General features: G+C 46.2%; 3 protein-coding genes across 4 annotated transcripts; 2 read left to right on the top strand and 1 right to left on the bottom strand.

Moving 5' to 3' along the window:
- Positions 1–16,829: 16,829 nt before the first annotated feature.
- BRPF3 (bromodomain and PHD finger containing 3) lies at positions 16,830–51,229 on the top strand. Of its 2 annotated transcripts, XM_029243862.1 has the most exons (13): positions 16,830–16,969; positions 19,979–21,455; positions 24,762–24,918; positions 27,265–27,396; positions 29,730–29,858; positions 30,152–30,464; positions 31,183–31,485; positions 33,315–33,824; positions 36,701–36,794; positions 40,332–40,429; positions 43,253–43,350; positions 47,419–47,573; positions 48,894–51,229. In XM_029243862.1, exons 2-13 carry the CDS (start codon positions 20,005–20,007, stop codon positions 49,075–49,077), a joined length of 3,624 nt encoding a protein of 1,207 aa, XP_029099695.1. In that variant the 5' UTR covers positions 16,830–16,969; positions 19,979–20,004; the 3' UTR covers positions 49,078–51,229. The 2 variants fall into 2 exon arrangements, 1 of the variants encoding a protein (XP_029099695.1); XR_003796791.1 differs by lacking the exon at positions 48,894–51,229 and having other exon boundaries at positions 43,257–43,350; positions 47,419–47,484.
- Positions 51,230–79,443: 28,214 nt separating this feature from the next.
- Positions 79,444–122,112, top strand: PNPLA1 (patatin like phospholipase domain containing 1). The gene is made up of 7 exons (XM_029244393.1): positions 79,444–79,804; positions 103,972–104,204; positions 105,718–105,783; positions 106,816–107,025; positions 107,909–107,969; positions 114,466–115,035; positions 122,084–122,112. The coding sequence occupies exons 1-7, from the start codon at positions 79,600–79,602 to the stop codon at positions 122,110–122,112; spliced, it is 1,374 nt and encodes a 457-aa protein (XP_029100226.1). The 5' UTR covers positions 79,444–79,599.
- A 3,214-nt stretch (positions 122,113–125,326) lies between these two features.
- BNIP5 (BCL2 interacting protein 5) lies at positions 125,327–138,549 on the bottom strand. The gene is made up of 11 exons (XM_029241803.1): positions 137,921–138,549; positions 136,457–136,576; positions 134,482–134,546; positions 134,006–134,246; positions 132,856–132,987; positions 131,613–131,671; positions 131,047–131,287; positions 130,048–130,179; positions 129,088–129,152; positions 127,443–127,685; positions 125,327–125,362 (listed from the first exon to the last, which is right to left on the bottom strand). Exons 1-11 carry the CDS (start codon positions 138,543–138,545, stop codon positions 125,327–125,329), a joined length of 1,959 nt encoding a protein of 652 aa, XP_029097636.1. The 5' UTR covers positions 138,546–138,549.
- Positions 138,550–142,647: the final 4,098 nt, after the last annotated feature.

Genomic DNA, 142,647 nt, shown 5'->3' with positions numbered 1-142,647 from the left:
TATCCATTCACCAGTCAATGGACACTTAGGTTGTTTCCACATCTTGGCTACTGCAAATAATTCTTCAATGAACATAAGGATGCAAATACCTTTTCAAGTTAGTAATTCCATTTCCTTTGGATAAATACCCAGAGGTGGAACTACTGGATCATTTGGTAGTTCTATTTTTAATTTTTTGAGGAACGTCCATACTGTTTTCAATAATAGCTGTACCAATTTACATTCCCATGAACAGTGCAGCAGGGTTCCCTTTTCTCCATTTCCTCACCAATACTAGTTACTTCTTGTCTTTTTGATAATAACCATTCTAACAGGTGTGAAGTGATATTTCATTGTGCTTTTGATTTGTAGTTCCCTAATGATAGTGATGTTGAGCACCTTTTCATGTACCTGTTGGCTTCTTGTATGTCTTCTTTGGAAAAATATCCATTCAGATCCTTTGCCCATTTAAAAACTGGATTGTTTTGTCTTTTGCTATTGAGTTGTATGAGTTGTTTATATATTTTGAATATTAAGCCCTTGTCAGATCTATGCTTTGCAAATATTTTCTCCCATTCAGTAGTTTGCCTTTTCATTTTGTTGATGGTTTCCTTTGTTGTGCAGAAGCTTTTTACTTTGATGTATTCATTTACCTTTGCTTTTGCTTTTGGTGTCAAATCCAAAAAATCATTGCCAAGATTGATGTCAAGGAGCTTACTGCCTATGTTTTCTTCCAGGAGTTTTAGAGTTTCAAGTCTTTAATCCATTTTGAGTTAATTTTTGTGTATGGTATAAGATAGTGGTCCAGTTTTGTTCTTTTGCAGGTGGACGTCCAGTTTTCCCAACTGGACATTTACTGAAGAGACTGTCCTTTCCTCATTGTATATTCTTGGATCTCTGTCGTAAGTTAATTAGTCATATATGCATTATTTCTGGGCTCTCTATTCTGTTCCATTGATCTATGTGTCTGTTTTTAATGCCAATACTGTACTTTTTTGATTACTATAGCTTTGAAATCAGCTTTTGATTAATATAGTTTGAAAACAGGAAGCATAATTACTCCAGTTTGTTCTTCTTTCTCAAGATTGCTTTGGTTATTTGGGCTTCTTATGTGGTTCCATACAGATTTTAGGATCATTTGTTCTACTTCTGTGAAAAATACCATTGGAATTTTGATAGAGACTGCATTGAATCGAATCTGTAGATTGCTTTGGGCAGTGTACATACACATTTTAACAATATTAATTCTTCCAATCCATGATCATGGAGTATTTTTCCATTTTTTATGTCTTCTAGATTGGTAGTTTATTAAAAACACTGAAAGGACTTCCCTGGTGGCACAGTGGTTAAGAATCTGCCTGCTAATGCAGGGGACACAGGTTGAATCCCTGGTCCGGGAAGATCCCACATGCCACGGTGCAAGTAAGCCCGCACGCCACAACTACAGAGCCTGTGCTCTAGAGCCCGCGAGCCACAACTACTGAAGCCTGCGTGCCTACAGCCTGTGCTCTGCAACGAGAAGCCACCGCAATGAGAAGCCCGTGTACCGCAATGAAGAGTAGCCCCCACTCACTGCAACTAGAGAAAGTCCGCGCGCAGCAACAAAGACCCAACACAGACAAAAATAAATTAATTAATTAAAAAATAAAAACACGGAACATGCAATTACCATATGACTCAGCAATTGCACTCCTGGGCTTCTAACTCAGAGAGAAGCTTATGTTCACATAATAACGTGTACGTGAATGTTCAGAGCAGCTTTATCCATAAAAGCCTCAAACTGGAAATAGCTCAGATGTCCTTTAATGGGTAAATGGTTAAACAAACTGTGGTATACTCATATCATGGTTTATTACTTAGCAATAATATGGAACAAATTATTGATAAAGGCAGCAATCTGGATGAATCTCCAAAGAATTATATTTAGTGAAAAAACCAATCTAAAAGGTTATATACTATATGATTCCAATTATATAACATTCTAGAGATATCAAAATTATAAAACAGAGAACAGATTAGTGGTTGCCAGGACTTAAGAGGGCTACAGGAAGGAAACAGATGTGGCTATAAAAGGACAACATTAAGAGATCCTTGTGGTGCTGGAATTGTTTTTATTTTGACTGTATCAATGTCAAAATGATAGGAGACCCTTCCAAAATGGCAGAGCAAGGACCTTAGAAAACTGCTCCTTATAAAAGCAATGAAAGCACTGGCAAAGTTGCCAAAATCAACATTTTCTGAACTCTGAAAATTAACCAAAGGCTCAGAACAGTCTGAAGAGTATTTATTACAAAAAATGGCTGAATCTCAGTAAACAAAGAACTTTGTAGCATTTTAATTTGCCCTATTCATGTCTTCTCTCTCCTTCCATGGTGGCCTTGGAAACCAACAGCCCTGCAGACATGGCAGCCATGAAGACTAGCAGCCTAGCAGTCACTGGAGAGGTCAAAATAGGCTTGGAGCTTTTCAAAGGCTCCATCCCCAAATAACTGTCATTATTTGACCTGTCTGGCAGTTCCCTATAAACCACCACTCTCAGGGTTTGTGTTTATTTGAACTGACTCAGAGCTCATTCACTGTGAATACCCTTTTCCCTGGAGCATTTATTGAAAATAACCAGGGGCAATTGTTTAACATCACAGGTGACTTAGGCGATAACAACTGTGTGGGGCAAGGAAGAAGCTGACAAAAAGCTTAAAAGGAAAAACTTTGGAATAAGGTATCTATAGGAGCCTTTGAAAAGTTCCAACATATTCTTGGATATCTAGAAGACCACATGTATGTGTTGGGCCGTGTGCATGCCCAGGAAAGGTCTGAGAAGACCCTAATCTCGCTCACTGCTGGGAGACCTTTAGGCTCTGCACAAGCAGGAAGTAAAGACTAAAGCAGAGTTGTCCACAGTGTGTTGGAGTCTTGAAGATATACCCTAACACCACACGCATGTGCATGCACATACACACACACACACACACACCTGGCAAAGGCCAGGAGACATTAATTCAAGGCATGCAAGGAGATAGCTGTCCATTCATTACCTGATCACTAAACTAACCAAGCAGAGACTATCAGTGCCACACATGACAAAGAATACAGACTTTACAGAATTAGTTCAGGAAAGTCACTAAAAAAACAGAAGCAGCAGCAGCAACAACAAACAGCAACCCCAATAAACCCTGGGAAGAGAGGGGAATGTGATATGCAGAGTTGCCACATTATATTATTTTAAATGTCTAGTTTTCAAAAAACATATGAGACATACAAAGAAAGGGGAAAACAGGACATACACAAGGTGAGGGGGAAGAAGCAATGAATAGAAACTGTCTCTCAGAAAGCTCAGATGGACAGACTTCACCAGACAAAGAATTTAAATCATCTATTATAAATACGTTTAAAGAACTAAAGGAAATCATATCTAAAGAACTAAAGGAAAGTATGAGAATGTCTCACCAAATAGAGACTATCAGTAAAGAGAAAGAATTATAAAAAAGAACCAATATAAATACCAATATAAAAAGAGAACTTCAGGGGAATTCCCTGGCAATCCAACAGTTAGGAATTGGCGCCCTCACTGCTGTGGCCTGGGTTCGATCCCTGGTCGGGGAACTGGGATCCCGCATGCCACGCAACGAGGCCAAAAAAAAAAAAAAAAAAAGAACTTCAGTACAATAACTGAAATGAAAGCTTTTACTAGAGGACCATGGCTGTAGATTCCAGCTGGCAGAAGGAAGAATCAGAAAACTTGAAGACAGGTCAGTTGAGATTCTCCAGTCTGAGGAATAGAGAGAAAAAAAAGAATAAAGAAAAATGAACACAGCCAGAGCTTCAGATACCTGTGAAACACCATGAAGTGTACCAACATGTGCATAAGGAGGTCCCAGAAAGAGAGGAGAGAAGGGAACAAAAAAAAAATTTGGCCCAAAATGTCCCAAATTGGGTGAAAATCATGAATCTACACATTCAAGAAGCTCAACACACTCTAAGATAAACAGATCCATATCTAGACATATCAGAATCAAACTGTCAAAAGCCAAGGACAAAGAGAATATTGAAAGCAGCAAGACAGATATGATTCATCACATATAAGGGATCTTCAGTAAGATTAACAGCTGAATTCTCATCAATGTCAATATTCTGGATGTGATATTTTCTATAGTTTTGCAAGATATTACTATTGGAGGAAACTGGATAAAGTGTACATGGAATCCTTCTGTATGATTTCTTATAACTGCTTGTGAAACTAAAGTTATCTCAAAATTAAAAATTTAACATACACACACTTCAAAACAACACTTGGATCCGAGATAAAATCATAAGAGAAGTGTAAAGATATTTATAATTGAGCAATAATGAAAATACTTGTATCAAGACTTGAGAAACATACAAACAAACAACAGTGGTAATTCGAGGTAAACTTATAGTCTTGAATGCTTATATTAGAAATGAAGAAAGTCTGAAAATTAAAAAAACTAGGCACCCAAACTTTTAGAAAAGTAACAGAATAAAGTGGAAGGAAGCAGATTAAAATGGTTAGAGCAACAATCAAAAAAATGGGGGGCTTCCCTGGTGGCGCAGTGGTTGAGAGTCCACCTGCCAATGCAGGGGACATGGGTTCGTGCCCGGGTCCGGGAAAATCCCACAGGCCACGGAGTGGCTGGGCCTGTAAGCCACGGCCGCTGAGGCTGTGCGTCCGGAGCCTGTGCTCTGCAACGGGAAAGGCCACAGCAGTGAGAGGCCCGCGCACCACAAAAAAAAAAAAAAAAAAAAAGACTAAGGATGATCAACAAAGCCAAAAGTTAGCTATCTGGGGTAAAAAAATTAATAAAATTGATTGGGGGTGGGGGTAAAGGGGAGAGAAAAGAAGAGAAGAAAAAAATATTAGTAATGCAAAGGGGAACATAACTATAGATGTAGCAGAGATTCAAAAGAAAACATTTTGCAAAACTCAGATGAACAAACCCTAGAAAAAATATTCCAACCTTCCAAGAAATAGTTCATTTCAATCATATACAAACTCTTCCATAAAACTGAAAAAGAGGAAATATTTCCAATTCATACTATGAGATTAATAAAACTTAATTCCCAAAGCTATCAAATTACAGTAATCTCACTTGTGAACCTAGATGCAAATATATTAAAGTATTAGCAAACCAAAGCAGTGATATATAAAAGAGGTAATAAATCATGACAAAGTCAGGCTAATTTCAGAGATACAAGAATGGTTTAATATTAGAGAACCAATTCTTCACATTAACAGTAAAGGAGAAAACCGATTATCATCTTAATAGATGCAGAAAGTGCATTTGATAAAATTCAACTCATCATGATGAAACAACTTTTAGCAAAGTGAGAATAGAAATGATCTTTCTGAATCTGTTAAAGGGTATCTCACATAACACCGAAAGCAAACATCATTCTTAGTAGGGAAATGTCAGAAGCATTTCCTTATAACTGAGTAACAAGTCAGGGATGTCTATTGCCTCTATCTAACATTGTGCTGAAGGTCAGTAAGGGGGGGGGGAGGGAAGGAAGGAAGGAAGGAAGGAAAGAAGGAAGGAAGGAAGAAGGAAGGGAGGAAGGAATGTTTGAAAAGGGAAGATCAAAACTATTATTTACAAATAATATAATTATCTATAGAGAAAACCCTTAAGAACCAACCAAATTATTCGAAATAATAAGTTTAGCAAGGTGGCTAAATATAAGATGAACAGGCAACAATAAACTGTATTTCCAATACTAGTAAGTAAAAGAAGAAATATTAAGTTTCTACTTACAGTATAGGCAGTGGTGGCAATGTCCTAGCTAGATTATATTTGATTTCTAGCTTGCTCCTCCAGTCTCCTTTCAATTCTGTCAGCCCCACTTCAACCCTTCCAATAAATTCTGTTTTTTCCTGAGACAGCTAGAATTGGGTTTTATTGCTTGCAAACATGCATCCTGTAATTACACTATTATTTTAATGGGTATTTGAAGTAAAATGTGTGTCTGGGGTCCTCAAAACCACCCCCAAATTCAGTGATTCAATAGGAAGAATCAGGATTCGGCATGCAGCTGTATGTATGGCTACAATTTATTATAGAGAAAGGATACAGAGCAAAATCAGTAAAATCAGCAAAGAGAAAAGGAAGGCACATGGGGTGGAGTCTGGAGGAAACCAGGACCAAGCTTCCAAGAGTCCTCTCTCACACAGGATGCACTTAATTCCCTCAACAATGAGTTGTAACAACACATGTCAAATGTTGTTTACCAGGGAAGCTCATTAGAGACTGTCCAGAGTTTTTACTGGGGGCTGGTTACAAAGGCACCCTCTGCCTGGTGGCATGTACTCCAGAAGGAAAGCAGCTGTCTAGCGTAAACCATATTGTTTGCACAAATAGTTTAAGCACAGTGAACCACTCTTATCAGTGAGGGTGGTGAGAACCTTCCTGAAATCCAGGAAGTTCCCAGATGCCACCCATGTAAGCGGGCATTTCAAAGGACAGCAGTCAGGCCTGCTATGTTAACTCTCTTCTGTATGATGCACACTCTTTCTGCCATACTGAATTGGAAAGCTAATTTATTACAGCCACTTTTCAATCCATTCACTTACTTTTGAAATTATATCATTTAATTTTAAGTATATTTCATATCAACGTCTACGAAATTACATAGTTTTTAAAAGTCAGGGCTTCCTGGTGGTGCAGTTGTTAAGAATCCACCTGCCAATGCAGGGGACATGGGTTTGAGCCCTGGTCCGGGAAGATCCCACATGCCGCAGAGCAACTAAGCCCATGTGCCACAACTACTGAGCCTGTGCTCTAGAGCCCGTGAGCCACAAATACTGAGCCTGCGTGCCACAACTACTGAAGCCCACACACCTAGAGCCCGTACTCCACAACAAGAGAAGCCACCGCAATGAGAAGCCTGTGCCCCGCAACGAAGAGTAGCCCCCACTTGCTGCTACTAGAGAAAGCCCACGTGCAGAAACAAAGACCCAACGCAGCCAAAAATAAATAAATTAAATAAATAATAAATTTTTAAAAAAAGAAATAAAAACTCAAATAATTCTGAGGCTTAAAAATAAAACCAGAGATCTCTGCTTCACCCCAATTCCTGCTCTCCTAATCCATAAGCAACGCTTTCAAACTCTTTTGTAGTTTCTTCTAGTATTTATCTTTCATTTCTAAATAACTTGCATTTACTGTTACTTCTTGATTTTTCAACTTTACACATTATCTATTACCTTTCAACTATAGACAATGAGGATTTAACTTTCTTATATCTCCTACCACTCACCTCATATTCTCAAAAAAGTTTTATCATAATTTTTAGTTAAATCTCTATTCTGTTTTTCATTATGATTATATAAATGTTTGCAAATGAGTCACAGGCTTATAGAAATTATATTGTGAAATATATAGAAATTATATTTTTTTCACATGAGTTGTCTTTCCTGGAATTAATAATAGCCTGTTTAAAATTTTTAATTATCTATATACATATCATTAAATCCATCTCTAAACTCTCTATCAGTACTGAAAACCTCCTCTCATACAGTCAAATGTATATGGTAAATTATCCATTCCAGTTGTTTCTGGAGTCCTCCAACTCCAATGGTTGCACCCTAAGCCTGCCACACAACTCTTCCTGGGATTTCCCTTCATCATAACTGGGGATGCCTTTTGCTTCTTTCTTGTATTGGATCCCATTTCATGGACCCCGTGACTTCTATATTTCTTGATTTTTTTCTCCATCATTTGGTGGAAAATGTCATCCAGTTGCTTCCTGAGAAAGAATAGATAAATGAGACCTTGCAAGTCGGAAAATATCTTTATACTATTCCCACACTTGATACTTTGGCAAGGCATAGACTTGAATATTGAAAACAACATTCCCTCAGCATTTGATGGGATTATTCTGATGTCTTCTAACTTGGTATCATTCTGATTCGTAATCTTTTCTACGTGACCTGCTTTTTTCTCTCTAGAAGCTTTTAGGATCCTCCCTTTTTCTATCACTAGTGTTCTTCGATTAGATCTTTTTGCACTCATTGTACCAGGGCACTGGGGGAGTCTTTCATTCTGGAAACTCAAGACCTTCATTTCTGGGAAAATTTATCATTTCTCATTCTAGAATTACTATAGATGGGATGTTGAGTGTCCTGAACGGATCCTCAAGTTCTCTTTTCTCTTCTCTGTACTTTCCTATTTTCCCTCTACTCTCTGGGAGACTTCAACTTCACCTTCCAAATCTTCCATTGTATCTTTTTAAAATCTTTCATACTTTCTTATTTTTAATTTTCAAGAGTTTTTAATCTTTTGACTGCGCCTTTTCATTCTCCCTCCTTCCCTCCCTCCCTTCTTTTCTAATATTATCACGTTCCCATTTCATGGATGCTACTCTTTGAGGCTGAGATTTTTGTCTGTTAAAACTTCTGTGGTTCTCTACATTAACTGTTTCCACTCTGTTCCTTTGTTTTGGGCTATGACGTTCGTGAGACTTTCCTCATATATCTCTTGGTTCTTGACTGTCTACTCAATTTTGAGTGAGGTAATAAAAAGTTGTTTAAAATTGTGTGTGTTGGGGCAAAGGGAGGGGGTATTTTGGTATCTGGTAGGCTTCAATATAAGGCAAAAGGTGGCAAACTGAAATTTTTTTGTTTTTACTGGGAATGTTCCTCCATAAATATTTGTAAATAGGACTTTACTTTCAGAGAGGAATCCTGGAATTCTCTAATATCCTTTAATCCACTGCTTCTCAAATTTTAACATGCAAAACATGCACTGATTGAGAATTCTCCTGCCAATGCAGGGGACACGGGTTCGATCCCTGGTCCGGGAAGATTCCACATGCCACAGAGCAACTAAACCCATGTGCCACAACTACTGAGCCTGCACCTCTAGAGCCTGTGCTCCGCAACAAGAGAAGCCCCTGCTCGCCACAACTAGAGAAACGAAGCAACGAAGACCCAACGCAGCCAAAAATAAATAAATAAATAAAATAAATCTATTTTTAAAAAAGAGTTAATTATTTAAAAAAATAAATAAATCACCTGGGGGAATCTTGTTAAAATTCAGATTTTGGTTTGGCAGGTCTGGAGTGGGGCCTGAGAGTCAGCATTTCTAACCTCCTCCCAGGGCATGCCAATACTACTGGTTCTTGGACAACAATCTGAATAGCAAGATTCTAATATATTTGGCTCCTGGTGTTCTAAAATGTGAGGTGGAGGAAGAGGCTGGGCCACTGAGGATTTTGATATCAAGAAAACATTTTTTTCAATTCCCCACTTGAAAGGATAAGCTGGCTAAAAATATTTTCGTGGGATTTTTTTCTCAGCCCCCTTCTGGACCACCAGATCCCATCAATTTGTACCAGCTTCTCCCTTCCTCTTTATCAGCACTGAGAAGGGAAATGAGGTGGGGATGGAGTGTCTCACCATTCAGTATGTAGAGTTTCATTCTAATTGCCATTTTCAGAATGGCACTTGTCCCTGCCTTCATTGGTGCCTGCCTGGAATCTCCAAGTCCAGATCTCTTTAGTTCAATTTCTTGAGATGGCAAATCTCCAAGGAGTAGTGGGGAGATCTGATGGCATCTAACCACCCTTTTAACAGGTTTTTCAGCCAATCCTACTTTCAGGCCTACTCTCCAAGCCACTGCCACCCCCTCACCACCACCCCCTACCCCCCAGCACACACATTTCTTTGGAAGTACCTGCAGTCTCCTACTTCTAAGCCTTTCTAGTGGTCTAATATGAATCAGCTGATTTTTACCAGCTCTTCTTGCAGACTTTTAACTTTCTCTGATTTGTTCACCCATCTACTTCCATTCTCCAAAATTTTATTGACAGTTCTCAACTGCTGTTGTTTCTTCCCCCCATTCTCTGTTCTTGTGGATTTTATTATCTTGCAGGGTTTTTTTTTTAATCCTTTATTAACATATTAAGTAAAGTTTGGGGAATAAGTACATGTGCTCAATCCACACATTTTAACCATCTATCGTTAAACTTTCCCAAAAATGTCCCTCTCATTGTACACTGTTCATTCTACCGTTTAGACTGTAGATTGAGTTTATATCTGCCATCATCTTATTGCTTATTTTTCTTCTTATTGCTTATTTGTGTTCCTTTTTCTTTGTCTTCTTTTTGATTGGTTGAATATTTATTATTTCTTTTTTCCTCTCTACTAGTTTGTGAGTTATATACTCTTTTTTTCATTCTTTTAATGATTAGTCTAAAAATTACAACAGGTATTCTTTTTTTAATCAACTTAATTGTGGTACAATTTATGTAAAATACATGACGGCTATCCCAGTATTTCGATAACTTCTGACAAATGTTTCTCTACCACCACAATCAACTTATGGAATGTTTCCATCACTCCCAAAAGTTCCCACATGCCCCTTTATAGTCAGTACTCTCCTCTACCTCCAGGCAGCCACCAATCTGCTTTCTGTTACTATAGATTAGTTTGCATTTTCAAGAATTTCAAATAAATGGAATCATACATTACAACAGGTATTCTTGACTAATCAAAGGCAAATATTAATTCTTGAGTTTTACCCTTTTCCCAGACAATGCAAGGACCTTAAAACACTTTAATCCTGGAATTGTCTAATATCCTCTAATCCACTGCTTCTCAACTTTAATATGCACATTGTATTAGTCAGGGTTCTGCAGAGAAACAGAATAAATAGATATAATAGGAATTGGTTCAAGCAATTATGGAGGCCAAGAAGTCCCATGATCTGTCATCTGCAAGCTGGAGAACCAGGATGGCTGCTGGTATAACTTAGCCAAGTCCAAAGGTGTGGGAGCCAGGACCAAGGGCAGGAGAAGGTAATGTCCCAGCTCAACCAGAGAGTGAATTCAACCTTCCTCTACCTTTTTGTCCTAGTCAGGCCCTCAACAGATTGGATGATGCCCATCCGCACTATTAGGGGTTATCTTCTTTACTCAGTCTACCGATTAAAATGCTAATCTCTTCCAGAAACACCTTCACAGACACTCAGTAATAATGTTTTACCAGCTATCCCTTAGCCCAGTCAACTTCACACATAAAATTAACCATCACACATATGAATCACCTAGGGTGATTTTGTTAAAATGCAGGTTCTGGTTTGGTAGATGCTATTATTATTATTTTTTAGGTGCTATTATTTTTGTTCATTTTCTCTCTTTAGTAAAATTATACCAAGTAGGTGGCTACTTGCAGGGTCAGTTCTTTTGTTAAAATATGGAAATAACATATTTTATGGTGTCCTGACTTCACGCATGATTAAAAGTTTAGGACTTAACAGAAATGCTAATTAAAGGCTGAAATGAAAGGACATTAAATCAGGTTGAACAATTTACACTTGCCACATGCTATTTACTTTTAGGTTTGTGGTTTAACATTTCACTAAGAATATGGTAAAATGTTCTAGCCAGAATTCAAGTCCAAAGAGGATAATGTAAGCCATACTAGGTGGATAATTTAAAACATACTGTACCATACTCTCTTGCCTGACTGGATCTTCAAGCATGAATTATTCAAGCCATTTCCGTGTTCTAAAAATCATGAGGAACTACCGCCCCTTCACATCCAGTTCCCTATAAAACAGACTCCATGCTCGGACTTTATCTTTCCAGTCTTTTCTCTCACATCTCCCATTTTTGGTCAAACGGGATAACCCACTGTCCCCTGAATCAATATTATGGTGTCCCACCTTTCTCTGCTCATGGTGCTCAGCCTGGACCACACTCCCCCATCCTCCTAGTTAACACTCAACCCAAGCTTTAAGGTGGAGCTCAATTGGCGCCTTCTTCATGGAGCCTTCCCCTCTTCTCTTTCATCTCTAACTCTCATGCCACTCTGCTTGCATCTCTCTTGAGGTGCTTATATGCCATTGCATGTTCTGGTTACTAATATACTTGCTTTATTCCTGTGATTAGATTTTAAGTGACTTCAAGTGTGACAGCATAGCCTTTTCACCTTTGTGGTCTTCACAGGCATAAAATACAACCTTACCTGCAGCTCACAGATAATTATTGAATGAATATGTATTTTAGTGTGACTAAAAGGGGCTCCAGAGAACTTGGGCTGACTTATCATTTCCTCAATCCTCAGGCTCTCAGACCCAAAAGGAGCTCCAGAGTAACCCTTTGCCACCTCTTAATTTGCAATGACCATACTAGCATGGTCAAAACCTCCTAAGTTTGAGCTTAGATTCATCTTTGCTTTTCTCTTTTGTTCCTATGTCCAATCACTCATAAAACTGTTGATCTGTCTTCTGATTTCTGATTTGACCCTTCCTTTCCTTTTTCTCTACAGTCTCTTCCACCATTCTGGTTAATGTCCTTTTATTTTCACAACAAATACTATAAATTCTTCCTGGTTTACCTAATACTGTTCCTGCTCTAGTTTATCCTATGCATAATGGGGACCATAATAATAATTTCACAGAGCTACAAATTGATAAATGAGATATAGCATGCATATTGGACCTACTTTGTACAAGTGCCCACTATATCTTTGGAGAATCATCTCCTGCCCATGTCCTCTGGTTCTGGTAGTGAACAATGACCACACCTCATTAGAGTATCATGTCTTTCTGGCCACAGCTATTAGTTCAGGATGGCTGAGAGACTGCAAGAAAAGCTATTAGTTCAGGATGGCTGAGAGACTGCAAGAAACTATGTCCTGATGACGTAATCTGAATCTCTTGACTTGACCTTACCTAAAACCAGATGCACCCCTGGACCTTCTGGTTATGAGAATCAATAGATTTCCTTTATTAATTAAACTAGCTTGTTTTCTAAGTGCAACAAAGATTTTTAATAAATACAGTAGGTAAAGCACTGAGCACAGTACCTTGTAAATAAGTGTTAGGTATTATTTTTATTATCCCTATACCCTTGCCATATCCAATTCAACTTTTTCTTTCTTAACAACTTCCCATACAGACCAGCTAGGGTAATTTCCTTATTATTCCCTGCATGTTTTCCCTTTGCCTGGGCTGCCCTGTCACCAACCTAATAATGTCATTCCACACTCTTTTTGCCAATTCACATCCATCACTATTTAGAACCAGGCTAAAAGAAGTCTCCTATCCTCCATTTGAATAGCGGTGGCTCTACACTGTTCACCGCCTTATCGGATTTCTCCTACATGTATTTTCTAGTTATTTCTAGCTTTCTTCTTGATTGTACACTACTCAAGGCAAAGAAAAATATATTCTACATTTACATATGATCACTGTGCCCTACGTTGAGATTTTGTCATTATCTTCCAAAGCAACTTGAACACTGTTGGACACACAGATGTTCGATAAATGTCTGTTACAGGAATAAATGAATGCAATTAAATTTAGAGGGTGTGGTATTCGATTTAAAGCCTGTTGTTAGCATAAATTTTTTCCTTTTTCTAAGCAAACTATATTCTTACAGCATTTTCATTACAGCATAAAAATATCACAATGATTTCAAACTCCCATATTCTTCCTATGTATGGTTTAGAATTCTTTTATCCAAAGTCTAAGAAAGGAATATTCTACTAAAAATAATTCAACAGGGCTTCCCTGGTGGCTCAGTGGTTGAGAGTCTGCCTGCCGATGCAGGGGACATGGGTTCGTGCCCCGGGGTCCGGGAAGATCCCACATGCCGCCGAGCGGCTGGGCCCGTGAGCCATGGCTGCTGAGCCTGCGTGTCCGGAGCCCGTGCTCCGCAACAGGAGAGGCCACAGCAGTGAGAGGTCCGCGTACAGCAGGGAAAAAAAAAAAAAATTCAACAATTACTCAAAGTCTATTTCCTTTTCATTACACATATTTTTATTAATCCAGTGGGTATTGCATCTGACCCTTCAGAGGTTTCTTGCTTTGGTAAACTAATGATAACAGTAAATTGTTGACAAAGATATCCTGAGATGCTGAAAAAAAAATTGAGGGGGAAACTTTTTGTACTCATGTTTCCTTTTCTGGGTTTAAGTAGTAAAATAGTCTCCTACTCCAAATTAAGTTAGTGTCTACTTAGAAATGGAGGATTTTAAAAACGACTATTGGGAATCAAAGGTCTGTGCCTCTGTCTGTTGAACTGAATTGCTATATGGTTTAATGGAAAGGCCAAGGGCTGGTGAATTTAAACTATTTAAAATAGCTAAAGATTAAAGTGAATTAAATTTAGTGCCTCTGGGATTTTTGATACATGTTCCAAATTTGTTTTTTAAAAAATAAATAAATTTATTTACTTTTGGCTGCGTTGGGTCTTCGTTGCTGTGCACGGGCCTTCTCTAGTTGTGGCGCACGGGCCTTCCCTAGTTGTGGCGAGCTGGGGCTACTCTGTTGTGGTGCATGAGCTTCTCGTTGCAGTGGCTTCTCTTGTGGCAGAGCACGGGCTCTAGGCGCACAGGCTTCAGCAGTTGTAGCACGCGGGCTCAGTAGTTGTGGCTCGCGGGCTCTGGAGCGCATGCTCAGTAGTTGTGGTGCACGAGCTTAGCTACTCCGCAGCATGTGGGATCTTCCCGGACCAGGGCTTGAACGTGGGTCCCCTGCATTGGTAGGCAGATTCTTAACCACTGCACCACCAGGGAAGCCCTCAAATTTGTTTTTAATGACATAATTGTCCCATGTTACATTTAAGATTACATCATAGTAAACTGGCTATGTGTGCAGTTATACAAACAGAAACCAATTCCAAATATCAAAAATAGAAGCGAGGACAACTGTAAAGTTACCATTAAGAAAGTGGAAGTTGAAAATGGAAGAAAAACATTTAGGCTGAATAAGGTCTTCTATGAAAGCTTTGAATAGAAAAACCTGGAAATCATATGTATCAGGTTAACAATGCATTTTCAACAGCATTTAAATAATTATTTTACTTACTGTTACAAATGGAAACCAATACCTTTCCTCAAAGTATTTATTCTTTAACTTTAGTGGAAAAAGCTCCCAATCCCACAAATGGGAATTGTACTAAATAAATTTTGAGAACATCCCTCAAGAAATAAAAGTTACTAGTTATATGTAGAAATGGTTATATTTCACATTTTAAAAGAACAAGAAATGAAATTCAGTGTTCTTGTTTCTATTAGTCTTCTTTTTTTTTTTTTCTTTAACTAAAAGTAATTGTAATATTCTCTTGCCTCTGGAGCTTTCCCTTCCACAATTAATCATCTTTTCTTCTACACCTTCCCTCCAAATGATTATTCTCCCTAGCCTTTTGACGTTAATTCATACTATTTCACCTTCACAGCTTTCAAAACAATGCCCTGTCCTTGCTTAGCTTCACAAGCCAGTCCTTTTTTCTTAAAAAAAAATTGGTTAATGAAGTATTTTTGCTATCGTTTTGCCAGAAGGTGCTACCATGTAATCAGGAAAACATCTTTGTCATACAAATTAGCTTCCTTACTTTTATCGAACTTTCAAATCCAAAACACAATATGTTTAAATTTCTTAGGATAATGAACATCTATACTTCAAAAGTAGCAGTTCGTTAAGTTTAAGCATTTGGAAGACTTGGATCCTAAGCCTTTATCCTTCATCCTCTGACTTTACAATCTCTGTCATTAATGATCAGAACCAAGCAAGAAATTGTGAGTCTTACCAAGCTACACCACCAGCGCGGGGAGAGGAAACGCTTTCAAAACATGTCATTCATGTTCACATTTAAAGGCAGTCTATCCATACATCCTTTATAAACACCGTTAAATACTGGTGCTTAAGACTTCAGTCATATGAGGTAAGCTTTCCAATTTATAGGCAAAAGAGGGGTGACAAAGGAGCCCTTTTCTCTTCTTAAATTCATTTACCAAAGCAAAAGCCAGGCTAATTATTTCTTAAAGTCTTAAGTTGCCATTTGTCAAACATCTATTATAAAGCGGCTTTTGCATTAAATTAACCGACTCCTAGCCAAATAAGGTTTAAGGAGACAGTGTTTCCCATGTCTATGGTGACAAGCGAGTTACCAGACGTCGTTAAGTAGACCGTCAAACTTTTGTTTACTCTTTTATGTTTACTCTTTTTAAACACAGAAGGGAGAGGATGGCACACAACGAAAAGTCAAGTCTGTTTCTTTAGAAAGATGTCTCGTGGGGAATGAGGCTCACCTTTACACAACAGAGGCAGGTCTTCCCCGGCTGTCCTCACTGAGGAAGGGTATGGACATCGATAGACCTTTGTCCTCCGGACTGGAGCACGGGGGGAAGGGGGCGACTTTCTGGGAGTACTGCAGGCACCTGCACCCCAAGAAACTACAGAACGGTTTTGTCTTCAATGACTGCTCTTGACTTAGCCTTTGGAGGGACCCTCTAGCTCAGGGAGGGGGGTTGTTGCTCCAAACCTTAGCCACCTCCCCCGCAGGGCTGGGGGAGGGGATGAATAACCACTCTAAGGAGTTAGGGACCCCGTCTTTCCCAGCTGGACCCGAACGCCCCCCAGCTCTCTAGTCGGACTCTCCCCGTGGCGAGCCAGGTCGGCGTGAGCCGGGGCCGCGGCGGGCGCAGATCCCGCCTTTGCTCCGCGCCCCTGCCGTGTCCGCACCGCCACCGTGAGGCCGAGCAGGGGACAGTGCCCTGTGGCGGCAGCGGCTCCGCGCTCCTCTCCGCGCCGCCCCGGCCGCCGCCGCGCCGGGCACGGGCGGGGGGATTTTTTTCTTGTTTCCCCTCTTTCGCGCTCTCGCTCCTGTTCAGCGGGAGAGCCCGCGGAGCCAGAGAGGGAGCGAGGGAAGGGGTGGAGGTGGCGGGGGGAGGGGGGGAGGCCGGAGGGGCGGATCCTGCCTGGGGGCTGATCCCTCCCTCCCCTCGGCCGGGCTCCGTGGCGGCAGCGGCGGCGGCGGCGGCGGCGGTTCCATTCCCCCTCCTCCCCCGGGAGCGGCGGCGGCCGGGCCGGGGCCCCAGCGCGGGCCGGGAGGGGGCACGGCGGTGGCCACGGAGGTCAGCGCGGGAGGAGGCCGCGCTCCGCTCCCCGGGCCGCGCCGATCTGCTAGGCGGCCGGCCCGCCCGCGCCCAGGAGCCCCGAACGGTGGGGACGGGCCGGCTGCTGAGGTAATGGGGGCGGCAGCGGGGCCGGACGGAACGGGGGCGGGAGCAGCGGGGCCTACGGGGACCAGGGACTGCGCGGGATGGGGGAGGGAAGCGAGGGGCTTCCCGAGCGGGGCGGGGGCGGCGCGAAAGCTCTTTCCTGGAGCCAGGGTGGCAGCGGAGAAGGAAAAGGCGGGTGAGGGGGGGAGCTGAAAAGCGAGGACCCCCTCCCGCAGCCGCCATCTTGTTCCCCCCCTTGGCCCTGGAAGCCGAGCCGCCGAGCCCCGCCCCCGCCACGCTCTCCAATTGGTCAGGTCAGAGGAGAGTTCCACCCCCTGAGCGTCCCTTGGCCCCCGGTTCCTCCAGACGGGCAGGTGAGGCGGCCAATGGGCGCTTGCCTCTGTGCCCCGCTTGTTCGCAGGCGCTAGCTTTCTCTGTCTGAGGGTCGGACTCCGCGTCTGTCTCAGGCACGCTCGCTCCCTCCCCTCTGGTGAGGAGATGTTATTTCCCTCCTTTCCTCTCCGAGGGGTCAGGATTCTTCTGGAAGAGGTGCCTCTTTAAAGGGGCGGGAGTCTTGGCTGGGGTCCTTATTTGTCTCATGAGTATCTCGTGTGGGGTGTAGGAGGAACAGTTTTAATTGCAGAAACTCCTTATTCTTCGCGGACCTGGGTGGGGTGGGCGAGTGGGGGCTCAGGGGATGCCGGGTAGACCTCTGGGGGTGTTGGAGGTATTTGGAGCTGTGTATGTGGGAAGGGCTGTGTGGGATGAGAAACTCCCGCCAAAAAACTAGACTGTAAGCTCCTTGAGGGCGAAACTCATTTCGTTTTTCCTCAGCAGCAGCCCTTCCCCCTCTGGAGTTGGCCCTCCAGTGTCTAGAGGCTTGGGTAGGACAACAGAGGTCTCTGTAGATACTTGCTGCTTGATTGAGAGATACTCTAGGAGGTAGCGGGTAGGGAGGAGGAATATATCCTGGCTTTGACAAAGGAGGAGCTACATCCCCTTTCTGAAGCATTTCAAGTTACTGTTGAGATAGATTTTCACACCTCTGCAAGGGTCTGCATGCCCTTGACAGGGTGGGGATAATAAAGCAGGTCTGTTGGCCCGGGCCGCCCCCAGGGAGTTGGCATTTGTCAGGCATGTAGTGGCCAAGGGTCTCTGGAACCTGGACAGAATTTCTGCGAATGATTCTCTTTCCTTTGGTTCCAAATAGGGTTTGTGCCTGCCTGGCACTGTGCCTCAGCCAAGTTGTTTTTTGTTTGTTTCTTTCAGTCAGACTTTGGGATTGGAAGGCTTTTAAAATAAGGATGTTAAGAATACCTTATTACCAAATAGCAACCCTTAAGAAATAAATTTTATTAATTTCATTTTACTGATGGAGTGTGCGGGCACAGAACGTTTCAGTGACTTTCTCCGGGTCACACAAGGCCAAGATTAGTACCTGGATTGCCTCAGAGCCTCTTTTTGTACCAGACCATGGCATCTCTGTGGTGTTCTTATGTCCTAGTGAGATGGCTTGAGCAGATCAGAAGATCTGGGTTTGAATTGTAGCTCTGTCACTTACCAGCTTTAGGGGGAGTGACACCTTTCTGAGCTTCTGTGTCTTCATCTGTAAAATGGAGATGAGGATATCTATTCTCCCTTCCAAGGTAGTTGTGAAAAATATTAAAAGTAAAAGGGCTTTGTAGTTTGTGAAAGTGTGCTACATTATCATCACCATCTCCACTTTATAAAGATGGTAGATCCTGCAAGCAAGGTGACAAATTCTGTTTTTCTCCTTGAAATCGTCTCCCTGTTCATACCCTTCCAAGTCTCTGCCCGCACCTCAGGGCACCATATCTCCAAAGGTCTTTCTTAGTATTGATGGCCTCAGTAACTGTGACCACAGCTCCTTGTGAGCTTGTCATAATTCCCTCCATCCCAGTGAACAATGGGAAAAATTTAGAGCTTTCTCTTTGTTGCACAAGGGTGGACTGGATGTATTTTGGGAGAGAGGGGCTTTTGAAGTAATAGATGCATTGAGAGTTTACCCCAGATATTGCCCCAGTTACCTTGGCCTTAGGTCCAGTGAGGGTCCCAAATAGGCCACTTGGGACCACACCCAGAGCTTCCAGGGTTTCTGCTTAGAGATGTACTAGCCAATGCATCCTGAATGCTGCCTTTTGCAGAGAATACCCTGCACATTGTAGTTTGAAGTCCTTAGACCACATGCGATAGACATTTCAGGTGCCTTACCCCTTCACCCCTGGGCATGGTCGGGGATAGTGTTTCTGATCATGGATCATGGTAAGATGGGTTGGGAGAGGGCTCTAGACCTGTGGATTTTTGATCCCCCATGGGGCCACAGGTCATGTGTAGAGCTTGTAAGTGGATGCTGTTCTTGTTTACTCCTTTCCTAAGCCTTAACCACCACCCCCTTTTCCATAGTTAGCTGTCCCACAGCCTTATATACCTCATTAGAACATTAGCTCTCTCCCCATGTTGCATTGATCTGTAGTGATCTGTTGTGTTTACTTTTCTGTCCCTTCAATCAGACAGCGCTCCTTGAGGGCAGGGATCCATGAGTGTTTGATTTCTCATTTCATTCAGCTAACACTTATAGAATGCTTACTTAGGAGTCAGGCACCGTTCCAGGTGCTGGAGATACAGCAGTGAACAAGACAGGCAAAAATCCCTCCCCTCATGGGCCTTACATTCTAGAGGAAGGAAACAAATATACATGATAAATATATAAATTACATAGCACAGTAAAAATTGGTGAGTGTTATAGTGAAATATAAAGCAGGATGAAAGATTGCTGGTGGGGGAAAGGGATTTGCAATTTTGGATAGAATGGTCATAGGTCTCACTGAGAAACACTGTTTATGGAAAGACTTGGAGGAGGTGAAAGAGCAAGCCATGTGGATACCTGAGGGGCAGGATGTTCAGACAGAGGGAATAGCCAGTTTGCTCAGTGGCCACTTGATCAGATGGAAGGGTAAATGAATGCATGCATGCCTGAACGTCTGGCTCACAGTCTCCTGGCCTCCTCTTTAGGCCTGTCTCGTTGGTTCCCGGGTGCCATGAGGAAGCCTCGCCGGAAGTCACGGCAGAATGCCGAGGGCCGGCGCTCCCCATCCCCCTATAGTCTGAAGTGCTCACCCACTCGGGAGACCCTGACATATGCCCAGGCCCAACGGATCGTCGAGGTGGACATTGATGGACGTCTGCATCGTATTAGCATCTATGACCCGCTCAAGATCATCACAGAGGATGAGTTGACTGCCCAGGATATCACTGAATGCAATAGTAACAAGGAAAACAGTGAGCAGCCTCAGTTCCCTGTCAAGTCCAAAAAACCCTCATCCAAGGGCAAGAAGAAGGAGTCCTGCTCCAAGCATGCATCCGGCACTTCCTTCCACCTCCCACAACCCAGCTTCCGCATGGTGGACTCAGGCAGTCAACCAGAAGCACCCCCGCTGCCTGCTGCCTACTACCGCTACATTGAGAAGCCACCTGAAGACCTGGATGCAGAAGTAGAGTACGACATGGATGAGGAGGACCTTGCCTGGCTGGACATGGTAAATGAGAAGCGGCGAGTAGATGGGCACAGTTTGGTGTCGGCAGATACCTTTGAGCTGCTGGTGGACCGGCTTGAGAAGGAGTCATACTTGGAGAGTCGAAGCAGTGGGGCCCAACAGTCACTCATTGACGAAGATGCTTTCTGCTGTGTATGCCTGGATGACGAATGCCACAACAGCAACGTCATTCTCTTCTGTGACATCTGCAACCTGGCTGTACACCAGGAGTGCTATGGCGTCCCTTACATCCCCGAGGGCCAGTGGCTATGCCGCTGCTGTCTACAGTCTCCCTCCCGGCCCGTGGATTGCGTCCTCTGCCCCAACAAGGGTGGCGCCTTCAAACAGACCAGTGATGGGCACTGGGCCCACGTGGTGTGTGCCATCTGGATCCCTGAAGTCTGCTTTGCTAACACCGTGTTCCTGGAGCCTATTGAGGGCATCGACAACATCCCAGCTGCCCGCTGGAAACTAACCTGCTATATCTGCAAGCAGAAGGGGCTGGGTGCAGCCATCCAGTGCCATAAGGTGAACTGCTACACGGCCTTCCATGTGACGTGTGCACAGCGGGCTGGGCTCTTCATGAAGATTGAGCCTATGCGTGAGACCAGCCTCAATGGCACCATCTTCACAGTGCGCAAGACCGCCTACTGTGAGGTCCACTCGCCGCCAGGTGCCGCCACTGCTAGGAGGAAGGGCGACTCCCCAGGAAGTCTCAGTGAGGTTGGGGATGAAGAAGGGCTGAAGGAAGGCTGTGGGGAGGAAGAAGAGAAGGAAGAGGTAGAAGAGGAGGAGGAAGATGAAGGCCAAGGTGGGGTAGGTGGCCCCCTCAAGGGAGTGTCCAAGAAGAACAAGATGACTTTGAAGCAAAGGATCAAGAAGGAGCCAGAGGAAGTGGGCCGAGACACACCCTCCACTGTCCCCATGGTCACTGTCCCACAGATACCCTCTTACAGGTGAGCCTGTTGGCCGTGAGCCAGGCTTCTGAGCCAGGCTTCTTTCCCCAAGGTTGGTGAATACCTCTTCTCTTCTGTGCTCTCAAATTTAGACTTCTCCTTTAGACCCTGGGCTCACCTGGACTGGTTTGTGGTTTTGATTGTGCCCTTCAAAGCAATGTATTTCCTTTGATTCAAGGTGAGACAGACACTTAAGTTGCTTAGAAACCCAGGTGACAGGATGTCTAAGGTAATATTTTTCAACAGGGCACAAGTGGCATTTTGGACAGGAGGTAATTCATTATTAGGGCTGTCCCATACATTTCTCGATGTTTAGCATCCCTAGTCTTTGTCTGTAAGTGCCATTTGCATCCCCTCCCTCATTGCCTGGTCTTTGTGACAACCTCAGTTGCTCCCTACTTATGTTTCTAGTAACCTTATGGGGCTAGAACTACTTCCAATTGAGAACCACTGTTTCAAGGGGTCAGTATACGTACCTGCTGTCCAGAAAGCTCTGTCCTGGGAGTGATGGGGACTTTGTGTAAGGGGGTGGTCATGTGGGGAAGATATGCTATGTCTCCTCCTGAGAAGCTTTTAGATTTAGAGGAAAGAAGATCACTCAGCTCTGCTGTGTAACTAAGCCGCCTTGGCCCCCACCGAGTCTGTAGAGAAACCATTGTGCCTGTTTTAAACCATCAGAGAGATAGCTGGCACTGTTGGAGGGACGGGAGCTTGGCAGACAAGCAAGAGACAGGGAAGATTTTCCAGCGGAGGCCCATCTCATTGGTGATGTTCACTAAAAAGACTACAGTGTTAGAGCAGGAAGGAATCTTGGAGATTATTCATCTAACATAGTCCTTGCACCTTCTCCCACACCCCCAGATGAAGAAACTGCGGCCACGGGAGGTAAAGTTGTTCACTCCATTATTCATTCAATGAGATGTTTATTGAGCACTTAACTATATGCCAAGTCCTGTTCTAAGGGCTGGAAGGAACCAGGGGTAAAGCGACAGACCCTGAACAAGCTGGGGCTTGTGATGCCTCAAGGTTCTGTTCCTGCTGTCTGTCTCTCTTGGTGTAAGGGATAGGGAGAAAGGAGTACTGGAGGGCAGTGGGGAGTGAGTTGTATGAGGGAAATAGGCAACCAGACTTGTTGGTCTGGAAGGAAGACACAAGAGCTGACAAGATCCAGAGGGAGAGGCTCTTGTGAGCCATGGCTGGAGTTAGATTCAGTCAACTGGAAACGGGCCTTCTAGTCACAGAGCTGTTCTAGGCTCCCCTCCTCCCTTAGGTGAGGTCCATGCTTAGTCTCCATCTGTAGGGTGGTTATGCCCTGGGGCTAGACTTTTTGGTTGTCAGGTCTGCTCTTGTAGGTGGTCTCTTGCAGGGGCCAGCACAGCATGCTGGCTAAGAACCAGACAGACCTGTGTTTGAATCTTGCTTCTGTCACTAACTACCTGTGTGATCTTTGGCAAGTCACTTAACTTCTTTCAGCCTTAGTTTATTTATTTGTAAGTGAAACTACCTTATAGGGTTGTTGGGAGAAATAGATGAGATAATACAAGTAAAGCACAGTGCCTGGCAAATAGTAAGTGCTCAATAAATGATGGCTGCTGCTGCTACTGCTATTTTATTATTATTCTTTTCCCCACCTGCACAAATGCCGTTGGGACCCTCCATGGCCAAGAGGTTGTAGAGGGAGGGGGCTGCCTGCATCTGGGCAGGTGTGCTTGGCATGGGTGTTGGTGGGGGATCTGTCTTTTGGGGAAAGGCCTAGGCCTTGATTTTGTAAGCTTGGCTTTGGGGCAGGAATGTCTGACCATGGAAAGGCACAAGGCCTGGGTGAGCAATGTCTAGCCCAACATGAACATCCTTCTTAGATTCCACCTTCTTGTTTAGCCACAGTTGTCTTCCTTTCAGTGGAGTAAGAGGAAGAGAAGAAGCAGAGGAAACGCCACAGGAGCACTGAGGCCTTGCTTAACCAATTTCAGAGCACAGATGTTGTAGCAGAGAGATCATGAGTTCAAATCCTGCCCAGCTTCACCATCTTTTTAGCTGCATTAGTGACTTTGACAATGTTCCTAAGCTGCCTTTCCATCTTTTGTAACATGGGAATAATGTGACCCACGTTGAAGTTTGGGCATTATGGTAGAGACTGTGGGAGCTCATTAATTCCCTTCCCACTCCTCCCCCGCCACATGTTATTGGCTTGAACGCTGACCTCCAGACTTCTCTTTTGGCGCAGTTTAGCCAGCTAAATTTAAAAAATTTTTTTAAATTTTCATACAATTTTTAAAGCTTACTTTCTATTTGCAGTTATTACAAAATACTGGCTATATTCCCTGTGTTGTACAATACATCCTTGAGCCTATCTTACACCCAATAGTTTGTACCTCCCACTCCCCCAGCCCTGTATTGCCACCCCCCTGCCACACACTGGTAACCACTCGTTTGTTCTCTATATCTATGAGTCTGCTTCTTTTATGTTTTATTCACTAGCTTGTTGTATTTTTTATTTATTTATTTATTTTGGCCATGCCACACGGCTTGTGGGATCTTAGTTCCCTGACCAGGGGTTGAACCTGGGCCCTTGCAGTGAAAGCACCGAGTCCTAACCACTGGACCGCCAGGGAATTCCCCTGTTGTCTTTTTTAGATTCCACATATAAGTGTTATCATACAGTACTTATCTTTCTTTGTCTAGCCAGCTGACTTTTCAGATTCTCCATCCTCTTACATCTTTAGATCCATTTTTTTTTCATTTGGTTCAAAATTAGACGTTTTTAGGCTACTGAGATTTTTAATGAAAAACCAGAGGTCAGACAACTCCAAAGGGTTGTATTTGGGTTCAGAAGGCAGTAGCCTGCTATATTCCTACTAATTTTCCTTCCAGCTTGGCTGTGGACTACTCCCTGGTCTGGTGGGACCCTTAACTACAGGGGGCAGGAAATAGTGACCGCTTTGCCCACAGCTTATGCAAGTTCCTGTTCTCTTTTGCTGCCTCTATCAAGAGAAGAGTGGGGGTGTTGGGGCACAGACCTGTGTCTCAGGAGTCCAGGACTATAGGGTCAGGGTTCCTGGGGGAGGGTTCTTTTGGAGGATCAGGACTGCAAGGCAGGAGGTGGAAAATCAAGTGAAATATCCCATGCTGAATCTGAGCTGCTTAACTTTGCTGTCCTTTTCAAGGCTTTCTCTGAGGTGAGGCTTTGGCTACTTTATTCTGTCTTCCTCTATAAGGTTCAGAAATGAACCAGGGGGTCTGAATAGGAGGCTGTAATCTGGGCTGCCCACTGACCCTGTCTTTCACTTCCCTCTGCCTCTACTCAAGGTTGAACAAGATCTGTAGTGGTCTCTCCTTTCAGAGGAAAACCCAGTTCATGCAGCGGCTTCACAACTACTGGCTGTTGAAGCGGCAGGCACGGAACGGTGTCCCCCTCATACGGCGCCTGCACTCCCACCTGCAGTCCCAAAGGAATGCTGAGCAGGTAGGTGAAGTAGTTATTTGAGGGCAGTGGAGGGAGGTGGAGAGTGACGAAGGAGAGATGGTTGGGGCAACTCTCCCTGAGCCCTCTGCGGGGCCTTTGCCTGTAGCCATCACTGGTCCATCCGAGGAGTGACCTCCAGGACTGTAGAGCTCTTCAGACCAGACAGCAGCCCTTCTAGGTGAGAGAGGCTTGGCTTGGAGCAAATTCTAGGGGAGAGTGGAAAGCAAGCCCAGCTTTCCCTCTACGTGGGGAAAACCCTTTAGATATGGTAGAAAGGAAGAAGTGGGCTGAGTGAGAGTCAGGTGACCATGTTGTATAAGTTAGGAAGGCATACTTTCCTTAAGACACTATACTGCCATCTGCCTAAAAATGTTCCATAAAAAATACACTAACCATCTAGGTTGTAGCGCACAGCCTGCCCAGTTGGGGTGATCTTTTAGACATTAGCAACTGGAGTTGCTGCATGTTTAGTGTTTTCCGAGATGGTGGAGTCCTCCTGAGAGACTTTTAAAAAACATATTTAGTTCTCTCTGCCTCTTCACTTGTTCCATTACTTCTGCCTTGAAATATTCCCACACCATTACTCCAGAGACAAGGCAAGCCTTCCCATGACTCTGGTGCCCTCTGTTCTGTCTGATTTTACTTTTGCCTTTTGTAACTGAAGTCCTGAAGGGGAAGTGTATATCCAATCTCTCCTTGAAATGGTCTGCTTGCTCCCCTGTAGCTTCTTCTAGAACATCAGTGACCCCTTCCAGCCCAGCAAGTCTTTCCTCAGATTCTCACCTTATAGACTGTTGGACTGCGTTTGACACCACGATCACTTTGTCTTACAGCTTCTCTGTGACACCATTTCCCACCCCCTCTATCCCACTGACTGTACCCTGTGCTGATCCTAATTCTTACCCCTTAATGGTAACACTCGCAGGGGCTCTGTTGCCTCCCTGTTGGCTTGGAGAGCTTGTCCACTCTCATAGTTGTCAATAACTGTGTAGCAGTAGCTCCAGGTTTCTTGTCTTGTCCCCTCCCTTTTTTCTGCCCTCAGTCCCTCTGGGGCAGATGAACTATAGATGTCCGTGTAGATGTTATTTCCTGAACTCAGATGTTGGAAACTGAATTCATTATCTTCCTTCATCTCCGTAAATGTATTTCCCCATTACTGTTATGGAAGCTTCTTCCTCCTGACCTCAGATGTTGCCCACCTTGGAGTTACTTTTGGCTCTTTCCTCCATAAGGAGCTGCAGTTAATCATCCCCTGATCTGTTTTGGGGGATTTATCAGTATATGGCCCTTTATCTCCATTCCACAGCTACCCTGCTCACCCATGCCCCCTTAATTTCAGCAGTAGCTTTCTAGGTGGTCTCCAGCCTCTAATTCTTTCTTTGCTTTACAGCTGGTACTGTCTTACACACTTAACCATTTTCCATCCTGTCATTTCCTTTTCCGGAATAAATTCCCCCTCGCCAGGCAGGCCACGTCCAGGCTTTTTTGCCTGCCATTTGAAGCTTCTTGCCAGCTGGATCCTGGGTCTTCCTTGGCTTTTGTGGTTCTCCAGTTTCTCTGCTCTGGCCAGCCCGTTTTTCTCAACAAGCAAAGAATCACTAATTCTGCCTTCATACTTCTGCTTTGTGGTCCCTTCAGTTCCAAAAGAGGCCTTTCTTACTGCTTTCTTCATCCACATGCATCATTACATGTGAAACCCTAGTAAGATTGCTCGCCCCAGGAATCCCTGACCTAACCCCAGTCCACTGAGATCTTCTCTATTTTATGTCCTCTTAGCATTTTATATTCAGTTTATCCAATCAGTTTTTGTTGTCTTTATGCTGCTGTGCCCTTACGTATCAAACCCTGGGCCTCTTTCTTCCCTCAACTACACTGTAACCACTTTTAGGGCAGGAATCACGTTTTTGGTGGTGATGGTGGTGTTTTAAAGTATGTTCAAGTCAGTAAGCACAAGCTCGTAGTAAAAACTTCGCTTTGTTTTCTAGCCAAGTCGAAGCTCTAGGGTGAAATTCTTTCCACCCTGAGGTGTCTATTAGTTTCCTTCTGAAATTCTTTCCAGCCCTGAGGATGCACAGCTGCTCTCTGGTGTCCCTGGGGGTAGGGAGAAGCAGTCCCAGCTCTCACCCCAGCAATGGTTATTGTGCTATAGTGAAGAAACATTGTTATAAGTCTGGGGAAACACTGGAGGAAGGGTTGTAAGAGGGGGTGGAAGGGCTCTCTGGGACCATGGGTCCAGGAAGGGGATGGGGCTCTTACCTGCTGAGGCCCCAGAGGCTTGAGCAGGGAGAGGACTTTGGGCAGGAAGGAGGCCCACAGCTCCTCTATCCTTTCCCTTCCCTCCTGCAGCGGGAGCAGGACGAGAAGACAAATGCAGTGAAGGAAGAGCTGAAATACTGGCAGAAGCTCCGGCACGACTTGGAGCGGGCACGGCTGCTGATTGAGCTGATTCGGAAAAGAGAAAAGCTCAAGCGGGAGCAGGTGAGGAGGAGCCCCCAGGGCTCTTGTTCAAGATCTTTGTCTCCTACTGTCAGTGTGGCTTCAGGAGACCCAGGAGACCCTGCCTGGTGTCAGCTTTCTTACCTTCCTGCCCAGCACTATGGGCTCCAAGGCCTGCCTACTCTGCGTTGGGTGTGGTGCTGCTGATGGCTTCGAACTTAGGGAGTTTAGCTCCTGGTGGCCTCAGGCATAAGCTTAATATCTTATGCCTGGGCCCATCCCTGGAGTTTCTCATTCAGGATATTGGGGGGGGGGGGGGGGCGGAGCCTGGCCTTATGTTTTGGAGAGCTTCTCAAGCCATTCTTATGGGTATCACCTTTGACCTGGGAGCTTCTGGGGTTTCTCACTTGGCCTTTAAACACTTATAGTCTTGAATCATTTAAATTTTCCAACCTCTGTTCAAAGAGATTCTAAGCCTCTGAGCATGGAGAATGTTGAGGTAGGTAGTGTAGCCTAGGAATTAGGAATATGAGCTGTGGCATCAGGCAGCTTGCGTGTTTTGTTTTTTTTTTAACATCTTTATTGGAGTATAATTGCTTTACAATGTTGTGTTAGTTTCTGCTGTACGATGAAGTGAATCAGCTATATGTATACCTATATCCCCATATCCCCTCCTTCTTGCTTCTCCCTCCCACCCTCCCTATCCCACTCCTCCAGGTGGTCAAAAGCACCGAGCTGATCTCCCTGTGCTATGTGGCTGCTTCCCACTAGCTATGTATTTTCCATTTGGTAGTGTATAGAAGTACATGCCACTCTCTCACTTCGTCCCAGCTTACCCTTCCCCCTCCCCCATCCTCAAGTCCATTCTCTACGTCTGCATCTTTATTCAGACAGCCTGCATTTATATCCTGGCTCTGCCACTTACTACTTGTATGACATTAAGTTGCTTAATCTCCTTATACCTCGAGTTTCCTTGACTATAAAATGGGGGTAATAATAGAACCCATCTCATAAGGTTGTGAGGATTAGATGACTTAGTGTATATAAAGAGAACGGTGCCTGGCACATAGTAAGGCTATAGAAGTGTCAGCTGCTATCATCATCATCATTATTGATACTCTTTGCCTCCCTGAAGTGTCTACGGCAGCATGCTGCACATGACAGTGAGCAAAAACTATTAATTGAATGCCAAAACTGTTCTCTCTGGTCCAGGAATAGCAGCTGTTACTCTCGTGCTTCAGAGGCCTGGGTTAAAGATGTTCTTTCTCTCTTTCTCCGAACTCTGCTTCACTGTTCAGCCCCAGCACAAGCCCTTCTCTCACGGTCCTGTAGCCCGAGTTTCCACCACTGAGACTGGGCAGCTCTTGCTATACTTAGCACAGGTGGGCATGGAGGACATCTCAGGACCTTGTCTATGGAATCAAACTGTCTGTGCCGTCCCAGGCCTGGCCCCACAGCTGAGCTTCTCTTCCCATTTCTGGTCCAGAGAAATGTAAGGGAAAAGGAAGCAGGCAGGGGATGCAGGCAGGCATTTGTTTTGATGTAGCCAAGAGGCAGGAACTTGTAGTCTAATACACGGCTTCCCAACCTTTTTACATTAGGGCACACATGGAAAATAACATTTGTATAGCACACTGCTGCAAATATGTCAGGCTACTTGCCACCCAAGGGGGTGAGCCTCGAGGCCCTGGTCACCCTAGGCCGACCTAGGTGGTCCAAGGGCCAATTAGGTGGGAATTCTGGCCCAAGGGACATTTTATATCATCAGTGTGCCTCTTGGACTAAGTCATACCTAGGTATAAGTCCCGTCTCTGTTCTTTTCTAGCCAGGTGACCTTGGGTTAGTAACTCCTCATCATACTCTTTTCAAACCTCAGATTCCATATTTGTAAAATGGAGATAATTACAGTTTCTCCTTCGAGGTTATTGTGATGATTAACTGAGGTAATATAAGTAGAAAGGCAGTGTGGCATAGTAGTCAAAAGCACACACTGTGAATCCCAATCTGTCCCTTATTAGCTGTGTGACCTTGGGCCAGTCACTTACTTAGTCCTTCCGTGCCTCAGTTTCCTCTTTGTAAAATACCTCATTTGTACCTATTTTGAGCATTACTTGACACTTAGTAAGGACTATAAAGGTATTAACTATTATTACTGTAAGTTTTGATATAGCCTGAATGCATAGGAAATGTTCACAAAGTGGCAGCTGTTGGTATGATTATTTCTAGGCTAAAAGTTCAGTGATAACTCCTCAAATAGTGGTCAGCTTAATATCTTGTGAAAATTTGTTTTACACAACTGGCAAAAGTCAAGTTATCAAGCAAAAGTTCAGTGCCTCTTTGGGGGGTGTCCTGATTTCTCCCCACCTCCCCCACAGGTCAAGGTCCAGCAGGCCGCCATGGAGCTGGAGCTTATGCCGTTCAACGTTCTGCTGAGGACAACACTGGACTTGCTGCAGGAGAAGGATCCCGCACACATCTTTGCCGAGCCTGTCAACCTGAGTGAGGCAAGTTCCCCCCCTACTTCCTGAGCAGTGAGCCCTGCCTGAAATGGAAATAGGGTCTGAGTAGGCTAGGAAGGGGTTGGGCCACAGGGTGTACAAAACCTGGGGGTGTCTGGCAAGGCTAGTAGACTTGCCCACGGTGAGGGCTCAGCAGGCCAAGGTGGGCCAGGGCCCTGGGGCTGTGAGTGAGCCTGGCATGGCCAAGCCAGAAAATGGGGTGGCAAGAGTGCCACTGAAGGGTGCGCCTGTTTGGCTAGTAAATGGTTGTTGTAATTGTACAGGTTTTATATGTTTAGGTTCCAGATTACCTGGAATTCATATCCAAGCCAATGGATTTTTCTACTATGAGGCGGAAGCTGGAGTCCCACCTGTACGGCACCTTGGAGGAGTTTGAGGAGGACTTTAACCTTATAGTTACCAACTGCATGAAGTATAATGCTAAAGACACAATTTTCCACCGAGCAGCTGTCCGCCTGCGGGACCTGGGAGGGGCCATCCTGCGGCACGCCCGGCGGCAGGCAGAGAACATCGGCTATGACCCCGAGAGGGGCACCCACCTGCCCGAGTCACCCAAATTGGAGGACTTTTACCGCTTCTCCTGGGAAGACGGTGAGAAGCCTGGACGGGCAGGGAGAGGGGCCAGGAGGAGGCGCAGGGATAGAGCCCAGAGAGCCAGGGATCAGGATGGGCCTTGGGGCTATAGGGTGGACTCCAGGAGCAAAGCTGGGGATAGGCTTGTGGCTGGAATAGTTCCGAGGGTTAAAGTTAATTCCCTGAGCACTTCTTGAATAGTAGGATAAGGGGAATAAGGTACTAGCTGTCTGTCTGAAAAGCTAAAGATTCACCAAGGGTCTTTCTTTCCTGGACTCCCTCTGTGTGGCGTTGGAGCATGGGCAGCAGGAGTGCAGTGCTGGTGTATGTCTGGCTCATTCAGAAGAGTGCAGGTAGATCATCAGAAAAATGGAATTGCCTCTGTAATTCCCTACTCTGCCTGCCCCTGCTCTCTGCTTCTCGATGGCAGCAGCCAAACAGTCACTCAGGCCGGGGGATTGCCAAGCTGCCTCGTGCCTGCTCCACGGAGCCCATAATCGTGACTGTGAACTGCTTCCTGCAGGTGTTTCCCAGATTCTGACCTTGTCCCTGTGGCTGGTCTCCTGGGAGCAGTGTTGCCAGGGCCAAGGCCCCACAGTGACGCTGCTGGAAGCCACTGGCCCAGGCACTCCAGGAGAATATTTTGCATCCGAAGGAATTGGCCCCTGCCCTTCCCTTTGCCCTGGGCTTGTCAGGTCCTTCAGCCCCTTCTTCTGTCCTCCCTTCTCCCTGGCAGTGGACAACATCCTCATCCCAGAGAACCGGGCCCACTTGTCCCCAGAGGTGCAGCTGAAGGAGCTGCTGGAAAAACTGGACCTGGTGAGTGCCATGCGGTCCAGTGGGGCCCGGACCCGCCGTGTCCGCCTGCTACGCCGGGAGATCAATGCCCTTCGGCAGAAGCTGGCGCAGCCGCCACCACCGCAGCTGGCATCGCTAAACAAGACTGTGTCCAATGGGGAGCTGCCAGCAGGGCCCCGGGGGGATGTGGCTGTGCTGGAGCAGGCCCCGCAGGAGGAGCCAGAAGACGATGGGGACAGAGGTGAGAGACAGTCACGGGCAGGCCGGGGGCTGCGGGCCAGGGTAAGGGAGGGTTAAGCTGAAATCCCGTAGTGGGAACATCCTTCCCCAACTCTAGGTGTGACCCTCGTGGGCAAGCAAAAGCCCTGGGAGGGGCCACACTTTCATGCATACCCAGGGATGATACTCAAAATGTTTAACAATACGTAGAGACCAGAGTTCATCCGTCAGAGTAGGTGTTGGCTGTTATATCGGAGGGGCTCCTGAGGGCCTCTGATGCAGATATTTAGTTGTTGGACTGCGAGTGGGTTCAGGGAGTTTCAGGTGCTGGGGCCCAGAAACTGTTTACTAACTTGTAAAGAAGTATTTTGCACCTGGTATGGCCATATTGCACATACGATTTACATATTAGTTCAACTTATACCATCATGTAGAGAGGCTCTTAGAGCAGGTTAGGTTGTGGTGTGGGGGAACAGAAAAGAAAGAAATGGATGGTCTGGGTTCATGGCTTTGACCCCAGCTGGCCAAGTCTACAGGCCCACCCCAAGCAGAAAAGCCCAGAACTGCAAAAGACAGCTGGGGGAAGTGATTCTCAGAGATCCAGGTGCCTTATCTGAGTTGCTTTCCATCCTCTCCGCTTCTTTGGGGATAGAATTGTCTCCCTCTTACCAGCCCTTGGATCTGAGCCTGTAGCTCAGGAGGGCCTGTCATCCACACAATCAAGAAGGTTGGGAATTATCTCCGGGGGAAAAGGGGCCAAATTGCAGGGAATGGCCCATTTTATTTTAGGTTGGGGGAGAGCGGGGATGTGGCGGAGAGGTCAGATTTATCATTAGAGGGCTTCGTGTCCATTGTGACCCTTCCCAGCTTCCCATGTGGCAGTCAGCATGCCACTCGTATCCATCCCCACTCCTGGGCTAAGGCAGTGCAGAGTCATGCCCAGTGGACCGGCTGCAGCAGCTTCTAGAGGTTTCAAAAAATTTCTAGGCTTCATCTCCCAGAAATTCAGATTAGGGAAATCTGAGCTCTGTTTTGAGTGTCTTTTTTTTTTTTTTTTTTTTTTTTTTTGGTGGTACGCGGGCCTCTCACTGCTGTGGCCTCTCCCGTTGCGGAGCACAGGCTCTGGACGCGCAGGCTCAGCGGCCATGGCTCACGGGCCCAGCCGCTCCGCGGCATGTGGGATCTTCCCGGACCAGGGCACGAACCCATGTCCCCTGCATCAGGAGGCGGACTCTCAACCACTGCGCCACCAGGGAAGCCCCGAAAGTGTCATTTTTTAAGGTGGAGGTTGAATAGACATGTTCGGGAACCACTGATTTAACTTCCTTGCTCTCATTTTTTCATATCTGTAAGCTGCTTCTTTCTGCTTGTCCTTCTTGCTTCACTTGTGATATGAAACAAAATACATTGACAGATGGGAAAACACCTGGGTCTAAAGAGAGTTGTAGACTCCTAATCTGTGAGGCTGAGACTTACTTAATTATTGATTAAGCAGGGGGCTTTGGGCTTTCTTGGGTGTAGGGCAGTGGTTTATAACCCTGACTTCATCAAACTCACCTGGTAAGCTTTAAAAAAAAAAAATCCATCGTTAGCTATTTGGTTTCATTTTGTCTGGGGTGGGACCTCAGCATTGGAATTTTTAAGAAACTAAGTAACTAATACATAGCCAGGGTTTAGAACTACTAGTGTAGACACAACTTAGTCCTACCTTCTCTTCACCTTAGACCTGAGACGCGTCTCAAACCTTCTAATAGCCTATGCTCTTGGTTCTTAGTTATCAGTGTCATTATCTGGCTTGTAGGGGCAGACTTTTTCTAAAATGTTCAAGCAGGTTCTCTTTTTCTCTAACAGATGACTCCAAAATGCCTCCCCCACCAACCCTGGAGCCTACTGGGCCTGCGCCTTCCTTGTCTGAGCAAGAATCCCCTCCGGATCCCCCCACTCTGAAACCCATCAATGATAGCAAACCTCCAAGCCGATTCCCAAAGCCAAGAAAAGTGGAAGAAGATGAGCTTTTGGAAAAATCACCTCTGCAGCTAGGGAACGAGCCCTTGCAACACCTGCTCAGTGACAATGGCATTAATAGAGTATCCCTCATGACCCCCGATACATCCCCCGCAGGCGCCCCACTCAGTGGCGTGGGCCGTCGCACATCAGTCCTCTTCAAGAAGGCCAAGAATGGGGTTAAACTACAGAGGAGCCCAGACAGGGCCCTGGAGAACGGTGAGGACCATGGCGCAGTGGGCTCTCCTGCGTCTCCCACCAGCATCGAGGATGAACAGCACTCCCGGAAGCGGCCAAGGAGCAGGAGCTGTAGTGAGAGCGAAGGGGAGAGGTCCCCCCAGCAGGGGGAAGAGACAGGTGACCTCGCCTGTGACTTCTCTTGCTACTTCTCATCTGCTTTCCTGCTTTGCCTTGCCAGCCGGCACCTTCCCCAGTCAGCTGCCTCCCTAATGGCCCCTGTGGATGCCAGTAGTAGCACTGAGGGCTCCGTAGCGCACAGTTGGGCCTGGTACATGAGTAGTGGCCTGGGGAAATAGGCTTTGAGCAAGTGTTTTGAGAGGGCCAGCTTGTGTCTGGGGCTCTCTTTGGCCCTGAGCAGCATATAAAGCTATATATGATAAAATGGTTCCTACTTTCATTTTAGTTCATTTATTCATCAGATATTTATATCAGGCATTATTGTAGGCACTAAAGTGTAGGGGGAAAAATCAATAAATAAAACAGACAAGTCTCCTCTCTTGTAGGGGAGGTAGACTAAAAGCAAATAAGTAAATTGTATCGCATATTAGAAGCTGTGGAGAAAAGTCCAGCAGGGAAGCGGGGGAGAGGGGATGCTGAGGTGTTATTAAAGAGGGTGGCCAGGGGAGGCTTTCTGAGTAAAGATCTGAAGGAGCTGAAGGTGTGAGCTCTTTGGGTATCTGGGGAAAAGACGTTCCAAAAAGATGGACTAGCAAGTGCACAGGCCATGGGGGTGGAAACATGCTTGCATGTCTGAGGAACAGTGAGGGGACCTGTGTGGCCACAGCAGAGTGAGCCAAGGGATCATAGGAGATGGGGTCTCAGAGGTAGTAATAGGGGCTTGTCACTAAAGAGTCCTTACTGCATGTCCAACACAAGCTGGTCACTGGGGAGCAGTAAATCAGACCCAGGTCCAAATCTGAGAGTTTACCATCCAGTGGGGAGACTAGATGGTGTCCTGAGGTGCAGAGATACCCCAGTGCTGGACAGTCTGTGGTTAGGTGTCAGGTGACAGCACTGCTAGAGGTTCAGGGAATAGGAACTGGGAGAGTTGGGAAGGCTTCATGAGTAGACAGTGCCTAAGCTGGCCCTGGGGATGAGGACAGACTAGAAAGGAACAAAGGGCTCAGGCCCAGGTGTGTAGAAACAAGGTCAGAGTCCCTGTGAGGGACAGTTTGGAGAGGGGCTTCCCTCTCCAAAGCGAAGAGGGGCATCAGGAGCCAATGCTGTGGGCAAGGTGGACCTGGACATGCAGGGCCTCCATCACCAGACAGTTGTTTAGTCTTGGTGGGATATGGAAGGCCAGCTCACTTGGCAGGGAGGGGCCTGCTCTTGGCTTTTGCTCCTCATGTCCTGTTACATGGTGGCTTTGGGCTGTGTGGTCAGCACATGCTTTTCTCTGCTTTTCTGTCTTCCTACCTAATACTTTGTTTCCAGCAGTACCTTCCTTTCCTGTCTGGTCCAAGCTTCCCTGTATTAGGGCAGTAGGGTGTTTATATAGAGTCAAGAGCTTGAGGCAGACTTGAATTCAAATCCCATCTTCTTACTAGCTGTGTATCCTGGGGCATATGAATTAACCTCTGTGAGCCTATTCCTTATTTCTAATATGGGGCTAGTGACACCTTCCTTGTATGGCTCTAAGGATTGGAAGTAGCCTATATAAAGCACTTGGTATATAGCAGTAGTTGGTAGCAGTTATTGTTGTCATCCTGTCAGTTATATTAGGCACAGCCAAACAGCACTGAGCACTAAAAATGAAAAATCCTGCTGTTGGGAAATAGGTCTAGACATCAGGCTCATCCAACCTGAGAGGGCCCACCGCTTGGGGGCTAGAATCTGTTTCTCCTCCACCATCCCAGCTACCTGGTACCCAGGAATATTTTTGCACAACTTTAGTGGGTTCTCTTAAAAGCAGGTGTTGATCCTTTATAGATGAGGCACAGTAGGCTTTGGTGATTTAAATTGAGGTCATGATGTTAGAGGCAGAGCCAGGTTAGGGTCCAGATATGTTGGCTCAGACACCTGCTCTTACAGGTGTGACTTGCCTCACAGTTTTCTGGCTAAGGTATATGTGACTTAGAGCTCTTGGCTCAGCTATCAGACTTGTGGGATTCTGGATGGTGGTTGGGAATTGGATAGATAGAGAGGAGAGTTGAAGCTTTCATGGCAGGTGAGAGTCTTGTCCCTGGGATGACCAGACAGTCTTCATTTGCCTCTGAAGGGCTCCCTGCTGTAAACAGACCTTCCCTCATTCATACTTAATAGCATCCTCCATAAGTAAGAAGGTATTACCTTCACTTCACGAAAGTAGAAGCCAAGGCTTAAAGAGGAAAAGGGACCCATATTTCAGAGCCCAGTCTAGAACCCAGGGAATCTGACTCCCCATCATCCCAGGAAGGTCTGGTCTGCCTTAGATCTGCTGAAAAGTTCCCCCCATCCTCAACTTTGACTAGCTCTGCTAGATATCTCAGGGTGTGGTTGACACAGTCCTTATCCGGCTCCAACCTCCCCTGACACCATCCCAAAAGAATGAAGCTAGCTATTGCCAGCTGTGTGATGGATAGGGTGTGTGAGTGTTTATCTGAAGAGGCAAGGTGGGTGGGCTTCCCAAGAGGCAGAGGAGACTCCCTGATAATTGAGGCTTGAAATTAGAAGCAGATCCAGGAACTTGTGAACAAGCCGGAGTGAGGAAGTCTTGGTATTTCCCATTGTAGTCAAATGACAGTAACTGGAATGAGCTATAGGCTATTTTCCTTCAAGTAAACCCAGAAGGATGGGAAGGCAAATGCAGTGTCTGTTCACTGCCCTAGCCAACATTTCCCCCAAACCTTTATCAGGTTCTCTCCACCACCCAAGACCCATTTCCCAAGAGGAGGGACCAGCCATCCTCTCCATCCCTCCTTGCTGAGCCCTCCCAAGGTGGCTGCCTCACACTGCAGCATGTGTCAGGGGAGGGGGGTTTCTACACTCAGGCTCACTTTGTGTGTTCTTGGCAGGTGTGACCAACGGCTTTGGAAAACACACTGAAAGCGGGTCTGACTCAGAATGTAGTTTGGGTCTCAGTGGTGGACTGGCATTTGAAGCTTGCAGGTAAGAACACTTGTCCCAAAGCCATGTTTGCAGCTCTGCCACCTCTCCATTTATTTTCCTTTCAGCTGCAGATTGAACCTCCTCCTGCTTATCTCAGTTTTTTTCTTCCCGCACCCCTGTTATTTCCTGAAGCCTCTCATCTGTGGCTCTGGTAGCTCCTAGGAAACGTTGTGACCCTTGACTGTCAGGCCTGATCTGACTAGGGGGGAGGAGTAGTGCTGATGCCTTATAGGGTTTGTAGATCTGAATTTGGCTCCAGAGGGTGGGGACACCCTCTGTATTGCCCAGTGAAGTTAACATTTGAGCCAGTCCCCACCCACCCCCTGGCCCATTTAGATAACCCAGTTATAGACATGGTTTCACCCGTTGCCTTTCGGGGCATCATAGCAGTGGTGTAGGAATAAGAAATGGACAGATAGGAAATTTGGAATTGCCTTTTAGTCTGACAAAGGCCCCAGCTCTTCTACCATCTTTGAGCTGGGAAGGGATGGGTTTCTTTTCCCATTCTTTCACCTGAAGGGAGGATTTCCGAGGCCAGAACCTTCAACTTTCTTCCACGACTAAGAGTTTATTGAATCTCTCTGCTCTGTGTTGTATGCTCTGCAAGACACCAGGGAGTGTGGGACTCTTGGAAATGGGAGACCTTCATTGCCACAAAAGAAGAATGACTTGTCCTGAAGGTTGACCTCATGGTCCCTCCACATGGCTACTGGATGGATTCTGGGTTCAGAGCAGGGGAGGAGAGGTCCCAGGGCAGCACCAAAATACTATGTGTCTGTGTTTGAAGTGCTTCAAAGGCAGGCTGGGTGTAGGTTCTATTGGGTTCTCACGCTACACTGGTGCTGGGCTCTTGGAGGCCCCCAGATGCCCCCTTGGGCCTGGACTGCTCCCGTGCTGTAGCAGGGCCCAGCTTTCAGTGGCTCCTTAGAGATTTTCTTCCCCACCAAACCTCAGAAATGTCCTAGCTGTCTCCCTCCATGTTACAGCTCTAGAGATATAGGAGGAGTGGATGGGAAAACACAGTTACCAGGCATAGAGAAGAGGCAGAGATTTCAAAATCATACAGGATGCTTCTAGCCCGGTCCCGGGTTGGAGTTCCTGACTCCCTTCAAAGATAAGGTGCCTGGAAACCCAGTTCACTGGGGTGGGGTAGGAGTGGGGTTATCAAACTGTCCCCTCTTAGTCCTTGACTAAATGTAGAAGGTGTGTTCGGCCCCTCCCTCCACAAAGGGTACTCTTTCCAGCTGTGAGCTGCAAGGAGCAAGCCAGGCCAGGCTCTGGTTAGCCTGCCCATTCAGACTGCTTACCTTTCTGCAGAACATGCCAAAGCCACCAGTTTCTCTGGGGCCCTGCTCAGCGTGGGAACAATGCCCTTGGAAGGCGTTTCCTCTTTAGCTCGGTGGTTCTCAGTAGAATTTTGCGGTTTACAACAGGAGATTCAGGCCTTCAACTACAGGGATTTTTTTCTTTTTCTTTCTTTTCTTTTTTCCTACATTGTGGGGGTAAGTACATAAAGGAAGATCTTATTAATTAGACTAGAATCATATAATCGCAGAATAAAGAACCTTGAAAGAATTTCTGGTCACTAATCCCATCCCTTTCCCATCCTGTCCCTGGGTTTATCTTTTCTAATGATTTTCTGAGCAGTTTGGAGCTGCACCCTCTTCTTTGGGTCACTCATTCAATTATTAATTAAGCACTTACCGTGAGCCAGGTACTGTTCTAAGCCCTGATAAGGTGTCTGTTCTCAAGGAGCTTATCATCTAGAAGGGAGAGATAAATGTTAAGCCAGTAAGCAAAATAATTATAGATTGGGCTGTCTGCTTAGACCTGGGTAACTTAGAGAGAGGGCTGAAATGCAGGCCATGATCGAGTCACTTGTGCGTTCTTCTATGAAACAGGAACATATGGACCTAGTTTTGGTGTTGCATCCTGTCTCATGGAGCTCAAGCTTCTCAGAGCTCATCATCTGATAGTATAACATTGGTATTTTATAATATTCAAGTGAGACATTAAAATTTACTACCGTTTATATAATAATATTTACTATATAACTGCTACTTATTGAATACTTGGTGTGTTCTGTACTGAGTGCTTGCTGTGTATTAATCCATTAAATCCTCACAGCAGCACATGGGGAACACAAGCCTCAGAGAGGTTAACTTGCTCAGGGTCACAGAATGAATGAGTAGCACAGAGTGAGGTTCTGAACCCAGGCAGTCTGGCTCCAGAGTTTCTCTCTTAACTGCTTGGTTGTGCCCTCCTACGTTGTGTTTGGAGATGTCTCCCCAGATCCATGATGTGAACTTGGAGAGGCTTTCCTAATAGAACCACCAGTACCTTACATTTTTATAAGGACTCAGATTCTTTAAGTCCAGTGACAGATTTTTGTAGGGTGCATGGGAACTGAATTCTGAATGTGAACTGGGTGTTGTTTTTTCCCCAACAGGTCCTAATTTTGACTAGCAGGAAGAAAGCTCCCAACCTACTACTAACTGAAGGATTATGATTCATCAGGTTCTCATTGTGCCAGGTTTTCTGTATAAGACCATGATAAGTCAGCTATGATTCAGTAACTCAGGAGTACCCTACTCTCCAACCAGTCTTAACCCTGGCCTCTTCGTATCCCATTAGGGGTTTCTTAAGCATTTTTGCTCTACTGCAGGTTGTTGACTTGTCTTTTAAGCAATTTTTTTTGTTGAAATAATTATATAGCAGTAATATTTTTTAAAGTTTGAATGGGAAAAAACCATAGCCACATCATTCTTGCCCAGAGGCTTCTAACTGTGATTGTACATTAGAATTGCATTGGGAGCAACTTAAAAATACTGATGCCTGGGTGGGTTCCAGTTATACCATTATTCTTGTATTACTGTTCTCATTTTTGCCTATTACCTTCTAGTCTTTGTCTACTATATATTTTTTATCTCTTTGCAGTAGCCATATTTAAAAAAAACCGGTCTGCTTGGTAGTTTAAAAAAATCCATCTCTGTCTAAGAAACGTCACACACAGAAAGTAGAAGTGAGAAGCGGATTGTTTTTCCAATTTAAAAAGTCTTTTCTAATTAAGGAAGTAAGGCATGTCCATTATAGAAAATTTGGGAAAGAGGCAGATTTTTGTACCTCAAAAATAAATTCGTTTCTAGAGAAGCAATGTGAACCAGAGAGTTCAGAATTCTGGGCAGATGTGAGACAGGCCCTCCTCATGGCCAGGCTGCTTAGACTCTGGAAGGATTGACAAGTGCCTGGGTGACCTTCCCTCTGGATGAAATCCAGTGTCCCTGGGCAGGGGAGCAGGCCTCTCTTTCCAAGTTCAGTCCTTGCACATGGATGAAATGTTTCCTTAAGCCTCGTGGGAACATTCTGGTCAGAAGTATATCACAGGTTAATATGAGTTTTTAGGGGAAGGTGAGGAACCATTCTCCTTGAAGGGTTTTTGCAGCTCTGCTCCTAGCAGAGATGGGAGAGCAGGAGTGGATGTGTTACTCATTGAAATTGTTCATTTCGCTCCTCTCTTCCTCCCTGCTCTATGTGCAGTGGTCTGACACCCCCCAAACGCAGCCGAGGGAAGCCAGCCCTGTCTCGAGTGCCCTTCCTGGAAGGTGTGAATGGAGACTCTGACTACAACGGCTCAGGTGAGGAGTGCTGTACAGGTGCATCTTGGGGGACCAGGCCTTCCAGAGAACCAGTTCTGCGGGCTGCAGCCAGACCCTGAGCTCCTCCGAACCTGGGGGCACTGGTCAGGGAAATGGCCCTTCCTCCCAGGTCATTCATACTCCTTTTACTTTTTTTTAAATTCATCTTATTTTGAATAAGTAACACATACCGTGGTGACAAAAATCAGAACCGTACAAAAGGGTGCATAATGAAAAGCCAGTTCTCCCCTCCCTAGAATAGCCATTGTTAGCGGTTTCTTTTGTGTCTTTCCAGATGTAATCCATACGTACACAAACCAAAAACTTGTGTGTATATTTAAAAGAGTGAGCAGAGAAGCCTAACATGCACATTCCTCTAAACCATGCCTTTTTTCAGTTAATAATATATCTTGAAGATTCTTTTGTGCTTTTTATTGGCTGCCTAATATCCCATTACATAGGTGTGCTATCATTTACTTAGCTGGCCCTCTGCAGATGGACGTTTAAATTGTTTTTGTTTAATTGTCACAGTCAATGTTGCAGTGGGCAACCTTGTACAAAGATCATTTTGTATCCCTGGGGAGCATATCTATAGATATACTCTATTGCTGTATTGGAGGAAGTATGCATTTGTAATTTTGATAGATATTTCCAGTCTGCCCTCACAGGAGTAATATGATATCCTGTGTCACTGAATTTCACACATAACCCTGTAATTTCATGTGATCCAATGCTTCTACTCCCTACTGGGGTAAAATGGAGACATTCTACTCCAGCAGGTCCAAACAGTAAAACACATGGATCTTATCTCCTCTGACTGAAGGAGTAAAGGACAGGGCAGAGCCAAAGGAGAGGACTGGGTGGTGCTTAGGTGGAACAGGTGCAGGGCTGGGTGTTCTCTGAGCACATCTCTGTCCAGCCCTCCTATGGGGGGTGTGCACTCTGGATGCCCTGTCTTTGAAGCTTCCGTCTAATACTCAGCCTTCAGGGCTTCTCTTCCCCTCTTTCCTTTTCCCAACTGCTTTATTTTCCCTTAGCATCAGTTTCTTTTTCATATGTGTGTTGATGAATGCATGCCTGCATGTTTCATTACTGTCTGACTGTCAGTGCCCAGAAGGCAGGGCTTATGTCTAGGTTAATTTGTACAGCATCTAGTGCAGAACTGGGAGCGGATTGGCACGTACTTTGTGCTTCTGGTGGTGACATTTTATTCTTATTTTTAAAACCACGTAATTATTAAAATGATGCCAAAGGAAATTTAAAAAGGAAACTGACCTTCCACTGTTCCATCACCTTAACACAATTGTCTTCATTTCTCTATGTTGCCTTCTATTTATTTCAGGCACGTTTTTCACAAAATGCTAATCCAAAACACATGCTCTTTCATATTCTGCTTTTTTCAATGTTATCTTCCAATCAATGCATTATAATTTACTTGTTTCATTGTTAGAATTTGGTTATTTTCAAATTTTAACATTATACATAAGGTAGTGAACCCATATTTTTGTTCAAAAGCCTCTTATTCATTTTAAAAGTTATTTTTCTAAGAACAAATTCCCAGGGAAGGAATTTACTGGAGTAGATTGTTCATACTTTTTTTTTAATGACTCTTGAGACTTACTGCCAAATTATATTCTGAAAGGATTAGACTGGTCTGCAATTTCCTCAGCAGTATATGATTGCACCAGTTTCCCCACAGCCTGCCTCTTCAGTAATGGATTTTGTCTTTTTGTTGTTATTGCTATTGATTTAATAGAAAACAAGACCTCATTATCAGGAATATACTTTATAAAAAATTATATATGTAGATGGTAATGTTTCCTTAGGAACATGATTTCTACTCTGTGGAATTTGGATCTTTTCCTTAGTTGAGTGTGGTCACCTCCCTGTTGCCAGCTTATAGACTGGGGAGGGGAAGGGAGGTTCCTCTGTGTATTCAGAGACATTTGTGAAGTACCCATCCATGTGTGCTAATGCATTAGGTGCAGAACAAAGTAAACCGAAGAGATGTGGTGCCTGCCCCAGGCAGGACACCCTGTGTAAGGTTCTGACAAAACTGGCAAGAAAAGAGTCTGCAGACCTGCTTGGCTCTGCTGAGTGCTGTGCAGCCAGGTGTCCTGGATAGTCAGGTATGGCCCTGTCAGAAAAGAACTCATTTAGCAAATAGTTTTACTGGGATATCCATCCCAGGCATCTTTTTCCATGAAGCCTCCATCATGAGGCCCACCAGTCAGGGAGGCCCAGAGAGCAGTTTGTGGCTTTGCCAAGATGCATTATAGTCCTTCTTCCTGGTGTCCTGGTGATGAAGCAGTTATATTTTTCCAAGGAACATCAGCCTAGGGTTCTAGTTCAGAGGTCAGCAAACTGTAACCTGTTGCCTGTTTTTGTAGGGCCCACGAGCTAAGAATGTTTTTTACATTTTCAAATGATTGAAAATCAAGTGAAGAATGACATTTTGTAACACGTGAAAATTACACAAAATTCAGATTTCAGTGTCCAGAAATAAAGTTTTATGGGGATACAGCAGTGCTTGTTCATTTACCAATCGTCTGTGGCTGCTTTCATGCTACAATAGTAGAGTTGAGTAGTTGCAATGGAGACTGCAAAACCTAAAATACTTACTATTTGGCCTTTTAAAGAACAAGTTTGCCGTCTCCTGATCTAGTCTTAAGAACTAAGGAGAGGGTAGGGAAGAGGAAGGGTGGAGGGGATGTTTCTGACTCATTCCTGGGCTGTCCCAGTCAAATGGAGGCCCCGGGCAGGCCTCCTGGGCACCGTTCCATGCCCCCTTGGGCACTGTCTCCTCCCCTCCCCCATCCCCAGGCAGAAGCCTCCTGATGCCCTTTGAAGACCGTGGAGACCTGGAGCCCCTGGAGCTGGTGTGGGCCAAGTGCCGAGGTTATCCCTCCTACCCCGCCTTGGTGAGTCTGCCTGATCCTCCTCCCTCCCATGGGTGGTCTGGCCCCTGCCTTGCCTTGGGGGCTTATCTGATTGGATCAAGCCAGGAGAGTGTGATTGGGAGTCAGGGTACCTTTAGGTGCAGAAGGGAGGGAGGTTTTATCCCAGCCTGGGTGGGTCACACCAGCTAGACTCCCTGCTTAGGGCTCTTAAAATAGGTTAAAGTATGCAGACAGAAGCTAGGGCTCTTAGTGATTTAATAGCATATATTTATTTGCTAAATAAAAAAAATTATCTATTCGTAAAAGTAAAATGTGCTCATTGTAGAAAATTGTAAAAGCTGTTAATAATGCTTAGGTGTTTTACTAAATGTCTGTCATGCTAAGTTCTTGAAATGCTGAGGAAGGTATGGTTATTCTCATTTTATAGGGGAAAAAACTGAAGATCTATTTGCTACCATGGTCATCTAGCTATTAAGTGGCAGGGTTGGAATTTGAGCCCAGGGCTCAAAGTGTGTGATGTCAAAGCCTGTGTTCTGAGCCACTGAGTTCAAAATCACCCACAGTGCCATCTATTCAGAGATTACCTCTTGATGTATATCCTCAGCCCTTTTTTTTTCTGTTTAATGCATAAATGTGCATAAATATGAGACTGTACTCTGTCTAACCTCCCCTTCACTTAACAGTACACCATGAGCGTGCATGCCTTACGCCATTAAGCATTCTTCAGCAGCAGCGCTTTCGTTACTGCATCACCTGCAGTCGTATGCGTGTACCTTATTCTAACCACTCCCTAGGTGGCCATTTAGATCATTTTGAATTTTTCACTATGATAAACAGCCAGCAGTAAGCATCATTGTAGCTTAACATTTGTGCACATCCATGGTTATTTCTTCACAGTGAAGAAGTCTTAGGAATGCCTTCTTCGGGCATCTATGTAAAATTCTGATGCAAATTGCCAAGTTGCCCCTTAGAACATTAGTTCTGGTTTATACTCCCACCAATGGTAGCTAAAATTTCCATTTTTTCCATAGTGGCAGTAGCTAAAAATTCTAATTTTTACCACCCTGATTGTTATGTCTTAGGGCTCTTTCTATATTAGGGAGGTAATATCCATCTGGCCCTGAAAATACTGATTCTAACCTTTGGGGCATGTCACAATCATCTGGGGGAATTTTTTAAACAATGTAGATCCTGAGGCCCCATCTCAGAACAACTGTATTAGACTCTCTAAAGCCAGACCAAGGCATGAATATTTTTGTTTCTTTTTTTTATGACTATTTTTTTTAACACTCCCCAGATGATCTATAGTGGGTGTTGAGAACCGCCCTGCCAGCCTATGCGTGCACACAGAGCTCTGAGCCTCTCCCAGCTCATTTTTGTCTATGGCTCTTTTCATAGACAGCAGCCTCTTAAGGTGAAGAGTGCAGGAACTCTGATCCTTTTTGGACAGGTGAGGAAACTGTAGCTCCAAGAGGTTATATGACTTGCTGGAGTCATATTGGAACCCATGCTACCTGCCTCACCCCCTGCTTAGCAGTGGCAGGTGGGAGATCCACATTGTGATCCAGCGCTGAGGAGGTTGGACCTGGGGCTGCCTTCACAGGCTCCATGCCCAGCTGTCAGTGAGACCCCCAGCTTAGTTGCTGAAGAATTGATTAAGACTGTGCAGGTTTAGTTTTGTTTTTTTTAATCTCACAATACAAAGAAAGCCAGTCTAAAACTAGTCTCTTTTTTTTTAATAAATTTATTTATTTATTTTTTGGCTGTGTTGGGTCTTCGTTGCTCTGCACGGGCTTTCTCTAGTTTCGGTGAGCAGGGGCTACTCTTCGTTGGGGTGTGCGAGCTTCTCATTGTCGTGGCTTCTCTTGTTGTGGAGCATGGGCTCTAGCCGCGTGGGCTTCAGTAGTTGTGGCATGTGGGCTCAGTAGTTGTGGCTTGCGGGCTCTAGAGCGCAGGCTCAGTAGTTGTGGCGCACGGGCTTAGTTGCTCCACAGCATGTGGAATCTTCCCGGACCAGGGATCGAACCCGTGTCCCCTGCATTGGCAGGCAGATTCTTAACCACTGCGCCACCAAGGAAGCCCCTCTTGTTTTCCTTTTTAATTATCTTCTTAATCATACATTTTCTTTTGTGATAAAGAAATTCAGCCACCGCCTGAAAAAACCTACCACCTGAATACAACCTGTGTTTTTATTTTGGTTTATGCTCTCCCAGTCATTTTCCTCTGTATACTTAAATATGTACTTGCACATATAGTGACTATACGGTTTTTAAATTTCTGAGGCTCTTGTTCTTTAAAAAAATGTTTTTTGTTTTTCTGTAAAAATTATGTATCTACATTGCAGAAGCTTTGGAAAAAGAGAAAATCAACACAAATCGCATCATTATGACATCATCTATAAGCATTTTGTATTGTTGCTTCTATTTATCGTTTATATATTATAGCCGTAACAATGGTGTGTGTACACATTTGTTATGTAATGTGTTAAATGTTATTGCAGACTTTATTTCCATGTTGTTTTACATCTGCATGACATTTGAGTGAATGGACCATTATTTATTATTTGGGGATACATTTGCCTCTGTCTTCTTTAAAAAGGGAGGCGAGCTCCCCTTAAGAGGCAGACTTGCCCATCTTGCTTCTGCCCTTGGGGGGTCACTTTTCACAGTCTGCCCCACTTTCCAAGCCAGGCACTATCCCCACTGTTGATAGTCGAGGAAGTTCAGGAGGGCTTGTCTGGTGGTTCTCATTAGGACCCTTAGCTTCAGTCCCAGGAGGGACAGACAGGCTGGGAGTTAGAGTTTTTACCAAATCACACAGCTGGGGGCAGGGTAGTGGTGGTTCTTCCTTAGAGTAAACTCTTAACTAGAGGACCTGCTTTTAGCTGCTTATCTTGAGAAGGATGTAGGGAAGCTGGCAAACACCCAGAAGTAAATAGAGCAATTTATTATTATAAGAGACCCCCTGGGACAGGGTATAGGAATTAAGATTGCTCCATCTCTGGAGAAAGCTGCCTCCTCCGTAAGTTTCCAAGTCTCCCTGGCCTTGGTGCACAGAGATTATCAGCCAGCTGCTCTGGAAGCAGGGGCTGTGTAGGAGGCAGTGGGCAGCAGAGGCCCAAGCCTTGTCCAGGCGCCTGGTTTTAGTCCCAGCCAGCTACATCCTTCTGTGCTTGGCGTTCTCCTCTGTCAGCTAGTACTTGTCAGCAGACTTCTCAGCATCAGCGAGAGGATGAAATAAGATGATGTGTGAATAATTAGGAGCTTTGGTAACTTTGTCAGTGCTCCACAGAGCTGGAGAATTATTGTTATGTTGATGCCACCAGGCATTTTGCTGAGCCCCTGCCCTTGTGGAGCCTGCAGCCTCAAGGACTCATTCTTCCAGTGGCCCTTGTTTCCGACCACATCATTCTCCCCTCTTCAGCAACCCTCCACACTCAGTCTTTTGCCTTCTCTCTGATTTTACCGTGGAGGTGCTAAAATTGTATCTGGTCTATGCACCAGGAAGGATTATAGTCAGACAGGAAGGTGGTGGGTAACCAGGAGATCTGTTTAGGTAGAACCAAAGGGATGGGCCCTCTGGCCGATTCAGGACCTTCTTCACAGCCATGGTGTCTAGGAAGCCCCTGAGATTTTGAAATGAATTGCACAGGTTCTAAAGGGAAATTGGCAGGGGAAAAAAATGGCCTTCATTCCTCTCCCCTAAGGGACATTGGGAGGAAGGCGTTTGTCTATCTGGCCTGGACGTCAGAGATGCTCCACTCACTTCTGAAAACCCCCCACCCTGGCTTCCCAGTACTTCTCTTTCAGCTCTGGGGCCTGACAGTTGATGGAGCGAGCTCCCTTGTCGGAAGGTCTGATTGGAAAGGGCCAAAGGATTAGGACAATACCTGGGGAAACAGAGTCAGAGTTTCTGTTTGGGGTACTGAGGGTCATTGGAAGAGGTCAGCCCCTCCATCACTGCGTTGTGGGCCGAGCCAATCCCCTGCATAGCTTTGGTGTACGGTGGTTCAATGGTTAGTCCTACAGCAGGGTGCACTGGTCACCCCATCCACCCCCCGCTGAATGCTGTCTCCTTTCCTGCTTCCAGATCATCGATCCCAAGATGCCCCGGGAGGGCCTTCTGCACAATGGCGTCCCCATCCCCGTCCCCCCACTGGATGTGCTGAAGCTGGGAGAGCAGAAACAGGCCGAGGCTGGAGAGAAGCTCTTCCTTGTCCTCTTCTTTGACAATAAACGCACCTGGTGAGTGGGTGCTGCTGCTGGGAGGGTGCACCAGGATGCAGGCCGAGGGGCCCAACCAGGTGGCTGTTCTAATGCTGACGTGCCGGAGAGGTACACAAAGGGGCTGTGGACTCGGCCACCCTGCCTCCACCCAGGTGAAGGTGAAGGGTTACCTGCCAGCAGCTGGTCTGCATTTGCCATGTTAACAGTAACCTGGTGTTACTAATAACACTGATTAATGGTGTTAATAGTAACTGAGGGGTATCGCAGATCAGATTCCTTGTGAAGCACTCTGAGATGGAGATTTGTATTAGGAGTCATTGGGAAGAGCTGTGAGGGTGAGGGGGCGCAGCACTGGGCAGAGGAAAAAGTTGAACTGCAGTGCACTTGCTGCAGAGGCCTCAGCTCATCCTGTTTGGAGCTCTGGAGCTGGGTGGCTCATTAGAGATGTCAGGGATTGGGGCTGTGCCTTTGTACCCCGATGTCAACCAGTCATTGAATGCTGGCTGCCCCTGGGGAAGGGGGTGACATTGATGGGGGTTGATTCCTGGAGCAGGACTCACTTGAGAGCCTGTAATCTGCCAACACTCCCAGCGGCTGCAGGGAAGCATGTCTCAGTCCTGGGCGGAGAGTTCTGGGCAGTGCAGGATCCACCACAAGGGGCTTGTCTGCTCATGGCTTACAAACACCAGCAGGAGGATTCTTTCACCTCTGCTTCTGTAGAGCGAGGAGGTAGGACTAGCTAATAGCTATCATTTATTGAGCATTTACTCCATTTCTTTATGCAAATTGCTTTACATGCATGATTTCATTTGGTCCTCATTTAAATCTTCATTAATCCCCTCCCAATCCGTTTTACAGATGAGGAAGCTGAGGCTCAGAAAGCCAAGAATCCATAGCCAGAACTGGGATACAAACCAAGATCTGGCTCCAAAGGCTGGGCTCTTAGCCACATGTTATATTCACTCAGGGACCTTTTAAAAAACACCAGGTGCAGGCCCCACCAGAGATCATTTCATCGATTCCTGACATCAGCTCCACTTCCTAGCTGTAGCTCCCTGACTCCGCAAGGCAGGGTGAGGCTCAGAGCCCTCCAGATGACTCAGCTAGTCTCCCTGGGGGCACACGGGCTTCCCTCTGGCAACCGTCTTAAGCTGAGTGAGTGTCCTGGGCCCAGCTGCAAAATAAGTCCCTTGGTGGCTTCCTGCTTGTGGCATCCCAGTCTGCCTCCCTCTGCCCTGTCCCCTCCCCCTGGCTTTGCTGGTCCTGGGCAAGTGGGTCCAGAAGAGCCTCCTTTGGGACCCACCATGGTCCAGCCTTCTTACTGTGCTTGTATTTTAGGCAGTGGCTTCCGAGGGACAAAGTCCTGCCCCTGGGTGTGGAAGACACTGTGGACAAGCTCAAGATGCTGGAAGGCCGCAAGACCAGCATCCGCAAGTCAGTGCAGGTGGCCTACGACCGTGCGATGATCCACCTGAGCCGAGTGCGGGGACCCCACTCCTTTGTCACCTCCAGCTACCTGTAAGGGCAGGGCCTGGCCTGCATCTGCCTGCCCTGCCTCCGTCCTGTGGGGCACAGAGAAGCCTCTTCCTGCCCCAGCCAGACGTACGGCTGGCAGCTTGCCCCTTCCATGGCAGGCCAGGGACTGGGCTGTATCCTCCCCAAGGACAAGGCCCCAGTTTGGACTAAACTGCATGGTTCCCCTGGTGGGCCTGCTGTGTGCCAAAAACTCCCACCTGAGCTCCCTCAGGGGCTTGTCCACTGAAGAACCAGTTAGAAATAGAAACAGCTGTGAGGCTTGGGCCCAGCCGAGGAGATAGACCTGGCCCCAGAAAGCAAGAGGTCTTGGGCTTTCTCAAGGGTGTGCCTGGCCCCTCCAACCCATTCCTAACTAACTACACCTCAGGGTGAGCGAGGCTCTGACACTGACCCCAGAGGTGCTGTGGATACACTAGGGTCCCACGGGGAATCTCACGGAGCTCACCCTCTCTCTCTATCACCCGTCCTCATACCTCTTCCCTGTCCCATCTTCTGTACCTCTGCCCAGTCTCTCTTTTTCCCTTGTTCCTTTCCCAACTTCCTCTTGTGCCAAACTGACAGAAACCATCACCAAACTGATCTTTTTCTTTTTATGGCTCATTCCCTTTGAGGCCAGCTGCTAGCCTACCACTTGGGTGACCCCTTCACCAGCACACCTCCCCACCCCCTTACATGTGCTACAGACAAACAGCTGAGGCCAACCTGTGAGAACTTGCCTGCTTAGATTGAGGCAGGGTCCCTCCAGCCCTCTTCTGTCTTGCAGAGAGGTGGGCTCAGGCTGGACGGGCTCCTGTCAGCAGACCAGGCTGCTTGTGCCAGTGTCCATCTGTCCACGTGGATTCCGAGGGTTGTTGGGTGAAGCTGTGCCCTTTGGCTGGGTCTGCCCTTTCACTCCTCCTAGCGTCTCCTCGTGGGCTTTTCCTTTTCTGCACCTGCAGCCTCTAGCCTCTCTCTCTACCACTAGGGATGGCGTGGGGCCTGCAGTCCAGCATCTTCCTGTCCTGCGCTCTGCCCTGCCTAGCCTCTGCTGCTCTGAACTCCAGGGAACACAGTCTTTTATTTCAAACCCCCTGTCCCTTTCCCTGTTTTCCTTCAACCCCCTCTCCACCTTTACCTTCTCAAAAACAGAAGGGAAAAAAAACTGTGAAACGGGAATGCTGACTGACAAACCAACACAACTTTCAGAGGCTTCGATGCCTGTTCTCTGGATGTTTCTTTTCACCTCTTAAGCACCAAAGTTGCAGGGCCAGGTTGCAGGCCACTGATTGCCATGTTGATTTTTAACCTGACGTTCTTTTTAATTGTTTTAAATTTTTCATAGGGGAGTTTTGGACAAAACAAAGTCACTGGGGAGATCACTGCCATTTTTACACACTTTTTAAAAATACAACCAACCAACCGCCACGACTTCTTATATGTTTGGGACATGAGCCAGAGTTTAAAAGGGAACCAACAAAACTCTCTATAACATAAAGGATGGGGTTTTGGATTTTGTACAATAATAAAACTACAATACAGCCTATGGCTAGGGAAGGACATAGTGTATATAATTGTAAAATACTGTTCTAAATTATTCAGGCCTATAGTTTCCATTACTGGAGTCCTCCATTGTGTGGCTGAGTATTTTAAATGCACACAGTGTGGTTTATTTAAAGGAGCCAATGCGTCCCCCCTCCCCAGGTAGTCGGTCAGCTGTGGACTATGTGACCTTCGTCTCAACCTGTGTTGTAAGATCTCGGGGCTTTCTCTCTCTCTCTTTCTGTGTCTGTCTCTTCCCCCCAATACTTTCTTAGTCTCTTTCTCCCTTTTTTTTTTTTCAGTCTCTTTGAATCTTTCAGTCTCTCTCTGAGTCTCATTTTTAAAACTGCTCTTTTAGAACGGGAAACGGCTCAGATCCTGCTGTGGCATGGGGCCTATGTGTCTCAGTCGCGTCTGCTGTGAAGCACACGATGCTCTATTTATTGTAGAAAGTGACTTTATTTGCTTTCTAGAATTGTTTATAACAGATGGTATAAGAGAGGTAATAAACAGAGAAAAATCTATGCTTGTAAAGAATACAAAAGTTAATTTTACCTACTGTAATATGACTGTCTTAAACTTATTTTCTCTCTGAGAAATAAATGTTCTAATGGGCAGCAGTTGCTGTGTGTGTTTGATGTCGTCAGTGGGGCCTGCCCTTCTCCTCCTAATCTCTGCAGCCCTCCCCCTCTTCAAGACACCAGGGCCTATTAAGAATGGGGTTGTCTAGCTGTTGCAGACTCCCAGCTGGACAGGGCTCTGTCTCTCTGTCTGTCTGCCTGCCCGTCTGTCTCTTGGACCCCTGGGAGGGGTGCAAGAATGATTTCTGACGTTTTCCTCCCCAACAGCACTGCCTTTTGGGAGTTGTGGAAGGTCCAGCCTACTTCCCACGCCTTGGCTGCTCTGTAGCCCCATTCCTTTAGGAGCATCTGCTCCTTGTTCAGTGGGAGAAGTGGCCCTTTGGACATCTCGGGCACCTGTTCACCAAGCTTGCAGAATTGGAGTGTGTAGGCTGCTGCCGCCTCATTTGACATTATTGCCGTCCCCATTCTATAGAGAGGGAGGGAGCCGGGACACACAGAGAGTCAGAACATGAGCCTGACTCCTTTTAGAGCTGGAAGTGAGCCTTTAACTTACCTGGTCTTCATTTTGCAGATGTGGAAACAGACCAGCAAGATTAAAAAACTTGGCCAAGGTCAGCCAGCCAAGAAATGGTGGCAGAATTGCGGGACGACGATCTGGCCAAGGCTTTTTTTGTGGGCTCCATAGCATTTCAAGGCTATGCTGGCCTGTTCTGTACCTCCCTCCCCTCTCTGTGGCTCTGGCTCCAACATTTCTGGAAAGGGATATCTTGAGCAGAAGCAGGAGTATTCCCTGAGACAAACTGTTTGTTGGGCCTAGGATAGCTTTTCCTTGACCCATTCTCTCTGGTTCTGCCTGGCTCCTGTGCTTGACTGGGAGTTATGTATTTCAGTGTGTGGCTGGAGGACACAGGAGTCTCCTGATCACCTCCTCCACAGGGCCTTTGAAATCCTTATTGAAGTCACTGAAGTGTAAAGGCTGTCAATCTGGTATAACATTAACAAAGTATCTCTAATGTACTGATAGTCCTTATATTATGTGTTAGAGTGCAAAGCTACACACTCCTAATCCCACGAAGCTAACAACCTGATTTATAAGACACATTGCAGACAACTCTGAAAAAGCTTCCAGAAGAATGAAGCAATTAATTCAAGTGGGGTTAAAAATACCTATATATGAATTTATATTTTGAATTACAAAAGCAATTTAGAGCGAAATTACAAGCTCACCCTGTAGAACATTTTGCAAATAAAGGAAAAATGACCAGATGAGTAGGATTTTAGTAGAGAAGGATAAAGTCATTGTAAATAGATGAAGCAGCTTAAACAAAGGGCAGCCTCTGGGAGGTATGGTGTGTATTCCAACTCCAGTGACCAACTGCCATCCCCTTTGACTGGAAACAATTTAGGGAGTGAGGCAGTGTGTTGGGATTAACAGCCCTGTCACTCACTTGCTGTGTGACCTCAAGCATGGTACTGGGCCTCTCTGAGCCTCTCTCAGACTGATTTAATAGAGGACCCCAAAGCCAGGGTGAGGCATTAGTACATGGTAGGTGGCAGCATCTATTGAAGGATTTGAATAGGGAAGAAACTTGATTGCAGCTTGGCAACTAATTAGACATCAGAGTCGAAAAGGAGTGTTATGGCAGGGTCACTGTGTGGCTGGAGGGACCAGCAGTGGGTTTGCGGGTGAGGATGGAGGAAGAGTTTAGTTCCTGATCAGTTTATGTTGCCTACAGGACATCTGAGAAAACCCCCCAGCAAGCAGATGGAACTGGACCTGGAGTTCCAGAGGAAGGTAGGAGCAGATGACAGAAATGTGGAGCCACTGAAGCCCATCAGTGTAGTTAGGAGAATGGCCAAGGGGAGGGAGGGGCAAGGGCAGTGCTGAGGAAAGCCCCTTATGTTTAGAGGATGGGGCTGGGGGACAGAGGATGGAGACAGCGCCTTCAGAGATATCTGGTTCTCAGGGAGGGCCTGACACAATGTCAAACCCTAAGGATCATCTAGCCACCAACCCACCCCCCACCAATTCATTTCACACAGAGTGGCAGGTCAGGTGTGCTCAGCGTCACAGAGCAGGAAGAGGCAGTGCTGGATCAGAATCCAGAACCCAGCACTTTCTGCTCTCTCCATACCCACATATTCAGAGCCCTAGAAGTGAGTAGAGGTTTCCTTAATTAATTTTATCACTGCTGTTATTAAAATTCATGGCCTCAAGTCTGAAATATGATACTGGAGCATGTGGAGGCACTCTAACCAGGAAAAGAAAATCTCACTTTCCTAGCAAGTTAAAAAATATCATTAAAAGCATTTGCCAAAACCCTGGTCAGCTTGGCCACTTTCATTAGTGTAATAGTTGCTATTAACACTTGAGTGTGAATTTGCTTTTCAGATAGACTCTTCTGACCTGGCCAGGCTGTGAGCTTTGAGAGAAGAGGGGGTGAATGGTAGGATTGCTAGGCTCTGGGACAGGTGCTGAAGGGAGATTGAGTATGGGAGCCTTGTCTGCCTCTGGCTCTGCAGGCTCTCCACAGTATCTGTAGGGCAAGGAGTGTGAACATCTGGTCCTGCCAACTGCAGACAGTCTGGCCTTTACCAGGAAGAAAGGAGGGAGGTCTTTGAAGGAGGAAAATAGTTTCTTCAAAAGATGGGAAAGAAGTTTCTGCCTGACTGTGTGGTGGAGAAGAGGGGCCAGGGAGGTGTGTGTCTGAGCCAGAGCTGGAGGGGAACTCTGACTTGACCTTGGCACTTGGGGGTTCCATTCTGCTTGTCCTTTCCCTTAAAGGGTGGAAAGAAAAAGATAAAGATGTATTTGTATTTACTTATATTTTGCATGCTATATTATATATATTGCAATATAATTACATATATGTTCGTATTCTCTACAATTTTAATATTCTTAAGAGGGCTAGGACTCACAGGCTACATGGAGTAGAAAAAGCTAATTGTTCCCAAACTTCAGAAGGGTTGTTGTGTTGTTATTTCAAAGAACACTGTGTGTCCTTTGCTTGGCACCTGTAAGGCTGGTTGGAAGTGGAAGGTTTCAGTCTAACTCCCCTCATTTCTGAAGCAGTGTCTGAGTTCCTTCCTCTTTCTTTCTGCTTTGTATTGGCCTCTTTTGTGGCCGTAAAGATAGTTGGGGGGATGAAATGTTGATGGTTCCTGGTGGGCAAGAGTGCAGGATGCATAGGGGTCCAGAGGAGGGCCTCCCCACCCACCCCAGCTTCACAGTCCAGAAGACTGCCGAAGGATTTTATCTGAGCTGGTCACAAAAGAATATAAAATTTGTTATTTGCTATCTAATTTGGGAAAAGAAAAATTTTTAAGTGCAAAGGAGAAAGTAAGACTATTTTAACCACTTAGAAATAACCATTTCCACCATTTTAATGTAATTCCTCACTGTCTCATTTTGTAGAGCATGCATGTATTTTAGTTTCTTGTACTGGGTTGCTGGGAAATCAGCTGATAGCTGTCTGCAGTCACTGCAGAAGTTCTCAGCATGACTGGAACACAAGGCCCAACAGCTCTTCTGCCCAGGTTTAACTTTTTCTCACTTGCTAAGTATCATGAACTGGCCTGTGCCAACCATTGCCTGTTATTGTTTGCTTGTTCCCGTCATTTTGCTAAGATATTGGTAGACTCTAACAGTTGAAATTGAATAAGAGCTATAGTTCTCCATCCTAAGAACTTTTGCTATTGGGGGTACATTTCCATGGAAATAAGTCTTGGACCAAATTCCACCCCATGTTCAAACGCCTGTGAGCGAGATGGCCCCCAAAAGGCCATATACATTCTTCTTCAGCTTGAGAAGTTCTTGCTCTCTGCCCTCTGGTACAGCACCAGCACCTGGCATGAAAGGTCATTCCAAGGTGGACACAACACTCCTTTGAGTGCAAAACCAGCTGCTGAGTAGGCCCGTCAGGGGGCCAGAGCAACAGAGCTTTAGACCAAGAAACAAATTTTGTTGTTTTTGATACAACTTTACATACAGTAATTAAGATACACAACCTTGAATCTCTGTGAATTTTTACATTTGTAACCATCCATGAAACCACCACCCAGATCAAAATACAGAACATTTCCGGTGCCCCAGAAAGTTCCTCATGTTCCATCCTAGTCAATATCTACTCCCCCCATCCCCCAAGGGTAACTACTATCCAGGATTCTATGACCATAGATCCATGTTGCCTGTTCTTGAACTTCATATGAATGGAATCAGACAGTGTGTGTACGTTTTTGTCTGGCTTCTCTCATTCAATATCATGTCTCTGGGCTCCATTCCTGTTATGCACGTAGCTGTAGCTTGTTTTGAGTAGTATTCTATTGTACAAATATACCATAGTGTGTTTATTCTCCTGCTGGTGGACATTAGGTTGTTTCCATGTTGAGCTGCCATAGTAACACTGCTATGAACATTCTTGTACATGTCATTTGGTGGACACAATGCTCATTTCTCTTCAGAAAATCCCCAGGAGTGGAATTGCTAGGTCACTGGTTGGGTGTGTGTTTAGCTTTAGTAGTTCTACCAAACAGTTTTCCATTGGTTGGATGATTTACACTCTTGTAGCCGTGTACGGCAGTCCAGGTGTTCCACATCCTTGCCAGCACTTAGTATTGTCAGCCCATGACGTTTGCTCTAGACCTGCTTGTTGAATGACTTCCGCTAAGAGCCATCATACAGCAAGGCTTCTTTCTTCCTGTACAACACTACCTTGCTCCCAAGGGAGAGTTATGAACTGCCAAGGTGTTTTCAACTAGGGAACCCCCCATTGAGGGGATGGGTGAGGTGGGAGAACTGATCCTGTCCTGTGTGGCTCAGCCTTCTCTTAGCACCTACCTCTGTACTATGGTGCCACCCAGATCCTGCTTTGGCTCTTTGGGGAATAAGGAACTTCTTAGTTCAGAGTAACACAATCCTCCCTGGCCCCCTCCTCCTCACCCCTGGCCATTGGACTCTGGGGGACTGAGCCCAGCTTCAGGGGCTTCCTTTCTCATACAGACCCACACTGCCAATACTTCACTCCTCTGGCATCCTGGGTACAAGCAGGGCAGAAGGCACCCCCTGCACATTGTGTCCAAATCCTTCCTCGCCCACTGGCTGGTATCTGAAATTCCATTAGCACTTCATGCCTTTACCTCTCAAGGCCATGATCCTTGGGGACATGCCTTTGGCCCTGGTTTCCTTTGAATTATTGTTATCCCAGCGTGATAAAGAATGTGCGAGCAGGTCTTGATGAGGCAGTAGAGCAAAGGACACCGGGTCCTTGAGGGGAGGATTAAAGAGGGGATGAAAAGGGCCTATTTGCTTTTGGCTGACCTTGGTGACACAGACACACATTTCAGAGCCATCAAGGATGACAGCTCACTAAATCGACTTCAGAGGAATTGTTCAGATCACAGGTGGGCGAAGGTCTGAGATAAGACCACAGGGTCAGGGGAAGAGACGCAGAGAGGGAGTCTTGTTTGGGAACAAACCTCTGGAAACAAAAGATTGCAGAGCCCGAATTGATGTGGGCAATCGTGTGAAGCCAGCCCTGTCCTTAGGTGCAAGAACGTGTTGGGGTCTAGGCCAAGCTGTGGGCTGAGGACACAGGCTTCCCTGGGCTGTCCAGTGGGGCTTCTGGGTCCACTTATGATTTTGGACACACTCCCAATGTTTTGGAAGGTTTTGGCGGCCAGAGCCCCGCCATTCCCCCTCCTCCTGCCCCTGTCCCTCCCTCCTCCCTTCCTCACACCCTCCCTTCCCTTTCTCCCTCCCCTCTGTGTCTCCCTCTCTCAGTCTCTCTTCAAATTTTATTATTCTTTATTATTTTTAACTCCAATTGATTTAAGTGATTTAGAAAATTTAAATATTCAGGAAAGTCTCCCTCCTTGTCCCCAGCCTCCTAGTTCCCCTCCCAGAGGCAACCGATTTTTCCAGTTGCATATGTAACTTTCCAGAGGTAGTTTAATATCAGCGTATGTGTACACATGCACACATGTGTGTCTATGGGTGTATGTGTCCCTTTTTTTATACAAATGATAGCACACTGTTCACACTGGTCTAGCCCTCATTTTTTAAAATTGTTTTTATTAAATATTGATTAGTTATAAAAATAGTAGTTATACAATATGTATCTATTAAAAAAAAAAACCATACAATAAGCCACCTGGTACCTACCACCTCTCCTAGACAAAGAAACAGGGCCTTTAAAATCCTCTTTGTGGCCCTTCCCAGCCTCACCTTTTCTTCCCCTAAATACTGTCCTAAATGTGATGCTTATCATGCCCTTTTTTCCTTTATAGTCCTGCCATATGTTCATGTCGCCATACAATATGTATGGGGTAGTGTCTCACCTTTTTGGATTTTGAAGAGAAGGAAGTGTACTGCCTGCAGTCTTCTACAGCTTGCTTGTATCCCAGCCACGATTAGATTAAGGGTCTTGAGGTTCAGTTGAGTGATGCCAATCCTTTTCACTCTGGTATGGAATTCCATCGTATGAAGACACCACAATTAAGTTTTCATTGCACTATTTAAGGACATTTGGGTTGCTTCCAATTTTTTGCTGCTAGGATCAGTGCTTGTGTGAATGTTCTTAATTGTTTCTCCTGGTGTGTATGTATGTTTGCGGGGTTGGTTGGGGTAAGGATTTCTGTGGGGCATTTGCAGGGGCCTAGGGAACACACATTATTGATAAGGGCGAACTGTTTCCCAGAGTGGTTGTGTCAGTTCACATACTTGCCAGCTCTTTGAGAGTTCCCTTTGCTTCACGCCCTCACCGATGCTTGGAATTACCAGTTTTTAAAATGTTACAGGCTGATACATGTGGGATCATGACTCATTGTGGTTTAAATTTTTTATTTCCCTGATTATGCACTTAGAATTTTTTTACTTAAAATATATTTTGGCAATTGTCCTATATCAGAGCGGTAAGGACTTCCTCCTCCTTTCTTGGACTGGAAAGTGTCCATCATATGGAAATCTGACTATTTAACCAGTTCCTTATTGATAGACATTGAGTTGGCTCCATTGTTTTACAGTCAATTCTGCAATGAATAGCTTTGTATAGAGATGGTAAAGTGTGTCTGTACCTGAGGGAGTCTATATGTAGGTTTCTTACATAGGGACCTTCTGAGACGTTTAGATGAAAATGGAAGATGGTTTTTGCTCCCCTCTGGCCCACCACCTGTCCGCTTCCAGCAAATTCCCTTAATTCCCCAAGTTCCCAAGATGGGAACTGTATCTGTCCTGTCTTGTTTCACCACCACACCTTTTCTCTCAGATGGTAATGCTCATCTTCCCCCCTTCCCTCTGAACCAACCCAGAACCAACTTGTTCACCCCTACACTCCACCCCCACCACCACCACACACACACAGATTCCTTAGGGACGGTCCTACCCCGGCATCTCCTTCTTAGGACCATCCCCATCTCAAGAATTAATATTTCCTAAGGGGGTGGACTTTGCCTGGCCCTGAAGGAGAGGATAAGAAAACTGACCGCAGCCCTTACAGAATGAATAGTCTCAAAGGGGGCGGAGCAACAGATACATAAAACAACCAGGAAGTCAGTCGTAGGACAAATCCCAGCCCAGTATCTATTGGCTGTGCTGCCCTGGCAAACCTGGGCCTCATTTTCTTTATAGAAAGAGGACAGTAACCCTTCTCTGGGGCTTGGGGCCCAGTGGGGCCTATGTTCATGCACTTGCAGGTCATAGCTTTCCTTGTTATCAAGGACACTCCTAATTCAAGGAGCCCATGAAAATGACTATGGTAGACGCAAGTTCAGGGTCTGAGAGCATCCAGAGGAAGGGGAAGGAAGCCCAAATTGACATGTCGGTTCACAAAGAACTTTTCCTTATTCTGCTATAGAGCCCACATATTCTCTCTTTGGCGGGTGTTTTAGGGGGCTCTGAACTTATGCAGCTATAAAGCCTGCTACAGTGAACAGCCTTGACCTCAGGTCGTCTGGTGTGAGCAGGTACATCTGCTGGATGAGGCTCTAGAAGGGGAGCTGCTGAGTGCACTGGGCACCATTCAGTACATCCTCCCTGAATCTGCTCATAAGACTCAACCATAAAGATACTTCTTCCTTCCGTAATCAGACTCCCTTAGCACTTTCTCCCATAGACTCTGGCTGTCTGGGTACATGTCCTGTCTTCTGGGCACTTGTTTAGGGAGAGAGCAGGCCTAATTTCATTCTCCTGTGCTCAGCACACAGTAGGTGGGCACTCAACACAGGTGAACTGAGTTACCATTAACCTTCATGGAACATTTCCTCATTTGGTCCTCAAAACGACCTTGTGTGTGGGCCTGGCAGAATGATCATCCCCACTTTACAGGTGGGTAAGCTGAGGGTCAGAGACACCCTGTCTTGCCCTTGGCCATACTTGATCTTGGCCTCAGGCTGAGGAGGAACGGAAACCCAGGGCTTCTGACTCCCAGCACAGATTCACTACCCCTGGGCCACACTACCTCCCAGGGGCTGTTGAAATGCAATTAGCTGAGGTAGGACCCTTGTCTCAGCCTTACTCTCTGGCTGTTTTTCCCTACACAGAACTAATGGCCAGGGCCTTCAAAGCCTTATTTTCTTGTTTATTTGCCAACAAAGATTAGAAAGATCAGAATATCTAACCAACATTTTTTGAGTCCTCACACGCTCCAGGCAACCTCTCAGCTCATTTACTTTTCAGAAGCTGAGACATTATTATCCCCCTCATACAGATGAGGTTAAATGAGTGGTAAGTAGCAGAGCCGGGATTTAAACCCAAGCAGAGTCCACTTTCTTAACTTCTCTATACCACTGGCTCTCAGTCAATGGCTTTTAGTATATGACACTAATGAATTATCATTATAATATTATTTCAAGCCTCTGTTGAAATGGTGGCTCTCTGCTTGGTATTTTAGGGATGACAGGAAGGTCCTTGGGGGAATTCCCTGGTGGTCCTGTGGTTAGGACTTCACGCTTTCATTGCCGAGGGCGTGGGTTCGATCCCTGGTTGGGGAACTAAGATCCCACAAGCTGTGCGGCATGGCCCCCCCAAAAAAATTTTTAAAAAATAAATAACGTGCTCATTTTACAAAATAAAATAAAATAACAAACAAAAAAGGAAGGTCCTTCACCCATAAAAATCTAAATACCTTCCCACCAGTTTAGGGCTGCTTTATGATTGCGCAAGTAGAGCTATATCCCTTAGGCTGACAGCTTTGATCCTTCGTGAAATCAGGTACTCCCGGGTCTTTGTCAGCTTTTTAATGCTCAGTCCTGCTTTTCATGCTGTGAACAGCTTTCTCCTTCTCTATAGTTGTTACAATAAAACAGAAGAGGTTTTACTCAAATGTAACATTAAATCACACTATTAAATATGACTTTACAAACTCCTCCTCTCACCACTGTCACTATTTACAAATTATCTGAAGGTCCTATCTCCTGTTACAGAAACTGGATTTGGAGCCGTTTGCCTGACACACAGCAAAGCCAATCTACTGACCCCAGGTTGTGGTGAAGAAAAGTACAGTGTTTATTGAAGGCACTGAGCAAGGAGAGCGGGCAGCTCATGCTCAAAAGACCCAAACTCCCCAGTGGCTTTCAGGGAAGGGTTTTAAAAGGCAATATTAGTACTGTGGGTTACATTCTTCTGGCTGGTTGGTAGTGAGGTAACAGGGTGAGGTTTTGGGAATCAACATCATCAACCTTCTGGTCCCAACCAGCCTGGGGGTCTATGTGCTTGTGGACAGCTGTTTTCCTGGTTGGAGGCGGGAGAAGTCTGGTTTGTGTAAAAACAGTTTAGGAATGTGTGTCAGACCTCGTTATCTATATCTTTCAGGGAACTGGGAATTCAGTGACTCTGCTATGTAACTGATTTATAGTCTAAATTGTTATGTTTCCTAGCCCAACAGCTATTCTTTGTTTCTGTGTGTTCGAATTTCCTAATCTTTAACTCTTGAGCCAGACTTTTGAAACTGAGGGGGGGCCTGAAGCAAAGCCTTTTACCTCAAGAGATGGGGAACATGGGAGGGGTGGCTTGTACACCCGAGAGGTCCTAAAGTGTCCCACACAGTTTCACTCCCACCTCACTGTCTTCTGTCCCACTCATCCTGCCACTACGCTCAGTGCTTTCACCATCCATTTGCCCGATCCACTGATGCTTTGGCCTCCCTGCTCCATGGCCTCCTCTCCCCCAGTGATCTTATCTTCCCTGGCTCACTACTCAGCCCCACACTCAAGCCCTAGGCCCTCTGAAGATCCCATGTTCAAAGCTCTTTCTAGTTCTTCTCTTCAAGCCTTTACTCCCATTGGCCCCATAGTCCACTGATCTCACTACCTTTCACTGTCCCCTTCAAATCCCTTCTCCCCTCCTTTCCCTGCCTCAACTCCATCTTAGTGATTACAACTCTTCTCTTGTCTACAGCCTCCCCTCCCGTACCTCAAGCTTTCTAGATTGTACTCACTTGGCAAAACTCCAGCCCGGTTAAATCCAACTCTCGGCCGGCTCCACCTGCTCCACTGTATATTTTACTGGTTTACTTTGCTTGCCTCTGTCTGCCCCTATAGTACGTCAGTCCCAGGAGGGCAGGGACCGTGCCTCAGTCCACTGCTCTGTGTCTCAGTCCATACACAGAGCAGTGGACTGAGACACAGTCCCTGCCCTTTTGGGGCTGACAAGGTAAATGTGCATGTTTGCTGAGTGCATTTCTTTCAGATGGTGGGAAAGGATCTGAGAACTTGTTTATGGTGGTATCTGGGGGCAAAGTGGAGGATGGAAGTCACATTGTGTCCAAGGAGGAACAGAGGAGGGGGAGAAGGGTGAGGAGGACAAGCAGGGGACTCCTCAAGTTTGCCCAAGGAAAATGCTGTTGTTCCTTCCTAACTGACTCTTCCTGTTCTGGGAGAAGATCTTGAAAGAGTTCTTCATTCTCGAGCCCAAATTACAGAATTCTAAACCTTTACCAAATTGTTGTTTCCTGCTAGTCTTGGTCACTTAAGGCTTCCAAGAAGACATTTGAATAGCCGTGATTAGCAGAGAATTGAAGCCCAGAGAATAGAAGGAAACATGGGCACTGGTGGCAGAGCCAGGACTTGAACCCAGTATCCTGCCTGCAGTCCTGAGTTCTCTCCAACTGTCTGCTATGCTGCCCTGCTGTGCTTTCATTTGCCCAATTGTCCTTATCCTTAAAAGAAGGAGAGAAAATATTTTGTCTAACCCACACTGAACACTCTTGAAAAACACTGTGGAAGAGATTTGTTACCAGTTCGGGTCCTTGGACTCTTTAATCCATAGAAATTGATAAGAGGCCAGACGAGGAATTCAGGCAAGGCTTTATTGGGAGCAAAAACAAATAATGGGTTCCCTTGCTCGCTCTCCTAGGAGGGTGGGCTGGTCCCTTACATGGGGTGATGGTAGGGGCGGATTGGTAGGTCGGGCCAGAGGGGTAGCTTAGGTGGTCTGCCCACCCCCTCGGTGGGGCTGTATGCAGGAGTCATGCACAGGGCTCACCCTGTTTTTCTCCTAGCACCTCAGAAATAGCAGTAAGTTTATGGCCTTTTTATGTCTTATTCTTCATAATTGCCCCAACTGTGCATGTATATAGTTATTTTTAGTCCCTTATAGTTTCTTTGTACTGTGTCGCTCTGGTAGCAGGTCCTAGGTCCCAGCCTATCTTAGATTGAAGGATCCAACAAGGCTCCGGCAAACCTGTATGACATGCTTACAGAGTGACACACATTCCCTCATCTAATCCCCACGGCAGCCCCCTGAGGTTGGTACTGTTATTACCTCCATTGTGTGGAGAAGGAAACAGAGACACAAGGAGGTTACACAACTACACACACAGGAAGTGACGGAGCCTCTGTGTGATTCAAGAGCCTATGCTTATAACCTTGATGCTCTAGGGTCGTAAATGCAACACAGAAATGACTTTTCAATTTAAGCAAATTTTTTCCCCCGAAAGGTTTGAGTCCTGTCAACAAAAGGGACTCTGACCCTCTGAAACAGAAAGCAGTGTGGGAAGGCAGGCACTCCTTGTTAAATTGTGTGCTAGAGATGTTTCAGCCCCAAGTCTGAAGGGGAAGTGCCAGAGGACAGGGGAAGGGGAAATGACACTTGGTTTGTCCCATTTTGTGCCAGATGCTGTCTGTACATTAGCTCCACGCAATTCTCACAGTGGGCCTAGGTCATGTGTTCCCGCAGCTAGCTGGTGGTAGAAGTGGGATTCAAAACGTACACATTTTACTCTATCAAGAGGATTCCCAAGGCAGTGTTACATAGGATGTGTTTAAACACCACAAATAAGGCATTTCTGGGTCATAAGCTTGGAATTCAAAGTAATCTTGGTTAAGCCCCAGCTGAGGCTCTGATCATTGCATTCTTTCCTTCCTCTTTATCACTTGAGAACTGAAAAATTTTGTACAGACTAGACTTTCCACTGAGATGGGTAGAAGAGTTTGAACCAACTAATCGCTAAGTTTCGACTCCAAAAAAGGAAACAACTTGTTCTAATTTGCCAAAACTTAGGTCAAATACATTTTTTTAAAAAACTGAATTGTCCACAGGATCCCATTTGGCATTTTTGTCTTTTTAAAGATCAGTGAACTAACGTGAGGTTTCTAAAGAGAGCCAGCCCAGAGTGATAGAACCGTGGCCTGGGGGTCAGGACTCCTGGGTCCTGGGCCTGGCTCTGGCTTGGGCTTGCTGTGTGACCTTGAGCAGGTTACCTCCCATCCTGGGCTTCAGCACTATGAAATAAAGGGCTTGTGTCTGATGAGCTCTCTGTTCACCTCTAGACCTCAAGTTCTAGGATAGGATCATGGGCTCTGGACTCAAGACACTGGAATTCAAACCCCTGTGTCATCATTTACTAGCTGGTAAGTGAGCATGTTGAACAAGCTGCTTAACTACTCTGGGATTCAGTTTCTTCATATGTAAAATAGATTGATCATACCTGTCGCGGGGTTGCAAAGACTGAACGAGAAAATTCCATAGTTCCCAGCACGAACAGAAGATGCATTCAATACTGGTTAGACACAGCAGTGATGAGGGTTCTTTATATGTTATTAAAAATCAATAAAGAACCAGATCATAAAAATCTAAGCTTCCACCAATAAGTACTTATTGAGTACATATTCTTCATTTGTGGTGAAACTTTTGGTTGGCTGCCCAAACCATCCCCAGCCCCTTCTTGGCCATCTCCAACCACAGAGACTGGAAATCCCGATATTCTCTTTCCCAGCCTTGCTCGAAGCTTGAGGTGGCCATGTGATCCATGTTTTGGCCATGAGACATAAGCTACTGGGTGTCTTCTAGGAAAGTTTCTGTTCCCTGCTATAAGGGACAGTTACCAGTGGACAGCCCCCTGCTTCTGCCCCTTCTGTTTTTTTCCTGCCTTAAAAATATATTACGTGGAGCAGTGGCAGCAGTCTTATGATCATGAAGCACAATCACAGGGAGGAAAAGCCAACAAGCCAAGTGTATCAAAGTGTAAGGCTGGAAAGAGTCTGGGTCCTGGATGACATTGTTGAACAGAGAAATCAGCCCCAGCAGCTGCTGGCTGTTAGACTTCTCACTAAATATTAAAATACAAACCCTGTTTGTTTAAGCCACTGTCATCTGGGCTTCCTGTTCCGTAGCTGAGCCCATCCTATCTCATACATCATTCAACGAACATTAAGTTTCTACTAGTTCTAGGCACAATTCTAGGTATGAGGTTTACAAGAAGGGATAAGACATCTTTGAGGTTTTACAGCCTATTCAGGAAGACAGCCAAGCTTTTTTTTTTAATGCAATGAAAATGTAAGTGGTGGTACAATTGAAGTCTCAAATGTTAGCCTGAGCACATAAAGGAAGGGGTAGACTATTGCTTCTAGACTGTAAAAGCTTTCAGAACAGATACTTTGTTTTTCTTACCAATACATCTCTAGCACGTCTCTTTGCATATAGCCAACACTCAATAAATATTTGTTGGATTTGGTAACTGTTCGTGCGGCTTACCCTGCATGAAGGATGATCTCACTTCTGTGCCCTTTTGAAGTTAAGTGTGGCCACAGGACTTGCTTTAGCCAATGAAATGTAAGCAGAATCGAAAAGGGAACCTTCATGCACTGTTGGTGGGAATGTAAATGAATACAACCACTAAGGAAAAGAATATGGAGATTCCTCAAAAAATTAAAAATATAACTACCATATGAACCAGCAATTCTACTTCTGAGTGTTTATCCAAAGAAAACAAACCCACTAATTTAGAAAGATACATGCACCCCTGTGTTCACTGCAGCATAATTTACAACAGCCAAGATATGGAAGCAACCTAAGTGTCCATCAACAGATGAATGGGTAAAAAAGAATGAAATCTTGCCATTTGTGATAACATAGATGGACCTAGAGGGTATTATGCTAAATGAAGTAAGTCAAACAGAGAAAGACAAATACCATATGATTTCACTTATATGTGGACTCTAAAAACAAAACAAACAAACATAATGAAACAGAAACAGATTCATAGATACAGAGAACAGACTAATGGTTGTGGGGAGGGGGGTTGGGGGATGATGGGTGAAACATAGGTCCATTTTAGGCGGAAGCAGGTAAAAGCCGGTGCCGATCTCTGTGCTCTCTCTTCTCCCTTGCTGTTTGTTGCTGGAACATAAACTAGCCAAACCTGACTAATACAGTGAATGAATAATTAATTAAATGAATGAGTGAATTAATAGTGGCAGTGTTGGGAATGGATTAAAGGGGTGGGGACACCCAAGGCAGGAAGTTTGGGGCTGACACTATTGGTTCCCTACCCTCTTCACGCTCTTCTCATTCCTGCTGGCAGAGCCTGCATCCCATTATTGAGATTGAAACTGCCAAATGATGGCTTTCCCAGCCTCCCCTGCAGCTAAAGCATGAATGTGTGACCCAGTGCTGGCTAGTGGACCCCGAGGGAGAGTCTTCTGGGGGGCTTTCTGGAAAGGGCTTTTCTCTTAAATAGAAAGGACAGACTTTCCTCATTGTGTAAGCTACTCCACATTGACTTTTCTGTTACTTGCAGCCTAAAGCACCATAACTGATACAGTATTGATTGCTACAATGTGGCAGGAGCCCATGTGAGAGATGAGACTTAGTTGAAAGGATAGAGAGGAAAAGATAGAGCTGAGGAAAGCTTGGAAGTAAAATCAATTGGACTCGTGACTGATTGGGTGCAGGGGTTGAGCTGTGTGCTGTGCGGAATAAAAGAGGTTTAAAACCCAGTCACTGATGTCAAGGATCCCAGTGAGAGAGATACATACTGAATGAAAACACCAACTGCACGAGGTAGCCTATCACGGGCCAATGTGTACTGTAGGAGCTGTGAGGAGGGAGGGATGAGGAGGCAGCACAGGACTTGAAGAATGGCTGGACTTTGGGCTTGGATGGCTAAAGAAGATGATGATAGTCTGGGCAGACCCTTCCTAACATATCTTAGACCAAATTTTATAGCTAGTACTTTACAAATAGTCTTTGTCTTAAAACTCTCATTTTTAACTTTGTTTCAACCATTTTCACATAGTAGATGAAAGGCAATAGAGGGACAATCCAGTTCAATACCAGATGTACTTCAAATGTAAGCATCATTTAAAATATGGCTACTTAATAAATCATTAGGTAGATACGCTGTAGGTCATTTACCTATTTCCTTGCTCTCAGATGCTATGGGTTTTCAATGCTTGAATACCTAAAATAGTGCTCTCGTGGGACTTCCCTGGTGGTCCAGTGGTTAAGATGCTGTGCTTCCATTGCAGGGGGCGCAGGTTCAATCCCTGGTCGGGGAACTAAGATCCCGCATGCTGCCACACAGCATGGCCAAAAAATAGAAAAAAAAAAAAATTAAAATAGTGCTGTGGTGAGCTCTTTTGGCTAGAGTTTTTCTATGCCTTACATTATTTCCTGAGGATAAATTTTCAGGAATGGAATAACTCATTCAAAGAAATATTGAAAGCAGTGAGCCTCACCCAAGACACAGCTGCTATAATTCTTGGTAAATAGCCAAATTGCCCTCCAAAATGCTTCTATCATTGCACATGAGATTTTTATTTAACACGAAAAATGAAAAACTGGATCACCTGACTCAGGAAGAACTTAGTATGTATTATGGCTATTTTCACCTTGTGAGCTTCGCCCTCAGGACTCTCTTTTTCATCTTAGGTTCCTAATAGTCAGGGTGGGCTGCTCCTGTTCTGAGCTCATATGGTCTGAATACATGGCTTAAGTTGGAGATATAGTTAACTGAGCTAGAAAGCAATATGCTTCCTCATCTTTTCTTGAAACAGAACTCCAACCCTTCATCAAAGTGCTAAACAAAGTAACCATTAAATAACCAAGTAAATAATTCGACGTGATGATATGTTTTTAAAAAGTAAACTCTTAGGTTTAAATAATAATTAGGTTTCTTGAGAAATAAATGTTTCTATTCTTTTCTCACTAATCCTGAATTATTTTCAAGCACAGCCTAATCTCATCCTGGTCTTGGTCCTCTGATTAGAATGGGCCATACTAATTGGAGTTAGAATTAAAAACTCCTTGCAGGGCTGATGTAAGGGCCTATCTGGCTTCCCAGACCAGCAACCTGTTATACTGGCTGTTGAGTCTACTTAACTCTCAGCCTTGGGCTCAGACCCCCTTACCCCCCTTCCCCCCCCACACACAGGCTGAGACCACTTTGGGCCCCAGATAGGCAGACAAGAGGGGCTAGCCACGTGAACTGGACTGTCATCTGTCTCCTCCTGAGAGAGAGGACGGTCCTGGGCATTGAGAGAGAAGCACAATCCTAGCAGAGACTGGAAAAGGATGTTCAAAGGGATGGCAGGAGCCTACCTCCCATTTGTAGCCTTTTTTTTTTAGATTCCACATATAAGCAATATCATATATGTCTTTCTCTGTCTGACTTACTTCACTCAGTATGACAATCTCTAGGTCCATCCATGTTGCTGCAAATGGCATTATTTCATCCTTTTTTATGGCCGAGTAATATTCCATTGTATCTATGTACCACATCTTCTTTATCCATTCTTCTGTTGATGGACATTTAGGTTGCTTCCATGTCCTGGCTATTGTAAATAGTGCTTCAATGAACATTGGGGTGTATGTATCTTTTGGAATTATGGTTTTCTCTGGATATATGTCCAGGAGTGGGATTGCTGGATCATATGGTAGTTCTATTTTTAGTTTTCTAAGGAATCTCCATACTGTTCTCCACAGTAGCTGTACCAGTTTACATTCCCACCAACAGTGCAGGAGGGTTTCCTTTTCTCTACACCCTCTCCAGCATTTATTGTTTACCTCCCAGTTTGGCTAGACATCGAATATCTGCATCATTGAAAAATCACAAGAGTTCCTGAACAATGAATTGGCAACCTTTTTCCTAACTACAGGACTCATCAAAACTCAATATAATAAGTTTCCCTTTACTTCTCTGAATCTCATTTCCTCTTCTATTAACCGGGGTTTAAAAACTCTAAAACTCTGGGGCTTCCCTGGTGGCACAGTGGTTAAGAATCCTTCTGCCAATGCAGGAGACACAGGTTCGAGCTCTGGTCCGGGAAGATCCCACATGTCGCGGAGCAGCTAAGCCAGTGCGCCACAACTACTGAGCCTGCGCTCTAGAGCCCACGAGCCACAACTACTGAAGCCGGCGCGCCTAGAGCCCGTGCTTCACAACAAGAGAAGCCGCCACAATGAGAAGCACCCGCACCGCAACGAAGAGCAGCCCTTGCTCGCTGCAACTAAAGAAAGCCCCGCGCAGTGACAAAGACCCAATGCAGCCAAAAAAAAAACCCCCAAACAAAAAAACCCTCTAACTCTTGCTATAGTATTGCTATAAAAACCAAATGAGGTGATAACGTGAAGGTCTCTGAAAACAGATTAAGAAATTATTATTATTCACTTTTTATTTTCATTAATAATAATGCAGCTAACATCTATATTGCAATTTACAGTTTACAGTAGTTCTTCTCAAACTCTAATGTGCATGTGAATCACCTGGGAGTCTTGTTAAACTGTGGATCTTAGGTTCAGTAGGTCTGGGACATGAGTTTCTGCTGATGCTGGTTCATACACCACACTTTGAGTAACAAGGGTTTGCAGCAATCTGCAAACATGAAATTTACTAATAGTCGATTCCTGACAGACTTCAAGTCATCAGTATGGAGCGTTGTTAGTGTATCCCACATGTTATGTGATCAAAGCTCAAGGTCTGAGCCGATTGCTGAAATAGACACCCATGGTGGCCAAGTAAGTGTTGTCTCAGGTTTGACAAACTGTTCCTGGAAGGTGAGTATCTCAGGAAAAATCCAAGGACAATGGGTCTCTCCTTGTAACCATAGCTTAAGTTAGGGCCCAGAGCTTTGCTCTGATAATTATTTAAACTAAGTTGAGGAAGTGGTGATTTTCATGGGTTTACTGCTTGGCAGGTTCTCTATACCCCAGTGCTGGGGGATGCTTCCCTCTAAAAACATTTATTCTCTCCTGAAAACAGTTTAAAATATGTTTTTAAAAAACTATTGAAAAGGTGATGTAAAATTACCAGTAAGGACCATTTTGAGAAAGGAAGATCCCCACAATCCCACCACACAATGGTTTTTATTGTTAAAGTTCCTTTCTAGATGACACATCTTTCTGTACTATATTTCCTTGGTTCTAAAATACCATCAAATTTAAGCCTCAGCATTGATTTAGTAAAAGCTTTTTAGGGGGAAAAAAAAACCACCACAAGAACCTATTAAGAATGCCCATTGATTGAGATATATTCTGGTAACGGAAACTTTAAAATGTGGGTTAGAATTGTGCCTTAGGGTTGAGGAATATAGTAGGAAAAAAGATATCAATCTATTTTACTTTGCTATATACCAGGAAGTGTTTTAAATTATTTGATTTTTTGAATCAGAAACATGCTCACCTGGTTCAACATTCAGAGGGTAGAAAAGTTGTCAGTGACTTGTTCCCAAATGTCCACCTCTCTGTCCCCGCCCTAGAGGCCCAGGTGTTTTCAGTCACTTGTTTGCTGGTCAGAGGTATTTTGTGCTTAGAGCTGCAAGTGAAGTCTTCTATTTTTTGCCCCCTTTTTTACATGAATGGCATCATCTCATACTCTTTTTCCAGGATCTTGCTTTTTCACTTAACAAAATATCAAGATTGATCCACATCATGCCAAGACCATTCTGATTTGTTTTGCTAAGATTACATCACAAGCATTTCTCTATCTTTCTATACAATTGCTATAATTATCCTTCTCGATGACTGGTTTTGTGGGGTGACTGCACCACAATTTAATAACAACTCCCTGTTGTTGGGCATTTAGGTTGTTTCCAGTGTTTGGTTATGACACGGAACATGTGATGACCATTTAGTCATTCAGCAAGTATTTATTTGACAACCATGAGCTGCCATCCTCCAGTGTACCAAAGTGCCCTCCCACATGGGGCTGACAGTCACACAGCGGGAGTAGCCAGGGAAATGAATAAGAGCACAGAAGTGTCCCCAATCCATCAAGGGGCCTCTGAGTATAGTCGGGGATCCCACATGGGGAAAAGAGAGATCAAGGTGGCGACAGATCCGCCTACAAGCACTGGCCGGTGTGAATGAATGAGTTGGTTACAGCTTATTCATCAGGCTTGTGAGCTTGGTTAACATGCATCCACCTCAGATACAGATCCAACCCCCAGTGCCGACAATGTCACTGCCCAGGATGCCAGTTACGTGAATTTACAGAGGTGATAAATAAAGAATTACAATGGTTAATACTTTGTAAGCACTTACCATATACTAGGACCACCCTTTAGGAGGTATTATTTTCCCATACATAAGAAAACTAAGGCACTGAGATGTTAAGTAACTTGGAATCAACATAGCTATGATTTAAACCCAGACCACCCAGGTCCCTGACCACCTACACTGTACTGTCCTGAGGAAGGTCATTGGACTCAACCCTGGGGTACAATTTGTCTTTGTTCTGTGAATGCCGGCCCAATCCCTCTCCCTTCTTAAATCTCAACAAGGATAAACTCGGGGTGCCTTTAATTCCCATTTATTGGATGAGCATTTTCCTAGGTTGAGCCTGGCTTTTCTCCCTCTCCAGAGAATTGCCTACCAGTACTTTTGAGGTGGGAGCTCTCCTCCTCCACTGGGGGAGGGGGTGCAGAGCCTCTTCCTACCCTGCAGCCAGACAGTGCAAGGGGACTCAGAGCCTACGGTGGCCCAGACCGCAAGACTCAGACAGTAGGGACCTAGGCGAATCCAATTGGCTCAGACCTGCCCCAACCTTCCATCCCTCTTCCCTCTCATTCCCTGCTTCTCCCAACCACTTCCCCTTGGTTCCCAGACAACTGCCCGCTCCCCTAGACAAAGGCAAGCCTGGATCTCATCAACCAGCACGTTGCTGCAAGCACTGCCCCTTATGCCTTCAGACCCAGCTGCAGAACACATGTAATCAAATCTGTCCCAATGATGCCCAGTCTCCTGCCCCATTTCTAATAATTCAATTTCTTCTCTTCACCTCAGAATATTTCAAATGCCAAAACAAATAGCAACTTACAGCAATGGGGACCACCTACAACAATTCTTCTTTGTTTACTGTAATGGAAGTAACAAGGAAAACAGGAAAGATTGGCAATGAAAAGTGGGTTTCCCTCACACCCTCAAACCCTGGTCCTCCTCAGAAGTAGCCACCGTGAGTAGTTTTGTTTCTGAAATTTTACGTGCATACACATAGGGAATTTTTTTTCCATTTTTGACATAAATGGTAGCATATTTATTCTTTGGAGCCTTGGGGTTTTTTTTTTTAATTTTTATTTTTCCCATTTACCAATATATCTTGGAGAACTTTCCATATGAACACATCCAGATCTCCCTTATTCTTTTCTATGGCTGCAGAGAATTACATTATGTGGTAAATGAATATATACCAGAATTAATTTAACTAACTTTCCACTGAGAGATACTTAGGTTACTTCTAGATTTTTGCTATTACAACTGGTGCTGTATTTAACAACCCTGTGCATATATTGGGGTTCTGGGGGGACTCCTGTGCATATTTCTGCAGGATAAATTCCTACAAGCATTTATTTTAAAACAGATGGTGCCAAACAGCCCACCAGACTGCAGTTTTTCACTAGAGACTGAACAAATAGCTTAGGCTTGATGGTTAAATCATTTAAAATAACCAAGACTCTATTTTATATGAGAGGGCATCTTTATGACTTAAACACACAAGCATATAAACCATAAAGGAAAAGAATGATACATTTTACTACATTAAAATTTTAAACTTCTGTACCATAGAGACATCATAAAAAAGTTAAAAGACAAGCCACAAACTGGGAGAGGATATTTGCAATGCATTCAATGGAGCTATTATTAGTATCAATGTCTACACATTAATAACAGAAGGCAAACGCTGTCCTCACCCCAATGGGGAAAGGCTAAGAATAAGCAATTCAGAGAAGAGGAAGGACAATGAACATATGAAATGACGCCTAGCCTCGTAAATAATCAGGAAAACATCAGTGAAACAACAATAAGATGGTGTCCACACCCTTCCGATTGGCAACATTTAAAAAATCTGGTAATACCAAGAGAAGGGAAGCAATTAGATGTCTTATTGTCTGGGAGCGTAAAATGGCACAACCACTCCAGAGAACAATTTGGCAACAACTGGTCAAATTGAAGAAGTGCCCTATTTTCCTGTTGTGTGTATTCTTTTGTGTGTGTGTGTGTGTGTGTGTGTGTGTGTGTGTATTCTTGATGGTCTGGCATTTGGCCTACCTGACTGGGGAGAGACCACCCCTCCCAGGGTTAACCAATTCTTAGTGATAGCAAAGGGCTCAGAGCACACCTTTCATAGCAGAGTAACCAATCCAGAGCCCTTACTCTGAACCACCTCCTTTATCTGGCTGTTAAACTCCAGGAAGCAATATTCCTCTGCCCTAATCACCCAGGACTAGGTTCCAGACAACCTGAGACCACCTCTATAGTCCAGAGCCTGCTGACACTATTTAAATCAGCCAGTCCTAAGCTGTTTCTCTGCCCTGCCTTGCCTTTCTTGCAGAAAACACAAACAAGTTTCAGGGCCATGCTTTCCCCTCATCCCGTCTGCCTCCTGACCAAACCTGGTACTTCCCCATATAGCCCTGCATGGCCTGGCAAGCCCTAGTGAATCAGGGTGTAAATAATAAAAATTTTCTTTCATTGGCATTAGCTTCTCCATGTCACCACTCAGTTACCTCCATAAATTAAAATCCCATGGCTACAGCTGGTATATCCACATTGTGACCTTGAGAAATTCCCATATGATTTAAAGGGAGATGTATAAAAGGGTTCTCACAGTAGCATTGTTGGTTATAGTAAAACAATGGAAACAACCTGAATGTCCATCAGTAAGAGAATAATGAATATGTTGCCCATGGTCTCATAATAGTTTACCAAAGCAGTAACATGGAAAAGACCAGAGCCATGTATCTCAACGCTGAATGAAAACAGCAAATTGCAGAATAAGTCAATGTGTTTGCTTATGTGAAATTTAAAATATTTATAAAACAATACTATATATTGTTTATAAAACATATTCATGTAATAAAAATATAAAAACATGGAAGGGAAAGACTCTTTCCAATCTGGGACATGGTTTTCCCATGGGAGGGAGAGTGGGGGTAAAATTAGGAAAAAGTTTGAAGGAGGTTTCACCTCTACCTATGATGTTTCATTTCTTTAAAACCAAGCAAGTATTTGTCCAAGATGTGATGAAATGTTAAGATTAGTTCAATCTGTCAGGTAGGTACATGGTTGTTTGCTATTCTATTTTCAGTACTTTACTGTATGATTAAGCTGTTTCATAATGAGAATAAGATGTGATTTAGGCTGCATGAATGATCTCAAGGTCATGTAAAAGGACATGACAGGGTGCTAGCAAGCTCTGTCCCCATCTCAAGAGTGTCAAATTTTCTCCTCTCGCCTTGTCTTTTTTTTTTTAATTACTGACTTTTTAGAAAAGGTGTAAACACTTGCACCCCACAGAGGATATACATATATGTTGATCAAGTATTCAAAAATTAAGTCACAGACCTCAAAAGTCGAGTGCTATATTAGAGAGCTGTTCAATTAATGAGCAGAACCTCACTTGTTTTTCAGGAGGAATAAGGAAGAGAAAAATATTCTATTCTAACAGGAGTAATAGTTGGTAAACAATTTCTAAAAGGTATAATAAAATTCTTCTGAAATTTTCAGATTGAATTTTTCAGAATTTTTATGAATCAGATTTCAGCTATAATAAACTATACCTTAAAGTATTTCTTTAATTTTTCCTAAAAACAAAGAACTAGTTTTTATTTGTTCGTCTCAAGATGATAATTCTACATTTTAATAGAAATACTGAATAGTCCTTGCGTTAGTCCTGAGGTTTTCAGCAGCAAATATCAAATGCACAGTGGCTTCAACAATAAAGGCATTCAATTATCTGATATAACAGGAAGGGTACAAATGGTTTGGGGGTTGGTACAGTCACTCAACAATCTCCTCAAGGACCCAGACTCTTTCTTTCTCTCTCTTCTGCTATCCTCAGTGAAGTAGCCAGCCTCCAAATTGTCCCTTAAGAATCCCCACTTTCTGGTCACATAGACCAACCCTAGCAAAATGTAGGAGGGGTGTGAATATGGCAGAAGGGCTGGTTATCACTTCTCACAGTGTTATAAAAAGACTATGGCTTCCATTGGGGGTTCACACTCTCTATCTCTCTTATTCTCTCTCACTCCCTTGCACATCTCACTCTGGGAAAAGCAAGCTGTCATCTTGTGAGCAGCCCAGTGGAGAGGACCATGTGGTGAGGCACTGAAGCTTTCTATCAATAGCCAGCTAAGAACTGATGCCTACCAGCAACCATGAGAGTGTGTTTGGAAGTGGACTGTTCCACCCCAATGACCCTTGAGATGATTGCAACCCTAGCTGTCAGCTTGACTACAACCTAATGAGAGACCCCGAGCCTGGAATTAATCCATTTCTGGGTTCCTAATGCTTGGAAACTGTGTAAGATCATAAACATTTGTTATTTGAAGGAACTGAATTTTGAGGTAATTTGTGACACGGCCATAGATAACTAATACACTCAGCGTGGCTGCCTGTTTCCCCTGATGGGTACAAGACGGCTGCCGTAGCACCATCCTCAGGCAGGAAGAAAGGGGGATGGGGTGAAAGGGGCTCTCCTTAGGTACCTTTCTCCTTTTATCAAGGAGGAAAACCTTTGTTGGGAGCCACCCAGCAGATTCACCCTTACTTCTCATTGGCCAAAACTGGGTCTTATGATGGACTCTAGCTGCAAGGGAGACTTGGAAATCGAGTATCTAACCTTTCAGCTGCTCTGTAGGGAAGTGGGCAAGGAACGGTGGGCCGGGAATGGCTGCTGTGTAGTAACAAGTTATCTAGCAGCCCTTCTCCCAGTTTCACTTTGTTTTTGTTTCCGTTTCTTTTTTTTTTGGCCACGTGGCACAGCATGCAGGATCCTGGTTCCCTGACCAGGGATCGAACCTGCAACCCCTGCTTTGGGAGTGCAGAGTCTTAACCACTGGACCGCCAGGAAAGTCCCGTCTTTGTTTTCACCTGGCATCATTTAATTTGTTCCTTCATACTCTGTATTCACAGTAACCGGAAGTTAGGCCTCCCTTAGATTCAGGTTAAACACTATTGGCAAGATTACTCATGGGCGGTGCTGTGACCTTCATACCCTCTCACATCGAGAAACAACCACGTTCTTCACTCAATAAACATTTTACAAGATTTAAGTAAAGCGGGGTGCACCATCAATGAAAAGCTAACCCAGAATCTCAATGCCGTCTTTTTCCCTGTGAGATGTGTCCTGAGTGGTCTCACTTATGTTATATTTAGGGAAACTCTAGGCTCTTCTATAAGTTCCTTTGGGGTTGTCTTGTTGGAATTGTGTGTGACAAGCAGTCTCAGCTTCTTGCATGTGATTTCCTCAGAGGTTGATGAGTCATATGAGTAGCATTAACTTAGTGTAAAACACCTGAAAGGATTATGAGCCGACTTTAAAAATCAAATGCAGAAATGTCAGAATGACGCGGGCCTCTCACTGTTGCGGCCCCTCCCATTGCGGAGCACAGGCGCCGGACGCGCAGGCGCAACGGCCATGGCCCGCGGGCCCAGCTGCTCCGCGGCATGTGGGATCTTCCCGGACCGGGGCACGAACCCGCGTTCCCTGCATCGGCAGGCGGACTCCCAACCACTGCACCACCAGGGAAGCCCCGTGATCCTTTCTTGATGGCATCCACTTGGAGTTCTTAGGGCTTTGAGCATCATGTCAGGAACAATAGGAAATGAGACGAACCTTCTCAATCACTTAACACCAGGGAACTGAATGGGCGAGTCCTGCGGCCCGCCCCCAGCCCTCCTCAGAGGTGTAGAATACTCCACCAGGGTCAGCGCGTGGGAACATGTTAACAGTTCCAATGGGGCCTTCCTAAGTGCAATCGTGAATTTCTAGTTTGCTTGTGGCCTAATCCAACAGCCAGGCCTGAAGAGCAAGGTGCCAGGGACCGAGTCAGGACACAGTGCTGTCTTTGAAAGGGTGGTGGGTCCCCAGCCTCCTCGAGGCCCTGCAGTCCATGTAGAACAAGTGGCCTTGCCTCCTATTTCACTGGGAATAGCAAGATGACTGGGAAGGAGCATACCTGTCCAAGGTTGTCTTCCTTCAACATGACCCTGTGCCCACCTCCAACTACTCACCCTTCTCTGCTACTCAATGGCAGGGGTCTCTGTCCCTGTCTCTGGAGCCTTCCCTGCCTCTCCTCCAAAACTCCAGTGTCCTGCTGTCATCTCAGACATGTCCTAAAGTAAACTCATACTCTATCCAGTTTCCCCAGCTCTGTCCCAGTTTTCCGAAAACTGCCAAAGGCAGCCCCACCCCTCCCAGCACCCAGGCTAAAAATGAGGCATCAGCCATGACTCATCCTGCCCATCCAACCTGTCCCCAGGTCTTGAGAGTCTCTGAGGCAATGGCTTCATTAACTTATCTTTTGTCAGCCGCCACCCCGGCTTGGCCACCAACATCCATAGGAGGATAGAGCACTATCCTCCTTCCTCATCCTCCAGCCTCTCATTGCCCTTCCAAGACTCTCCTGCCTGAGAACTCTCCTAGCTCCTCCTGCATGTTGCAAATGCAAATGCATCTGCTGACCCCATCTTTCTACTCCACCTTTCCTCCCAGGTCCATCTGTTCCAGAAGCCTTGGCCCTTTCTGACTTTTGATAATGAGACACACCACGTGCCAGGCATTTTACAGCTATATTTTAAATGTTACAGTTCCTGTACAGCATAGGCATTATTGTCCCTTTTATAGATGAGGGAAACTGAGGCCTGGAGCAGTTACCACACGTCACACTGCCTATAAATAGCAGAGATGGGCTTCAACCCACGTCTGTCTGTTCCAAGGCCCTTCATCCTGTGTAACTGGCTGCCATCACACCCCTTCCCTCTCTGTAAGGACCTCATGCTGCTCTTGCCACAATACCCTCCCTCCTCCTTCCAGCTTCTTCAAACACCCCAACCCAGAGCTCTACCACATAGCTTCTCTGATGGTTCCAGCCCACACCACTCACACTCATCTCTTAACTTTTCTGGCAGGAATCTCAGCCCTGCACAATTTGGTACTTAATTATAGACTGCCTTGTATCGGTGTCTGGCTATTTCTCATTTGTCTATCTTGTTCCCAATAAGTGTAGGCGTCTGAGTTCGGGGATGGGTCTTCCACTCCCTCCCATCTCCCAGGACACCCAGCTCAGAGCTGGACAGGCCAACCGGATTTCCCAGGAAGGAGGCAGGGTCTCAATGTTGCAAAAGCTGATTGGACTCCACCCAGCCCCACCCCACCCTTCACCCCAGCCAGTCGGTTGCCTCAGATCTTTGTGAACATACGTGAGCCTGCCCCGTGTGCATATGCGCACACGTACACGCAAGCACAGAGACACGGGCGGGCGCGCATTTTCTCTGTTGCAGACACATTTAGTTAGGAGTTCCCTTCTCAAACAGAGGTAATATACTTGGAACTACCTACCTGAGATAGAAAACCCCCTCCTGACCGATCACTGGGCGCTGCCCCCAATGTGAAATTCCAATACGGATCAGTAAGGCGGACAGAGTTGGTGGGAGCTCCCCAGGGCGGGTTCAGCATGGCTATCACATCCTAACAGAGTCTGGAGCTGGACTGGGGATTGGGCAGGGGACTTTGTGTGTCGATTTCAATTCTGATCCTGCCTCTAGGTGGCCTGGGTGGGTGTTGAAGGGAGAAACGTGATCTTGCCACTTTGCCGCTTTGCGACCTCCTCAGGCAGTGAAATCTGCCGGTTGTAAGGAAGGCCCTCCTTGCCAGGGCCACGTTGCACAGCTCCAGAGGAGCATGACCAGTGCTCCCTGGAGCTAACCCTGGTCCCCCCGCCACCTCCCTTTGGGCTCCAAATCATCTCTCTTCCCTGACCCAGATGCCCCCATACCTGGCGTCCCAAGCTGTTCATCCTTGGGGTTAAATACTGGCATCTCAGACTTCTCATTTCAAAGTGAGAACAGTGCACAGTATGAAGCCCAAACAGAATGGTCGAGATTCCAGATTGATTTCTTCTGGGACATTTAGGATACAGCATAAAGATTCAGGACTTGGAGAGAGGGCACTGACTAAGAGTTAGTGTGTCAGTAAAGGGCCAAGGAGAAAAGAAGGTGGGAGCTGGAGAGGCGGTGGTGGGTGGTGCCCCTGAAGCCAAAACTCTTTTCTTTACAACTTTGCTGGTGGCCAGTCCTAACATGTGAATAAAAAAGTGAATAAGCAAAGGGGCACTTACGTAAGAAGAACAAATAAAAATAATTGTGTAACACATCACACAAAGCCTGGAGAAGGATCCCAGGGAAGGGCATCGCTGTGGAGGCATGGGTGCTGTGAGCCGTGTTTCCCTCTAAAACCAGAGCCAACTTGGCATCCCTGCCCCTGCGGGAAGGTGATACCGTCCTCCTGGTGGGAGGTCAGTTCCTTTACTGCAGTGTGCTGGGGAGGAAGGCGCCATCCCATAACCATCGTTGGAGGTTTTGCAACCAGATGAGTGAACCCTTCAGGGCTGAAGGCTGAGCAGCGCACGTGCAGGGCCAGGGCGCTGCTCACCCATCAGCACTTCCTGCACCTCGTCCTGGGCCTGGGCCCTTTACCAGGCTTTGGGGCTGACTACTGACGGAGCTCAACAGGCCCAGGCAGCTGCTGCCTGAGCCACCCATGGGTGTCCCAACCGCCTGGGGAGAGACAGCCACATTCCAGGCTCCGGGCTGGCAGGGAGTCTTGGCAGCGAGTTCCGACAAGAGGGCGGCCCGCGCTTGGGAAGGCCAGCACTGAGGGGTGCCTCCCCACCCCTGGAGGCCCCAGGCTGGGGAGATGGAAGAACAGGTGTTCAAGGGGGACCCAGATACCCCTCATTCCATCTCCTTCTCGGGCAGTGGATTCCTCTCCTTCTACCAGGCCGGGGTGGTGGACGCCTTTCGGGACCTGGCTCCCCGGTTGCTGGAAACGGCCCATCGCTTTGCTGGGACGTCAGCAGGTGCGGTGATTGCAGCCTTGGCCATCTGTGGGATTGAAATGGGTAAGGTCTTTGTTCTAGGTTCCCTGGGGAGCCTCTGGAGGGATTCCACAAAGCAGAGCCTGAGGATGGCTTGGGGGTGCTTTGGGGAGCAAAGCCAGGCCTTCTGAGTGGCAGGAAAGGTGGGTCGAGTGGGACAGCATTTGAGATTGGGGTCTGCTGGGTCCCAGTCTCTGACCCACTGGGTGAGCTTGGAACCATTTCTCCCTCTCCCTCAACACCCTTACCTGCCATGCCCTTTCCCCCAAGGTCTGGGAGAGGGAAAAGCGGTATCTCTCTCAAACATCCTGGGCTTGGAAGTTATTCCATGACACAGTCATACATTAGGGTGAAGAGCTGCTCCTGCATAGCCTCGTTTAAAATGCAAATATCCTTGCAAAGGACAAACTGGCATGTTCATCATCTTGGTGGGGATGGATTTGTCAGACCAGCTTCCAGGTGGCTAGAGGTGCAAGCCCTGGGGCTGGAGGGATGGCCAGAGGGGCCAGCGGAGGAGGGAAACTGGGAAGGAATATGGGAGATCTCACTTTGCCTCCTGCCCCACTAGTCCAGGGGGCCCAGAGGGAAGGATGGGACCACACACCCAGAGGCAGAAGCACCATCCCGTGTAAGGGGAGTGGGCACATTCCAAGCAGCCCCACACAGCAGGCCCAGACCTGGTCCCAGAGCAGCCCTGGGCTGCCTTGGCTTGGGGAGGGGGTGAGCATTTATTCATTGGCTGCACTACCATTCTGTGCCAGCCTCTGTTCCAGGCACTGGGGACCAAGTCCCTGCCCTCATGGAACAGAAATTCTAGAGAGAGGAGACGCATAATAAGCATCCAAAAAGTAGTCTCATGATGTCATATGAGGAAGTGATAAGATCTATGAATAAAATTACAGCAGAAAAGGGTCAGAGAATAAAGTGAGGACTATTTTAGAAAGGGTGTCAGGGAGGCCATTTGGGAGGAGGTGACATTCAAGCAGAGACCTGAGTGAAACGAGAGAACAAGCCATTAGAAGATCAGTAAGGAAAGACTGTTCTAGGTGGAGGACCAGCTGGAGAGCCTGTGGGGTTGGGGAGTGGTGGATGACGAGGAGGGAGGTGGTGGATAAGGCTGGAGGGGCAGGCAGGGGCTAGGTCATGTGGGGCCTCGTAGCCAGAGTATGAGCTCTGATTTCACTCTGGGAGAGTGGGGAGCACAGGCTGCTGGGAGGGAGGCAAAGTGGGGAGGCCGCTAAGAGCATGTGATCCACAGGGATTGGATCTCAGTGCTGGCCCTTCATGATGTGGACCTGGCGCAAATTACTGGATGCCTCAGCTTCTGCATCTCTCCAGCTGAGATTCTACTAGTATCTCATTCCCGGGGTTGTTAAAGGGTTAATGGAGCAAGTGAGTGAACTGCTTGTCACAGTGCCTGGCACATGGCAAGCACTTGGTACATGTCAACTGCCTGGTCTGGGTTTTTAAGGAACCCCGGCCCGCTGGGGGTAGTGAGATGGAGGGGACAAGGAGAGCAGTAGGGGAAGGTTGTAGGTTGAAACGAGGGATGGGCAGGGCAGGTGCCTGGGCAGTGAGGGTGGTGAGAGGCGGTTGGATTTAGGATACACTTTGAAGGTAGAGCCAATGAGACTTGCTGAAGGGCCAGCTGCAGTGTGTGAAGAAGGGTGCGAGCAGGGCCCCTTCCTGCCTGGGGATCTGCGCTGGGTGGGAAGTCTTTGTCTCTGTTTTAAAGAATAATTGTAATGCCCATTCCCTGAGCACCTCTTTTGTGCAAGATATTTTTTTTTCTAATAATTCACAAGTAACAAATTCTTTCTTACTGTACAGAATTCTCAAACAATGCAGAAGTATCTAGAGTTTTTTTAAAAAGCCTCTACTCACCTCCCCCTTGTCCCCAATCCCACTTTCCCTCTTGTAGCAGTGGAAGGGCTCTGCTTGGATCCTTCTAGATCTTTTTTTTTTTTTTTTTTGCCAAGACATCTGTGAATGCAGCAGTTAATGTTTCAGTCACACCATGGACCCCACTCCCTGGTCCTGGAGTCACAGAACCCTACCCTTGGAGACACCTGCCTCTGGGAGTCTCTCTCTTTCCGGGTACCTGTGTTGCTCACCTGCTCCATCGCTGCCACCCTCCTCATGTCTTTAGTTCAACTTGTTAAAATACACCATCGTCTTAATCCTCAGGCATTCGAGGACTTTCAGAATTAATTCAAGTCAATCGATTCAATAAATACTGCCCAAAACTGACTTGGCCAGGCTGTGACCGATGTGGACAGCAGGAGAGAGGAGCTCAGACCCATGAGAAGGACACCTGATGGCCATGTAACCAAGGGCTGGTCCGTGTGCTGGGCCACATGCGTGCAATTGGGAGGGAAGGGTGACATGTGTGTGGGACTTGCTCTTTTCACTCAGCAGCATGTTTATAGATTGACCCACGTCACTCCAGTGTACTTCATTCCTTTTAACTGCCATGCAATTTACTACTAACCAGCACTTTCTCTGTACCAGGCACTGTTCCAACTCTTTGGTGTATTAATTCATTCAGTCCTCACAAGAACCCTCTGAGGTGAAAACTATTATTATCTCCATTTACAGAGGAGGAAACTGAGTCACAGAAAGCTTAAATAACTTGCCTAAGGTGATACAAACAGTACTTGGTAAAGCTGGTGTTTGAACCTAGCCCGGCCTTTAAGCCACTCTGCTTCTTGACAAAGCAGTGTCAGGGGGCGTGGACGCTAGTTGTATGGATACCAGGGTCAGGGAAGCTTCTCTGAGCAGGTGGAATTTGCACACAGACCTGAAGGAGGGGAGGGAGTGAGCCACAATAATATCTGGGGAGAGCATTCAATGAAGAGGGACACGTGACTTGTATAACATCCTGTCATCAGTTAGAAGCAGAACAAGAACCAGGACTTGGTCTCCTGACTTCCTTCAATCCTCTTTACCTCTTTTACCTCTTTCAGTGTTTATTTCATCAAGACTGTATCACGGTTCATTTAGTCATTCTGTTGATGGACACAGCCAAGTTTTTGTTGTTATAAACAATACTGCAAAGGGCATTCTTGTTTGTGTCTCCCAGGCCCACATGGAATGTTCCCCTAGGGTACACGTCACATGAAATTAACCAGACTTGGCTAAATTACTCTCCAAAGTGGTTGTACCAATTTAACCACTAGCAGCATATATGAGTTCTAATTTCCCCACAATGTCATCAACCTTGGTACTATCAGACTGCAGAGTTTTTTTGTTTTTGTTTTTTTTGGCCGTGCTGCGCAGCTTACAGGATCTCAGTACCCCAGCAAGGGATTGAGCCCAGGCCATGGCAGTGAAAACCCAGAATCCTAACCACTAGGCCACTGGGGAACTCCCAAGACCGCAGAGTTTTAAGTCAATCTGATCAATGTGAAATTATATCTCATTTTACTTTGTTATTTAATCTGTACCTCCTGATAACTAGTGATGTTAAGCATCTCTATGTATTTACCGACCACTTGTGTTTCCTCTTCTGTAACTTACCTGCTCATGACCTTTTCCTGTTTTTTCTACCATTATCCTTTTCTCTTCAACTTGTAGATGTTCTTTATATAGTCTGTACATGAGTCATTTGTCAGTTATGGACATTGCAGCTATCTTATCCCATTCCATGACTTGCCTTTTTATTTGACCATGTCTGTTGTTATTCATAAAATTTCAATTTTGATGCAGTCAGATGTATCAATAAATCTTTTCCACTTACAATTTGTGTTTTTTAAAATCTTTCTTTGTTACAATGACTTCTATATTTTCTTTCAAAAGTTTTAAAGTTTTGCTCTTTCATATTTAAGTTCATCCATCTGAAATTTATTTTGTGGCTAGTTTGAGGTAGAAATAGAAGTTTTTAATTGTGATAACGAATTACCCCACACTATTTATAGGCAGCCCTTTCCACACTTGTTTGAAATGTTGCCTCTGGCTTATTCAAGTTCCTAGAATCCCAAGCGTCTGTCTCTGGAGCCTCTCTTCTCTTCTTTTGGTGAATTTGTCTATTTCTACACCAAATCACACTGTTTTGATCACTATAGGCTTATAATAAGGGGTACATCATATATGGCAGTCATCTCCTCCTTTTCCAGTTTCTTCTTCAAATATTGGCTATCATTCTTAACCCTCTTTTTCCCCCATGTGAAAAGCTCTATTAGAATTTTGATTAAAATTATATCTTCCCATTTATAATATAGTCTATCTATCTCTCTATTTCTTCTGGCCTTTTTTTTGCCCTTCAATAAAGATCTTGTGTGTCTTTTCTTAGATTTATTAGTTTTTGTTGCTATGGGGAATGGGATTTCTTTTTTTTTTTTGGCTGCATTGGGTCTTCGTTGCTGCACGCGCGCTTTCTCTAGTAGCGGAGAGCGGGGGCTTCTCTTCATTGCGGTGGCTCCTCTCGTTGTGGAGCATGGGCTCTAGGCGTGCAGGCTTCAGTAGTTGTGGCACGTGGGCTCAGTAGTTGTGGCGCACGGCCTTAGTTGCTCCACGGCATGTGGGATCTTCCCAGACCAGGGATCGAACCCTTGTCCCCTGCATTGTGCCAGCAGGGAAGTCCCGGGATGTTTTTTTCTATGGCATTTTCTAATGTAATTGACTATTGCTGACATAAAGGGATGTTGATGGTTTTTGCTAAATGATATTGTTTTGAGCAACCTCATGAACATTCTTAATAGTTCTAAAAGTTTCTTGGTAGATTATCTCATACTTTATGTGTAAACAATCATACTATCTGCATATAACTAGAGGTTTGTCTCTTTAAAAAAAAAATTCTTAAAAAAAAAAAAAATTCTTGAGCTTCCCTGGTGGTGCCGTGGTTAAGAATCCACCTGCCAATGCCGGGTACATGGGTTCGAGCCCTGGTCCGGGAAGACCCCACATGCTGCGGAGCAAATAAGCCCGTGCGCCACAACTACTGAGCCCTCGTGCCACAGCTACTGAAGCCTGCATGCTTAGAGCCCACGCTCCACAACAAGAGAAGCCACCGTAATGAGAAGCCTGCGCACCGCAACGAAGAGTAGCCCCTGCTCGCCGCAACTAGAGAAAGCCCGAGCGCAGCAACAAAGACCCAATGCAGACAAAAATAAATTAATTAAATTAATAAATTAAAAAAAAAATCTTCAACATGTGGCCCCCAGGCCTCTCTCCTCCAGGCCATGGCCCCTCCTCTTGTTCCCAGTCTGGGCTTTTCTGTCCTGAGATTGCGTTTTGTTCTGTGGAAGCTCAGGCAGCAGTGGGTCCATCTTCTGGCCATGTGTGCCTAGTTCTGTGATAGGGCCAATTTGGGGGCATGTGAAAATGTTTATAAAACACTTAACCCAGTGCCTGGTTTTCATTAAAGATGCGTTAGAGAATGAATGTTTGTTCACTCATTTATTCAGCTGAGGAGAGATGGTCTCCCTGACAACCAGCGCAGAGATTCATGATTTCCAATTTGGGGCTAGGAACTTGCCTCAAAACTGCATTTGCATAACTTTGAAAGTTAATTTTGTCTTACCAGAGAATGGGCATTCGGTGGACTTAAAACCCCATCCCCAATTAAGCTACTACTTGGCACCTTCCCCCCCTGTAAAAAGTTCACGGCAAGCCAATTATTCATTCATTCATTCGTTCAGTGAGTGTTTTTTGAGCATATACTGAGTGCTGCAAAGGATACAGAGATATAATACAAGATGAAACTCCACCCATGCCCTCAAGGAGCTTACAGTCTACTCAAAGCCCAAGGTAGTAACCAAGTCATTACAATACAAAGAGTTCCAACTGAATGTTAGAAAATTAAAAGGTAGAGGAGTGCAGGCGGAGGGAGCAGACAGCTCCCATCGTGGAAGGCCTCACGGAAGTGACATTTGAGCTAGTGCTTGAAAGGTGAGTAGAAATTTGACGGGTAGAGACAGTTTGAACAGGAGCCTCAGTTTCTAGCCAGGACGCTGCATAACGACAGGACAAAGTCACATGGTGGGGAAATGTGATGCCTCCAGGGAGTGGTGAAGAGTGCAGGTCCCCTGGTGTCAGGGGTTGACGCGAAAGTTTCAGAAAGGCAGCTTTTGACTCGGCAAGGGTTGTCCAAAGTGGGAAAGGGCTATTTTGGAAGCAGGGGAGCACCTGCCCTCCGAGAGGCCCACGGAGAGGCTGGGAAACACCTGATTACTACTGGTGAATCCCCTTCATTTAGCTTGGTGACTGACAGGACCTGTCAACCTGAGGTCTCCAGTCTCCCAGACTGAAACCTACAGTGAGAAGTATTTTTTGTATTGAGACCCAGGGTGAACATAAATCTAAAAGAGAAGTTTCATGATAGAAGCTTTACCATACTCTATGCTACAATTTTGATATTTTCTTCTAGTCATTGAAGAATTCTTCACTTAGTCAATGGTTCTCAATCTTGCACGTTTGAATCACCTGGGAGCTTTTAAAACGTCCACTGCCCAAGCTTCTCCCCCAAACTAATTAAATCAGGATCTCTGGGGATGGAACCCAGCACCAGTGTTTATTCAACTCCCAGGTGATCCCGGTGTGCAGCCACAGTTAAGCCCCAGTGCACTTTGCAAAACTAAGATGTACTACCTTCCTGAGACGCCAGGACTGTATGACCAGGCAGTGGAAACGGGTCAGGCATTGCTTATGGAAATCTGTAAAATGCCCACCATAGTCCTGGACTAATGAAAATTCCGTATCTGATTATTAGTGGGATATGTATTTTTCCAGGATAGAGAGAAACAGTTTTCCTACAGTGGCTTTAGACTGGACTAGATTCTGTGAATTCCTCTGGCTGGGTCACAGATGAGGAAGACGGACCTTGGTTCAGGGGCTGGTCCATCCCTTGCCCTTAGCCCAAGTCCACATCCAGTCTGCTTTTCTGAGAAGTCTGTGGAGACCCATGGCTCAGAGCTTCTACTGGCTGTTTTACTTTTTCTATGGCTTTCAGTATATTCACAAAGTTGTGCATCCAACATCACAATCAGCTATACAACATTTTAATTATCCCCCCAAAGAAACCCCATACCCCTTAGCTGTTAACTTTCAATACCGCCATTCAAGCGCCTGACAGCCATTAATCTACTTTGTGTCTCTATAGATTTGCCTATTCTGGACAGTTAATATACATGGAATCATACAATATTTGTCCTTTTGTGTCTGGCTTGTTTCACCTAGCACAATATTTTCGAAACTCATCCGTTGTAGCATGGGTCAGTACTTCACTCCTTTTTATTGTCGAATAATATTACCTTGTGTGGATATAATACATTTTTAAAATCCATTCATCAGGGAATGTACATTTGGGTTGTTTTTACTTTGGGCTATTATAAATAATGTCATTATGAACATTCATGTACATTTTAAAAACTTTTAAATAGCTTTTTTTTTTTTTGGCCACACCACGTGGCCTGCGAGATATTAGTTCCCCAACCAGGGATTGAATCCACGCCCCCTGCAGTGGAAGCGCAGAGTTCTAACCACTGGACCACCAGGGATGTCCTTAAATAACTTTTGAAAACGGAAAAATTTCAAACATCTTGGAGAGAATAATATAACGAATCCTCAAGAACCCATCATCTAACTTCAACTCTTATCAACACTTACCAACTGGGTTTCGTCTGTATACTCACAACCCTGCTTTGTTTTGTTTTTTTATATTATTTTGAAATAATTTTAAATCTGCATAGAAGTTGCATGTAGGCTTTGTTTTCTTGCGGGAACATTTTGCAACATGTATCTCTGCAGATAAGGACTGTGAGCCTGAGGAGAAGCCCAGGCTGGTTGGTCTCACGGCACAGAATGGTGCTGGGAAGTACCAGCCTCAGTGGCTGTTCCCCTGCTGGGTGCGGGTAGGACAGGGGACTGAGCTGACTTTTAGCTGAGCTCATCAGGTGACTTTGTTTTGGCCTCTAAAATTAATTGTTTTCCAATACCTCTTATGCTGCCTGCTCAAAAAAGCCGACCCACCTAATTCCCAAACTGCTAAATAAAGTATTAAAAGGGTGGGCCTGATGCTGAGGGCTGGGATTGAGAGCTCTTCACGTCCAGGATAGTCTCAGGGTGGGTCATATCTCTGTGCCTTTGCTCACGCTGTTCCCGCTCCCTGGGATGCCATCCCCTTTCTTCTCTCCCTGTGTTGCATCTCCCCATCCTCCAAGGCCCACCGCAGATGTCACCTCCTCTGAGAGTCTCTTGTCATTCCCGTCAGGCACTAAGTCCTTGGTGCTCCCACAGCTCGCTCTCGGAGAGCACTTGACTCAGACACCAGGATCCCCCTGGGAAAGAGCACTTGTCTAGGAAGCAGGCTCTCTGCATTCTGAGAGCAAAAGTGTCTACAGTCAGATTGTGAGCCTAGCTTGCCACACACATTATTTTCACATGGTCTTTCAGAGTAGGGTTTAGTAAGCAGGGAGGTGGTCTTCAAACCAAAGTTGGTCTGACCCCAACGTCCAAACTCTGTCCACCTTCCCTTTCCTCTTGCCCCAGGAATCCATTCAGCAGTGAGCGGCCTTGGACAGGCCACCCTGAGCCTCAGCTCAGCTACTGAGCAGTGGGAGGGAATAATGCCTGCTGAGGCCTCCCGACAGCTGGCTCTGGGGTCAGCAGTGGGGTCGGCAGTGGTCCCTGGGAACAAGCTTTGCAAACTCGGATTGATACTGCAGTTGCACTGGTTGGGATAGCAGTGACTCAGCAAGACCCGAGAGCATTGTTCCCTCATGTGGCCTTTGCACTCCAGCCCTCCAAGCCTGGTGTGGTGGCTCCACAGAATTAGGACCCAGGTTCCTTCCATCATGTTGGTCACAGCCCAAGAGGGCTCCCCACCATGTCTGCATTCCAGCTAGTTGGGGAAGGAAAAGGGGGGCACACTTCTTCCCTCTCAGGGCAGACCTTGAAGGTGACATACATCATGTCACCTCACATCCTATGGATCAGAACTTAGTTACATGACCACACCTGACTGCAAGGGAGGCTGGGAAATGTAGACTTTATTGTGGGAGGCCATGTGTCCAGCTAAAAATTGGAGGTTCAACTGCTAAGGAAGAAGGGGAGAATAGATACTGGGGACAGTTAGCAGTCGTCACAATAGCTGTAATTGGATATATGATGATGATGGAAAAACTCTGTCCCTGCCTGGGACCCAGACCTTGACTCAATAACCACCAGGTCAAGCCCAGTGTGTTGGCTGGGAAGGGGCTCAGCTCTGAACCACCAGCAGACTGCCTTCCTGGCGGCTGGCATGTGTGTGCTCCAGTCTTGCTAGGGGTCCTGGGCAGTGCCTCACGGCACCCGCTGTGTCCCCTACCTAGAATGACCTTCTGTTTTTCTTTGCAGAGATAACACCTCTTCCCGACATATCCTCCCATTTTACCCCACTGGATCTCTTTCCATGATCTCGAGTTTACCTATAGAATCTGTCCACCTACTCTAGCACTTGACAGTATCCTGTCTTAATTGTTTCAGATGCTGTGTCTCATCCCATCATCTAGATTGGTTGAGCAATCTAACATCTTACGGGTTCCGTGGCTCCCACAAACTTCTGGTCCAACAAGAACTGCCTGATAGACTCCTGACAATTGCTGGCCATTGGCAAGTGTGACACTGAATGTGTCTTTGCAGTTTTTACTTTGGGATTTACCTGATATGACGAGTAATACTAGAATGTCATAGAAGGAAGGTCAGCGAGTCCAACTCCTCCACTTTATGGATGACTGTATTTAGACTTTGGAAGAGGAAGTGACTGGTTGGAAGTGGACCTCACTTAGGCCAGTGGTTTCCAAACTGTGTTCTGAGGAACCCCAGGGTTCCATGGGGGCCAAGGTGGGGTTAGGAAGGCTGGAACAGGGGAGCAGGGAAAGGACACACATTGATGTCCTGGACCCTTACCCCAGCTTCAACGAGTACAACCCTGCTATTGTCCACTCTTTATAAAATTTCTCTTAAAGGAAGTGTTCCAATGATTTTTTTTTTTCTGTGCCTCTCCTGATCTCCAATGATTTTATTTTTTTTCTTTTTAAGTTTGAAAGCCACTGTTTGAGTCTAATCTACTTAGTGTGAAGACAGAGAAGTTGAGGACCGGATTCCAGCTGAATTTACAATGATAAAATAGACCATTTGTCCAGTCACTCATTCTAGGTCCTAGGGATCTAGCAGTGAACAAAACAGTCTGCCCTCATGAAGCTGACACTCTCTTCTTGAAATCAAGCCATAAATAACTAAACATGCAGAAAAATATCAGTATGCACGCTCAAAGAAGAAAATAAAGCAGGCGAAGGGTGTGATGAATGATCAAAGGGCAAAGTTTCAGGTGGGCTGGGTGGCGAGGCCCACTCTGAGGCGGAAGGAAGGGTGGGAGGGCCACGCACTCTGAGAGGAGAGTGTTCCAGGCTGTGAGCTCAGCGGGTACAACAGCCCTGCACACAGATGTGCTTGCATTTTCAGAAGGAAGACAAGCTGTCTTTCCGGGCAGGAAGTGAGTTCCAGAAGGACCTTGCAAAGCACCTGAGCGGGCCAGACGACAAGTGGGGGCGCCCACCCCACAAATGTGGGCACAGCCAGACCCAGCACGACTCCTCCCGTGAAGGCAGGGAATGCTACAGGTGTTTTGGTCTGCCTCCCATGCCTGGTCCAGTGCTGCCTTGGGCAGCTCCTGCCACCCCTCCTGAGGCCCCGGAGCCAAGTGTGGCTGAAGTTATTGTCATTGGCAGGTGGCTCAGGTGTGTTCTGGGTAGTGGACCCACTGGGGCCTCAGGGGCGGATGCTGGGAGGACAACACTGCCTCTGTGAGAACCTTGACTTTGGTGACTTCTTTCCTCAGTCACCCATGTGCCTGTCTTTGTCACTCAGTTGAGGGACAAGACACCCCAGGGTTGATGGAGAACTCATATCCCAGGAACGAGGGGGACTGGGCTGGTGTTCCAGCTCTGCCACTAATCACTGTGGGTCCTCCGCCCACCAGTGACCTGCCTCCCCCTCAGTTTTCCCATCTGTAACTTGGGAGTGGGGACATATCCCTTGGACGTTACGGTGAGGGACAAAAGAAGTCATGGATGTGCCTGGCAGAGTGCCTAGCAAATATTCATCACAAAATATCTTTGATGAGTGAATGTTGAATAAATGGATCAACAAGTGAAAAGAAAATGATCTTGAAATAGAAAAGCATAGGTAATGCAGCAGTTTTCAAACTTAACTGAAGAACATCCTAGAGAAGTCATTAAACTTATTAAAACAGATTACTGGACTCCAACCTGGTCTGGTTAATTTTTTTTTTTTTTTTTTTTTTTGTGGTACGCGGGCCTCTCACTGTTGTGGCCTCTCCCGTTGCGGAGCACAGGCTCCAGACGTGCAGGTTCAGCGGCCATGGCTCACGGGCCCAGCCGCTCCACGGCATGTGGGATCTTCCCGGACCGGGGCACGAACCCATGTCCCCTGTATCGGCAGGCGGACTCTCAACCACTGCGCCACCAGGGAAGCCCTGGTTAATATTTTTTAATACTTTAATTGTGAGCTCATCTGCACAAGGACTTGGTTTTTCTATGGGAATTCTGTGTGGCTTCGGCGGTGGAAGGACCATCTGAGCTGGTTTGCTTTGGCCCTGGCCAGGCACCCAGGGTTATCAGCAACTCAGGACCAATTTTCGTGGTAATCACCCTGTAGGTTGTGTCAGTTCAAGCTCTAAACCACAGGTGATACAGGCTTGGGGCTTTGCATTTTTATGGGAGACTTTGTGTTGTTTCACCCAGAGCCCTGCTCAGAGACAAGCCATTGGCACGTTTCATTGGCCCAGCGGCTGTTGGAGGGCCCCAGCTTTAAGCAGCATCTCAGTTCAACTGCCTCTCACACAGCCCAGAATGACAGGCCCTGTGGCTGCCAGTTTCTGGTCTAATCATCACAGCATCAGCTTTCTCTCTCATGGCGCTGGCTTTCAGTTCCTTCTTCATTTCTGCTCTTTCTTTCTGTGCAGTCAGCCACGTCTCATGATTTTATTTTATATCGTGCTCTTTGTTCTGGTTGTTGTGTTGTTGTTGGTGATGATGATGATGTTGTTCCTAAAGCTGGAGAGGTTCCTTTTTAGCTTAACACTCTATTACCTGAGCTAGAAGTCTCTCCAAAGTTCTTTAAGACATGAGTAGAACCACCAGTTTTTCCTGTTGTGCGCGTGCGTGTGCGTGCGTGCGTGCGTGCGTGCGTGTGTGTGTGTGTTGCCCAGACATAACCTGAAGTTCAGCGCAGGCTGCTAGGTGCACTTTCAGAATCAAAATGTCTTCATCAAAAATCATTCCCGGAGTTCTTTATCTGCCTGAGATGACAGCGTTTTCTGTAGAATGAACTCTGCTCTGATTCACATCTTAGTGTCACACTAATAATGCTATTTATCAGGCACTTGAAATGTGCCAGGTACTATGCCCAAAGCTTTGCATAAACCATTTACTTTTATCTTCTCACAATCCTATCAATTAGATACTATATTTATACCTCTTTTACAAAGTGAAAACAGGTGTTCAGAGAGATTAGCTAACATGATGAGCCAAGACTGGAATCTTTCTTAATTTCTACATTTCTATATCCTCTCTAATCATGATTTCAGAATTGCTTTGCAAGCAACACCCCAGCTTTCCTACCAGACTCCATGGGCCAAGCAATCATTTGCACATTGGTTAAGAAAGTGAGATCAAATGACATGATGTATGCAAAAAAAAAAAACTTTTCGTAAAATGTACAGAAATGACATTGCTGGGTGGTGGTGGCTGTACCTCCTACTACTGTGATGGAATCAGTATCTTTCAGTTCACTGAAAGTAACTTGTGTTTTACATGTTTAACCTCTCAAACCAAATGGATAAAAATTTATTTTACCCAAATGATTCTTTGGACTCAAGTAGAAGACAACTGAATGGAAAATCGGGTGATACTCTGAATGTGTTGGTTACACATTAGAAACATCTAACTATTTGGAAAGCAAGTCATGCAGGTGACCTATGTTGATTCATTCCTCTTAAAGCAGCATGTGTTAACTGAGCCCCTGCCGAGTGTCTACCAGCCTTGGTTGATCTATGGTTTTTTTTCACTTTTCTTTTTTGGCCACATGGCATATGGGATCCTAGTTCCCCGACCAGGGATCAAACCTGTGCCCCATGCAGTGGAAGCGCGGAGTCCTAACCACTGGACCGCCAGGGAAGTCCCTGTTTTTTCTTTCTTTCTTTCTTTTTTTCTTACTTTAATAATAATTAACTTGTTATTCTGGAATAATGATAGATTTACAGAAAAGTTGCTGAGATAATACAGATAGCTCCATACATCCTTCACCCAGTTTCCCCTAATGTTACCATCGTATATAAGCACAGTACATTTGCCAACCTTCAGACATTAATATTGGTACCTTAGTATTAACTATAGGTTTCACCAATTTTTCTACTGATGTCCTTTTTCTGTCCCAGGATCCAATCCAGCATCCCACACTACATTTGGTGGATCCATTTTTAGTCCAGCTTACTTAGAGAGTATTAAAATAGCGATGTTTTCTTTGCTTCTCTTTGGGATCAAATTCTAATTCCATTTCTAATTCTACAGGGAAAAGAAGCAGACAAATGATAAACAAATCTCCAGGCTGGTTTGACTCTCATTTGAATTAGGAGTTGACTCACCAATCCTGAGGGTAACTCACCTCTGTCCTCCTGAGATCAACACGTAAAGAAAAAGCTCCTCTTCAGCCCCGGCTCAGGGTCTCGTGTCCATTAATGGGGGGCAAGAGTTAGGACCAGGCTTGACAGAGCAAACTGTTCGGTCAAGCCCCAAGTCCGGCTGAGTCACTGAAGAATTCCACCTTCCTGACCACCAGCTGGGAAGAGTCCCAGCAGTCCAATAGAGAAGATACTCTTTGATCCTCCTTCAGTTCATTCATTCTTTACCATTCATTATTAATTTATTCAGCAAACATTTATTAAGTCCCTACAGTGTGCCAGGTACTGAATTAAGTGCTGGGGATATAACAGGAGCAAAACAGAAATATGGAACATTAAATAGTTCTTTAATTTATTCTTGAATACCTACTAAGTGTTCAACACAGAGCTAGGTTTGGCCACCCCTCGAGGCATCTTAGTTCCCCGACCAGGGATCGAACCCATTCCCCCTGCAGTGGAAACACGGAGTCTTAACCACCGGACTGCCAGGAAAGTCCCAGGAGAAGGGTGTTCTTGATACAGGTCCTGTCCTCAAGGAATGCGCTAGCCAGAGAGACAGGACAAACCACTGAAGGCAGCCTGAGATAAATGGTGCAGATGATACGGGGAAAGAGAGAGCTAACAGCAAGGGTGATCAGGGAAGGCTTTAAGGAGAAAGCCCAGATCTTAAGCTGGGCTTTATGGTGAAGTCTGCATAGATAGTAAAAAATAAATAAGTAAATAGAAGTTGTGTAGCAGGAAGAAAAGCAGGATTGTGCGCTTTGTGTTTACTGATGAGAGAAGTGATTGGCCTGGCTTGGGAAGGGTCTCTGGGTGTGCGGACAGAGGAACATATGTTTGAAGATGTGATTTGAATTCTGTTGCTCTAAAGAGAGTCTTCCTGTCTCCCAGGGACATCTGAGCCCTTAGGAGATATGCCTAAACTAAATCCTGGAAAGGCAGATCCCAAGAGCCTTTGCAGAGCCACCCTGCTCCCCCTACCTCACTGTGGGAACTGGAGGCTCTGGAGTTGAAGGGCGTGTCCCTGGTGGAGGCAGTGAGCTGTGGTGGAAAGAACACTGGCTTTGGGGCCCTCAGGGGTTGGAAGCCTAGCTCTGCTGTTTTCCAGTGTGTGACCGTAGCCAAGCTACTGGCTGAGCTTCTGTTTCCTCATCTGTAAAGAGGAGATAGCCACAGTACCCACCTCAAAGGGGCGTCATGAAGATTACATGAAACTATGAGGCCTCAGAACCTGACACAGCACCTGGCACCAAGGAGGTACCAAAGAGTGGTAGCCAGTAAGAGCAGTAAACAGCTGGTGGGACCAAAACCTGTGGTTCCATGAGAACTTCAAGACTCATGTAACATAGGCGGAGGTCTATGTAGGTAGGTAGGTAGGTAACAGACCCCACCAACTGAAGTCTTGGACAGCTGGGGCAGTGAATACTGCCAGTCAGCAGAAATGAGCTTCAACTATCAGTGGTTCTGAAAGAGGGAGGCATGGGCATTCCTCTGTAGTGGTGCATTAATTTGGGCAAATCTCAAATGAGGAGATGCTCTGAGATGGTCTTTTCTCTTTATAGCAGAGGCTCACCTGGAGGTCCCCTGACCACATACACACAAACACACACACACATATACACTAAGACTGTAGGGTGACTAGTTCACAACATTTGCATTATCCCAGTGTCCCCTCAGTAGTTCAGGGAGAGTCTGTAGGGTAGGACAGGCTACAGCCTGGAGGGGCGCAGTATTGGTTTATACCTTGGAGCAGAATCCCGAATGGACTTCTGGGTCCACCAAAGAAAACAGAGAGAGAAGAGCACGGGCAATGGTCCTGAGAACTTTGTGAGGTTCCAGAGAACTTTCTAGATACATTCTCTCTGCCTGTTTCATCTCAAGGTAATCAGTAGATCCTTCAGTGGAAAGTTGTGGAGATTGTGTCTAGATTCTGGGGCAGAGGCACATGGGGGCTGAGTGAGACACCAGGCCCTGAGAAAAAGCTCCGAGGGCACCTTGACAGGAATCCAGGTGAGGAACCAGTGGCAGGAACTGCTGTTTCCATGGCAACCTGATGTAAGATGATTTGAACTTTTTACACCAATTTTTTTGTAAACTCTTATGGTTAGAAAAAGGTTTCTCTGGAATATTGTTATTATCCATAAGAAGTATTGGGGGGTTTTTTTTGGTTTTTTAAGTGCTTACTAAGTCAGAGTTGTTTTGCTTTTGGCTAAAGCCAATAATGCATTCAGAACAGAGAAGGAAAATGTGAGTTTTGTCATATATTCTAGTTCCAGTTTCTGCTACCATAGAGAGCATGACCTGGGGTATATCCGGCCTTTATTCATTTCTCCATTTAGCCAGCTAGGCAGCCACCCATTCAGCCATATTTATTGAGCTCAATCTTTATCCTGAGCTGGGTTTCTTACCTGTAAAATGAGAGAATTAGTCTGGTTTAGTATTTTTGACCTAGGCTCCTAGATCCTTAGGAGTTTCAGGGCTGCGCTTTCAGGGCCTACTTTCCTAGGGTTGGCTGGGGCGATTGGGCCTGAGACCCCACTTGCCTTCAACCCAGAACAGCCCTGTTTTTAGTTGTTTTGTAATACACATTAGGTTTTCACTTGAGATTTCTTTTTTTTTTTTAACATCTTTATTGCAGCATAATTGCTTTACAATGGTGTGTTAGTTTCTGCTTTATAACAAAGTGAATCAGTTATATATATACATATGTTCCCATATCTCTTCCCTCTTGCGTCTCCCTCCCTCCCACCCTCCCTATCCCACCCCTCCAGGCTGTCACAAAGCACCTGTGCTATGTGGCTGCTTCCCACTAGCTATCTATTTTACGTTGGTAGTGTATATATGTCCATGCCACTCTCTCGCTTTGTCACAGCTTACCCTTTCCCCTCTCCATATCCTCAAGTCCATTCTCTAGTAGGTCTGTGTCTTTATTCCTGTCTTACGCCTAGGTTCTTCATGACATTTTTTTCCCTTAAATTCCATACATATGTGTTAGCATACGGTATTTGTCTTTCTTTCTGACTTACTTCACTCTGTATGACAGATTCTAAGTCCATCCACCTCATTATAAATGGCTCAATTTCGTTTCTTTTTATGGCTGAGTAATATTCCATTGTATATATATGCCACATCTTCTTTATCCATTCATCCGATGATGGACACTTAGGTTGTTTCCATCTCCTGGCTATTGTAAGTAGAGCTGCAATGAATATTTTGGTACGTGACTCTTTTTGAATTATGGTTTTCTCAGGGTATATGCCCAGTAGTGGGATTGCTGGGTCATATGGTAGTTCTATTTGTAGTTTTTTAAGGAACCTCCATACTGTTCTCCATAATGGCTGTACCAATTCACATTCCCACCAACAGTGCAAGAGTGTTCCCTTTTCTCCACACCCTCTCCAGCATTTATTGTTTCTAGATTTTTTGATGATGGCCATTCTGACTGGTGTGAGATGATATCTCATTGTAGTTTTGATTTGCATTTCCCTAATGATTAATGATGTTGAGCATTCTTTCATGTGTTTGTTTGCAGTCTGTATATCTTCTTTGGAGAAATGTCTATTTAGGTCTTCTGCCCATTTTTGGATTGGGTTGTTCGTTTTTTTGTTATTGAGCTGCATGAACTGCTTATAAATTTTGGAGATTAATCCTTTATCAGTTGCTTCATTTGCAAATATTTTCTCCCATTCTGAGGGTTGTCTTTTGGTCTTGTTTATGGTTTCCTTTGCTGTGCCAAAGCTTTGAAGTTTCATTAGGTCCCATTTGTTTATTTTTGTTTTCATTTCCATTTCTCTAGGAGGTGGGTCAAAAAGGATCTTGCTGTGATTTATGTCATAGAGTGTTCTGCCTATGTTTTCCTCTAAGAGTTTGATAGTGTCTGGCCTTACATTTAGGTCTTTAATCCATTTTGAGCTTATTTTTGTGTATGGTGTTAGGGAGTGATCTAATCTCATACTTTTGCATGTACCTGTCCAGTTTTCCCAGCACCACTTATTGAAGAGGCTGTCCTTTCTCCACTGTACATTCCTGCCTCCTTTATCAAAGATAAGGTGACCATATGTGCATGGGCTTACCTCTGGGCTTTCTATCCTGTTCCATTGATCTATCTTTCTGTTTTTGTGCCAGTACCACACTGTCTTGATTACTGTACCTTTGTAGTATAGTCTGAAGTCAGGGAGCTTGATTCCTCCAGCTCCGTTTTTCGTTCTCAAGATTGCTTTGGCTATTCGGGGTCTTTGGTGTTTCCATACAAATTGTGAAATTTTTTGTTCTAGTTCTGTGAAAAATGCCAGTGGTAGTTTGATAGGGATTGCATTGAATCTGTAGATTGCTTTGGGTAGTAGAGTCATTTTCACAATGTTGATTCTTCCAATCCAAGAACATGGTATATCTCTCCATCTATTTGTATCATCTTTAATTTCTTTCATCAGTGTCTTATAATTTTCTGCATACAGGTCTTTTGTCTCCTTAGGTAGGTTTATTCCTAGATATTTTATTCTTTTTGTTGCAATGGTAAATGGGAGTGTTTTCTTGATTTCACTTTCAGATTTTTCATCATTAGTGTATAGGAATGCCAGAGATTTCTGTGCATCAATTTTGTATCCTGCTACTTTACCAAATTCGTTGATTAGCTCTAGTAGTTTTCTGGTAGCATCTTTAGGATTCTCTATGTATAGTATCATGTCATCTGCAAACAGTGACAGCTTTACTTCTTCTTTTCCGATTTGGATTCCTTTTATTTCCTTTTCTTTGAACGGAGGCTCCTTGGCTGAAAAATCGCTGCCCCGGAGGGTCTCTATGGACCTTCCAGTGGTGCAGTGGTAACACTGCAGCTTCAAGCCAATTTTTTTTCTAATCAGTGCCCTTTCAGTGTAGGATTTAGATATAAAATGGTGAATAAATCACTTCCCCACCCCCCTCACGCTCAGGGGCTCGCTGTCTCTGTGAGGATAAACTGAGATTACAAATGTGAAAACCTGCTTGGGTAAACGACTGTTGTTAAGATAATACTAATAATAATGATCATAGTGGAGTCGGGCAGTCAAGATATACCCACAGGGAAATACAGCCTATAATTCAGCCTACAAGTAGGGATCAGGTAAAAGCAGTTGACTCCCAGGGTCTCCTCACAGGGACTCGGAGAATTACATGGCTTTCCTGGGAACGCGACTCTGCTCGCCAACGCCTCCACAGAGGCTGCCGAGCCCCCTGATTCCCCGGTGCCCACCGCTCCCGCAGGTGGGGGAGCAGGGCCGCAGTGAGAGGGGCCTCACGGTGATTGGCTGAACTGGAAGTTGTTGCTAGGCTACCAGTCCGAGGCAGACTGGGGCCTCTAGTCCCATCCTCCACTGCAGATTCATCCTGCACAGCCAATTTAATTCGGGCACCCTGTGAACGAGATCCCCAGCAGTTTAAATTGTCAGCTGCCAAGTGCCCATCTTTCTAGGATTTAACACTTAGCAAGAGGCTACGTGAGGGAGGGAAAGAGAAGCCCTGTTTTTACACTCTGGGTCACCTTGAATAGCTTCTTCTCTCTCTGGGCTGCACTGTCCTCCCTTGATTTCTGGTTTCATTCATTTATTCATTATTCATGCATGCATCTATGTTTATTAAGTGCCTGCCATGTTCCATGCACTATATCAAGTGCTAGGGACAAAGGGATGGATGAGATGCAGACCATCCTTGCCCTCATGAAGGGGAAAACATTACGCACTTAAGCATATAAGTGAGATAAACACATATCTATTTCTTTCCTTCCTCGTCAATGATTTTACTAAGCCCCCCTTTTCCCCTACTAAATCTGTAGGGTCCCCCAAGTTGACAGGGTAAGGAGTGCTGCTGCCAACCATGCCTAAACGACGTTACCCCTCACCCATACCCTTACCACTCCCTAAAACCGGGGTACATCCTCTCATCTCCACAGTGCTTTTACTTTGTTCTCTTGAACCCACAAGTGAGCCTGAGTGCACCTTTTTTTTAAAAAAATAAATTTATTTATTTTTATTTTTGGCTGCGTTGGGTCTTCGCTGCTGTGCATGGTCTTCTCTCTAGTTGCAGTGAGTGGGGGCTTCTCTTCGTTGCGGTGCTCAGGCTTCTCATTGCGGTGGCTTCTCTTGTTGCGGAGCACAGGCTCTAGGTGCGCGGGCTTCAGTAGTTGTGGCACATGGGCTCAGTAGTTGTGGCTCACGGGCTCTAGAGCGCAGGCTCAGTAGTTGTGGCACACGGGCTTATTTACTCTGCGGCGTGTGGGATCTTCCGGGACCAGGGCTCGAACCCATGTCCCCTGCATTGGCAGGCAGATTCTCAACCACTGCACCACCAGGGAAGCCCTGAGTGCACCTTGATAAAGATATGGGGCGGAGATCATTGTCCCCTGTTCAAATGAGAAAGCTGAAAGCCAGAAACATCAAGAAACCCTGTCCATGGTCACATGGAGAATTACTGGCATAACCAGTATTGAGCACTTACTATGCGCTGGCTCTTAAAAAACTATCTTCCTCATAACAACCCAGTAAGGTAAGTATTATTATTTTTCCCATTTTATAGGTGGCAAAATTGAGGCTGGAAGAAGTTATTTGACTTGCCAGTGGTGACCCAGATAGTATGTGGCAAAGCTGGGATTTGAACCAAATCTCCCTGGCTCCAAAGCCTGAGCTTTTTCCAAGAAATGGGTCTGGTCACAGAAAAGAGTCTCTGAGTGGCTGACACTGGAGTGGCTTCCACATGCCCTTCAAAACCTCCCGGTCCCAGGATCTTATTTAATTTCCTGCTGAAGTTCTTGGCACGCATTTATCAATATAGTTAACTCTGTTATCTATCCATCTATCTGTGATGATCTTGTCTTCAAGTTTTTATTGGATAATTAAGTCAAGTAACTCTTCCCTGTAAGCATCTCCATCGCTTGCTTTATTGGGTTTGTATTTTCCTTTGTTCACATACTGAACAAACACCAAGCACCCACCAAGTGTTGTGGGAGGCTTAGTGGGTGTAAGTGAATGGGGCCCATCCCTCCCCTTGAGGAGTTCCCAGCTTAGAGCAAAGTTTCTGAAGGGTCTTCCATGGGCAAAGTGCAGTGATAGGCCATGGAGAGAGGAGGACCACAAACACCTGCCCTCAGAGAATCTCCTGGTTTTGGGAGGCAGACCCGCAATTAGATAATAGAAAGGTGTGAAAGGAGGTGGGAGGGAGCAGAAGTGGATGTGGTAAGTGTGGGCTGGGGGTGGGAGCAGCCCGCCTTGAGTTCCCACAGTGCTGCTTTTAAATCCCAACTTGCTCTGGCCACTGTGGGACACTGTGTCTCAGAGCCCAGCAGCCTGCAGCTTGGAAGGAGGCCTTTAAACGGGAGAAGGTGCTGGAAAGAACAGAGTTGCATAAAGAAAGAAGCTAAATTTATCCCTCCTGGTAGACCCCCAGCAATTGCTATGCTTAACACCTGACTTTCTATCAACAGAGACTTGTTTAACCAGAAGGTTAGTTGTTTTTCTCTGAGAAAGAGACAGAGAGAGAAGGGAAGAGAGAGAGAGAGAGAGAGAAAGAGATAGAGACTCTGAAGACAGAGATGCACAGAGAGACACCTGAGGAGAAGCAAGGAGAGACAGAGGTAAAGGCATCCTTTGGTACACAGCCCCAGTGAGCAGCAGGGAAGAATACTAAACTGGGCACCTGAGTGGGAGAAATCAGGCAATCTCCCACCCCCTTCCTCCCTGTCTACCTTGCTAATTTCCAGATAGCACCATTTTTCAGATGTAAGTATATAGGAGATGTCTGTGTTATCTTGGCCACTGCTTTGTCCCTGTCACCCGCTACCATCCCTATATAGCTGAGAGTTGACTGTAAGTGGATAATATACAAAAGCAATGATTTAAGTAAGTTTTATAAGACTAAATATGCATGCCTTTGACCTAACATTCCCACCTCCAGGAATTTATCCTACAGAAAGTAATTAAGGACACAGGCAAAGAATTTAGCAAGAGACTATTCATTGCAGCGTTGTTTAGAAAAGCAAGGAAACTAAATAGGCAACCCTGTTGGGGACCTGCTCAATAAATAATGGTATAACCTTACAATAGCTGTCCATACTGCCCGTAAATTGGGTTATAAATGGTTACTTATTGATGTGGAAAGACATGATTTATTAGGTGTAAAAAGCAAGTTACAAAATAGTGTATACAGTATGACTCCATATAAGTATTCTTATAAGTAAGAATAAATATAAAATATATAATCTAGGAAGACATATACCAAATGTTAATCTCTAGGTGGAGGGATTCTAAGACATTAAAATTTTTTTCTTTTAGCTTATCTGCATTAAAAAAAATTTTTTTTCCCACAATGAACATGTATTTCTTGTGCAATGAGAACAAATTTCCTTCCAGTGGTCCCCGCAAGCTCCTCCTGCTGGGAGTCCAGGAGTGTATGGGCAAGCTGAATCAGGTGCTCCTGGCTCTGAGGCATTGTGGGAAAGGCCACCAACCCTTGTGAGGCCACTTCAAGCTGCTCATTAAGAATTTCCAAAACAGCGAGTCCCCACCCTGTTTCCACTCCCCATCCTGACTGGTCTTGCGGGCAAGAACTCAATGACCCAACACCTTGGTATCAAAATGCTCAGTTGCTTCATAACCTACTGGGGGGTTGGCTGCCGCCCTCCCTTGAGGCAAAACAGTTTGTACAAGTTGGTACTTGGTAAAGCTAGCCTTGCTAAAACTGTAGGGCCTTCCCCGCTAGCCAGGAGCACCCTCCCCTGTAGGGGAGTGATGGCTAAGATGCTGTGTTGATCAGGTCTACTGCCTCTACTACACAGAGGCAGTTGTGATTCTGAATGTTGGAGAGAAAAAGCCGTCACCATGGCAACCCAGGCTGCTCAGCCTCTGGGATCAGTCCAACCCTCAGGGAAAGAAGGTGGAGTCTGGAGTCAGAACAAATACTGCCTGGCTGTCTGACCTCGGGTAGGACACTTAGCTTTTCTCTGCCTCAGCTTCTACATCTATAAAATGATACTAAAGTTCCTTATCCTACCCGCTCCCCGGATTAATGAGGAATAATCTGTAAATGGTAAAATGCAAGAGGAGTAGAGCCTCCCTAGCTTTGGTTTGTCCCCAGATTGCTGTGTGTGACCTTGGGCAAATCACTTAAACAGTTCTGTGCTTCAGATGCTCTATTTGTAAACAGGAAAGTAACGTGCACTGTGATGGCTTCTCAGATTTATTGTCAGGTGCCCATGAGAATCCCAGAATCTCAGGGTTGGAAGGAATCTTAGCCCTTACCACCCATGCAGGAATCCCTTTGATAAGTTCTCTGACCGAGGTACTTGTCCTACCTCTGCTTGGTTACCTCCAGTGGCAAAGAGTTCATGACTGCACAACTTCCCAGGTAGCTCTCACTGCATGACACTAATTGTAAGAAAGTTCTTCTGTATATGATGTTTTACAATTAAATATTTGTTTAAAAAATTAGCAGTTCTTTTCAGAGCTATTTTTGCTCCTGATTTTCCCAGTGGGTTTGCACAAGGTAGAAATTAGCAGCAATTGGCCAGAGGCAGGTACAGTCCCAGCTCTGAAAGCTTTTAGCTTACTGTAACAGAAGGAGTATGGGTTCCGGGGTCACACACTCTAGGTTAAAATCCCACTTTGTACACTTACTAGATGGTTGACCTTGGGCAACTTATATTAGCTCTCAGAACCTTAGTTTCCTGATCAGTAAGATGAGGATAGAAATACCTACCTCACAGTATTGCTGTGATAGCACTTCTTATTAAGCTTACAACTCTAACTTCCCTGGTAGAATTCTGGGGAATGTGGGGGGCAGTTGGGTTACACCTTCCTCTGCCAGCCCCTGGACAACGCATCTGCCCTCCAAGCCCCATCTGGCACATGTAGGCCCTCATGTGCCCAGGCTGTGCTCCTCTCAGAAGGAGACAGAAGGTTCATCTCGCCCTCCTGGGAACCCCTGCAGCACAGCCTTGGGTCTGTAATTTAGGACCTTCTCCCTCTCAGGCCTGTACCAGGGGCCATAAAAGGAAGATGATGCAATGGCTTCAAGACCAGGTTCACCCCTCCCTGTAATTCCCCTGCCTCAAGGTCAGCAGCCCCACAGACTTTGCCAGCACTAAGCAAGCATCCCAGGGTGTCACTTGGTGAAGGCTTTCAGCCGTATTTAATGGGAATCTCATATGGGGCCAAAAGCCTCTAAGACTCGAAAGAATGCAGTCTGGTGGTGGACTTCAGGCATGGTGATAGGGAAAGCTATCTGGGGTAGAAAAGTGGTCCTCTGCCCTCAATAGGAAGGAGTCAGGACGCCTGACTAGCTGTGGACTCTCTGGAGCCAGTGACTTCATTCCTCCGTGCCTTGCTTTCCTTGTGTGCAGAATGACAGGTTGATGCCTGAGACCTTCCCTGCGTCAGAATTATAGGTTTTTCCCCATTTGTTGGATGCAGGATGAGATGGCGAAATCGCCCTTGACCTCTTTTTGCCGCGGGGGCCGCTAAGCTCCCACTCCTCTCTGCTTCCTCCACAGATGAGTACCTCCGAGTCCTCAGTGTGGGCGTGGCCGAGGTGAAGAAATCCTTCCTGGGACCCTTGTCCCCGTCCTGTAAGATGGTGCAGACGATGAGGCAGTTTCTGTACCGGGTCCTGCCTGAGGACTCCTACAGGGTCGCCACGGGGAAGCTCCACGTGAGCCTCACCCGGTTCACGGATGGAAAGAGTGTTGTGGTTTCAGAATATACATCCAAAGAAGAGCTCATCGAGGCAAGGGGGCGGGACCTGGGAATAAGGGTGGGGGCGGGGCTAGGGATAGGGCGGGGCCAGGGAGTGGGGGCAGAGCCCAGGGAGTTGGGACAGGAAAGGAGAGGCTGGCCCCGCTTCTCTTGACGGGCCCCTGGGATGGTCCACTTGTCTGCCTCACTTCCTTCCTTCTGCTTTCTGCCCCCCTAGTTTTTCCCTCCCTTCACCCTCCTGGCATCTATCCCTCTGTGTCAGGCACGCTGTTAGACAAGATGGACACAGAGAAGCCAAAAACTAATCAGACATGCTCACCATCCTACATTTCAGCACTCAGAGTCTGCCTCCTTTTGCCTCTGTCTTGCCCTCTGCTCTAATCCTGCAGCTTCTCAGAGGCCCGTTTGTATTACCAACAGAGGTCCCATGGCTCCTCTAGGGCCTGGACTTCAGTGTTTCCCCACTAAATTACTCCCAGTTTGTGGGAACAGCTTCCCTCCGCCCCCTCTCTTCCACTGGTCCTTGATAAAAAGGACTGTGTTATCACTAAATGGGTTAACACTTAGGAAAGGGGATTCTGACAGTGCATTGTTCTAAGCTCACTAATATACATTTTAGTTATGACTTATTATTGCTGGAGAGTGCTGTGGTTATGTCCAATTTTCTTTCAGGGCAAGAGGTGAGCTGCATGACCCTCCACCCATATTTCCAATCCCCTCCCCTCCTCTGAATACAAGACCCTCGCCACCCATCCTCACATCCCCACACTGGCATGGCCTTGACCCTGGGGGTTGGGGATGAATGGGCAGGGACATGGATACCTCCTCCAGCTACCTCATGTCCCCTGGGTTTATTAGCACCCAGCTCTTCAAGACTTTTCTCTCCCCAGCCCTCTCCCACCACCTCCCACTCTTACCCATGCCAACCAGAGCAAATCACACAAAGCAGGCCTCTGTGTCGGCACCTGCCGTGCCTCCTGCCTCGTGCCGGATGCCCTTCCCTCCTTCCCACCCCACTTCACCTGCTTGGTGAGACTCCAGTCACTCCTGCCAGGGAACTTTCCTTCATCACCTGCCTGCCTTGCAACCCCTGGGTTGGGTGCTTCTTCTTTGGGACCACGATGCCCATGCTTACCTCCATCACAGCACCTGTCACCCCATGTACTGTCACCTAATTGCTTGGTCCCCCTCTGAGCATTCCCAAGTGTGGGCATCTCACCCTCCTTTGATTCCAGGCCCAGGCCAGACACACATTAATGGTTTTTGAATCCCATTGGATTCATGGAAATTTGGTGTTAGAAGGAGCCCTGCAGATCATTGAGGCCACTCTCTCCCTTTAAAACTGAGACATCCGGCCCAGCCTGACCAAGTAGGTTACCAAGGATCCAGCCAGGAGCTGAACCTGGGGCTCCACTTCCCAGGGCAGTGACTCCACCTTGGGTTTAAGAAGGGCCAGGCTGACAGTGTCCCAGATGCCCGCAGGTGATCCCTCCCCACCCAGCCCCCAGGCCTTGGGCATCTCAACCCTGTCCTCTCCCCCACAGGCCCTGTACTGCAGCTGCTTTGTCCCTGTGTACTGCGGCCTCATTCCTCCAACTTACCGCGGTGTGGTAAGTACCTCAGTGTGGGAGGGCGGGTGAGCTGGGATCCAGGGGTGCCTCAGGGCCCCTGTGACCCACATTTGGGAGGAATGGTCTCAGAATTCAGTGGGAAGACCAAGAATTGAAAAGGTCCTTGTGGTTTCCTACTCAGAATTCCCAGCGTAGATAGATTTCTGGGGCTTTAAGAAGAACTTTTCCCCCTAAGTTGGGCTTCTCTCTGGACTCACCAACACATTACTGAACCCAACAAGTCAAGTTTCCACAGGTTTGCCAGATTTCCCCAGTAGGAAAATCCGGTAGGTCTGAGATTCTGTACCTCTAATCAACTTCAGCGGACGCCAGTGCTGCTGGTCCACGGACAGCACTCTGAGTAGGAAGATTTAACCCGTGCCCTCTCCTCATTTTACGTATAGAGAAAATGAGGTCCGGAGATTACGAATCAGCTAGTAGATGGACCCCTGTATTGCCTGCCATTCATTGAATCAGCTAGTAGATGGACCCCTGTATTGCCTGCCATTCATTGAATCAGCTAGTAGATGGACCCCTGTATTGCCTGTCAGTCATTTAATTCGCAGGCACCCAGAGGGTTAGAGCCTCAGCATCTGTGATCCTTTGTTCACAGCCGAGGAAACAGAAGCCCCAAGAGGGGAAGGGACTTGAGGGTGGACACAGGGTGGTCAGGGGTGCTCTGGAGGGTGTTGAGGGTGTCTGACCTCAACAGAGGGGGGCAGCTTGGACCCAGGGCAGTCTGGAGGAGGGCGATTTCACAACCTGCTCAGACCCACCACATGTGCACCTTCTCAAAAGGCCCTGTGGATGAGCTCCTTTCCCCGGCCCTGCCCTCAGCTGTTGAGGGACTCCACGAGGGGTAACGTGACAGGGAAGCATTCGTTCCTGCTTCATCCAGGGTATGGATGCCCCCGGACCTTGGCGTCAAAGCTTCTCCCAAGGGACCCATTTCTTTGCTCTCCCTGAGTGGGGGAGAGGACCTATGACCCCAGATGAGCATTTCTCACTTTGCCTCCCCCCTCCGCCCTGCAGCGGTACATCGACGGGGCCTTCTCGGGCATGCAGCCCTGCTCCTTCTGGACGGACTCCATCACCATCTCCACCTTCAGTGGTCAGCAGGACATCTGCCCGCGGGACTGCCCCGCCATCTTCTGTGACTTCCTCATGTTCAACTGCTCTTTCCAGTTCTCCCTGGAGAACATCACCAGGATGACCCATGCCCTGTTCCCCCCAGACCTGGTGGTAAGAGACAGGAGGGACCTGGGGGATGGGCAAGGAGAGCCGGAAAGGGTGATGGGGTCTGGAGTGGGATGGGGGAGCCAATGAGGCCCATTCAGTCCATCTCAAATGATCCCTTAAACTTCCTCCTAAAGCTGTATCCCGGCCTTGCTGCCAGCTGGGTATGTGACCTTGAACAAGGGCCCTAAGTGCTCCCAACCTCAGTTTTCTCCCCTGTAAAATGAGATGATCTCAGAACCACTGATAGCAATGTTGGCTGAACTCTCCCATTTTGACATACAATGTGGGTTCAACAAGCTATGGCCCAGGGGCCAAATCCAGCATATGACTTGTTTTTATACAGCCTGTGAGCTAAGAATGGACTTTCTATTTTTAAAGCATTGTTTAAAAAAAAAAAAAAAAACAACAAGAAGAAGAAGAAGTGACAGAGACTATAGGTGGCCTACAAAGCCCCAAATATTTACTGTTTGGCCTTTTACAGAAAAGGCATTGTGGGCAATATCTGGTGTAATCCTCCAGCATCCTCTGTGATAGATACTGTTTTATTCCCATTTTACAAGTGAAGAAACTGAGGCTGTGAGAGGTTACATTCACCCAGCCACCCAGCCAGTAAGTGGCAGCACTGGGATTTGAGCCCAGTCTCCAAATGCTGCTCTTTATGCTGTCCAAATGCACCTTCTCTGGTTCTACCATAAACATCGCACCCTCTCCGGCCCAGGGGAAGCTGATGATCAGCTGTTCTTAGCAGGTACTGAAGGATGGGCACATTTTGAAAAGCTCATCATATAAAGCTCAAGAGCAATGAAAGTAACTGCTTTGGAAGAGGGGACTATGGGTCTCTCTGTTGCTACAGCCTTAGTTATTTTCCTGGTGCCCCTCCTTGCAGATCCTGCACAATTATTACTACAGAGGGTACGAAGATGCTGTTTCGTACTTGAGGCGGCTGAGTAAGTACTATGTGGTGCCCCGAGGAAGAGGAGGAAAGTGGGGCAAAGACAGGAAGTAGAAGGGCTAGATAGAGGAGCATTTCCCCCCAGTTTGTGAACTGGAGGTGCTCTTCACCCAGGAGAGCTGGAAATGGGCACAGGGACCTGACAGCCTTCATTGTCCAGATGTTACTGTGGCCAGAAATTAGGACCACTGTGGAAAAGGGGCTTTAGGTTAACTGATGGGACAGTGTCTAGGGCTTTTGTACAAATGTATTTCTGAATTTAAAAACTATGCTTAGGAAATACATAGCTCGTATCTCCCTGGAGCATTCCATTCTCATATCATTACATTTTCTTGCATTTTATTCTCTTTCCAATGAAACAGTATTGTTAATGTAGAACTAGATGTGACTAGTTTATGTTTGTGTGAGACTTTTGAGTGACATATAGATCAACAAATGAGAGAGAAGAGCCCTTGCCCTAAGTTGGTTTGGAAAGCATGGTCCCACCCCTGTGTATCCTCTGTGTATTATCTGGGTGGGAGGAAGATTCCAAAGGCATACACTACACACGCTAACTCCATGAAGGCCATGCAAACATATTTGTTAAAAGGAAAGAAAAAATGCTTTTCTATATTTAGAATTAATTCCATAGAGCATATTTCCAGAAAAAGGGGATTTCTGGATCAAAGGGTTTACTTAATGTTATATAATAAATTTTTTTCCATGTTGCCATATGGTCTTTGTAACTGGCTTTTTGGCACCTGTATAATATTCCATCACAGTTGTACAGAATACTTTGATCATTCTTGGGTTTCCAAATGTTCACTATTATAAACAATGCTGTGGTGAACTTTTTGTGTATGTAGTTTAAAAAATATACTTAAGGAGTGAGATTAAGGGGTTGAATGAGGTTTTTCTCGTAGGATATGTACACTTTTTTTCTTCAAAATTGCTTCCTGCTGGGACTTCCCTGGCAGTCCAGCAATTAAGACTCCGTGCCTCCACTGCAGGGGGTGCAGGTTCAATCCCTGGTTGAGGAACTAAGATCCTGCATGCTGCGTGGTGCAGCCAAATAATTGCTTCCTGCTTTCCTAAGCTCCGCTGTCCTAACTCTTTACTTTCTCCTGGGTCCATTCTTCCGACTAGTGGGGTAGGGAGCAGGAGCACAGGATGGAGAGAATGTGGCTCTGGAGGCAAGTAGCCCTGGGCCAGGATCCCCATCCCCCAAGCTGTGTGAGCTCCAGGAAATCACTCTCCCTCTCTGAGTCTTAGTTCCAAATCTGTAAAAAGGGTTTAGATCCTGGTTTTTGACACACCAACTATGTGACCTTGAGCAAGTAATTCATCTCCTGGGGCCTGTTTTCTCATCTGTACAAGGTGGCTGATGGTGGAACCTACCTCTGAGTTTTATTCCTAGCCACGGTCAATCCAGTCCACTGCCCCCTCTGACCTCTCTGCAGACAGACTCCTCCTAACCCTGACTGTCCTCTGACAACTGCCCCATCTTCCACATTTTCACAGGTGACAGCTGTGAAGCCGAGCCCCCAGTGTCCTAAAGGAGGATGACCTGAGGGGGGGGGGTGGTGGTGGAGATGAGGTCTCACCTACAGAGCTTAGGGAATAGGAGGGTCTGGCTAGGGCCTGTGGTCCTTTCTGCCCCAGGTGGGGAGCCCCTCCATTCTTTCCTCAGTGATGGTGTATATCGAGGGCTTGAGGTTTGGGGAGCCCCTGATTTGGTTCTTGGATCTCGGAGCAGACACCAATTGCCTGCCCCAGGAAATCCCGCTACACCTCAGATTGCATCCTGGCTACCTGGCTGCCTCCATACCTGTCTCTCGCCTAGAACTTTTCCTTTCTCTTCCTCTCAGGGCAAGCCCTGGGAAGACTTACAACGTGGGCTGTTAAGCATCTCTAGTCTCCCCCGTCTCTCAGTAGCCCCTTACCCTCTCACCCTCCCCGCTCCCACCCTTAGCTGGTGTGGACATTTTCACGGGTATGAACGGCAGTCTTAAACCCAAGGATGAAACTCTAATAGTAGCATTGCAGGCATCCACTCCTGAATTGGGGCAGTATATGGAGGATGGCAGGTTTTTCCCAATGGCCCTGGAATCACTCCAAGTAGGAACAGACACAACTCATAAGGGAGAAAAAAACTCGTGCTGGCTGCCAGCTGTTTTTGCTTCCTCTCCCAATTTGCAAATGTGTGCGTGGCTTTCTCAGTGCAAGTTTCAGCTCCAGCACCTAAATCCTCTTGGGTTTGGTGGGCCTAGAGTTTTCTCCCGGCACCAGATGCAAGCAGGAAATACTGACATAGCCTGAGAAATCCCCACCTACCATCTGGGAACGGAAAACGGAAGTCTGCTCCAGCCTCCTGCCTGCTTTCTGAAAGGGGGTCAGCTCAGGTAGGAAGCCATACCTGCAAGGTGTGCAAGGGTGCAAGGTGTCACCCTCAGCTCACATCCTGGCATCCTCTTTCTCCTCCCTCCTAAGGGTTCACATCTACCTAGTTTTCCTGCCACCAGGTGAGCCTCCCTCTCCACTCTTGGCCTCCCCTGACAGCAGCCTTCTACCAAAGGGAAGGACACTGCTTGCTGGCATCCTTGAAAATCCACATTCCCCACACAGACACATGTACATGGTGAGGTTGGAGCTCAGAGGATGCCATGTCTGAAATATCCATCCCATATCCAGCCATGCCCGGCCAAACTGACCTTCCTCCCTCCCTTCCTCTCACTCACAATTGGGTGAGTTTTGACACAGACACAGACACACAGACACAGACACACACACCTGCGAAACCAGCACGACAATCAAGATAGGGAACAATCCATGATGCCTGAAGTTTCCTCATGCCCCTTTGGGATCCCTCCCACCTTCCCTCATCCCACCATCCCCAAGCAAACCCTGATGTTTTTCTGTCATTATAGATTAATTTGCATTTTTAGAGTTTTTGATAGATGAACTCTTATAGTATGAACTCTTTTTTGTCTGCATTCTTTCACTCAGCATAATTATTCTGAGATTCACCCATGTCATTGCATGGTATAAATAGTTCATTCCTTTTTGCGTTCCAATCCACTGTATCAATGAATATACCACAGTTCATTTATCCATTCACCTGTTAATGGGCATTTTAGTTGTATCCAATTTGGGGCTGTTATGAATAAAGCTGCTATGTACATTCATGCATGAAGTTCTGTATGGACAAATGCTTTCATTTCTCTTGGGTAAATACCCAGGAATGGAATGACCCGATCATATGGTGGATGCATGTTTATTATGTAATGTGTATATGTCTACAAATATATGTATAACATATAATATTTTAATATAAAATGTAATGTATTTAATTGTAGTAAAACACACATAATATAAAAGTTACCATCTTAGCCATTTTAAGTGTACAATTCAGTAGTGTTAAACATACACTGGTGTGCAACCAATCTCCTGAACTTTTCCATCTTGCAAAAATGAAACTCTACACCCATTAACCAACTCTCCTTTTCAGCCACCCCCTAGACCCTGGCAACCACTATTCTATTTCTATGAGTTTGAATACTTTAGGTACCTCATGTAAGTGGAATCATAACAGTATTTGTCTTTTTGTGACTGGTTTATTTCATGTATAATGTCCTCAAGATTCATGCATGTTGTAACATCTGACGGGATTTCCTTCCTTAAGGCTAAATAATATTCCATCGTGTATATAGAGCAGATTTTCTTTATCTATTCATTCGTCAGTGGACATTTGGGTTGCTTCCACCTCTTGGCTATTGAGAATAATACTGCAATGAACATGGGTGTGCAGATATCTCTTCGAGATCCTATTTTCAATACTTTTGGATATGTACGTACTGAGAAACATACCCAGAATGTATGTCTAACTTTTTAAGAAGTTACCAAATTGTTTTCTAGAGTGGTTGTACCATTTTACATTCCCAATAGTGAATGAGAATTCCAGTTTCCCCACATTCTCACCAACACTTGGTATGGTCAGTCTTTTTAATATTAGCCGTTCTAATAGGTATGTGGTAGTATCTTACTGTGGTTTTAATTTGCATTTCCCTAATGACTAATGATGCTGAGCATCTTTTCCTTGGCTTATTAGTTGTTCAAATATATTCTTTGGTGAAGTGTCTGTTCAACTCTTTTGCCCATTTTCCCCTAGACCTTGAATAGGCTTTATTTTTTAGAATCATTTTAGATTTACAGAAAAACTGTGAAAATAGTACAGAGAGTTTCCATAGACTCCACATCTAGGTTTCCCTATTGTTTTAGGTCTCACACTTGTTAGATGTTATAGCATGGTACACAAATCATTTGGTGCATAGTATAGTATATTGTTTACAATTAGTGAACCAATGTTGATAAATCGTTATGAACTAAAGTCCATACTTTATTCAGATTGCCTTAGTTTTTACCTAATGTCCTTCTTCTGACCCAGGATCCCATTCAGGATCCCTCATCACATTTAGTTGTGCTGTCTCCTTAGGCTCCTCTTGTCTGTCACAGTTGCTCAGACTCTCCTTGTTTTTAATGACCTACTGGCCAGATAGTTTGTAGAATGTCCCTCGGTTGGGATTTGCTTGGTGTTTTTCTCATGATTAGACTGGGGTTGTGGGTTTGCGGGGGAAAGACCACAGAGGCAAAGTGCCATTCTCATCACGTTGTATCAAGGGTGCATGCTGTGAGGTGGTGTTTGTCGGGTTTTTCCACTGTAAATCTACTCTTCCTTTCCATACTGTGCTCTTTGGAAGGAAGTCACTAAGAAGTAGGGAGTTATTCTCCACTTCCTTAAGGGCCGAGTATCTACAGAAATTATTGGGAATTCTTCATCATGAGAGATGTGTCTCTTTCTCCGCCTATTCAATCATTTGTTTACCTATTCAATCATTTGTTTATATTAGTATGGACTCGTTGATACTTATTTTATACTGTGGGTTATTACTCAGTCCTACTTTATTTATTTTCTTACTCAAAGTGTTCCACCTTTGGCCATTGGGAGCCCTTTCAATTGACTCTTTTGCCCATTTATTTTTATTTTTATTTTTTTGGCTGCACTGCACACAGCTTATGGGAGCTTGTGGGATCTTAGTTCCCCAACCAGGGATAGAACCTGGTTCCTCAGCAATGAAAGCGTAGAGTGCTAACCACTGGACTGCCAGGGAATTCCCATCTTTTGCCCATTTAAAAAATGGAATTGTTTGTTTTCTTATTAAGAGCTTTTATGTATTCTAGATAAATGCCCTTTATCAGAAATATGATTTGCAAATATTTTCCCGCAGTCTGTGATTTCTCTTTTCAACTCCTTAACAGTGTCTTCTGAAAAGGAGAAGTTTTTTTTTTTTCCTCTCCCGTTGTGGGGCACAGGCTCCGGACGCACAGGCTCAGTGGCCATGGCTCATGGGCCCAGGCGCTCCGCAGCATGCGGGATCTTCCCGGACTGGGGCACGAACCCGTGTCCCCTGCATCGGCAGGTGGACTCTCAACCACTGCGCCACCAGGGCAGCCCAAACCAAGGGTCTTTGATGCCGCCTGTAAGCCCTTGCATGGTCTGGCCCCTGTGGTCTCCTTAGCCCCATGTCCCACCACAAGTATGCCCACCCCTCTTCCACCTACACTGACCTCGCAGGGCCTTGGCTTCTTGCTGCTCCCCCGAACCTGTGACCCTTGTGTGTGCTGTTCGCTCTGCCTGGAATGCTCCTCCTCATCCCACCCTGACCACCCCCTGGACCCCTCCCCTGTCACGTCTCAGCTCAAACGTCACTCCCTCTGGGAAGCCCTTCCTGCTCCCGTCTCTCCTAGTACCACATTCTTCACTTCCTAGCACTTGTCTTGGTTAAAACTTGAGGTTATGGGCGTGGTTAGTGCCTGCCCCCAGGCTAGACTATAAGCTCCAAGAGGCCTATTTTTGTCTCCTTCAACTCCTCAGTGCCTGGTATAACGCCTGGCACATATTAGATGCTCAATAAGTATCCATTGAATAAGTGGATCAAAACACAATCAGAAGGCTTCCCTGGTGGCGCAGTGGTTGAGAGTCCGCCTGCCGATGCAGAGGACATGGGTTCGTGCCCCGGTCCGGGAAGATCCCACATGCCGCGGAGCGACTGGGCCCGTGAGTCATGGCCACTGAGCCTGCGCGTCCGGAGCCTGTGCTCCGCAACGGGAGAGGCCACAACAGTGAGAGGCCCGCATACCGCAAAAAAAAAAAAACACAATCAGATATTCAATATAAATTCAAGTAAGTAAAGAAAGACCATTGAAAAGCACTAATCCAGGAGTTCTCTGGTGGCCTAGTGGTTAGAATTCTAGGCTTTCGCTGCTGGAGTTCAATCCCTAATCGGGGAACTGAGATCCTGCAAGTTGTGCAGCGCAGCAAAAACAGAACAAAAACAATGAAAAGCACTAATCTTGTTTATGAGAATAATTTGGGAAACCATTTTTTGCAAATACTCTGCTGATGCCAGGGATTAGTAATGCCACCTGTGACCCCATGCTACTGTTTTTCCTAGATGCTGCTTACCTTAATTCTCCTTCCAAGAGAGTGATTTTCCCCTGGGTAGAAGTGTACTGCCAGATAGAACTCGCCCTTGGCAATGAGTGCCCTGAACACTGTCAACCAAGCCTCCAAACAGAGCGGGCCAGTCCAGAAGAATCCAGACAACTTCACACACAATGGGTTCCCAAAGGAGAAAGAAAAGGTGGCCGTGGTCCACCTCTGTCCCCACCTGTGCAGACACCTGAATCCACATGTGAGTGGCCTGTGGAGTCACCTGTTTCACCACCTGCATCGCCACTGGCCTCATCACCATCACATTCTCCAACTGACTTGCCACCTGTATCACTCCCAGCTGTGCACTTCCTCCCCAGCTCAACACCTGGGCTGTCACCCGTATCACCATCACAGCAGGTACAACTGACTGGATCGCCACCCAGATCCCCACCCCCCCAGTCATCTATGTCATCCAGGGCGTCCCTGGGGCCTTCCGCTGTGGGCACATCTCCAACATTGCCCCAATGTTCTTCTTCAGCATCACCTGCACAGCCACCTGTGGAGGAACTGGGCCCAGAACAGCCCCAAGGTATGGACCCTTCTGGCTTCTCACAGCTTCCTCATGTCTGGAGCCCGTTGGCAAGTGTGTAACGACATGGCTGCTGATAACATTTGCTTTAGAGGGATGCATTGGTGAAGTTAGCCCGTAACTTTAGCGGCTCTACTTGCTATGAGGACAGACCACCACGAGAGGGCAGTGTACTTGACATTTGTTTTTTTTTCTTCTTTAGTCCAGTGATTCTCAAAGTGTGCTCCCCAACTAGCAGCAATAGCACCACCTGAGAACTTGTTAGAAGTGAACATTCTCAGGCCCTACCACATACCTACTAAACCACAAATTCTAGGGATGGGACCCAGCTGTCTGCATTTTTTACAAGCCCTCCACATTTGAGAGCGGCTATTCTAGTAGATTTTTTATTGTGAAAGCTGCTGTGCCAGGGCAATGCTGCTCAAGAAGGGGTCTGTGGACCAGTGCCAGTCCCTGAATTATTTGGTACTAGTTCACAATGAAATAAGTACAGAAAGTGAGAGCAAGCATTTAGAAATGTTTATAGCAATACAGTAGAGCTATGACATCCAAGAGCTTGGTCATTTTCCTACTAATTCATTTATATTGTATTTCACAAAAGCACTAGTCCATTATGGATTGTAAATAGTATTTTAAAAAACTGGTTATTTACTACAGGTGAAGCACCCCGCTGGGGGCTGCAAAGATGAACAGCTCTTTGCAGAGGGAATGGCATGGATACCAACCTCAAAAAAGCAAAAGGAATTCTTAAGTACTATATAACTAACAAAAACAGTGTTGAGGGTATTAATAGAGAATAAGATTACATCTCTCTGGGGAGATAAGAAAGGCTTCTTGGAGGTGACAGGTGATTTGAAATGGGCAAGATTTTGACAATTGTGGTTTGTGGGATACGACAGAGTAGAAAGAACATTTCAGATTTTGTTTATTCCAGAGGCTCAGGTGCAGAGAAGGAAAGTGCAAGGTACATTCAGGATGAAGAGGATACCTGTTTGGCCACTGTGGGTGGTCTGTGTGGGGACCAAGGGAGAGGGGCCCAAATGATGGACCGAAGCCAGGTTGTAGGGTCCTCATGGTCCACCAGCCAAGCTTCCATAGTTATTACGATAAACAGTAGCACAGATTAGCAAGGTTGCATTCTTTGTGGATCTGCCCTGAGTCAGGAGTGACCCTCCTTTCTCTGGAATAGGTTCACTTTGTCTTTTTTTTGTTTTTCTTTTCTTTTCTTTCTTTCTTTTTTTTTTTGAATAGGTTCACTTTGATTCTTTTAACAATGAGACAAAACTGTCAGAACATTAAGAGTCAGAAAATTGTTCAAAGTCTTTCACCTGCTGCCTTCTTCCCTGTTACATGAAATGCATTTTTTTAATTTTATTGCACCTGTGCTTAAAGGCAGCCATCTTCAGGGGACTGAGAACTCCTGGACCCAGAGCTGGCGTTCCTTACTTATATTGGGGGTGGACAGAGGGTATGGATAGCCCAGTGGTTTGCGACTGCGGGCCATATTACCCCCCAGGAGACATTTGGCAACATCTGGAGACATTTTTGGTTGTCACCAAGTGGGTAATGTCTAGTTGGGAGAGGCCAGGGATGCTGCTAAACATCCTGCAGTGCTCAACCCCTATAACAAAGAATTGCCTGGCCCTTAGCGTCGGTAGTGCTGAGGCTGAGGCAATCCTGTTGGAGCCTCCAGCTGGTCTTAGCAGTGACACCCTAGGCCACCTGTAGGAATTGGGCAGAGTGGAGCCCCAGGGGTTCATGTTAGCAGTTGTTTGGCAGTGGCCATGTTGTTGTTGGGGGCGGCAGGTGCTGCAGAAAGTCCCAGGAAAATCCATAAACAAAGGAGCCACAAATAGATTTGGGAGAGTGAGGGATATCCAGCAGGTCCCCAAATGAAAGAAGTTCAGAAGAGGAAGTTATTAATTTATTCTATATTATTTTTATTTACATGTATTACATAATTACATATTAATATTCATGTGTTATATATCCCCCTACTCATCAGAAACATGCAAAGAGGTTACTTAAGGGAATTCCCTGGTGGTCCGGTGGTTAGCACGTAGGCTTTCAGTGCCGTGGGCCCAGGTTCAATCCCTGGTTGGGGAACTAAGATCCCGCAAGCCAAAAAAAAAAAAAAAAACAACCACAAAAGAAAAGAGAGCTTACTTAAGAACAATGGTCATGAAACTATTTGTATTTCCTATTCCAGCAAAAAAGACAAAAGCATTACATAAAGCAGATGCTAGAAGGTTTAGACCCCTATGGGGAATTTTCTTGAAAACTTTCCCTGACACAACTGGCTGCTTTTTATGAGGGAATTGCTGATAATATTATATCAAGGGTTAGCTTCAGACCTTCTGCAGATGTCACTGCCCTGGATCTCAGTCAAATCCAACAACATGATTCTGGTCCCAAATACGAGAATTTGAGAGTAAAAGTTCTTTACTGTTTCTGAACATTTCACTTACTTCCTATTGTTATTTCAAAAATGGCTAAGTACTCCTCCCCAACCCCATCTCACTCATGTCTCCTATATTTTCATTTTTGGCTGTAGCTCCCTGTGCTTCTTCAAATTCCAAACACACTGTGCCTCTGGCTAATGTGAAGGAAACCATGAGCAAGCCTTATGCAATGTAAGTGTCTCCTCAATTGGGAACATGTTCTTTCCTTTGGTCAGGGGAGAGGGCCCAGCTGAGTGATATTTTCCATCTCTTTAGCTGCCCAAGGAGCACTGAGTTACTTTTCTGGATGTGATTTCAGTCCATCCCCTTACCGTTCGCAGACCACCACTCCCTCTTCTCTCTTCCTCAGTGATGGCAACGTGTGGGATATGAGCCTATTCATACTGACAGTGTCATTCCCCCCAGTCCCTGCTGTGCACACTGGGGAATGCACCTTCTCTAAACGCAGTGGGAGAGTGTGTACCCCTCCTCGTATCTGACTCTCTGTTGATGTCTCTGTTCAAAAGAGCTGGCAGGCATGCTACATTCTAGCCTTTGGTGGATCCTGCACAGTATAAGTTAAGAGACTCTACCAAAAACTTCCCTTAATCCAAATTATTTTCTATCAGCATAAAAAGAGGGCTAATATTCCTATGTTGTAGATTGTCCCCAGAAAATCTTTTTTCCTAACGCGCACCAACTGTCTGGGTTGCTGGGTTGTTTAACATGTACTCCATTATTGTCTTTGCAGTGACTGGGAGAGGGCCTGGGGAGCTGTTTCTTGTTTGTTTGTTTTGTTTGTTTGTTTTTTCCTCTCTGGGAACCGCAATACCCAGACTCCTTTGCTGACTGAATGCCAGTGGGGTTAGCCAGTGGAATGCAGCAGCAGGAGATCAGAGGGTGAATCAAGGGTATTTCTGCCCCCCAACCTCATCCCTTCCTGCCTTGGGGTAGCTCTGGCAGTGGCTGAGTTTTTCTATGGCCACAGTTGCAGAGAACAGGGCCTGAGGCACAACTAGAGAGAAGCCCACACACAGAAACGAAAGATCCCACATGCCTCAACAAAGATCCCGCGTGCTGCAACTAAGACCCGACGCAGCCAAATAAATAAATAAATATTAAACAAACAAACAGGTGGGCGCTCATGTGACTCAACAGGTAGCGTTCCTAACTGTTGCCAACCTACAGCTAACGGTCCTGACCAATGTAGGCCTGCTTCTTATATAGCTTTTGACTATATTAGACTGTTGTTGATTTAATCAGTCAACCTTCACTGAGCACCTACTAAGTGCCAAGCACTCTTCTGGGTTCTGGGGATATCAAAGATGAATTCAACTTGATCCCAAACTTTCAAGAATTTACCCCAAAGTTGAACTTTAGACCAAAGACAAGAGTAAAACCAACTAATTTGCCAAACTGTGAGCCCCATATAAACCAAGTCTTAATTTTTTTACTGAACCATAAAATTGTTTTTAAAGGCACATGCATATATACATACACACTCACAAATTCAAAATGCCAGCCTCAAACCCAAATCAAGCCAGGTATCATCTACAGTTATTTCACAGGATTATTGAAGTATTCTCTGAATGGAACAGACCTTGCTATTTAATTTGCTTCAAGCTTTAATTGGTTGGAAAAATTTCTAACTCTTTCTATGAGACATCCAGTCCTGGGTGGGAGTCCCTGGGTAGGCACAGGGATGTATCAGGTAGATGAGGGTCAGAGGCTCACCCTGGCAGCCATAGGCCCACTGCAAAATCTGGGCAAGTAGGTACTTGGTAGGTGGTAGGAAGCAGTATGGTGAGGAGGAAATTCAAAGCTTCTGCAGGAAGTAGGGCAGACCTACGTGCCACTTTCTGGATTAAAGAATGGGCAGCAAAGGTGTAGGACCCAGAGGGCAGTTGGTGGTTTCTGGGGTTTGTAGGATCATGGCTGCCTGGGATTAGTCCCACTCTGTTCCTTGGTCTCCATCCCCAAAACTTCCCTGAACTTTGAGTCTCTCTCTAGAAGCTCAGGGTCAGGTTTGGTCATGAGGATGTAGGCAGGTCTGCCATGGGTGTGGGGAAGCTTCCCTGCAGCTAGGAGTGCCCTCTGGAAGCCAGGTCCAGACTCGGGTCTTTGATTTCAGAGCCAGGCCTCTTCCCATACATCAGAGCACTGGGAACTGTGCAGTTCAGCCAGAGCTACCTTGGTTGATAAACTTCTAGGAATCAAGGTGCTTTATAAAGAAGCAGGCTGTGATAAAAAAACAAACAAAACAACATTCATAAGCTGTGGAAAACACTGTTATCAGTGGGTCACACATCCTGTGTGCAGTGCTCCTTTGTAGAACAGGTTATGAAACTGCTTGGGGGCAATTTACCAATTGATTTTAAGCAATTCCATGCTTTGAGTTCAAATACAAGGTTAGTGGGCAGGGAAAAAAGGCTTAAAAATATTAGGCATAGAGAGGTAGGAGTGGTCCAGGAAGAGGAAAGGTCTGTTCCAAAACTACAATCACAGAGACATTGTCACATCCACAGGCTAGTCCTGTGTAAATTCCTGGTCCCCAGCTGATATCTGTCCCAGCAGAGGAAAGAGTCTAGAATAAAAGCTCAGGGTAAATCTCCCATACATTAATATGCGTGTGTGTGTGTGTGTGTGTGTGTGTGTATGTTTTAAATTAGAAGTTCAAATCCATACTCTGGTGTGGGTTGTATTAGTCAATTATTGCTGCTATGATAATGCTGTATAACAAATGACCCTCTTCTCCCAAGATCTCAGTGGATTACAAAACAAACATTTATTTATTTTTTTCTCTTTCATAGGGCTATGAGTTGGCTGGGATAGCTCTGCTTAGGCTACAGGTTGGGGTCAAGTCTGCTCCCTGTCCCTTTTATTTCCAGGACCAGCAGTAATGCCAGATATGCCCTTCTCCTGGAGCATGGCTAGATATATATATCAGCCTAGCTTTCCTCTGCTAGTCTTATCCTCTGCTGGTCATCGGACTCAGGTTGTGTAACTGACCTCAAAGTAGAGAGACAGATTGAGAAGTTGAGAGACTGCCTACAGGCTACAAATGGAAAAGGAGGAGGTCCATCTTGCTGATTGCTACCCACATCCTTCTAATTGCTGCCAAGTCTGTCAGACTCCCCAAATTTCCACCATTAAAGAGCCCCTCCTTTGAGTTACTATGGAATTAGTAACTTATTAAAAGTTACTAATTCAAAGGTGAATTTAATAATGGCTAAAACTTATAGAGTAGTTATGTTCCAAGCACTGTGGCACAGAGAGGTTAAGTAACATGCCCAAAGTCACACAGTTGGTAGATGGCAGAGCCAGGATCTGAATCCAGATCGTCTGTCACCAGAATCTTGATGTTGACCAAGTGGTACAGTCTCCTGGGGTAGAAGGAGCACTGGAGTGAGAATCAGAAGTCACAGAGTCTAGTCTAGTTCCTCCATTTGGGCAGGAGAGGCCTGGAGGTGCACTTGGAAACATGGCAGGGGGTAGGTCAGGCTGGCTTAAGTGCCAAGCTAATGAGATTGAACTTCACCTTTGTTACTGGGGAGTCATCATAGGATTTAAACAACAGAATGACACAGTCAGATTTGAAAATTATCCAAGAATGTGCAAGTCCACATCCCAACATTTCTCCAAGATGAGCTCTTCAGGTGTCTTCCTGCAGTTTCCCAGAGGGTGCAAGTGACTTGCCCAGGGTCACACAGCAGGTGGAGGAGGGCTTGGAAATCAGGGCTTCCAATTGCTCCTTTTTGTCTCATTTCCCCTCACATGTGCTTAACCTCAACTTCTCACATCAAGGTCTGCTCCCTGCCCACTCGACTCCTCTCTGCTCTCCACTTCCAAGACAGTTTGGGTCACCTACAGACCTCATCCCAGCCGGATCAAGGAATACAGCTGCCCTGAGGTGTGGAACTCCCCAGTGTGTCCCTGGAGACCGGACACTGCCTGTTCTGTCCCAGGATACTGTGGTGACCTCTGAGCCCTGTTGCCCCAGCTTCCTTTCTGCCCTCACCTGCTTCTTCCTGGTCATAGTCAGGGCCAACACTAGCCCATATAATGCCTTGTACACTGAGAAAACAGCACCCCTTCCTTCAGAACTTGACTGCCAGCTGCTTGAATGTTGTCATAATACACTGATTTCGTTTGAACAATTGACTGCCAACTGCTAGAAAGCTGTATGAATGACATGTAAGTATGTCTGTGAAGTGCTTACCCTTTTGTATTGGCAGTGTACCCTTGGGCAGTGTGCAGTCTGAACAACTGTCCTCCACACTCTGGAGGCCACTCCACTTCTTCCCTCTTCCTGCAAAACCAAATACCAACCAGACTTTGGCAAGTCGAATAATATTTCAAACACTCTTTTATCAACTCCTGCTCTGCAAATGGAATCCTCCTTTTGCAAAAGACCCTTGTATAATAAAGTGAACCCTCGAACTGGCTTTTTGTATAAATTGAGTTTTCCAATTTCCACATATTAGCCTGGCTACTTGCTCAGGATGCCCAAGGCATATAAATCTGTGAGGAGTGTTCTCAGTGGAAATAAGGGGAGGGAAGTCCCTGATTCAGGTCTTAGAAATGATGAATTTGTGTTCTTTTGCTAGGAAACTGTGAGCTGAGAGAGAAAACTTGAGCTGGAATGGGAGAGAACCTGACGGCCGCAAGGCCAAGGCTTCTCCCCGCTGCTCTCAGACGCCCTCCTCTCACCCCAGGCCTTTCGGGGACCTGCATGCCACCCACTACCAAGCCTGTTGGTGTAGAGGGTCCTGCTTCCCCCAGGCAAGAGCCTTCTTGTCTAAACATCCTCCCAGCTTCCCTGCAGTCCTTCCACTACTCTGCTCTGGACAGACAGATGGACGTCAGCGCAGACGGGCACTGAAGAGCGAGCAGCACAGCCTCCTCCCAGCTGGCTGGGCTCTGGGCCTTCCTCCCAACCTAGCCTGAGTTCACTTCTTCAAGATCCTAGCCCTCCAGGATCTCATCCACAGGGCAAAACTGTTGGCGGTCAGGCAGAGCTGAGCCATGGACACTCTTTCCTGTTTCCTGTGGCGTCAAGAGACCACATCTTCTTCTGTTGCTTTTTTTTGTTCACACAGCATGCAAAAGGCTTGACTTGGAACCAGTGGGCTCCACCTCAGCCACTCATGGAAGTCCGCAGGTGGGGCTCATCTGGCATGCAGCCTTTACAAGCTCCCGAGGGATTATGTGGTGCAGCTGGGTGGAGTGGGCAGCCCTGGCCTTCATGGAGTCCTCCCAGGGTTGTAGAGGAAACGGGAAGCTTTATGTCCCCTTCCCTCCCCTTTCCCAGCCCAAATGAGGGCAGGCTCTGTCGGCTCTTCACACCCAAGTGAAAATGGTCCACAAGAAAGATACCTTTGGGACTTCCCTGGTGGCGCGGTGATTATGAATCTGCCTGTCAATGCAGGGGACTTGGGTTCAAGCCCTAGTCTGGGAAGATCCCACATGCCATGGAGCAACTAAGCCCGTGAGCCACAACTACTGAGCCCGTGTGCTACAACTACTGAAACCCATGCGCCTAGAGCCTGTGCTCCGCAACAAGAGAAGCCACTGCAACGAGAAGCCCGCACGCCGCAACGAAGAGTAGCCCCTGCTCGCTGCAACTAGAGAAAGCCTGCATGCAGCAACGAAGACCCAACACAGCCAAATATAAATAAATAAATTTATTTAAAAAAAAAGAAAGACGTCTTTAACCTCAATTTTCCCAGCCTGTCCAGAAAAGAAAAAAAAAGGGCTTCCCTTGTGGCGTAGTGGTTGAGAGTCCGCCTGCCGATGCAGGGGACACGGGTTCGTGCTCCGGTCTGGGAGGATCCCGCATGCCGTGGAGCGGCTGGGCCCGTGAGCCATGGCCGCTGAGCCTGCGAGTCCGGAGCCTGTGCTCCGCAATGGGAGAGGCCCACGTACAGCAAAAAAAAAAAAAAAATAATAATAATAACTCACTGCTTCCCAGAGTGTGGATAACCTCTAGCTCCAGCCAGACCCAGTAAGGAAGCCTGGGCTGCCCACAGGCCTCAGATGCATTTGCTTAACAAATCCTAGAATGCTAACCCCGGTGGACTGGGTGGAAGACAGCCCTAAACTGTGGCCCTTGAGAAGGACACATGCAAATTTAACCCATGGTGGGTGGGAGGCTATGGCACAGAGGCCTGGGTGGAAGCTACATTTAACAGGACCGTGTCAGGGAACAAGAGTCCACACAAGCCCCCTTCAGATGGTTCTACCTGGAGGAACCTAAGTGTACCTTTGAGAAGCCTGAGAAGAATCAGATCTCAGGTGTTCTTGTACCCTCTGCCTTCTCCAATTCTGCGGCCCAGACCAGTCAAAGGAAGCACCCGGGAGTTACGTGGAGCAGCCCTGCTGGCTGCAGTCCTTTTCCCCAGGAAGGTCTTGCTGTTTGCAGGTGACTATGTGCCCAGAGGCCCTGAGACATGTGAGCCAGGGGAGGGAGGATTTCAACCTTGTTACAACTCAGGAACACTTATTCCCTGGTGTGCAAGGGAGGATTGAATATAATGTTAACTATCGTTTTAACTCAAAGCCTGTATTTAGGGCCCAGATGCTCTGAGGTAATTAGAGAATTGTTCTTGCATTAGTTCCAGGGTTGCCATAAAAAATACAGGATACCCTGTTAAATTTGAATTTTAGATAAACAGCGAATAATGACCTAGTGTAAGTGTGCCCCCAGCATTGCAATTATTTGTTGTATATCTGAAATTCACATTTAACTGGGCCACCCACATTTTTCTTTGCTAAATTTGGCAACCCTAATAGTTCCTTTCTCCTTTTTATGCCTTAAAAACAACAACAACAATAACAACAACACTGATGAGTTGTTTTTTGATGCGCCAGTCACTGTGCTTTGAAATCAGGAGGTGTCCCTGAGGCCAGAACACTTCCTGGTCTTCCAAACAAGCATATCTGAATGACACCTACAGTGCAGCCAACTGAATAAATTATGTGTTAAACATAGATGCCCATCTGTTAAGTGCATGTGGACATTCTGGTGAGAGATTAAACAAAACTTTATTTTTAAAACTAGGACATTTAAAACCAACATCTGAAGAAAGTATCAACAGGCCTTCTACATGATGTAGGCATATTTTCAGCCCTGGTGGATCAAGAAAACACATGATAAAAAAAATAAGGGCACATAAGTTGGCACTACACACTGGGGTTGGCCCCAGGATGCAAAGGCCTTGATTCCCGGACCAGTGTCTGCTGAGGTAGCTCCCCCATTTCCTCCCTAGCTCCCAGTTTAGAGATAGAAACACTGGTTGCACAATTCCAGTTGAGGACCAAGGCCTCCCAGAGAATGCCTGGAAAAATTGCCTAGATCTCAAGAGTTCCCCCCATTCATTCATTTGGTCAGTACTTAAAGATTGCCTCCAGCTCTGTGGGGTGGGTATATTTAGCCACAGAGTGAAAGCACTTACTACCTCTCTTTAGAGAGACTTCAGAATAATAGAGCCAGAAGAGATCTGATGGGTCACTAATCCAGCCCAGAATCCAAGGTCTGACGAGGAGAGGGAACATGGGATGTGGACAGGGTCTTGCAGCAAGTTTGGGGCAGGTGAGCAGGGGGAGTCCTGGTCTCCTAACTCCCAGTCCAGTGCTATTTCCCCCCATGGCCTCTGCCTCCAGCTTTGTGGAGGAACATTTCTGCATTCTCCACTGAGATAAGCTCACAACGGTGCAAGGATGCAGAATGGCTGCCCACTCTTGTCTTCAGTCATGTCTGTGAAGCACTGGATTGGGACATCTTCAGGGTTTCCTGGCTAAAGCCGCCGATGTTTGGATAATTCAGGGAACTTGAGTGCAAAGCATAGCTTTCAATCTGGACTCTGGCTCTGAGGATTTGTGTCGTTCTGGGAAGAGAAAAAGAACACAGGTCTTAGCCATAGCGCAATTATGTATGGGTCCCACGCTGATAACAACAGACTTCTCATTAACCCACTAGCTCCCACCTCTGGGTCTTTGCTCACACAGTATCTCCTGCCTGCAGTGTCCTACTGGTCCTTTCTCCCCATCTATAGCTTCTCCATCCTCAAAGGTCAAAATCAATGCCTGCTACTTCCTGGAAGGCTCCTGGAACCAACTTGCTTTATTGACCTCAGTTAGTGCTAATTTGGCATTTAATTGATATTTAATTTTGTCATCAGTAAACATTCTATCCTTTTCCACTAGCAGAACCTTCCACAGGCTCTCATAGCATCTTGCACAGTTAGGCTCATAGGAAGCTCTGAATGTCTACTGGTTGAATAAATAAATGAACGAATGGCTAGTAAAACCAGAAGATGGAGTTAGGGCTACTGAGGATGTCAGAATTGATGTTTCTGTAATATCTTTCACAAAGAACTCAGATCACTCCATCAGCTATTACCTAACCCAATTTAGAGGGCAAATTATCCCTATTCTCCAGGAGAAGACAGTGAGTCTGAGAAAAGAGAGGTCTAAGGTCACGAGGAGTTTCCACTAGGAAAACCATTCGAATGATGAGGTACAAGTATCATGAAATAAGACCAGCTTTCTTGAGAGCCTTATCACATGGCTTCTAAAGGTAATTCCAGGAGGAGAAGACAAAGGGTTCGAATGATGGTGACATCATTGCAATAAAGGTCTGGTTTCCCAGGGGACAATTTGGATATAAAAGTTCTGGTCCTACGTGTCCAACACCAATAGGACATTTCATTCCTTTAAAATCACAACTTCACTAATTGGTTTCTGCACTATAGATCTGGTCAAATGTTTGTAAGCAGGTCATCTTAAGAGAATTTGAAAAGGGTGGGGAGATCTCTATTAGAGTCCAACAGAAAATTCAGATTAAAAAAAATGCGTTAAGTTTTACCTCTACAGGAACCATCCTACAGCCTCAGGGAAGGGGGGATTATTAGGAAAAGCATGAAACCAGTCAAAAGAGTGAGTGATGGGGAATCCCCTGGCGGTCCAGTGGTTAGGACTCCAAGCTTCCACTGCAGGGGGCATAGGTTCGATCCCTGGTCGGGGAGCTAAGATACCCCTATGCCAAAAAAAAAAAAAAAGGCTGAGTGATGGCAGTGGAGAGGCTATTCTTTTTTTTTTTTTTTTTAACATCTTTATTGGAGTATAATTGCTTTGCAATGTTGTGTTAGTTTCTGCTGTATCACAAAGTGAATCAGTTATATGTATACATATATTCTCATATCCCCTCCCTCTTGTGCCTCCCTCCCACTCTCCCTATCCCACCCCTCTAGGTGGTCACAAAGCACCGGGCTCATCTCCCTGTGCTATGTGGCTGCTTCCCACTAGCTATCTATTTTACATTTGGTAGTGTATATATGTCCACGCCACTCTCTCACTTGTCCCAGCTTACCCTCCCCCCTCCCCATGTCCTCAAGTCCATTCTCTACATCTGCGTCTTTACACCTGTCCTGCACTACTGGGCGTATACCCTGAGAAAACCATAATTCAAAAAGAGGGTATTCTTAATTAATCAATCAAGGCAAGGTCAGTGAAGAATGGCCTCCAGGAAGCCTTCCAGAACCAAACAGCCCCAGGGATCCTTCTCACCTACCTTATTTGATATGTAATCTTACTTTACTTTGTTCTCTAAATTTTACAACAGTCTCAATTGGAAAGCCAAGCAGCATAACCCATGGAATAATAAGAGGGCGAGCTAAGATAGTAGCTGGTCCAATATCCCATACTGATGTCAAGAAGTGTGAAAATGCACATCCAGTTGGAGACCAAATAAAGATGCTGATTAGCTAATTAGCAGGCAAAGAGGGCGGGGTTTGGAAAAGAAAGAGGCTGCTGTGGTGTAGAATTGTCTCAGAAGGCCTTGGCAAGGTGGTAGCATTTGAGCTGGACCCCAGAAGTCCTGAAGTAAGCAGGGGAGGGGAGAGGACCGTAGGCAGATCCTTGTGATTGTGAGTCTGTGGCCCCTCATGCCATATTGCCCTGTCTCACCTGCTGGTCCTCCCTGTATGGGAACTGGCTAAAACTCGGTCGCCTGTAGTGTAGGCCCGTGAGGCTGAGGACGGCTTGGTAATTGCTGTCAGCACATTTGTTAGCCAAGCCAAAGACAAACGAGTAGGGTCTCTTGGGCTCCGTGGAGTGGGCCTCCTGGGGGCGCAGGGTGGATATGAGCTTTCTGAGGGAAGAGTCTGGGAGCTTGTAAAAAATCTTCTTAAAGCTGGGGTGTTGCCTGAACTGGAAGCAGAAATGAAGGCAGATCATCAGTGTTGCCAGCAGGGAGCCCCCTCCCCACAGCATCTCCCTCCCCCAACTCCATGCAGCCAGGCTGGGTGCCTCATTGTCCCTGGGACAAGCATCCCTTGTTAAATTCATCTACCATCCCCAGCCTCTCAGAATCTGTTCTGCAAGGTACAACTGTACCAGCAGAACAAAGTGGGGGGGAAAGAAAGTGTAGGTCTTTAGATTCAGATAACAGATGCGTAAATAGCATTTACTAGCTGTGTGACCGCTCGTGTGTAAAATGGGGGTAATAATATGTGCCCCCCCAACGCTGTCGTTGGGGGGAGGAGATTAAGTGAGATAGTTTAATGTTTTATGCAAAGTGGATGTGGGATGAATTTTAGTTCCCACCCTAAGCCTCCTCCTCTTAATACCTAAATGTCTTAGGTTGAGTTCCCCCCAGAGGCAGATCCTGAGACCAGGACTCGGATGCAGCTCACTTATGTGGTAAGTGATCCTGGCAAACACAGATGGGGGAATGGAGACCTGGGGCAAGAATGGGAAGGCATCCCACTCAGGCTGGCAGCTGAGCCTGATCCCCTCGGGGCACTTTGGGAACCCTCGAAGAACACACACCACAGAGTTATCCCTCCAAAGGATAAGGGAGCTGGGGTATTGTGTACACCAGCTCGCATCAGCCAGTGGTTGAGGGCTGCTCCTGGGGAGGTGGAGAGTGCTCATTCTGGCCTAACCTGTGGGTGGTAAATGGCTCTGGGGGCCAGTCCTCAGGCAAAGGGATGCAGGTACTGGCAGTTGGGAGCTGGGCCAGGTGCTCTGTGGTGGTAAGGAGAGGCTCTAACAAGGTCAGCTACACTGATGACTCATCTCTGACTTGTGCTCACACGTAACTCCTCTTCATATGCGACCTGCGTTTGTCTCTCCAAGTAGTCTGTGAGGTTTTCAAAGGCAGGGAACCTTATGTTACACTCTACCTAGCAAGGGAAGAAACTCTAATAAAAGTTTGAAAGAATTGGAGACCTTATAATTACTGAAGTGCGTGCCAAAACAGAGTGAACGGCAGATAGCAGAGGACGAGATCAGCGGGACTCAGGGAAGGAGGTTTCCCGGGAGGTGGCAAATGAACTGAACTTCAAGGAGGATTTGGACTGGGGGAGGTCCCGGCTGGCAGGGGGAGCCACATAGGTTTATATTATTTTTAAGTTAACATTGATCTCATCTGCTATGTGTCTGGCATTTTCTATAGATGCACTAACCTTGGCAAGTAGGTATTTATCCCCCATTTTGCAAAAGAGAAAACAGAGGCTCATAGAGGTTAAGGGGCCTACCACAGTCACCCAGACGCAAAGATGGGGACTGAACTTGGGTCCAGTCTTTGTGGAGACTGAGCAGTCCTCACCTGCTCCCCCAACTGGCCATCCACTTCTTGGAGAAGGGCCACCAGCTTCTGGATGATCAGCTCCTCTAAGGAAAATAAAGAAGGATTGAGGGATTATTGACATGTTGTTGTGTAATAACCCATCCATCGATTGCAGAAGTATTTTGTCTCTAAAACACAGTACACAGATTAGATATGAAGGGCAAAGAAAAATCTTCCCCTAAACTAGGGCTGGAGCATGTGAGCTTTGTTTTGGTTAGCTGTATAGAAATAGAAGGCAATTCGGCCTGCCGAGCCTCACCGGTCACCACATTCAGCTCCATTCTGACAGATGGGGAAACTGAGACCTTATCCAGGCTACAGAGTAGTCAGGAATGGGAGCTGGGACCAGGAACAACTCCTCAGAATGTAGGGAGGGCAAATGCCATGGCTACTGATGCGACGGGAATGTACCATCAGCCTGGGCTATAAAAAGCAAGCAAACTCTTGCTTGCACCAAGAGTTAATTGTAAATACTCAGGACATTTGTGGACCTGTTGTTATAAACTGTCAGCAGCTTGAAATTGGCCGTGGTGGGAATTTTATACCACAGAAATCTGCAAATGCTACAAATCAGGGCTTCCCCCAATCCCCCCGCCCTTACCCAGAGTTTGTTTGCCGGTGCGCCACTGGTTATGAGACCCAGAGCAAGACAGGAATTTTATATGAAACATTCAGGCAAAGCAATGGCATGTGATGGGGGTGAAATTACATCCCACAGAATGGACAGGTATTCTCTACCTGAAGAAGGTTGTCCACCTGCAACTCTGCCCCACCAGCGCCTGTTCAAAGGCCAACCCTGTCTCCTCTCTGCCCTTCTAGAGTCTCCTGGGGTACTTGTCAGCTGTCTTCCCAGTTCGCTACTAGGATTCAGGCTGTGAGATCCATGCAAAACGGAAGCCCCGGGGAAGCTGTCCCAGGAGAGAGCAGGGTGGCACTAACTAGATTCATTTGCTCCATGTGGCTGAGGTCCTGCTTCTGGCTTGTGGCTTCTGGCCTGGGAGGGTGCTTCTGAGGATCCAACTGGCCCCCCTTCTGCAGGCGAGGACTCCTGGAACTCCAGATCCTCCGGGTCTGAGGGCAAAGAGGAGTTGGTGTGAGCGTGTTTGCACCTGTCTCAAATCCACCAGCACATTGCTGAACCCAGGTTCTGACAAGAAGCTGTCCAAAGGCTCTGGCTCGAGAAGGGTCCTGGTTTCCCAGCCTCCTTGGGAACCCCCAGCCCCACTGGACCTGCCTCAGAGGAGTTCACAGTACTTTTTGCGCCTCCAGAAATCTCATTCTTTCTTCCAACCACGCACTTTGCCTCCTCATGGTCTGGGAGGAAAACAAGCAGGCCTACAAACAGGTCCCACCCAGTGAGCCCACTTCCCCTTTAACTCTGCGAGCCTTTGCCAAGTCACTTAGCCTGTCTGAACCTCACTTTCTCCATCTGTCAAATGGGAGTAACAGGACTGACCTCACAGGGTTGTGAGTGGAGGTGTTAAATGAGATAATATGTGTGAAGGTGGCAGGCAGCGGGCACTCCGTAAATGTCAGGAGAATTTGTTGTACACCAGTGGTCCTCATAGTTTGGTGTAGTGAAAAAACAGAGGCCCAGGCCATATCCTACTTCATCTAACCTGGGTTTCTGTTTTCCTATGAGCTTTCCAGGTGATTCTGATGCATGTATCTGAGGAACAGATGCACTGCTCTCATACCACATTTGTTTTTAGGTGTTTATGGTCGGGGGGAGGGAAGGTGTGTGTCATAGGGGTGGGTCCTGGCAGCAACCGACCCCTTTCTCCTCTCCACAGCCCTCCCACACCTCCCCACTCAGCTCAGAGCAGAGAGTGAAAGTCAAGACTGCACAGGGCACCAAGCAGCTGGCCGACCCTACCCTGGAGAAGCCTAGGGGCCAGAGGCAGCCTCTGTTACCATGGCAACCCCAGGCCTGCTCACCAGGGTTGCTGGAGATAGAGGGCCGATGGCCACCAACACACAGGGGCAGAAAGCTGGGCCTCTTTGGCGGCCGGGAGTCTGGGCTGGCAGCACCTGCAGCACCCCCTCTCTTGGGCTCCTTGAAGCCATGTTTCTTATGAGAAAAGGCTTTTCTGAAACTGGACCTTTTCTCTTGTGATTTCTTCCTGGAGGTTGGGGCCAGGTTTCCTACAGCCACTTCTGGCTCCTGGACTTGAAGTTGCTGTGGGGGAGATAAGAGAAACTGAGTCAGGGACCCTTACTTTGAGGAGGTTACAAGTGAGCGGAGGAAAGAGACCATCGCCTGAAACAAACAGAGACCCACTATGGACCAGAGGGTGTGGCCGGGGGAGAAGGGTGATTGGTGCTCAGAGCTGGGGAAACAAGTACAGCCTGCAGCGGTCAGAGGAGGCTCTGGGAAGGAGAGACTGGAGCCAGGCTCTGGCAAGATGTAGAATTGGGGGAGGGGCAGGGAAGTTATTGTGCCAGGTAGGGGTAGGGGTGTCCATAGTGAGGGTCAGGGTCTACATGGGGAATGTCTTCCTCACCTTGTCTCCCCCCTGCTCCTCTGCAACTTGGAGTAGGTCAATGATCTTCTGGATAAATTCTAAAAAAGAACAAAGCCGTTGCTCACCCTTGAGTGTTGAGAAAAGCCTTTCTATGGTCAGTCTTCATTTCCTAAGGCCCAATGGCTCCCTGGATGATTCTCACAGGTCTCCAGGGTGGGGTGCTAATGAGCTTGCCTTTTAAGGTTGTCTCAGGCCCAACCCATGGGGACCACAGATTCCTCAGAGGTAACCTGCGGGCAGAGGTGGCTTCACGGGAACATATTCACTTATTCATTCACCACTGAGGAAGGGCCTAGATGTGCCTTGTTAGGTGCAGGAAACAGCCGAGGCCCCTGCCTCCAGGAGAAGGTGTCTCAAGACCATAAGGAAAGGCCTGGTCCCCACAAGTCCCCTCACCCTGCTCTTTCCTCCTCTTCTAGGTAGAACAAGGGCCCCTCTCAATTCCCCTTCAAGGCACATTTTCTGTGAAAAGCAAACAAGGCAGAATGGGGGAGGTAGGGGAAGTGGTTCTTCAGACACACAGAACTGACAGTGATTATATGATCTTAGGCTCAGCTCTGCCAATGATAAAATAATAATAATAGTGATGGCAGCTACCATCGGTTCAGCTTCTCCCCTAAGGCCCCTACCCCCTTTCCTATCCTCTTTACTTCTCCTGAGGCTATGTTCTCAAGCTGGGCTACATGACAACAACACTAATAGTCACAGTAAACGGCAGCTGACATTTATTAGCTGCTCATGGGTATTGCTCTAAATGCATTATCATCATTAATTCATTTAGAGCCTCCAACAACTCTAGAGAGTAGGTACTATTATTATCCCCATTTTACAGATGAGGAAACTGAGACCAGAGATGAAGTAGCTTGTCCAAGATCACACAGCTGGAGAGGTCAGAGCCCAAATTTGAATCCAGGCCCAAAGATCGTACCATCTATCGAGCCCTTGCCATGGGCCGATGCTTTCCTTGTATCGCCTTATGTTGGCCTCACCAAGGACGATGTTATCACTGTTGTGGTTTTACAGCTGAGACTCAGACAGAGTAACAGCAGCCTGGCTCGGGGCCTGTGCTCTGGACCCTGAGCTGCCTCCCCAGCCTGCTTCACTCAGAGGCAGGTAAGGACAGGTCACTGCCTCTCTCTGGTTCAGTTTCTCTTCTGCAAGTAGAGGGGTCAGACCAGACATCTTCCAAGGGGCCTCTGAGAAAAGGAGAGGGGGTACTGACTGAATTCCGAGGCTCTGTCCAGCTGCAGGTCCTCTTCGGGTCCCCGGCTTCCTGCTGGGTTGGAAAGCTCGAAGGGACTTAGATCCCCACCGTCTGTAGACAGAGCCTCTTGGACTTCAGGTTTTTCCACACCTGAGAAGAGGAAATGGTGAGTGAGCTTCATCAGTCTGAGGGTGTTAACTAATGCACAGAAGTCAGCAGAGACTCCAAAGTGCACTCCGTGGCTAGTGCATGCAAAGGCCTTGCTGGGGTGGCAGGGAGCTGCTGGGCAGGGCCGTGGCTCTGATGTACTGAAGACCAAGCTCCCTCATCCCTTTGCACTTCCATACAGCTGCCTTTCCTGGGCTTTGCTCCCCTCTCCTCCCTCCCCTGGAGACCTCATCCCTCCACCATCTTGACTTGATCCATGAATTGGAGAGTAAATGCCTGATGCCCTGGCACGAGTTAAACTCATCACAGCCAGGATCCCCCTACATGAAAATATCTCCCCTTGCGGCCTGAAATCCCACCACTGGGGATCCACTCTTTGGTGTTAAACATTGCCTTCTTCTTTTTAAAGTATACATTCTTCTGGCCAAGATGACCTGCTGGACTGTTCCTCCCTGACACCCAGGCTGACCCTTTCTCCCTGTAGCTCTGGCTCCATCACTGATGGGCCATGTGACCACAAACACATTCTTTTACCTCCCTAAGCCTCAGTTCCCTCGTCTGTGAAATGCGGATAATAAGATGTAATTCATAAAATGAGGACTGATTGCATATAGATACACAGCAGGGAAGTGTCTCATTTTACAGGCAAGGAGACTGAGGCACAGAGATGGAGCCCAGAACCCAGGTCTCCTGCCTCCCAGGCTCCAGTTCCTTCCTGCACATGCTACCCCCTGCCAAGGTGTGGAAGCTGAGGCTACGGAGAGATGAGCATAGTTGGGGGAAATCCCTGAACACGATTTCCATCAGGGGCTTAGCTGGGTTGCCTAGACAGTGAGGCTTCGTGCGTGGAGGTATCCCTTTTGCCCTCCCCACACTGCTTAGGGCAGAGCAAAAGTCAGAACTGGGATGGCAGCTCTGAAAATGGCCAATGCAAGCCTTGGGGAAGGTTCCAGCACAGTAGGCGTTGCAGTGTTGCCGTGGTAACTGTGAGCCTGCTCACCTGGGCTGCTGGAGCTGGAGGGCCGATGGCCACCAACACACAGGGGCAGAAAGCTGGGCCTCTTGGGGGGCCGGGACTCTGGGCTGGAAACATCTGCAGCCCGTGCTCTCTTGGGCTCCTCAGAACCATGCTTCTTATGAGAAAAGGCTTTCTTGAGGCTAGACTTTCTCTCTTGGGGTTTCTTCCTGAAGCCTGGTGCTGGGTTTTGAGGAGCCACCTCTGGCTGAGAAGCTTGACGCTGCTGTGGGGGAGATGAGAGAAACTGAGTCAAGCCCCTGACCTTGAGGAGAGGGGAAAGCTCCCCAAGAAGCAACTGAGGGGCAACCAAGGGCTTCAGGGTGGCCCCAGGCAAGGGAGGTGACAGAGCCTGGAGCAGGGGAGCACTGAGGCCCAGAAGGACAGGTGGGGCTCGAGCAAGGAGGAGGAGGGGAAGGCAGCAGGCCCCTGGGCATCTGTGCAGACAGTTTGCCCCTCACCTCTTCTTCCCACTGGTCTCCCACTTTTTGGAGAAATTCCACTATCTTCTGGATGATGGTATCCTCTGGAAGAAAACAAATGCACCCAGTTAATCTTTCTAGATGCACAGAGAATCCTTTCTAATGACTGTCTTGGAGTTCTGAGACCAACTTGGGCCTTCAGGGTCCTCTTAAAACAACTCCTTGAGCACAGAAGGTGGGGTGTGGGAGAAGCACCACATTCCAGGGACTGGTCCTTCTGAGAGAGGCTTGGAAGATCCACAGGCGAAGGGTACTAGGCCAAAGCATGAAATTTTATGCAGGAAGTTTCAAGTCAGTCCTTCAAGCATTCAACTTGTGCCCCATGATTTCCTTTGAACATTGCAGATCTGTGCGTATCTACTTGGGGTTTGACAAGCTGTGTGACCTTGGGTAAGTCTCTTAATCTCTCTGGGCCTTCATCTCTTCCTCTGTGAAGTGTGGATCATAATCCCCATCCTGGTTCCCTCACAAGGCTGTCAGGCCATCAAATGAGAGACTGTGCTTGGAAATACTTTGCAAGGCTAATGTTGATCCAACCTACAAAATTCCAGCATGGGAAATGATGGAGACCAGGCCTAACTAAGCTGGACAGAGGCACTCCAGCAGGCATGACACAGGTAGCCTGCCCCGTTGGTGCCCCAACTACACTGCCAAGGGTTTACAGAGAAGCCCAAACAACATAAATGGTTTTCTTTGATATTCCAGTCGACTTACCCAAAGACAATGTGCCCAAAGGAGCCTCTGCTTAGTTGCCAGCTGATCAGATTACACAAAAGAAGGTGCAAACAAGATTCCCTCCTCCCAGGCTATCTGCAGGTTTTTTCACCCCTTTCTTCTCTCTCATTTCTAAATCTTGTTAGGCTTTTGTACTTTGACTCAGTCTACCTGACAACTCCCTCTCATGTGAGAAAACAATTATCCTGCAAAATAACCAATTAAATGCCTTTTCGCTATTCTTTGACAGATGCATAGATTCTCCATTTCATATCGTTTAAAATATGCCCCTTCTTGGGACTTCGCTGGTGGCGTAGTGGTTAAGAATCCGCCTGCCAATGCAGGGGACACAGGTTTGAGCCCTGGTCCGGGAAGATCCCACATGCTGCGGAGCAACTAAGCCCGTGAGCCACAACTACTGAGTCTGTGTTCTAGAACCTGCGAGCCACAAGCCTGAGCCCGCGTGCCGCAACTACTGAAGCCCGTGCACCTAGAGCCCGTGCTCTGCAACAAGAGAAGCCATCGCAATGAGAAGCCGGCAAACCTCAACAAAGAGTAGTCCCCGCTCGCCGCAACTAGAGGAAGCTCACGCACAGCAACGAAGACCCAACACAGCCAAAAATAAGTAAATAACTTAATTCATTTAAAAAATAAATAAATAAAATATAAAATAAAATATGCCCATTCTTTGTAGGGAATTAGATTAATACAGCATTATTTTTTTTATTAGGGGCAATAACAAGACTATGGTTGTGTATGAGACTGTTCTTATTTCTTGCAGATATGTGCTTAAGATTTAAGGTTGAAGCATCATTTTACTTAAAATGGTTCAGCAACAAAATTATACACACACGAAGCAAATATGGCCAACTGTTAACAACTGTGAGTATATGAGTGTGCATAGAACTACTCTTTCCACTCTTCTCTATATTTAAATATATATGTATATATATGTGTATGTATATATATGTATATATTCCTTCTATGAGTTTAAAATGACTAAAAAAGAAAAAAGTCCCATGCTCAACACACAAGGCAGGAGTATTTGCCAGCAGCCAGTCTAATTCCTGAGACTCCCTTCTGTGAAACTCTAATGTAAATGCGACCAGAAACACCAGAACCGGTGAGATCAGCACACACATTTTGAGAGGTCTAAGCAGGCATCGGGAGCACTTCACCTCGTTTGCCAACAGCTGCCCCAGCTGCAGGCAAAGAGGTCACTAAGAAGATTCTGACTCACTGTCAGGCTTTCCGAGCTCCTCTTCCCCCTGGCGACCTGTGGCTTGGGAAGAAACCTTCCGGACTCCAGCACCTCCACCTTCAAGGAGGGAGAACTGGCGGAGGTCAGAAACTTCCCCTCCTGTAATAAAGATGAAACCAAGTGAGTGGGGCAGTGTGTGGGTGTCAGTGACATTCTTCCAACTTTGTTAATCAACACAATAAAACAGCATAGAATTCACAGCAGGACACGGACTGCTGGAGCAGCTCTAGGCTTAACCAAAAAAAATCAGAAACCCACCAAGGTTTCCATTTGAAAAGAAGCTGCCTCTACCCAGACATCCTTCCCCCCACCCCCAAAATATCTTGGATCTTCCTTGTGTCCCTTCTCCCCCATTAAAAACATGGTGAGTTTTGAGTCCTATAGGGCAAAGCTTCATCTTCCTCCAGCAGCCTGTGGAACATTCAACTCCAGGACGCTAAGCGTCAGAAAAGGAAGGCACCTTGGGGAACAGCTCCTTCATTTTACAAACGAGAATCAAAGGTTCCAGAGAGGGACAGCAACTTGCTCAAGGTCACACAGCAAGTTTATTCCTGATGGAGCCAAGTCTAGAACCTGCACCCCAGAAGCAAGCTGTTTCTATTTCCCTGTCACCCACCCCGAGTCCTCACATGTAGACTAGTGTTGGTGGGTAGGGCTTCCCTCCTTGATTCCCCTCTGTCTTCCCTCCTTGATTCCCCTCTGTCTTCCTATTTCTCCCTGGTCTGTGCTCCTCAAACCAGAGTACCTAACAATAATATTTGCCACTTATGAAGCACTTCCCATGTGTCAGCTCTGGGCCATGGCCACCCCCCGAGATAGCAACTGTTATCATCTCCATTGTATCAAGGGGAAAAAAAAAAGGAGGCTCAGAGAGGAAAGTCGCCAGCCTCAGGTCACACAGCCAGCGAGTGGTGGAACTGGGGTTTGACCTCAAGTTCTCAGCCATGGTGCTGCTCTGCCTCAGAGAAGTGGTGCTGGACTTCCCTGGTGGCGTGGTGGTTAAGAATCCGCCTGCCAATGCAGGGGGACACAGATTCGTGCCCTGGTCCAGGAAGATACCACATGCCGCGGAGCAACTAAGCCCATGTGCCACAACTACTGAGCCTGCGCTCTAGAGCCCACGTGCCACAACTACTGAAGCCCACGTGCCTAGAGCCCGTGCTCCACAACAAGAGAAGCCACCACAATGAGAAGCCCTCGCACCTCAATGAAGAGTAGCAGCAACGAAGACCCAATGCAGCCAAAAATAAATGATAATAAATAAAATAAATCTTTTTTAAATCTTATAAAAAAAAAAAGAAGTGGTGTTGTTCCTGATAGTGGCCCTACCTTCCAAGTCCCCCTCTGTTGAGAGGTTTGAGCAGCCAGCTCAGAGCACCCTAGCCCTTGGGGTGGGGGATGGTGGCTGTGGGGTTACCATAGAAACGGGCATGGTCTGCTCACCCCCAGCTGCTGGGCCCAGATCAGCCTTCTCGCAGCATGAGGCACCAGCCATCTTGGCCTCCTGCCCTTTGGCCTCCTGATCTCGGATGCCCTTGGTTTCCTCAGCACCATGTTTCTTGTGACCGTGTTTCTTGCGGCTGGCCTTCTTGCTGTGGGCTTTCTTCCTGGGAGCTGGCTCGCCCGGTGTCTCGGGGGTTTCTGCAGGCTCGGGGAGGCCCTCCTTCCCCTTGGCCCTCTTGTTGATTTTTTCCTTGGGCTCCTCAGGGCCCGTCCCAAATAAGAAGTTCATCATGGTCCTCAGCCAACCCTGCTGGGCCCGACACTGGGCCTTGTCCTTCTTGGTGTCCTGCGGAGGCCTCTGCTCACTGGGGAGAAACTCCCTGGTCTCCTCCGGGCTGAGGGCTGCAGCCGTGGTGCCCTGAGCCTCCGCAGACTGAGCTGGGCTCTTGGGACATCTGGCCCCATCACTGGCCGTCCGGCGCAGCATCCTCCTGGAGGGGCTGGTGGGCCGGGAAATGCACCAGCAGTCCCACGACTCTGAATCCTTCTGGGGGTTCTGCAGCCTGTCCAGAGACCTGGCTCTTCTCCCTGACAGAGGCTTCCTTGGGCCCCGCGGCGGCTCCATTGCACTGCAACCAAAACAGACAACTCCCTTAGAAGAGGCCTCGGAGTCTGCCGGGTGGGCTAGCAGGCTGACCCATGTGCCCAACCAACCTACCCTTAATGTGAGTACTATAAGCTCTCGAAGCTGTTGTCTCATTTAAATTCCTCAGCATCCCTGGGAGGAAGGGCTACCCTTGTCCCATTTCCCAGAGGAGGAAGCTGATCCACAGGGGGTCATGCCCCAGGTCTCACAGCTAGTCCCCCAGAGCCTCCAGGAGGAACACAGCCCTGCCAACACCTTGATTCTAGTCCATTGAGATTGATTTTGGACTGTTTTTTTTTTGGCTGCACCGCACAGCTTGCAAGATCTTAGTACCCTGACCAGGGATGGAACCCCGGCCCCCTGCAGTGGAAGTGTGGAGTACTAACTACCGGATGGCCAGGGAATTCCCTGAATTTGGACTTCTGACCTCCAGAACCATAAGATAATTGCTTCATGTTATTCCAAAGCCACAGAGTTTGTGGTATTTTGTGACAGCAACAATAGGAAATGAATACAGCTGGAGCCAGAGGCCACGTCCTGCCCCTTGGGACTGCGGGCAGCTCCTGCAGCTTTTCTGGCCCAGTGTCTTCATCTGAAATGTGCCTGAGACCTACCTGTCTATCTCACAGGCTGTTAAGAATATTTCACAAGACAGCTCAGTAAATGGCAATTCTGTTCTTCCAATTGCTCAGGTCCAACATTTGAAGTCATCCCTAACTCCTTTCTCTCTCTTGCTCCCCACGTCTGATCCATCAGCAGAGGCTGTTGGCTCCACTTTCAAAGCACACCCGGGGCTTCCCTGGTGGCACAGTGGTTAAGAATTTGCTTGCCAATGCAGGGGGACACAGGTCCGAGCCCTGGTCCGGGAAGATCCCACATGCTGCGGAGCAACTAAGCCTGTGTGCCACAACTACTGAGCCTGTGCTCTAGAGCCCACGAGCCACAGCTACTGAAACCCATGCACCCAGAGCCCACGCTCCACAGCAAGAGAAGCCACTGCAATGAAAAGCCCGCACACTGCAACAAAGAGCAGCCCCGGCTCGCCACAACTAGAGAAAGGCCATGCACAGCAACGAAGACCTAACGCAGCCAAAAATAAATTAATTAATTAAATAAATTTAAAAAAAACACACACACCTGGCCTGGAACCACATCTCCCCTCCTCCTCCACCACCATCCAGTCTAGGCCCCATCTCTGCTCACCTGGACTACTGCAGTCACCTTCTAACTGATCTCCCTGCTCTACCCTTGTCCTCCTTACAGTAACTTCTCCCCTCAGCAGCCATGGGAGCTTTTACAAATTAAGTTAGAGCCTGTCACTCTCCTGTCTCCAATGGCTCAAAGTCTAAGTCCTTACAATGGCCAGTAAGGCCCCACTGACCCGGCCTCATCACCTCTCCTGTCCCCTCTTACTCACTTACTCCACTCCCCTCATGCAGCCCTGATTGCTGTCCCTCAGGCCTGTTCCACTTTGGGTCTTCACCCTGGCTGTTCCCTCTTTCCAGACCACCTTACAGTTTGCTCCCTCACTTCCTTCAGGGCTCTGCTCAAATGTCACCTTCCCATAGAGGCCCTCCCATTGCACTCCCATTAGCACACCGTCTCCTCCTTTACTGCACCCCCCGATGTTAGGCAATATCATATCTTTCCGTGTTTAGTGGTTTATTGTGTGAACCTCTCTCCCTCCCCTTTGTCTGTTTTGCTAGGTCTTGTATCCTGAGTACCTAGACCGATGTACTTATTAAACAAAGGAATAAATGTATAACAAACATTTAGTAAACTGAACAATACCTAAGAATGTTTAGTTAACATACAATAAATGAATTTGCACCAGTTCCATCTTAAAGCAGCCCAGGCCCTTCCGTTTTCCATCTAGAATGAAGCAGCTGCCCATGGAAAAGACAAAAGAACCACCTCCTCCTGGGCAGCTTTTTAGTAGGCTGGGGTGTAGGCAGCTCACTTGATTAGAGTGTCTTTAATCTGAAACACCTGGGGCTTTCTAGTTTTCCCAGGGTTGCTCAGAAACCCTTTGCCCTTTGGTGGAAGTTAAAAGAAAAATAAAGTATGTTTTGAATCTCAGTCCTGAGCTCCCAGAGATTCCTATGGAGTTTAGATTTATGGATTGCCCACTCTAATCTGTAATTATGGCCTCATCACGCATTTACTATTATTTAGTGTATTAAGTATTTACGTACTATGTATCATGTATCTTCTGTGTTTACCAACTGATTCATTACTTTAAAATGTACTCTATTACTATGTCCCACTTAGAGGCAAAAATAAGAACCTATAATTATGATTTCAGATGTGCAGGGATCCATGTGAATGTGAGGAAGATACATAAGTAGAGGGAAGAAAAGGCACAGGGACATAACAGAGAGATTTGAAGGTGACAGTAACAGTCAAGGATGCCTTTCTTCCTTCTAACATGGGTCTTGGGAGGAAGGGTAGGGAGGATGGCTAGAGGCCAGTGGGTACCACCGGCACTGCGGAGTGTCCACACATGGACAGTCTTGGAGGAAATGAGAAAACAAAGAAGCAGGCAATTTGGAAGGCCTTATTTGTTGTTTAATGTTCCTTAAAGGAACACTTGAGTTACATGAAAACTTTTAGCAACACACGTCTCTAATTTATCTGGAAATTGACTAATGTTCTTGAAAGCCTCAGAGGCTGCCTTACAGTTGTGCTTCCAAAATGTGGCGTTACGTGGGATAAGAAAAGAAATCATAGAAGAAAATATTTTGCTTTCTTCTCATTAATTTCTTTCAACAAACCTTTAACAGGCACCCACTATGTACCGGGAAGTTTGCTCGGTGCTAGGGAACAAGATGTAGGTTGTGCCCTCAAAGAGAATGTTCAATTCTTCACATGGGCGGGAGTGGAGGTGTTAGTAGGTGGTGATGACAGTAATGCTCTATTTCCCTGATAGCTACTCTCTCTCTTTATTATTTTTTATTTTATTATTATTATTATTTTTTTTGGCCATGCTCTGTGAGGCATGCAGGATTCACGCCCCCTGCAGTGGAAGGGTGAAATCTTAACCACTGGACCGCCAGGGAAGTCCCTACTCTCTCTCTTTAGTAGCACGTGGTCTTAGGAGAAGTTTAGGTCAAAGATCTATTTGATTTTAAGATCCAAGTAAGCTGATCCAGAAATATTCACTAAGGGAATTCCCTGGTGGTCCAGTGGTTAGGGCTCCACGTTTCACAGCCAAGGGCACAGGTTTGATCCCTGGTGGGGGAAGTAAGATCCCACAAGCCCCACAGCTGAAGAAAGAAAAAGAAAAAGAAAAGAAAGAAAGAAAGAAAGAGAGAAAGGAAAGAAAGAAAGAGAGAGAGAGAAATAAAGAAAGAGAGAAAGAAAGAGAGAGAGAGAAAGAGAGAGAGAAAGAGAGAGAGAGAGAAAGAAAGAAAGAGAGAGAAATAAAGAGAGAAAGAGAGAGAGAAAGAAAGAAAGAGAGAGAGAAAGAAAGAGAGAGAGAAAGAAAGAAAAAAGAAAGGAAGGAAGAAAGAAAGAAAGAAAGGAAGGAAGGAAGGAAGGAAGGAAGAAAAGAAAAAGAAATATTCACTGAATGGTGTCAGGGTTCTCTTTGCTTGCTCCGTATGTTCCTGCGATCAGGGCAAATTGGATGAGGTTGGCAGAGAAGCTGTTCAGTAAGAGAACCACCAAACCAGCCCCTTTTCTTCCTGTGCTAACTTGGCTCGAGGGGGCCCACCACAATGAGGGCACAGCATCCTTCCCCAGCTAATGAGAAAAGAGGTGCAGTCATTCCTTAAAAAACTGTCATTGCTATGGAAACGGTTTTCACCATTGCTGATGGTTGCAGCATCCTCCTACTGCATTCAAAGGACACGTTGCTACTTCTAATCAGAGCATCAGTACAATTCCACCTGGCAATGGTTTTCTTTTGTGATGTTTTTTCAAGAAAACTGCCTTGTTTTGACCACCCCTTCCCTGGAACAACAGTGCTCTGAGCCCAGGGGAAGATGAAGGAGGAGCAACCCCCAGCCCAGAGGCAAGGAGAGGTGGTGTGGGTGATGTGTGACCTTGGCCATCCAAGAGTGTTTCCCCAGTGAAGAGA

The sequence above is a fragment of the Monodon monoceros genome, unplaced genomic scaffold (assembly GCF_005190385.1).
Source record: "Monodon monoceros isolate NGI ecotype Baffin Bay Population unplaced genomic scaffold, NGI_Narwhal_1 Super_Scaffold_3, whole genome shotgun sequence".
Classification (NCBI taxonomy): Eukaryota; Metazoa; Chordata; class Mammalia; order Artiodactyla; family Monodontidae; genus Monodon; species Monodon monoceros.
Note: the sequence above shows the minus strand (reverse complement) of the source record. Positions and strands in the feature narration are given on the sequence as shown.

Coding starts and splice junctions, on each gene's coding strand:
- PNPLA1 (XM_029244393.1), top strand. CDS start 79,600: ATGGAAGAACAGGTGTTCAAGGGGGACCCAGATACCCCTCATTCCATC. Junction 104,205..105,717: donor CCAAAGAAGAGCTCATCGAG/GCAAGGGGGCGG, acceptor TCTCCCCCACAG/GCCCTGTACTGCAGCTGCTT. Junction 105,784..106,815: donor CTCCAACTTACCGCGGTGTG/GTAAGTACCTCA, acceptor TCCGCCCTGCAG/CGGTACATCGACGGGGCCTT.
- BRPF3 (XM_029243862.1), top strand. CDS start 20,005: ATGAGGAAGCCTCGCCGGAAGTCACGGCAGAATGCCGAGGGCCGGCGC. Junction 27,397..29,729: donor AAAAGCTCAAGCGGGAGCAG/GTGAGGAGGAGC, acceptor CCTCCCCCACAG/GTCAAGGTCCAGCAGGCCGC. Junction 40,430..43,252: donor CTCTGACTACAACGGCTCAG/GTGAGGAGTGCT, acceptor CCCCATCCCCAG/GCAGAAGCCTCCTGATGCCC.
- BNIP5 (XM_029241803.1), bottom strand. CDS start 138,545: ATGGAGCCGCCGCGGGGCCCAAGGAAGCCTCTGTCAGGGAGAAGAGCC. Junction 136,577..137,920: donor TCTGGGCCCAGCAGCTGGGG/GTGAGCAGACCA, acceptor TCTTTATTACAG/GAGGGGAAGTTTCTGACCTC. Junction 125,363..127,442: donor CATACAGGGAGGACCAGCAG/GTGAGACAGGGC, acceptor TTCTCTTCCCAG/AACGACACAAATCCTCAGAG.